The sequence below is a fragment of the Mus musculus genome, chromosome 17 (genome assembly GCF_000001635.26).
Source record: "Mus musculus strain C57BL/6J chromosome 17, GRCm38.p6 C57BL/6J".
NCBI lineage: Eukaryota > Metazoa > Chordata > Mammalia > Rodentia > Muridae > Mus > Mus musculus.
This window is the reverse complement of record NC_000083.6, coordinates 40901191-41045369: the sequence shown is the minus strand read 5'-3', so window position 1 is coordinate 41045369 and position 144179 is coordinate 40901191. Positions and strand designations below refer to the sequence as shown.

At 39.1% G+C, this 144179-nt stretch overlaps 3 protein-coding genes across 5 annotated transcripts; 2 read left to right on the top strand and 1 right to left on the bottom strand.

Moving 5' to 3' along the window:
• Positions 1 to 83379: 83379 nt before the first annotated feature.
• Positions 83380 to 110685, bottom strand: Mmut (methylmalonyl-Coenzyme A mutase). 2 transcript variants are annotated; one of them, NM_008650.3, is made up of 13 exons: positions 110591 to 110685; positions 107908 to 108326; positions 106488 to 106855; positions 103897 to 104054; positions 101392 to 101563; positions 98100 to 98348; positions 93504 to 93615; positions 92476 to 92591; positions 90153 to 90268; positions 89032 to 89163; positions 86893 to 87040; positions 86501 to 86668; positions 83381 to 84802 (listed from the first exon to the last, which is right to left on the bottom strand). In NM_008650.3, the coding sequence occupies exons 2-13, from the start codon at positions 108284 to 108286 to the stop codon at positions 84674 to 84676; spliced, it is 2247 nt and encodes a 748-aa protein (NP_032676.2). In that variant the 5' UTR covers positions 108287 to 108326; positions 110591 to 110685; the 3' UTR covers positions 83381 to 84673. The 2 variants fall into 2 exon arrangements, with proteins under 2 accessions (XP_017172780.1, NP_032676.2); XM_017317291.2 differs by lacking the exons at positions 106488 to 106855; positions 107908 to 108326; positions 110591 to 110685 and adding an exon at positions 105371 to 106356 and having other exon boundaries at positions 83380 to 84802.
• Positions 110686 to 110795: 110 nt separating this feature from the next.
• On the top strand, positions 110796 to 124561 carry Cenpq (centromere protein Q). The gene is made up of 9 exons (NM_031863.4): positions 110796 to 110987; positions 112155 to 112289; positions 112520 to 112574; positions 113594 to 113720; positions 115291 to 115356; positions 118102 to 118231; positions 120749 to 120868; positions 121004 to 121081; positions 121754 to 124561. The coding sequence occupies exons 2-9, from the start codon at positions 112191 to 112193 to the stop codon at positions 121880 to 121882; spliced, it is 804 nt and encodes a 267-aa protein (NP_114069.2). The 5' UTR covers positions 110796 to 110987; positions 112155 to 112190; the 3' UTR covers positions 121883 to 124561.
• Glyatl3 (glycine-N-acyltransferase-like 3) lies at positions 122322 to 140643 on the top strand. Of its 2 annotated transcripts, XM_006524587.3 has the most exons (6): positions 122322 to 126859; positions 130993 to 131097; positions 132600 to 132707; positions 134195 to 134321; positions 135209 to 135341; positions 140203 to 140643. In XM_006524587.3, exons 2-6 carry the CDS (start codon positions 131020 to 131022, stop codon positions 140627 to 140629), a joined length of 873 nt encoding a protein of 290 aa, XP_006524650.1. In that variant the 5' UTR covers positions 122322 to 126859; positions 130993 to 131019; the 3' UTR covers positions 140630 to 140643. The 2 variants fall into 2 exon arrangements, with proteins under 2 accessions (XP_006524650.1, NP_001138532.1); NM_001145060.1 differs by lacking the exon at positions 122322 to 126859 and having other exon boundaries at positions 131020 to 131097; positions 140203 to 140629.
• The last annotated feature ends 3536 nt before the right edge of the window (positions 140644 to 144179 follow it).

Genomic DNA, 144179 nt, shown 5'->3' with positions numbered 1-144179 from the left:
TACTTATACATAATAAAAGCAATATACAGCAAACCAGTAGCCAGCATCAAACTAAATGGAGAGAAACTTGAAGCAATCCCACTGAAATCAGGGACTAGACAAGGCTGCCCACTTTCTTCCTACCTATTCAATATACTACTTGAAGTCCTAGCCAGAGCAATTCGACAACAAAAGATTAAGGGGATACAAATAGGAAAGAAAGAAGTCAAAATATCACTATTTGCAGATGATATGATAGTACATATAAATGACCCTAAAAATTCCACCAGAGAATCCCTAAACCTGATAAACAGCTGCAGTGCAGTAGCTGGATATAAAATTAACTCAAACAAATCAATGGCCTTTCTCTACACAAAGGATAAAAAGACTGAGAAAAAAATTGTGACTATTGTCACCCTCACAATAGTCACTATATGTATATATATATATTACCTTGGCATGACTCTAACTAAGGAAGTGAAATATCTGTATGATAAGAACTTCAAGTCTCTGAAGGAAGAAATCAAAGATCTCAGAAAATGGAAAGATCACCCATGCTCATGGATTGGCAGGATTAATATAGTCAAATGGCTATCTTGCTGAAAGCAATCTACAAATTCAATGCAATCCCCATCAAAACTCCAACTCAATTCTTCACTGAGCTAGAAAGAGCAATTTGCAAATTCATCTGAAATAACAAAAAACCTAGAATACCCAAAACTATTCTCAACAATAAAAGAACCTCTGGTGGAATGGCCATGCCTGCCCTCAAACTGTACTACAGAGCAATTGTGATAAAAACTGCATGGTACTGGTACAATGACAGACAGGTAGATCAATGGAATAGAATTGAAGACCCAGAAATGAACCCACACACCTATGGTCACTTGATTTTTGACAAGGGATCTAAAACCACCCAGTGGAAAAAAAGACAGCATTTTCAACAAATGGTGCTGGCAAAAATGGTGGTTATCATGTAAAAGAATTCGAATTGATCCATTCCTATCTCCTTGTACTAAGGTCAAAGCTAAGTGGATCAAGGAACTACACATAAAACCAGAGACACTGAAACTTATAGAGGAGACAGTGGGGAAAAGCCTCAAAGATATGAGGACAGGGGAAAAATTCATGAACAGAACAGCGATGGCTTGTGCTGTAAGATAGAGAATGGACAAATGGGACCTCATGAAATTACAAAGCTTCTGTAAGGCAAAAGATACTGTCAATAAGACAAAAAGGCCACCAACAGATTAGGAAAGAATTTTTACAATCCTAAATCCAATAGGGGACTAATAACCAATATATACAAAGAACTCAAAAAGCTGGACTCCAGAAAATCAAATAACCCCATTAAAAAGGGGGTACAGAGTTAAAACAAAAAAATTCTCAACTGAGGAATACCAAATGACTGAAAAGCATCTAAAAAATGTTCAACATCCATAATCATCAGGGAAATGCAAATCAAAGAACCCTGAGATTATACCTCACACCAGTCAGAATGGCTAAGATCAAAAATTCAGGTGACAGCAGATGCTGGCAAGGATTTGGTGAAAGAAAAACTCTCCTCCATTGCTGGTGGTATTGTAAGCTTATACAACCACTCTGGACATCAGTCTGGTGGTTCCTCAGAAAATTGGACATAGAACTACCTGAAGATCCAGCAATACCTCTCTTTGACATATACCCAGAAGATGTTCCAACTTGTAAGAAGGGCACATGCTCCACTAAGTCCATAGCAGCCTTATTTATAATAGCCAGAAGCTGGAACGAACCCAGATGTCCCTCAACAGAGGAATGGATACAGAAAATGTGGTACATTTATACAATGAAGTACTACACAGGTATTAAAAACAATGAATTTAGGAAATTCTTAGACAAATGGATGCATCTGGAGGCTATCATCCTTAGTAGGTAACCCAATCACAAAAGAACACACATGATATGCACTCACTGATAAGTGGATATTAACCCAGAAAATTAGAAGACCTAAATACAATTTTCCAAACACATGAATCTCAAGAAGAAGGAAGACCAAAGTATGGATACTTCGTTGCTCCTTAGAATGTGGAACAAAATACTCATGGAAGGAGTTACAGAGACAAACTTTGGAGCTGAGACAGAAGGAAGGACCATCCAGAGACTGCCCCAGCCAGGGATCCATCTCACCCAAACCCAGACACTATGGCATATGCCCGATAGATTTTGCTGACAGGACTCTGATTGTCTCTTGTGAGGCTATGCCAGTGCCTGGCAAATACAGAAGTGGATGCTCACAGTCATCTATTAGATGGAACAGATGGCCTCCAGTGAAGGAGCTAGAGAAAGTATTCAAGGAGCTGAAGAGGTCTTCAACCCTATAGGTGGAACAACAATATAAACTAACCAGTGCCCCCAGAGTTAGTGTCTCTAACTGCATATGTAGCAGAAGAATGCCTAGTTGACCATCATTTGAAGGAGAGGCCCTTGGTCTTGCAAAGATTATATGCCCCTTATAGGGGAATGCCAGGGCCAGGAAGCAGGAGTGGGTGGGTTGGGGAGCAAGGCAAGGGGGGAGAGTATAGGGGACTTTTGGGATAGCATTTGAAATGTAAATGAAGAAAATATCTAATAAAAAAATGTTTTTGAACAAAAAAACACTTAACCTCAAATAACAAGTTTTAATTCACAAATTATTTTAATGGCCTTATCAAAACAACTAATAGACAATAAAGTAACTAAATAGCTGTTGGAGGGAGAAAAGTGGGTAATTTATTAAAACCCTAAGTTAATTCTAAGTTCCTTACAAGATATGACTGATTTATTCCATTAGAATAATCTAATTTAGAAATCTTCATTTTAAATTATTCCATACCCAATGTCAATCTCTTCCCTAAGATTAGTACATTGCCATGTAGTACCAAAAATGAGTATCAAAAACAGGAGATGAATTCAGATTTTCCATTAAGCACAAAGTTAAGCAAACTTTATTTCACATGCCTTTTTGCTTCTGCCTTCACTTCATGTTTTGAAATAATACTAATTTGCATTTCTATTACCACTTAATAACAGCAAAATGTCTAATACTTTGTCTTAAAATAAAACTTGAAGTAAAATGGAGCTAAAATGTTCACAAAACTACATAAATCTTTGCTGGCTCCTTGTTGACAGGTCCAGGTGAAAGGAAAGAGTTCCCAGTCCCAAAAGGGTCTCTCTGGGGCTGAGCAGGATGGCGAGAGTTGGCAGCCCAAAAGAAACACACCAAGCCAGGTGTCTTGTTGAATCAGGAACTCAACTTTATGGAATTAGCTTCTCTCTTATGTAAGTTCCGGAACATAGGGAGGGGTACTTTTGGTGGGGAAGGGTGACTGAGGGTTTGAAGTGACTGACAGGGCCAATGGCAAAGCTCTACCTCAGCAGTGGCAGGCAGAGACAAGGCCAAACAGGTCTTGCTGAATTACCCTGATACAGAAGTGACTGAGACAGGTCTCAAAACTCGAGCCAGGCGCAGATTTTTCCTCAAGCCCAAACCAGGGCCAAAAGGGGGCCCAACAAATCTTTACCTCTTAATAATAAATCAATGTTAACATTAGATCTTGCAATTGCAACATTTGGCTTCTCAATTTGTTCCTTTGTTAAATCAGAAATCAATAGCACTCATGTCTTTGAATTAAGGATGCCTGAGCTTCCATTTCATCTTCTGTGTCTGTGAAGTAAGAGTTAACAATGACACTACGTAAATATTGAACTTCACTCAAGTTTTCTCCTTCTTCAAGGACTCTTTTCAACTAAAATTTAGCAATCTGGGAAGATTATCCTATGCAGATTGCTTTGGTAAGAAAAACATGTCCCTCCGGGGAGCTGGGGGGCTGTAATCAGCCAAAAAAGTAAGTCATAAAACAGCAAGTAACTCTACTGCTAATAAAGCCAGAATTACCACTTTCATGATGTAAATTACTCTCATCAACCTAAGATATATAAGATAAAGAAAGCAGTATACCTTTCTACATTTTTAAAACTGGCCACATGGCAATCATATGTACAAAAATTGTAGTTTTCCTGGACTGAAGAATAACTTTATTTATAAGACATTGATCTGAAAGGTGAGTTTGCAAGATTATTCAGAAATCATACATATTGTATTTATTATTCTTGGTTCTCTGACTCGGCATTACTGTAAATCACAAGTTTGATAACACTTCACTGGAGGTGGCAATTCAAAAAATAGATAACCCAAGAATTAATTTTGCACACTGTAATTATACTTTGTATATAAAAATGTGCTTTAGAGAAACATAAAAATTATATTTTAATGTCCATTTGACAATGATATAAGTTCTCAAAAATCTCACAGTAATAATCATAGTTTGATTAAGAACAGCAAAATAGCAGTGGTTTTCTTTAAAATGGAGACCTATATCATTAGATTTACCGATGTCTGCTACTCATCCATCCCCTCCTTCATCTTTTTTCATTGTCTCTGTATATACTTTCAGGATGACATGAACAAAAGTAAAGTCAGGAGATGAGGAGATAATAACTTCATGGTCAAGAATACATATATCCAAAACTGAAGTCCAGTTCCCATCAACCATGTATGATGTCTCAGTTCTTCCTGCAGTTCCTCCTCCAGGGTATCCCACATCCTATTATGGAATTCATGGGCACCTGCTCATACAGGTGCACATTCCCACACAGAATCTACACGTGCATGTATTTAAGAACAAATAAATCTTTTTTTTTTAAATCAGCCTACCACACAACTGCAATAACAGTTACATGACATAGTTTAAGTCAATGAGACTTAAGCTTAAGAATACAGCTTATTCTCCTGAGGGGTAAAATTTTAAAATACTTAGTGTAATTAAGACTTCTCTACTATTTTTTGATTCTTCCTTCCTCTTTATGTCTCTTTTTGGACTATGGTTCAATGTTTTCTTTATATTTCATGTATTGCAAATCTATTTTTTTTTAAAGATTTATTTATTTATTATATGTAAGTACACTGTAGCTGTCTTCAGACACTCCAGAAGAGGGAGTCAGATCTTGTTACAGATGGTTGTGAGCCACCATGTGGTTGCTGGGATTTGAACTCCAGACCTTCGGAAGAGCAGTCGGGTGCTCTTACCCACTGAGCCATCTCACCAGCCCGCAAATCTATTTTAAATCATATATGACAACAATCCAGACCTCAGAAGCTCTGAAATATTCTTTCCTGATGTTAATGATCTAAATGCTTCCCAAGACATTCTGAGCACTTGGTTGTTTGGCAATAATAGTTAAAGGGCAAGTGGGTCAACTTTCCAAAGAGTTGGGTACATGCATTATCAGTCAGATGAAACAAATATATCTGATTACATTTTACATAATTTTATGTAACATTTCCAACATTTCCAATATTTGCCTATTCTGCTTATGTGTTTCCATGAAATCTCAATGTTAAAAGTCAATTTATAGGTAAGAATATCGTTTTTGAACTACTAGATCAATTATATTCAAGGTTGACTCTCTCAAGGTTGAGTCCCATATAACTATAATAAATCAAGTTATTAGATGCACTTATTTATTCACACTCTTCACCCTTATTTTTTATGTCTCACCTAGATATCTTTGCCATAGATATTGTAGACGCATTATTTGTATAGCAGTTCTGGTTTAGACATGAAGTACTCCACTAAGGCATGATTATTTGACACTTTGTTTCCAAGATAGGAATTCTCAGAGGTTAGCTATGTGGAAGTTATAGAATCATGAAGACTGACCCTTACACAAATGGTTAAATCCATTGAGAGATTCAGAATTTAATTTTAAGACCAGCAGAATATGGTAGAAACTAGAAAATGGGCCCTGATTGAAAGGATTAATTTTCTGGGAGTGTGTCTTTGATATGTGCATTGTTCCTCACTCTGTCCTCCATGGAGTGAGTATCTCTACTGTACTTACAATCAAGATGTGCTTTCAGCCTTATCACAGGCCTGTAGTAATAGGATCTAGTGGCTGTGAGCAAAATATCTGAAACTATTTGCCAAAGTAAATATTTTCCTATTTTCAGCTGTTCTCTCAGATATTTATAAGAGTAACTGAAATTCTAGCCTCCACAGTATGTTGGGAAATTTGCCCAACATTTTAGTTTCTGATCTAGAATAATGATGTATTTTTCTCTTTTCGTCTCTTTGCACTGCAAGTAAATTACCTAGGCAAAGCTCAAAGTATTAGCCATTTGTAGGATTTCTTTCACTATGAGACTTACTCTATTTACAGACTAAGCTACATGTTAAAACTGGTAATTATTTTTCCAGAGAGATGGTGGAGGGAGATACAACACAGGACTAGACTCTGAGTTTCTTGCTTTTTTTTTTTTTTTTTAACTACTTACTGGATCTTCTCATATCTAATCCCTCAACTGCCGTTCCCATTGGCTTGTTGCAGTATCAGTCTGCATGTTAAGCTGTATGGGTATACCAAGTAGTTAAGCACAGGGTCATCATGGACATAATCACTTTACTAGGAACAAGTCAAGAGCTGAGTGAAAATTATTTAGAAAGTATTTAGAAAGTAAAATTGGGTTTACTTTATCCTTCCAGGAGATTCTAGGAGCAATGGTTGTTGTCAAACAGCATGGTGGAGAAAAAGAAGACTTGGTCAAATAAAGCTTCAGCATAACAGATGTTTCTGGGGGCGGGGGGGGGGGGGCGTGGAATCTCTTCTTTGGAAAAGCTACACAGGAACCAGGCAGTGAAAGAAGGGCAACTGCACAGAGACGCAAAACATCACTGGTTGTCCACAGAACAAAACATGCAAGAAAGGGGAAAAAATTATAGCCTTTTGCTATCTAATAACATTTAATGGAAGGCATTTATTAAACATTGGGCACTGGCCTTATGCTAGATCACACCATATTCTATTCCATTTCAAAGCACAACAAACCAGTTTTAACTAGTTGTCAAATGATCACAAATATATGACAGGTGTATTTAAAATACTCACCTACTCTCTCTGAAGTCCACATGCTGCCCTAACAAATTGACTCTTTTATGTACTTGTGTCAACTCCAAGACTTTACTTGGGCCTGAGGTATATTTCAGTCATAAAATACATTCATATATGTTATAAGGGAAGCCTTACAAACTCCTAATTCTAAGAGAAAGCTACTAAGAGCTGACAATGAATTTTATCCCTCACCTCCTCAAGGTAAAAGAAAATTACAAGGTTCCTTGATGTGAAAAGTATTGGAACGCAAAAAGAGGGATTCATTGAAGTTAGCAGCCTTTCCACCTGTTTCTTACATTCATGACCTTTAAAACAGGTCAACATTTGTCAATGATGAAGTTCAAATTAGTCTGTAGAACACAGAGGGTAATTCTTCCAGGCTGTGAAATACTGTGTAATGAAAATATTTTCTTTTTGATTAATCCACAAAAGAAAAGCCTTTCAGGGATTGTATTTAATCAGTTCATAAGTTAAAATAATGCCATGTGAAACCTGTTAAATTATATTTCTGTTGAAAAAATAAATTATAATTATTTAATTACACTGTTTACTGAAAGAGTAATTCATTTACTTAGTTGATATAGTAGGTTTATGCATGCAAAGCACACAGTAAGTATTATTAAAGTACTTATTTTCATTATTGGGCATGAAATTTAATTAAAACATATTAAATCTTCAACATATGAGTTATTTTTCTTCTATTATATTGACCAACTAATGATGAATGGCTATGTTGGTTGGATTTATGTCAACTCGACATAAGCCAGAGTCTTTTGAAAGAAGGATTCTTAGTTTAAAAATGCCTCCAAAAGATTGCCTGTATGCAACTTAGTAATACATTTTTGATGACTGATGTGGGAGGGCCCAGCTCACTGGGGGAGGTACTTTGCCTGGGCTACTGTCATCAGTGCTATATGAAAACAGGCAGTGTAGGCCATAGGAGCAGTCCTCTGTGGCCTCTGATTCAGTTCCTTCCTCCAAGCTCCTGTCCTGCTTGAGTTCCTTCCCTGAGTTTCTTTGGAGATGGTCTGTTTCCTGGAAGTATAAGATGAAATTTTTACTCTTTTCTCTCTAACTTTCATTCATTCATTCATGGTATTTTTATCACAGCAATAGAAATCTTGAGACAGTACCTGAATATCAAGACCTGAAAATCTATAACAACATTTTAAACAATTAACAAGCAAAATCACACAACTAAGTCCTGACCAAGGAATTTTCATATCTGTGGCTTAAGAAATCTCTTCCAAAGGCAGGTTGGACTTGGACATATGTGTGCAAGCACACAAACACACATGCATGTGTGTGCACACACACACACACACTATTGACTGAACACTCTAATTATTTTCAGGACAAGGAAAAATGAAGCCATTTACATTAAGAAGCTCAACTAGCCCTTCCGGTCCGACCAGCACCGGGGTAGCTAGGGTGCAGAGTCGGCTGACACCCGCCAGCTACTCACAACACCAGCCACGGGATCTTAAGACTTCAGGTGATCCAGCCACCCTCCCGGCCAGAGGACAGGTCTCCGCCTGGCCCGGGAGCCCTTTGCCTCAGGATCAGCGGGAGCCATCTTGGTTCCAGGACTCCGCTGAACTTAGTCTGCACAGATGAGAGTGTGAACCACAGAAGCTGACAGCTTCTGGGATAGGCGGGAGCCACAGAGCCTCTGAGGCAGCACCCTTTTTGGGCTCCAGACATCCGGCCACCCTCCCTGCCAGAGGACAGGTGTCCGCCCGGCCCGGGAGCCCTTTGCCTCAGGAGCGGCAGAAGCCATCTTGGTTCCGGGACTCCGCAGAACTTAGGAACTTAGTCTGCACAGGTGAGAGTGTGCACCACAGAAGCTGACAGCTTCTGAGACAGGCGGGAGCCACAGAGCTACTGAGGCAGCACCTTTTTCAGGCCCCAGACATCCCACCACCTTCCTGGCCAGAGGACAGGTGTACACCCAGCCCGGGAGGCTTTTGCCTCTATATTGGCGGTAGCCATCTTGGTTCCAGGACTCCACCAAACATAGTCTCCACAGGTGAGAGTTTGCACCACACAAGCTGACAGCTTCTGTGACCCGCCAAAGCAACACAGCTTCTGGGAAAGGTCCTGTTTTGGGCCTTCATCTTCGGCCAGGAGGAGGTCCAAACACCAGATATTTGTGCACCTTACCTGTAAGAGGAGAGATTGCCTGCAGAAAGTGCTCTGACCACTGAAACTCAGAGGAGAGAGCCTGTCTCCCAGGTCTGCTGATAGAGGCTAACAGAATCACCAGAAGAACAATCTCTAAACAGAGACAACTATAACAACTAACTCCAGAGATTACAAGATGGTGAAAGGTAAACATAATAATCTTACTAACAGAAACCAAGACCACTCACCATCATCAGAACCCAGCACTCCCACTTCGCCCAGTCCAGGGCACCCCAACACACCGGAAAAGCTAGACCCGGATCTAAAAGCATATCTCATGATGATGGTAGAGGACATCAAGAAGGACTTTAATAACACACTTAAAGAAATACAGGAGAACACTGCTAAACAGGTTGAAGACATTAAATAGGAAGCACAAAAATCCCTTAAAGAATTGCAGGAGAACACTGCTAAATAGGTAGAAGACATTAAAGAGGAAGCACAAAAATCCCTTAAAGAATTGCAGGAAAACACAAACAAACAGGTGATGGAACTGAATAAAACCATCCAAGACCTAAAAAGGGAAGTAGACACAATAAAAAAAACCCAAAGTGAGGCAACACTGGAGATAGAAACCCTAGGAAAGAAATCTGGAACCATAGATGCGAGCATCAGCAGCAGAATACAAGAGATAGGAAGAGAGAATCTCAGGTGCAGAAGACTCCATAGAGAACATCGGCACAACAATCAAATAAAATACAAAATCCAAAAAGATCCTAATTCAAAACATCCAGGAAATCCAGGACACAATGAGGAGACCAAACCTACGGATAATAGAAGTAGACGAGAATGAAGATTTTCAACTCAATGGACCGGCAAATATCTTAAACAAAATTATAGAAGAAAACTTCCCAAACCTAAAGAAAGAGTTGCCCATGAACATACAAGAAGCCTACAGAACTCCAAATAGACTGGACCAGAAAAGAAATTCCTCCCAACACATAATAATCAGAACAACAAATGCACTAAATAAAGATAGAATACTAAAAGTAGTAAGGGAAAAAGGTCAAGTAACATATAAAGGCAAGCCTATCAGAATTACACCAGATTTTTCACCAGAGATTATGAAAGCCAGAAGAGTCTGGAAAAATGTTATACAGAAACTAAGAGAACACAAATTCCAGCCCAGGCTACTATACTCAGCCAAACTCTCAATTACCATAGATGGAGAAACCAAAGTATTCCACGACAAAACGAAATTCACATATTATCTTTCCACGAATCCAGCCCTTCAAAGGATAATAACGGAAAAAAAAAAAAACAAAAAACAAAAAAACAATACAAGGACAGAAACCACGCCCTAGGTAAAGCAAGAAGGTAATCCCTCAACAAACCTAAAAGAAGACAGCCACAAGAACAGAATGCCAACTCTAACAACAAAAATAAAAGGAAGCAACAATTACTTTTCCTTAATATCTCTTAATATCAATGGACTCAACTCCCCAATAAAAAGACATAGACTAACAGACTGGCTACACAAACAGGACCCAACATTTTGCTGCTTACAGGAAACTCATCTCAGAGAAAAAGATAGACACTACCTCAGAACAAAAGGCTGGAAAACAATTTTCCAAGCAAATGGTAGGAAGAAACAAGCTGGAGTAACCATTCTAATTTCTAATAAAATTGACTTCCAACCCAAAGTCATCAAAAAAGACAAGGAAGGGCACTTCATACTCGTCAAAGGTAAAATCCTCCAAGACAAGGGCAGCCACATTCAATAAAGATACTTTGTGAAGCTCAAAGCACACATTGCACCTCACACAATAATAGTGGGAGACTTCAACACACCACTTTCACCAATGGACAGATCATAGAAACAGAAACTAAACAGGGACACAGTGAAACTAACAGAGGTTATGAAATAAATGGATCTGACAGATATCTACAGAAATTTTATCCTAAAACAAAAGGATATACCTTCTTCTCAGCACCTCACGGTACCTTCTCCAAAATTGACCACATAATTGGTCACAAAACAAGCCTCAACATATACAAAATATTGAAATTGTCCCATGCATCCTATTAGATCACCATGGACTAAGGCTGATCTTCTATAACAAAATAAATAATAGGAAGCCAACACACACATGGAAACTAAACAACACTCTTCTCAATGATAACTTGGTAAAGGAAGGAATAAAGAAAGAAATTAAGGAAATTTTGGAGTTTAATGAAAATGAATCCACAACATACCCAAACTTATGGGACACAATGAAAGCATATCTAAGAGGAAAACTCATAGCTCTGACTGCCTCCAAAAAGAAACTAGAGAGAGCACACATTAGCAGCTTGACAACACACCTAAAAGCTCTAGAACAAAAGGAAGCAAATTCACCCAAGAGGAGTAGACAGCAGGAAATAACGAAACTCAGGGGTGAAATCAACCAAGTGGAAACAAGAAAAACTATTCAAAGAATCAACCAATCGAGGAGCTGTTTTTTTTTTGTTTGTTTTTTTTTTTTTTTTTTTTGAGAAAATCAACAAGATAGATAAACCCTTAGCCAGATTCACTAGAGGGCACGGGGAAAGTATTCTAATTAACAAAATCAGAAATGAAAAGGGAGACATAAAAACAGATCCTGATGAAATCCAAAACACCATCAGATCCTTCTACAAAAGGCTATACTCAACAAAACTGGAGAACCTGGATGAAATGGACAAGTTTCTAGACAGATACCAGGTACCAAAGTTAAATCAAGATCAGGTTAATGATCTAAACAGTCCCATATCCACTAAAGAAATAGAAGTAATCATTAATATCTCCCAACCAAAAAAAGCCCAGAACCAGATGGGTTTAGTGTAGAGTTCTATCAGACCTTCAAAGAAGATCTAATCCCAGTTCTTCACAAACTATTCCACAAAATAGAAGCAGAAGGTACTCTACCCAACTCATTCTATGAAGTCACAATTACTCTGATACATAAACCACAAAAAGACCCAACAAAGATAGAGAACTTCAGACCAATTTCCCTTATAAATATCAATGCAAAAATCCTCAATAAAGTTCTCGCTAACCGAATCCAAGAACACATCAAAACAATCATCCATCCTGACCAAGTAGGTTTCATCCCAGGGATGCAAGGATGGTTCAATATATGGAAATCCATCAACATAATCCAGTATATAAAAAAAACTCAAAGAAAAAAGTCACATGAACATCTTGTTAGATGCTGAGAAAGCATTTGACAAAATCAAACACCCATTCATGATAAAAGTCTTGGAAAGATCAGGAATTCAAGGCCCATACCTAAACATGATAAAAGCAATCTACAGCAAACCAATAGCCAACATCAAAGTAAATGGTGAGAAGCTGGAAGAAATCCCACTAAAATCAGGGACGAGACAAGGCTGATCACTCTCTCCCTACCTATTCAACATTGTACATGAAGTCCTAGCCAGAGCAATTAGACAACAAAAGGAGATCAAGGGGATACAAATTGGAAAGGAAGAAGTCAAAATATCACTCTTTGCAGATGATGTGATAGTATATATAAGTGACCCTAAAAATTCCGCCAGAAAACTCCTAAGCCTGATAAACAGCTTCAATCAAGTAGCTGGATATAAAATTAACTCAAGCAAGTCAATGGCCTTGCTGTACACAAAGGATAAACAGGCTGAGAAAAAATAATAGGAATGGGTGGGTAGGGAAGTGGGAGGGAGAGTATGGGGGACTTTTGGGATAGCATTGGAAATGTAATTGAGGAAAATATGTAATAAAAAATATTTAAAATAAATAAATAAGTAAATAAATTTCCAGTAAAAAAAAAGAAATTAGGGAAACAACACCCTTCTCAATAGTCACAAACAAGATAAAATACCTTGGCATGACTCTAAGGAAGTGAAAGATCTGTATGACAAGAACTTCAAGTCTCTGAAGAAAGAAATTAAAGAAGATCTCAGAAGACGGAAAGATCTCCCATGCTCATGGATTGGCAGGATCAACATTGTAAAAATGGCTATCTGACCAAAAGCAATCTACAGATTCAATGCAATCCCCATCAAAATTCCAACTCAATTCTTCAACGAATTAGAAAGGGCAATCTGCAAATTCATCTGGAACAACAAAAAACCTAGGATAGCAAAAACTCTTCTCAAGGATAAAAGAACCTCTGGTGGAATCACCATGCCAGACCTAAAGCTTTACTACAGAGCAATTGTGATAAAAAACTGCATGGTACTGGTATAGAGACAGACAAGTAGATCAATGGAATAGAATTGAAGACCCAGAAATGAACCCACACACCTATGGTCACTTGATCTTCGACAAGGGAGCTAAAACCATCCAGTGGAAGAAAGACAGCATTTTCAACAAATGGTGCTGGCACAACTGGTTGTTATCATGTAGAAGAATGTGAATCGATCCATTCTTATCTCCTTGTACTAAGGTCAAATCTAAGTGGATCAAGGCACTTCACATAAAACCAGAGACACTGAAACTTCTAGAGGAGAAAGTGGGGAAAAGCCTTAAAGATATGGGCACAGGGGAAAAATTCCTGAACAGAACAGCAATGTTCGAGAATTGACAAATGGGACCTAATGAAACTCCAAAGTTTCTGCAAGGCAAAAGACACCGGCAATAAGACAAAAAGACCACCAACAGATTGGGAAAGGATCTTTACCTATCCTAAATCAGATAGGGGACTAATATCCAACATATATAAAGAACTCAAGAAGGTGGACTTCAGAAAATCAAATAACCCCATTAAAAAATGAGGCTCAGAACTGAACAAAGAATTCTCACCTGAGGAATACCGAATGGCAGAGAAGCATCTGAAAAAATGTTCAACATCCTTAATCATCAGGGAAATGCAAATCAAAACAACCCTGAGATTCCACCTCACACCAGTCAGAATGGCTAAGATCAAAAATTCAGGTGACAGCAGATGCTGGCGTGGATGTGGAGAAAGAGGAACACTTCTCCATTGTTGGTGGGATTGCAGGCTTGTACAACCACTCTGGAAATCAGTCTGGCGGTTCCTCAGAAAATTGGACATAGTACTACCGGAGGATCCAGCAATACCTCTCCTGGGCATATATCCAGAAGATGCCCCAACTGGTAAGAAGGACACATGCTCCACTGTGTTCACAGATCACTGTGGTACATCTACACAATGGAGTACTACTCAGCTATTAAAAAGAATGAATTTATGAAATTCCTAGCCAAATGGATGGACCTGGAGGGCATCATCCTGAGTGAGGTAACACATTCACAAAGGAACTCACACAATATGTACTCACTGATAAGTGGATGTTAGCCCAAAACCTAGGATACCCAAGATATAAGATATAATTTCCTAAACACATGAAACTCAAGAAAAATGAAGACTGAAATGTGGACACTATGCCCCTCCTTAGAAGTGGGAACAAAACACCCATGGAAGGAGTTACAGAGACAAAGTTTGGAGCTGAGATGAAAGGATGGTCCATGTAGAGACTGCCATATCCTTGGATCCACTCCATTATCAGCATCCAAACGCTGACACCATTGCATACACTAGCAAGATTTTATCGAAAGGACCCAGATGTAGCTGTCTCTTGTGAGACTATGCTGGGGCCTAGCAAACACAGAAGTGGATGCTCACAGTCAGCTAATGGATGGATCACAGGGCTCCCAATGGAGGAGCTAGAGAAAGTAGCCAAGGAGCTAAAGGGATCTTCAACCCTATATGTGGAACAACATTATGAACTAACCAGTACCCCAGAGCTCTTGACTCTAGCTGCATATGTATCAAAAGATGGCCTAGTCGGCCATCACTGGAAAGAGAGGCCCATTGGACATGCAAACTTTATATGCCCCAGTACAGGGGAACGCCAGGGCCAAAAAGGGGGAGTGGGTGGTTAGGGGAGTGTGCGTGGGTGGGTATGGGGGACTTTTGGTATAGCATTGGAAATGTAAATGAGCTAAATACCTATTAAAAAATGGAAAAAAAACTGCATGGTACTGGTATAACGACAGACAAGTAGACCAATAGAATAGAATTGAAGACCCTGAGATGAACCCACACACCTATGGTCACTTGATCTTATATAAGGAAGCAAAAACCATCCAGTGGAAAAAAGACATCATTTTCAACAAATTGTTCTGACACAACTGGCCGTTATCATGTAGAAGAATGCAACTTGATCCATTCCTATCTCCTTGTACTAAGGTCAAATCTAAGTGGATTAAGGAACTCCACATAAAACCAGAGACACTGAAACTTATAGAGAAGAAAGTAGGGAAAAGCCTCCAAGATATGGGTACAGGGGAAAAATTCCTGAATAGAACAGCAATGGCTTGTGCTGTAAGATCGAGAATCGTTAAATGGGACCTCATAAAGTTGCAAAGCTTCTGCAAGGCAAAAGACACCATCAATAAGACAAAAAGACCACCAACAGTTTGGGAAAGGATCTTTACCTATCCTAAATTAGATAGGGGACTAATATCCAATATATGTAAAGAACTCAAGAAGATGGACCCCAGAAAATCAAATAACCCCATTAAAAAATGGGGCTCCAGAACTGAACAAAGAATTCTCACCCGAGGAATACTGAATGGCTGAGAAGCACCTGAAAAAATGTTCAACATCCTTAATCATCAGGGAAATGCAACTCAAAACAACCCTGAGATTCCTCCTCACACCAGTCAGAATGGCTAAGACCAAAAATTCAGGTGACAGGAGATGCTGGTGAGAATGTAGAGAAAGAGGAACACTCCTTCATTGTTGGTGGGATTGCAAGCTTGTACAACCAATCTGGAAATCAGTTTGGCGGTTCCTCAGAAAATTGGACATAATACTACCAGAGGATCCAGCAATATCTCTCCTGGGCATATATCCAGAAGATGTTCCAACCGATAAGAAGGACACATGCTCCACTATGTTCATAGCAGCCTTATTTATAATAGCCAGAAGCTGGAAAGAACCCACATACCCCTCAACAGAGGAATGGATACAGAAAATGTGGTACACTTACACAATGGAGTACTACTCAGCTATTAAAAGGAATGAATTTATGAAATTCTTAGGCAAATGGATGGACCTGGAGGGCATCATCCTGAGTGAGGTAACACAATCACAAAGGAACTCACACAATATGTACTCACTGATAAGTGGATATTAGCCCCAAAACTTAGGATACCCAAGATATAAGATACAATTTGTTAAACGCATGAAACTCAAGAAGAATGAAGACCAAAGTGTAGACTCTGTGCCCCTTCCTAGAATTGGTAACAAAACACCCATGGAAAGAGTTACAGAGATAAAGTTTGGAGCTGTGACGAAAGGATGGACCATCTAAAGACTGCCATATCCAGGGATCCATCCCATAATCAGCCTCCAAATGCTGACACCATTGCATACACTAGCAAGATTTTGCTGAAAGGACCCAGATATAGCTGTCTCTTGTGAGACAATGCCAGGGCCTAGCAAACACACAAGTAGATGCTCACAGTCAGCTATTGGATGGCGCACAGGGCCTCCAATGGAGGAGCTAGAGAAAGTACCCAAGGAGCTAAAGGGATCTGCAACCCTATATGTGGAACAACATTATGAACTAACCAGTACCCCAGAGCTCTTGACTCTAGCTGCATATGTATCAAAAGATGGCCTAGTCGGCCATCACTGGAAAGAGAGGCCCATTGGACTTGCAAACTTTATATCCCCCAGTACAGGGGAATGCCAGGGCCAAAAAGTGGGAGTGGGTGGGTAGGGGAGTGTGTGGAGGGGTAGTGTATTGGGGACTTTTTGGATAGCATTGGAAATGTAAATGAGGAAAATACCTAATAAAAAATATTAATTCTAAAAAAAAAAAGAAGCTCAACTAATTCACTCCAACCCAGACCTATTTTATATTTGTTTGCCATTTTGTTTGATTGATATTTGTGTGGCTTATCCTAAACAGACTGAGATTGTCATAAAACCTGACACTTCAGTATCAATAAATCAAATACCAATCAATGCTACCTTCCTCACTAAAAAAGAAAAATCAACTTTGTACAGATGATGCTTTGAATTTGAAAAACCTGCTAACAAAACTTTAGAGGTAATCATGTCTTCCTTGCATAAAGGGCAGACTCTTGGGAAGGAACGAAAAGCTCAGTGAAAGAGGTAGTCAGGCAAACAAGGAAAGCAGATAGGAAGATAAACTTGAGCAATGGACAAGGATACACAGTCATCATTCACTAGTTATATTTTTAAATTAACTTTAAAAAATAACCATATCTTCTTGTCAAATTTTCAAAAAATTATTTCCCTTAGGCATTTCAGCTAAGAGCAACGGAAAGGAATGGGATCTGTTTGTTATTATAATAAAATGTTTTATAATAGTTTTGAAGTAAAAAAAAATCATAATATAGCAAAAGTTTTTCTAAAGAAATTTTCTCATCGGTAGAAACATTTCATGTGTATGTATGTAAGAATATATTTGGCTACATTCTTGAGTTAATAAAATTTGGAATGCCATTTAAATGCACAGTGGTACTGACAACTTTGATTTGGTCATTGAGTGTATATGTCTAAGTGTGTAAGGTTTTTTGCAGCATACATATGAATTCACACACTATATTTGCTTACTTATCATGTAGATGAACATCATGCGTCCAGGAAACAGATAACTAAATAAACTAATAATAAAAGCTCTGAAACTATATTGTTATATTAAAATGATCTTCTATTCTGCGATGACTGTGTTTTAGTATGGAAACATTTTACCTTTAAAAATAAAGAATATACAAATGTTTGTATAAAAAATTGTAAAATTTTACTAATGATCAACTTGAAAGATAAAAGTGGTTTTGCTAATATTATTTGTTTTATTATTTATTTATTTGGTCTCTCTGAAACAAGCTACATTTGGCTGATCTTGAGCTTGCTATGTAGACCACACTGATCTAAAACTGGTAGTAATCTTTCTGTCTCTACCTCTCTTACGTTGGAATTGTAGATATGTGCCACCACACCCAGGCCCCACATTTTAATGTATAAAAATCTATACCCTTAAATGATTTATTGTTAGGATACTTTTATAGATAACTTTTCATAACAGTAAAATGTTGCCTGTGTGTGCATGTTCATGTGGGTGCATACACATATACAAGACAAGTATATATGTCTAAATATGCATGTGAAGGCCAGAAGTCAGCTTCGATGTCATTGCACAGGAACCACTCACATCTGTCTGTCTGTCCTTCTGTCACAGACTTTCTGTTTTTATGTCTTTAAGACAGGAATTCTGACGAACCTAGACCTCACCAAGCATGCTCTACTGGTGAGTCAGTAAGCTCCAGGGTCCTCCCTGAATTTACCTCCCCACCACTGAGATTACAAGTTTGCATCACTATGCCTGAACGTTTTTAGGTGAGGTCTGAGCCAAACTCAAGTCCTCATGTTTGTACAGCAAACAATTTACTAATACTGAAGCCTAAGTAAAGATAATTTGTGGAAGGGCAGAGAGTCCTCTGTTAAAGCAAAACACTTTGAAGGACTAGTGCTCCTCATTAATAATGGCTTTCCTAGCATGTTTTTCAAGCTATGTACTTTTGAGAATCTCTTAAAGGCACCACCCTAGAATTAATACCCAATGCTTGCTTCTCCCACCATGTATTATCTGTAAGAATTTCAGATTTGGTTCAAATATCTTTTTATAAAAGTTCCCCTGGGCAACACAGTTATTAACTCAGAGAAATAATGCTCTTACATAATACTTACTATAGTTTAAATTATATTTTTCTTGGAAAAATTATTCATTTCATAAATGGCTGTTTATTAGACTCTGAAGTAGAAAATAATTTCTGTTTCACTCAGTACTGTTTCATTAATAACAATAATGCTAGGTGCGTGAAAATCTCTCTAATATTTGTTGAGTGAATTTATTATTTGGCAAATTTTATATTTGGCACTTCTTATACTTAAGATTTGTATGTCTAACTTTTCTAAGTCACATAAATGAGTGACGGAGAAACTGGACAGTGAAATAAGAATAGAGAGGCATTCTAACACTTTGAACTACTTTATAATTTCAAAGCCATCACCAAAAACCAGTTATTTAGTATTACTTCTACACATAAAGACTAGGCAGTCACCCTTCTATTCATTCAATTTATTCATGAATAGTAAGTTCTTGAGCTTTCAGAATTTTCAGACTGAGAAATTTTGTCAAGCAATTGTAGAGTCGGTATGGTTTCTCCTCTTTGGTTAATGTTCAGTTACACAGTAGTTCTTAAAAGCTCTTTTATCTCCTTAGTTTTGAAAGCCATGAGTTCTTGTGCTTTTGAGCCTCAATCAAATTCTTGTCTCCCTGGGTTTTTCCACTAATATCCTCTCTCAGTCTAAGTTATGTTTTACTCAGCATATCCTTGACTTAATATTCCTCATTCTAACCTTCTTGTGACTGCTTATTTTCACAATTTTATTTATCTATTTTCAAATGGACTCTCTATTGCTGTTTTGCTGCCATTAGATCTCTATTTGATGTTTCAAAAAAGTGTTGTGTCATTGGGTAACAGTCAAATTCCTGCCAATTTTTCTACTGAATCTCACCAAATTCTGTGTTTTTTATGATAAGTACAATATCTTGTGCCACTCAGGGAAATATCTATGCTTAAATGTCAAATAAAAAGTACACTGATTCTTTTAAGACAGACCCCCCCCCATTTATTCATATACATTATCCATGAAAATCCAGCATGGTACCTGGGTTGTTATTTTTCTACTTACTAAAAAACATGGTACCCAGTGGTCTTATTTTCAGAAAATCAGTTTGTATCCAACGTTCTGGGTATGCTTTTTTAGTTTGTTAGTAACATATTAAGCCATCGTGTTCTGGTACAATGTAGATAAATTATTTAATAGCACTATTTATTTTTCCATTAGCAGTTACAGAACTGTTAATGATAGCATCTTAAATTTACCAAGCTCTTTTTGTTTTACTGAATATTGTTCATATGACTCATGTCACATTTTTTTTTCATATACAGTTGTTATTGGATAACTCAGTGACCAAAAGAGGAACTGATGTACTTACAAAATTAGCCATCTCTTCTGAGGCAAACTAATAAAATTGTGTCTTCATCTGACAAGTTTGAGATTAATGCATTGATAACAGGAAAAAAAATAATATCCTCTATCAAAGTAAAAGATATTATGACTGTGGAATAAAGGAACACTGTGGTGCTGGTAATATCAAAGTTGGTCAAGAAGAATGGATTTAGAGCTAGAAAGATGAATCAGCAGTTAGAATCATTAAATGACCCCATTTCAGTTGCCAACACCAACATGGCAGTTATTCATCATTTGCAACTCCAGGTCCCAAATATCTCTCACCATCCTCTGGCCTATGCAGACATCACTGACACATGGTGACTAGACAAGCACTCTGAATCACACAGATACACATTAAATAAAAACATCTTAAATACATCTTAAAGGTGGGATTATATTTGTCAAATAATTGAGAAAAGCTAGAGAAACGTTTCTGTAGTGATACCATCTTCTTGAGCTAGATTTGCAATTTCTATACTTAAGTTGGATCCAATATTCTACTTCCTCATGAACATAGCACTCTGGTATGAACTATGGTGCCAGTTTTGAAAATCTAAGTTTAATATCTCTGTCATAAATATGTCCTCTAGTTCTTTCTGAATGCTTAGCAATATGACACATATACAAGGCTGCTAGGATCCATCCTGCGTCCCCCAGAGAAGTTGTATTTAAATTTTTATGACATTGTAATATCTATTCCCCAAAAGAAGTAGTCACTATTTTTTTAAATTAAGTATTTTCTTCATTTACATTTCCAATGCTATCCCAAAAGCCCCGGATACTCTCCCTCCCCCACACCCCTACCCACCCACTCCCACTTCTTGGCCCTGGCATTTCCCTGTACAGAGGCATATAAAGTTTGCAAGACAGATGGGCCTCTCTTTCCAATGATGGCAGACTAGGCCATCTTCTGATACATATGCAGCTAGAAACACGAGATCTGGGAGTTACTGGTTTGTTCATATTGTTGTTCCACCTATAGGGTTGCAGACCCTTTTAGCTCCTTGGGTACTTGCTCTAGCTCCTCCATTGGGGGCCCTGTGATCCATCCAATAGCTAACTGTGAGCATCCACTTCTGTGTTTGCTAAGCCCCGACATAGCCTCACAAGAGACAGCTATATCTGTGTCCTTTCAGCAAAATCTGGCCAGTGTATGCAATGGTGTCAGCATTTGGAGGCTGATTATGAGATGGATCCACGGGTATGGCAGTCTCTAGATGGTGCATCCTTTCGTCTCAGCTCCAAACTTTATCTCTGTAACTCCTTCCATGGGTGTTTTGTTCAAGAAGGGGGAAAGTGTCCAAATTTTGGTCTTCGTACTTCTTGAGTTTCATGTGTTTTGCAGATTGTATCTTGTATCGTGGGTATTCTAAGTTTCTGGGCTAATAACGACTTATCAGTGAGTACATATCCTGTGAGTTCTTTTGTGACTGGGTTACCTCACTCAGGATGATGCCTTCCAGGTCCATTCATTTGCCTAAGAATTTCATAAATTCATTCTTTTTAATAACTGAGTAGTACTCCATTGTGTAAATGTACCACATTTTCTGTATCCATTCCTCTGTTAAGGGGCATCTGGGTTCTTTCCAGCTTCTGGCTATTATAAATAAGTCTGCTATAAACATAGTGGAGCATGTGTCCTTCTTACCGGTTGAAATATCATTTGGATATATGCCCAGGAGAGATATTGCTGGATCCTCTGATAGTATTATGTCCAATTTTCTGAGGAACCGCCAAACTGATTTCCAGAGTGGTTGTACAAGCTTGCAATCCCACCAACAATGGAGGACTGTTGCTCTTTCTTCACATCCTCGCCAGCATCTGCTGTCACCTGAATTTTTGATCTTAGTCATTCTGACTGGTGTGAGGTGGAATCTCAGAGTTTCTTTGATTTGCATTTCCCTGATGATTAAGGATGCTGAACATTTTTTCAGGTGCTTCTCAGCCATTCGGTATTCCTCAGGTGAAAATTCTTTGTTCAGCTCTGAGCCCCATTTTTTAATGGGGTTATTCAATTTTCTGGAGTCCACCTTCTTGAGTTCTTTATATATATTGGATATTAGTCCCCTATCTGATTTAGGATAGGTAAAGATCCTTGCCCAATCCGTTGGTGGTCTTTTTGTCTTATTGACGGTGTCTTTTGCTTTGCAGAAGATTTGCAATTTTATGAGGTCCCATTTATCTATTCTTGATCTTACAGCACAAGCCATTGCTGTTCTATTCAGGAATTTTTCCCCTGTACCCATATCTTCGAGGCTTTTCCCCAATTTCTCCTCTATAAGTTTCACTGTTTCTCGTTTTATGTGGAGTTCCTTGATCGACTTAGATTTGACCTTAATACAAGGAGTTAAGAATGTATCAATTCGAATGAAGACTGAAGTGTGGACACTATGCCCCTCCTTAGAATTGGGAACAAAACACCCATGGAAGGAGTTACAGAGACAAAGTTTGGAGCTGAGATGAAAGGATGGACCATGTAGAGACTACCATATCCAGGGATCCACCCCATAATCAGCATCCAAACGCTGACACCATTGCATACCCTAGCAAGATTTTATTGAAAGGACCCAGATGTAGCTATCTCTTGTGAGACTATGCCGGGGCCTAGCAAACACAGAAGTGGATGCTCACAGTCAGCTAATGGATGGATCACAGGGCTCCCAATGGAGGAGCTAGAGAAAGAACCCAAGGAGCTAAAGGGATCTTCAACCCTATAGGTGGAACAACATTATGAACTAACAAGTATCCCGGAGCTCTTGACTCTAGCTGCATATGTATCAAAAGATGGCCTAGTCGGCCATCACTGGAAAGAGAGGCCCATTGGACACGCAAACTTTATATGCCCCAGTACAGGGGAACGCCAGGGCCAAAAAGGGGGAGTGGGTGGGTAGGGGAGTGTGCGTGGGTGGGTATGGGGGACTTTTGGTATAGCATTGGAAATGTAAATGAGCTAAATACCTAATAAAAAATGGAAAAAAAAGAAAAGAAAATACTTAAAGAACTAAAAAAAAAAAAAAGAATGTATCAATTCACATTCTTCTACATGATAACCGCCAGTTGGGCCAACACCATTTGTTGAAAATGCTGTCTTTTTTCCACTGGATGGTTTTAGCTTCCTTGTCGAAGATCAAGTGACCATAGGTGCATGGATTCATTTCTGGGTCTTCAATTCTATTCCATTGGTCTACTTTTCTGTTGCTATACCAGTACCATGCAGTTTTTATCACAATTGCTCCTTAGAACAGGTTTAGGTCGGGCATGGTGATTTACCCAGAGGTTCTTTTATCATTGAGAAGAGTTTTGGCTATCCTAGGTATTTTTTTTTTTTTGTTATTCCGGATGGATTTGCAGATTGCCCTTTCTACTTCTTTGAAGAATTGAGTTGGAATTTTGATGGGGATTACATTGAATCTGTAGATTGCTTTCAGCAATATAGCCATTTTGACTATATTTATCCTGCGAATCTATGAGCATGGGAGATCTTTCCATCTTCTGAGATCTTTAATTTCTTTCTTCAGAGACTTTTAGTTTTTATCATACAGATTTTTCACTTCTTTGGTTAGAGTCATGCCAAGGTATTTTATATTATTGTGACTATTGTGAAGGGTGTTGTTTCCCTAATTTCTTTCTCAGCCTGTTTATTCTTTGTGTAGAGAAAGGCCATTGACTTGTTTAAGTTAATTTTATATCTAGCTACTTCACTGAAGCTCTTTATCAGGTTTAGGGGTTCTCTGGTGGAATTTTAGGGTCACTTATATATACTATCATATCATCTGCAAAAAGTGATATTTTGACTTTTTCCTTTCCAATTTGTATGCCCTTGATCTCTTTTTGTTGTCTACTTGCTCTGGCCAGGACTTCAAATACTATGTTGAATAGGTAGGGAGAAAGTGGGCAGCCTTGTCTAGTCCCTGATTTAAGTGTTATTACTTCCAGCTTCTCACCATTTACTTTGATGTTGGCTTCTGATATGCTGTAGATAGCTTTTATCATGTTTAAGTATGGGCCTTGAATTCCTGACCTTTCCAAGACTTTTATCATGAATGGGTGTTGGATTTTGTCAAATGATTTCTTCGCAGCTAACGAGATGATCATGTAGTTTTTGTCTTTGAGTTTGTTTATATAGTGGATTATGTTGATGGATTTCCATATATTAAACCATCCCTGCATCCCTGGAATGAAACCTACTTGGTCAGGATGGATGATTGTTTTGATGTGTTCTTGGATTCAATTAGTGAGAATTTTATTGAGTTTTTTGCATGGATATTCAAAAGGGAAATTGGTCTGAAGTTCTCTATCTTTGTTGGGTCTTTTTGTGGTTTAGGTACCACAGTACATGTGGCTTCATAGAATGAATTGGGTAGAGTACCTTCTGCTTCTATTTTGTGGAATAGTTTGTGCAGAACTGGAATTAGATCTTCATTGAAGGTCTGATAGAACTCTGCACTAAACCCATCTGGTCCTGGGCATTTTTTGGTTGGGAGACTATTAATGACTGCTTCTATTTCTTTAGGGGATGTAGGACTGTTTAGATCATTAACCTGATCCTGATTTAACTTTGTAAGCTGGTATCTCTCTAGAAATTTGTCCATTTCATCCAGGTTTTACAGTTTGTTGAGTATACCCTTTTGTAGAAGGATCTGGTGGTCTTTTGGATTTCTTCAGGATATGTTGTTATGTCTCCCTTTTCCTTTCTGATTTTGTTAATTAGGATGCTGTCCCTGTGCCTTCTAGTGAGTCTGGCTAAGGGTTTATCTATCTTATTGATTTTCTCAAAGAACCAACTCTTCGGTTGGTTGATTCATTGAATAGTTCTTCTTGTTTCTACTTGGTTGATTTCTCCCCTGAGATTGATTATTTCCTGCTGTGTACTCCTCTTGAGTGAATTTGCTTCCTTTTGTTCTAGAGCTTTTAGGTGTGTTGTCAAGCTGCTAGTTTGTGTTCTCTCTAGTTTCTTTTTCGAGGCACTCAGAGCTATGAGTTTTCCTTTTAGAAATGCTTTCATAAAACCCAGAAGCCTCTCAACAGAGTAATGGATACAGAAAATGTGGTACATTTACACAATGGAGTACTACTCAGCTATTAAAAACAATGAATTTATGAAATTCATAGGCAAATGGTTGGACCTGGAGGACATCATCCTGAGTGAGGTAACCCAATCACAAAAGAAGTCAAATGATATGTACTCACTGATAAGTGGATATTAGCCCAGAAACTTAGAATACCCAAGATGTAAGTTACAATTTGCTAAGCACATGGTACTCAAGAAGAACAAAGACCAAATTGTGGACACTTTTCCCCTTCTTGGAATTGGGAAAAAAACACCCAAGGAAGGAGTTACAGAGACAAGGTTTGGAGCTGAGACGAAAGGATGGACCGTCTAGAGACTAACATATCCAGGGATCCATCCCATAATCAGCCGCCAAACGCAGATGCCATTGAATAGAATACACTAGCAAGGCTTTGCTGAAACGACCCAGATATAGCTGTCTCTTATGAGACTATGCCACGGCCTAGCAAACACAGAAGTGGATGCTCACAGTCAGCTATTGATGGATCACAAGGCCCCCAATGGAGGAGCTAGAGAAAGTATCCAAGGAGCTAAAGGGATCTGCAACCCTATAGGTGGACCAACAATATTATCTAACCAGTAACCCCTGGAACTCCTGACTCAAGCTGCATATGTATCAGAAGATGGCCTAGCCAGCCATCAGTGGAAAGAGAGGCCCATTGGTCATGAAAACTTTATATGCCTCAGTACAGGGGAATGCCAGGGCCAAGAAGTGGGAGTCGGTGGGTAGGAAAGTAGAGAGGAGGGTATGAGGGACTTCTGGGATAGCATTGGAAATGTAAATGAGGAAAATACCCAATAAAAAATTAAAGAAAAAAAAAAGAAATGCTTTCATTGTGTCCCATAAGTTTGGGTATGTTGTGGCTTCATTTTCATTAAACTCTAAAAAGTCTTTAATTTCTTTCTTTATTCCTTCCTTGACCAAGGTATCATTGAGAAGAGTGTTGTTCAGTTTCCACATGAATGGTGGATTTCTATTATGTATGTTGTTATTGAAGATCAGCCTTAGTCCATGGTGATCTGATAGAATGCATGGGACAATTTCAATATTTTTGTATCTGTTGAGGCCTGTTTTGTGACCAATTATTTGGTCAATTTTGGAGAAGGTACCATGAGGTGCATAGAAGGTATATCCTTTTATTTTAGGATAAAATGTTCTGCAGATATCTGTTAAAAACATTTGTTTCATAACTTCTGTTAGTTTCACAGTGTCCCTGTTTAGTTTCTGTTTCCATGATCTGTCCATTGATGAAAATGTTGTGTTTCCCACTATTATTGTGTGAGGTGCAATGTGTGCTTTGAGCTTTACTAAAGTTTCTTTAATGAATGTGGCTGCCCTTGCATTTGGAGCATAGATATTCAGAATTGAGAGTTCCTCTTGGAGGATTTTACCTGTGATGAGTATGAAGTGTCCCTCCTGGTCTTTTTTGATAACTTTGGGTTGGAAGTCGATTTTATTCGATATTAGAATGGCTACTCCAGCTTGTTTCTTCATACCATTTGCTTGGAATATTGTTTTCCAGCCTTTCACTCTGTGATAGTACCTGTTTTTTTCCCTGAGATGGGTTACCTGTAAGCAGCAGAATGTTGGGTCCTGTTTGTGTAGCCAGTCTCTTAGTCTATGTCTTTTTATTGGAGAATTGAGTCCATTGATATTAAGAGATATTAAGGAATAGCAATTGTTGCTTCCTATTATTTTTGTTGTTAGAGTTGGCATTCTGTTCTTGTGGCTGTCTTCTTTTAGGTTTGTTGAAGGATTACTTTCTTGCTTTTTCTAGGGCATGGTTTCAGTCCTTGTATTGGTTTTTTTCTGCTATTATCCTTTGAAGGGCTGGATTCGTGGAGGGATAATGTGTGAATTTGGTTTTGTTGTGAAATATTTGTTTTCTCCATCTATGGTAAGTGAAAGTTTGGCTGGGTCTAGTAGCCTGGGCTGGCATTTGTGTTCTCTTAGCGTCTGTATAACATCTGTCCAGGCTCTTCTGGCTTTCATAGTCTCTGGTGAAAAGTCTGGTGTAATTCTGATAGGCTTGCCTTTATATGTTACTTGGCCCTTTTCCCTTACTGCTTTTAATATTCTATCTTTATTTAGTGCATTTGTTGTTTTGATTATTATGTGTCAGGAGGAATTTCTTTTCCGGTCCAGTGTATTTGGAGTTCTGTAGTCTTCGTGTATGTTCATGGGCATCTCTTTCTTTAGGTTTGGGAAGTTTTCTTCTATAATTTTGTTGAAGGTATTTGCTGGCCCTTTAAGGTGAAAATCTTCATTCTCATTTGCTCCTATTATCCGTAGGTTTGGTCTTCTCATTGTTTTGGGTTTCCTGGATGTTTTTAGTTAGGATCATTTTGCATTTTGCATTTTCTTTGATTGTTGTGCCCATGTTCTCTATGGAATCTTCAGCAGCTGAGATTCTTTCTTCCATATCTTGTATTCTGTTGCTGATGCTTGTATCTATGGTTCCAGATTTCTTTTCTAGGGTTTCTATCTCCATCGTTGACTCACTTTGGATTTTCTTTATTGTGTTTACTTCCCTTTTTAGGTCTAGTATTGTTTTGTTCATTTCTATCACCTGTTTGGATGTATTTTCCTCTTTTTCTTTAAGGACTTCTATCTGTTTGCTTGTGTTTTCCTGTTTTTCTTTTATGACTTGTAACTCTTTAGCAGTGCTCTCCTGTATTTCTTTAAGTGAGTTAGCAAAGTCTTTTTTGATGTACTCTACCATCATCATGAGATATGCTTTTAAATCTGGGTCTAGCTTTTTGGGTGTGTTGGGGTGCCCAGGACTGGGCAAGGTGGGAGTGCTGCATTCTGATGATGGTGAGTGGTCCTGGTTTCTGTTAGTAAGATTCTTACGTTTGCCTTTCACCCTCTGGTAATCTCTGGAGTTAGTTGTTATAGTTGTCTCTGCATAGAGCTTGTTCCTCTAGTGATTCTGTTAGCCCCTATCAGCAGACCTGGGAGACTAGCTCTATCCTCTGAGTTTCAGTGGTCAGAGCACTCTCTGATGGCAAGCTCTCTTCTTACAGGGAAGGTGCACAGATATCTGGCGTTCGGACCTGCCTCCTGGCAGAAGATGGAGGCCCTAAAGAGGATCTGTCCCAGAAGTTGTGTTGCTTCAGCCTGTCACATGAGCTGTTAGCTTCTGTAGTCCACACTCTCAAGTGCGCAGACTAGTCTCAAAGGGATCTGGAAACCAAGATGGCTCCCCCAGGTGCTCCAGCAAAGCCCTCCCGGGCAGGGCAGACACCTCTCCTCTTTCCCGGATGTCTGGAGCCCGAAACAGGGTCTGCCTCAGAAGCTGTCCTCTAGGTACCTTGTGGGTGTCCACCAACCCTGTGCCCAGGTGACCCTGTGCTGGCGCCGACCAGAAGGGGCTTGTGACCCTGGTCAGGCCAGGTTTCCTGCTTCCCTAATGCTGTCTCAGGTCCCACGCAATTGGATGGAACAGAAGTTTTGTTCCACTCACCAGAGGTCCTAGGATCCTGTGGAGAGTCTTCTAAGGACCTTGGGGGTGTCTGCTGAGTCAGCGCCCAAGGTGACCTGGTGCTGGCGCTGACCAGAGGGGATTTGGACCCTGGTCAGGCTGGGTTTTCTGCTTCCCTAGTGCTCTCTCAGGTCCCACCAATTGGGTTGGAACAGAAGTTGTGTTCCACTCACCAGTGGTCCTAAGATCGTGTGGAAAGTCCTCTAGGGGACCTTGGGGGTGTCCGCTGACTCCATGCCCAAGGTGACTCAGTGCTGGTGTGGACCAGAAGGGCATCATTAAATTTTTAATAACATTTTTTCTTGGCGTGAGGGAGGGGGGTGTGCATATGGAAATCAGAGGATAGTTTATGAGAATCACTTCTCTCTATTTACTATGTAGACTTCAGAACCTGAGATCAGGCCATCAGGGCATGGCAGCAGCAGATTTTACCCACTGAACCATCTACTGACACACAAAAGTAGTCTTATTACTTGTTGACACACAGATTGAGCCACTCCAGTGTGCCCTGCACTATGGTGTAAATCCAGGGTTACAGAATTTATACTTTTGTGGAGCTGGTAGTTGATAAAAGAAGTCTGAAGTACAGTTGTCTTAGTCAGGGTTTCTATTCCTGAACAAACATCATGACCAAGAAGCAAGTTGGGGAGGAAAGGGTTTATTCAGCTTACATTTCCACATTGATGTTCATCACTGAAAGAAGTCAGGACTGGAACTCAAGCAGGTCAGAGAGCAGGAGCTGATGCAGAGGCCATGGAGTGATATTCATTACTGGCTTGCTTCTCCTGGCTTGCTCAGCCTGCTCTCTTATAGAACACAAGACTACCAGCCCAGAGATGGTCCCCACAAAGGGCCTTTCCCCCTTGATCACTAATTGAGGAAATGCTTTACAGTTGGATCTCATGGAGGCATGTCCTCAACTGAAGCTCCTTTCTCTGTAATAACTCCAGCTGTGTCAAGTTGACACAAAACCAGCCAATACAACAGTTAATTAGAAATTATTTTTTGTAAGTTAAAATGTTGGATCTATTTTTCACTGGGACTGGAGAGATGTCTCAGAGGATAAGAGCTTTGGCTGTTCTTCCAGTGGGCCTGAGTTTAATACCCAGCAACTCTGTCCATCTATATAATGAGATTTGGTGCCCTCTTCTGGCCTTCAGGCATACATGCTGGCAGAAAAATGTATACATAACAAATCTTTAAAGTATTTTGGAATTTGCCAAATTACCTAATAGTCTTTAATACTTGAATAAAATCAAATATGACAACTTGCATTGTATATGGACAACAACATGTCAAGACATTGGATTATTTAGTTTGTTACACCTGCAGTGAGTGAAAAGGCCAGATAAAAACATTCTTACTTTGGTTATAAAACTAAATCTGCAATGAAAGTACAGGCAAAAATATCTCTGACAGAAACAACACAGACACAATTGCCAAATATTGTGAACACACTAAAAGTAAAATTAATCATCAGGCACAATGGCTCAGAAAATTATTTTCTTTTTATAAGTGAAAGTATAGTTACCTAAATTTGAAACTCCTTTGTAGCAATGTTTGCTTTTATTGAAATGGATAATTAAATTTTTAATATCTTTTTAAATTGGTTAGTAATGTGACAAATCTATACCGATTTTACTTTTTTCTTTTTGTTTTTTATTGTATATTTTCTTTATTTCCATTCAAGTGTGGAATGCAAACCCCTTCAGCTCCTTCAGTCCTTTTTCTAACACCGCCAGTGAAGAACACATGCTCAAGCAACCATCTCCGTATTTGTCAAGCTCTGGCAGAGCCTCTCAGAAGACATCTATATCAGCCTTCTGTCAGCAAGCACTTTTTGGCAACCACAATAGTGTCGGGGTTTGGTAACTGTATATGAGATGGATTCTCAGGTAGGGCAGTCTGTAGATGGTCTTTTCTTCAGTCTCTGCTCCACAGTTTTCCTCTGTATCTCTCCTGTGGTTATTTTGTTCCCCCTTCTAGGAAGGATGGAAGTATCGACACTGTGCTTTTCCTTTTTCCTGAGCTCTCTACCCCATTTTTTATTAGATATTTTCTTTATTTACATTTCAAATGTCATCCCCTTACCTGGTTTTCCCTCCAAAAAAGCACTATCCCCTTCCCTCTCCCCCTGCTCACCAACCCACCCATTCTCACTCTTAGGTCTCTGTTTTTATTTTCCTTTAAATGAGGAACATGATCTTGGAGTAGGAAGACACTGAGTATTTGAACATGAGTACAATCTTCACATATTAAAATACAGACAAACTGCATTGTGTGGAAGAGAATGAAGATACCACATAACATAGCAGATGTCTCTGTGATGGTTGTTAATCCCCAGTGTGGCTCTTAGTTTTATGGGGAAATCAAAGACAATTCAATGGTTTTCCTTGCTTCCTATTTTTGATCTTCAAAGGCCCTTTGAATTGTGTACTATGCAATTGATTATTCTCTTGGACATTTAAATCTTTGTTCTGTCAATTACTTTTTTCCATGAACATACAAACCCACCTTAGTGAAACACAGTCAATGAAATTATAATACGAAAAGAAAAACTGTAATGGAAATCAAAACATTTGATGGAAGCTGGCGTTTGAAGAAGCTCCTAAAACAAAGAAATACCTGGAAGGTTTGTTCAACAAGATAAAGAAAAGTTGAAATAAACCCCTAAAAGCTATGGGTTAAAAATAGAGATCTTTTATCTTCTAATGGAAGAGAAAAGGGCATGGACTGTGTTTGAATTTGATGGTAAAATTAGTGTTACATTTTTCTTAAGGAAGAAAAATTAAAGGTATAACGTGCCAGGCACTAAAATAAAATTTAGAAACTCTCCAAATTTAATATTTGAAGATATATCTTTGGTAATCAAAGTCTTATAGAAGTATCATATGCGCTCTGGTTACCCTGTATACTGTTCTTCAGTTCTGTGTGCTTATTTCTTAACCAGAACCATTTATGAAGAGAATGAAATGTTTTGGAAGCAAATGTTCTAGGCTGACTGCAAGAGAAAAGAACTTGGGCTTTACAGATCAATATCAAAGCTCAGATCTTGCCAGCTTGTTTCCTACCTTTCCATGTTTAAAAGAACTTGAAAGAAACTAAAAAGTAGAGCATTGTGCTCTGGGCTTACTGCTGCATTTTGCTTTGCTTTTCTGCAACCATCCATAAAATTCTTGTTGGAAGCAGCCAACTCTAAACCAGTGGCCTTTGTACAGAGCACCACGACACCTACATCCAGTCCACGCTGAACAAGATCAGAGGGATTTCCTGCAAGTAGACACATAAAAAAAGACCATCTGGGTTCTGAACCACCATTCTATTTCATGCTCAGTTATTTCTCTGGATGAGTTCTATCCAAAATGTACCCATGATGAACCCACGAAAAGAAATACACAGCATGAGATGGAAAAGTGATTTGATTTATTGAAAGTAAGACATGGAAGAGTTGCTGTGCTGGATCAATGCACTAGACAGTTTCACTGACGCAGGGAAACCTATCACTTTTAATTGGAAAAATTTAATAAGAGAACAATCATTATATCCAAGTTCATACAGTAGTTGGAGGAGAAAGTAGGAGGAACAAAAAATCCATTTCTATGATGCTTCAATGTTTAAAGATTGTTTCAACAACTCATCTGGGAAGGAATAGTGCACTCTTTATCCTTAAACTATGACACCATGACCAAAAGATTCAAAACTGCTTGCTCACAATACTTAAGTACTGAATATTTCTAAGATATTTTAAACTACATTAATAAATATTTCATCAAAAACAGGTCTTTAAAATAGAGCTATATAGCATCTGAAGAGCAAAAATACCCAAAATATGTGTCTAAAACATGTATATAAATAATATTTATACATAAATAATATGCTCCAAAGATATGAAATTTTTTCCAAGAATGTAAATCATTCTTTTCTAGGTATGTAGATGTCATTAATTTTCTGTGTAATTTTTTTTATTTTGTCGACTATGAAAAAAACCTGCACCCCTGTTCCTTTCCAACCTAGCATAGAATACACACCAATGGAATCATCTATGAGATTTTCTTTCAAGCTGAAGAATAAAAAGGTGATGTGTCCTTGACACCCTATCCTGGCTTGAGCACTGCAGGACTAGAAAATAAAATTAGAAGGCATTGAGAAAGGAAGTATGTCTCTGAACTATAGTTAAATTTTGGCTGGGCTATTCTAGTTTGGTAACATAGGACATATTGAAAGTAACAGTTCTGGAAATCAAACTCAGTTGTCCATTATTACCACAGTGAGTCACAGCCCAATTGTGGCACAAATTATCTCTAGGGAGAGAGAGAAAATAGAGTGTACAACCAGAATTCCCTTTGGGTTCCTTGAAAAAGAAACCAGGAACATTGATACAGAGGATAGTAATTTCCAAAATGCTACATTGGGGAATAGGAAAGGTGTTTAAAACTATTTCTGAGGAGAAAACTTCGGTCTATTGTTGAGGGGCAAAAAGCAAGGTCACAAAATAAAAGCTTTAACCTGGTCTTTATTAATATATAGAAAAATTAAATACAAAAAGACCTAAACCATGCTCACAATATAATGATTTCCTTTTAATTTTGTTAACCTTAAGTTTTCTGAAATTTGTGATAATGTACATATGGGTATAAGTTTTGAAACTGTTATGGTCATGGTTAGATAACTAATGATAGTTTGAGGGAGTATGGTAGTTTACACAGGGATTTGCTTTGGCAGAATACTAAATATGCTGTTCAGGATTTATTCTGTGCCTTCTTCAATGAACTCTGAGCTTATTGACAGCAGAGACCAGACCACATACATACAGCCATCATAGTAACTCTCTGTAATAATTTTCAACAACACACAAATGAAAAAATTAAACACACATATATTAAGATAATAGCATCATCACAGGTCACTGGGTAAAAGTGCTTGTCATGCAAACCTGACAGCCTGAGTTTGATTTCCAAAATCTACATAAAATTGTAAGGAAAGAACCAACTCCACAAAGCCATCCTCTGACCTCCACACACATACACACACGAGGCATGTACACACACAGTAATAATAACAAAATAAATACTCTTAAAAGATATTAAATAGCCTGGCTAATATTCTTCATTTAATATGTGATGAACCATATCTCTCTGACTTTAAATCGAAACTGGGGCCAAATGTTGATGTTAAAGAGAAAAAGGAGACAGGAAAAGCCGTGTATACAGAAAATGCTGTAATATAAATTTGAATCAAATAAGTGGAGTGTAAGCTAAAATATAAACAATCAATTATCTATAAAGTATGTATAGAACATACATCCATCTCGAGATGCATGACCTCACTACTTTATCTGCATGGCAGCTGAATTACTAGCAATTAAAAAAAAATGTAGAAAATGCTTTTAATCTAAAACCAGGCCATATCCAATTTGTGTTTCCTATAATATTTTATTAGACTTAATCCTCTGTCTTTTTTAATGAAATCCCCAGGTATTTTTTTTTTCAAGAGACAGTAACACAACTCTTCCTTTTGAAATGCTCTTTCATTTGGCAGCAGCATCCCAAGAGTACATGAATAAAATAACAATCAGAGGAGGCCTAGCAGCTGTGAAAGAATGGATAAATCGCGAGAGGCTCTTTGGAGCAATACATCAGCAAAAGTCATGAATGCAAGTGTGGTCTTATAAATTTAGTGCAGTGGTTTTTAGTAATTAAAAGTTATGCCATTAGTTATATCTCTAGAGCATAGTGCTGCTTGATTTTTTTGATACTTTTAATTAAAGAGTATATATACCCATAGGTAAATGGTAGGTGTGGTGGTATTCTCAGAAAGTAGGGCAAGCTCACATTAGCTAAGTGTAGACAGAGTCCTTGGTTTCTTCTCTTGGGCTAAAAAGGATTTATCAAGTCACTCGGAAATGTAGATCTGAATAAGAGCACTCCAACACATTACCATTGAAAGCCAACTCTTGTCTAAATGCACAGCTCTTATCTCACACATAAATGTATAAAGTTTAATAGGGAAATCAGGAATCTTACCCATTGAGTGTTTTTCTGCCACATGACTAAAGAAATGTGCTGCATTCTGTGAGCAGAACTGATATTCTGGAAATCATATTAGTAGTATAAGTAGACAGATAGTAATTCATGATTTTGTAATGACTGTTAGAAAGTTGTTGTTGTTGGTGGTGGTGGTGGTAATGGTGGTGGTGGTGGTGGTAGTGCTCAAATGCAGGGTCTTGTATACACTGCTATGTTTTCTTCTCTGAGGCATAACATCATCTTGTAATGTTATTAAGTAAAGATATTCCACTGTAAAACATATATCAGTGAGTCTAATAATATAAATTTGTATAAAATAGTATGAGTTTTACCCATTTCATATTTTAGTTTGTCTTTCAACCTTTATTTAGAACTTCAAGTTTATCTATTCCTTTATACAATACAAAACACATATGTCTGAGAGAATGTGACCATTACCAGATTCTAAAAGCTCTGGCAAAATGAGATGAACAAAGGTAATAGTCTCCTAAATCAATTTGGGAGATAGCAATTAGAGATAAACTGACATTCAATACACTCTCCTAACCTTAAAGTATACATAAAGATTCATGGAGAGCTCTTGATCACAAGAACTTCATTGTTCTAGGGAAACATGAGCCCATAAATATACATTATAATACTTTGAGGCAGGTACACTGAAGGGGACATGCACATGGTAAGACACTGGGGTGAGCCTGAAGTTATTCTTTTTTTTTTTTTTTTTTTTAAAGATTTATTTATTTTATGTAAGTACACTGTAGCTGTCTTCAGACACTCCAGAAGATCTTGTTACAGATGGTTGTGAGCCACCATGTGGTTGCTGGGATTTGAACTCCGAACCTTCAGAAGAGCAGTCAGGTGCTCTTACCCACTGAGCTATCTCACCAGCCCCTGAAGTTATTCTTGTATTGAGGTATGAAAAGCCTGAGAATATGGTGAAAGTAGAGTAATATATGGAAGATTTGCCAGGAAGAAGAGGCAATATGTACAAAACCAGTGGGCTAAGAATATGTGGTGAGAATTATGAAACGAATCTAAGTCATTAGGTTATAAATGATAAAGAGAAGAGTGAGGAGGTATAAGGCTACAAAGCTAGGCAGAGTGGCTCACAGGTAAGAGTTAACAATTAAGGTACAAATGGGCAAAGGGGGATAAAGTCACAGGAAGGGTTAAATGGGGTGAGGGATGGGAAGACTAGTTAAACGAGGGAGTATAAGGAGGAATACGTATACTAAAAATATTCAAAAAAAAGAAATATGGAAACCTACTGTTGTAGAAGCTGAGATGCCTAAAATATATACAAAAGTAAATTAAAAAGAAAAAGAAGAATTATTTGGGGGAAAGAATAGCAATTGGGTATAGAGGGAACAGGGGAAGACAATGGAGTCAAACATGAACACAGAATAATATATGAATGAAATGTCACAGTCAAATTCATTATTCAAATCAGTGACTCTATGGGGTCATTTTTATTCAAACCATCACTGTATATGGTAAGTTATGATGATATTGATGATGGTGATGATGATGAAGACAATGATGGTGATAACAAATGGAGAAAGAATCCACAAAGAAAACAGGACTAAGCAAAGAACCATCAAGAAAATCAGTAGACAATGATGTTATAATTTTGTTTCTTTTTTTTAAGTAGAAAAATATTTTTATTATTTTGTTTGAGAAGTCAAGAGGGGATCCATAGTAGAAAATGAAGTAGTGTCATCCAAGAAACCAATTATGGAAAGATGTTCAATTAGAACTCTAATTAAGAAATCAGTATATCCCTTAATAAAAGTGGTTTCATTTGAACAGTAAGTGAATGCTGTGAGTTGTGGAGTAAACAAAAGTTGAGAAGGACCCAGTGATGAGAAACTTTCAGAGACACTCGTGCCAGTGAAGAGAAGCTATTGGGTGTGCAGGATCGAGGCCAAGTGAAGTAATAAGGGAGAAAGGAAAAAAAAAAAAACTAAACCTAGGGGAAAGAGGAGAGATGTTTAAAGGTCAGTGTTCAAAGGAAGGTATAAGGCAAGAAAGCATCCAAAACAGAAGAGCTGAAGTGACAACCATACCTTCAAGCATGCTATTAAGGAGCCATAAGGCTATCTCAAGGTGGAAATTTTTGAAGTGAAGTAGACTGAGCCTTAGAGTCTTAATTTCTTAATGAAGAGATGCCAGAAGCAAAAACATTAAGCTGATGTTGTAAGATGATGTTGACTTGCCAGAGCTACATATTCTTTATAGAACATGGTAATAGGCAGGCATTATACATCTGGATTAAGAGTTACAAAAGAACAGCTGGAACTAACCTGTCTACTCACAAAGATCCACTTCATCCTTAAGGATGTGAAAATGAAGCTTCTCTTGCTTAGGAAAAGCATTAATCAAGCCATATGCAAGTGTTTGGCCTTCACAACTAATTCTTCCTAAAGACCTGGGTCACCTATGGTCACTGCCTGCATTAAACCTTGACACACTGTCAGTAAGTCTTATGCTATAGAATACCAGGTTTTCTGTCCTCAATGGTACTGTTAGGAAGAACATCCTATTCTTGTTTAATTAACATTGATTTTCTTCAAACTCGTTGTTACCCTTGGGTCTTAACTTTTTTGTAATTCCTTGAAATGAGGAAAGTATTTCATTTGGTAAATCTTCTAAAAGGAACATCCCGATGCCTTTGATTAATTAAAGACTGTGCTACTTGCTTATATTTAATACACTTTGTCATTACATCAGAGTAATTTTGTCTCAGTGTCTAAAAAAATTTTGATGAGTGGTATTCAACGCAGAATGAGCACAAGGATACAATATTATTTAAATCTGAGTATTTGCTAGCCAGTAGGTCCATGTGTTGAGCAATTATCCTGTTGCTCTTTACATTTAAAGAATGATTTCATTCCTAGGATAGCTCCAAGTAACTAGATACCTGTCCTTGCAGTCAGTGGATAATAGCCCCAAGCTCTTGCTGTGTCTCCATGTAATATAGGTGGATATCAACAACCACAGTTAAAATGACCCCTTAATGATCCAAATATTTCCTCCTGTATGCATCACACTCTTTATTTGTAGCTCAGTGCTTTAAATGCCAACTGCTTTGATCCAACTAAATTATACTTCATAATGATACTAGATTAGGCCTTGGGAGTGAAGGCAAACAATAGTCTGAAAATTGTTAGATATCTGAAAAATGTTTAGATATCTCACAGCTAAGCAACATTCACATATCACCTACCTACCCTCAAAGTACATTTGTTTTTTTGGGGGGGTTGTTTGTTTGTTTGTTTGTTTGTTTGTTTGTTTGTTTTTCAAGACAAGGTTTCTCTGTGTAGCCCTGGCTGTCCTGGAACTCACTCTGTAGAACCAAGCTGGCCTCGAACTCATAAATCTGCCTGCCTCTGCCTCCCAAGTGCTGAGATTAAAGGCGTGCACCACCACTGCCTGGCTCAAAGTACATTTGGAATAAGAAGTTGAATCATTTGAGATTCTGTCCCACATCACTACAGTCAACAAACATCAGTGAGAGTCAAACATAGAATGGTAGTGCTAACAGGCTACTCCACACTACTATAGCAGAGAAGAGCAGGGCATGGGGTAACCCAATTCTCTAACACAGTACAAATTTAAATTGCCAATGAACATGAGTGGCATTGGTGGATTTTGCCTCTGCAATGGTTACAACTTTGAGACAAAAATGTTGTGGGTTCTGACACAAACCAGATAATATGTCTGAAGGACTTGAAGAATTTTGTTCCAAAGCTATACAGTACCAAATTCTGTAACTGGCCAATCCTGTGCACACTCTGATGGCAAAAAAATATTATTTCCCCTTTTCATGGTTTCACATCTAAAGTACTTTGGATCACTTCCAGGATACACACATACAAGATGGGGACTCAGCTGAGCCACTGTGGCTTCAGCCTAGGGTTATACCTGTCCATGAGCACTACCTGCAAGTCTTCCCTATGTCATCAATATTTCAGTCTCTCTGTCCCAAATACTGACCTGTTATGCTATCCCAGATCAGTCACTCTTGCTTCTTAACCACCTACCACCTACCCTCCCCCAGGCCCTGGTTATCTCTATGGTCTTTAGCTGTTGATAAACCATCGTACCTCTCTTTTACTCACTCTATATTTCTCCCTCCAAGTCATGGACACTTTCAAAGATTCTATAGTAATTTAGCATTGGCTTGCCAGTTGTCTTCTCTCAAGAGTCAAAATGGGGGAGAATTTTTTTGCTCCATAAATCTTGGCATATGCCCTTTGTTGGAAGCCTTCTTCTACCTAAGACAAGGAGATCCAGTCTGCAAAGAAAATGAAAATGTCTCTGGGGGTTCCAAGTTGTTGTGGAAAATGGAAAGCACATGTCAAAATACAAATACTCTGAAGAAGCTCAGATAGGGAAAAGCAAAATTGGTAATCCTTGCCAACAACTTCCCAACTTGGAGAAAATCTGAAATAGAATTCTGTGCCTTGTTGGCCAAAACTTCTGTCCATCATTCCAATGGCAATACTGTAGAATTGGGCACAGCATGAGTAAATAGTACAGAGTATGCATCCTGGGTATCACTGACCAAGGTGATTCTGATGTTATTAGACATGCCAGGATAGACTGATAAAAATTATACCGGGAAAGATTTTATTTATTTTTACTTTTATTATTATTATTATTATTATTATTATTATTATTATTATTATTATTATAGAGCCAGAGCTCTTTAAAAAGAAAAATGAAGTCAGAGAGGTGATGCTCCAAATTCAGCTGCTGGTGGAATATTCATCATTGTCTCTCCAGTCTCCACAGAAACATGCTCTTGTCATACTTCCCTTCTATTTAGATAGATAGATAGATAGATAGATAGATAGATAGATAGATAGATAGATAGATAGATAAAACTTAAGCAAACAAAAAAAGTTGTCTTGTTTAAAAGCAAGACCTCTTCCTTCACAGGCTGATCCTTTTCCAGTAAAAGATGATCATGTACTCCCGATCATCCTGATTCTATCATTCAAGTGCTAAGATAACAACCCTGTGCTAACATACCAGGTAGCAGTATATGTGGTAATTGGGATGCTACCCAGAGCATGCTAAGCCAGTATTCCATCAACTGAGCTCCAGATCCTACCCTGGGATGTTTGCTAGTGTCTGATATATGTGACTTTAGGAATCAGCATTAACCAAGATTCAAAACATCTTTTCCAGACTCTTATATGGTTGGTCCAGGTATGATCCTCCCTACCGTTGACTGGCAATAGCCAGGTAGGTCTGACACACTACAAAAGGGGCTGCTTGGCCCCTCCTCCCTCTCTTGCCTCTTACTTCTCTTTTGCTCTCTTGTGCTTGTCCCTTCCTCACTCCCTTCCCTATTTCCTTCATCCTCTTTCCATGTGTTCATGGAAAGCCTCTACTTCTCTACTCTCCATCTTTCTCTGCCTTTCTCTACCTCTATTACCCTCTTAACTCCCCTCCCCATGCCCTGAATAAACTCTATTCTATACTATACCTTCGTGTGGCTGGTCCCTCATGGGGAAGGGGTGCCTTGGCATGGGTCCACTGAGGCACCTCCTCTCTCCCTTACCTCATCACAACCCCATAAAGCATATCTTATACCTCTCTATCTTTTATTAAACATATCAGTTATTTCCTGAAAACATACATACACCTTACATTATATGGACTCAACAGATTATATGTACAGATTATATATATATATATGTATATATATATATATATATATATATATATGAAAATACAAATAGGCATTCAATAAGAATTAGTGAAAAATGCAGTCGTCATTCTGTAAGAAAGGAGGGGTAGATGAGACGGTATGGATAAAGGAAAGGGAGAAGTGTAATCAAATTATAATCTCAAAAATAAAGTTCTGATGGAGCAGAAAAACCTTTAGGTATGAAATTTATTTTTCGTATAGCCATTTCAACACCCACATCTATGTGATTCAGTTACGTTGTTATATCCTGGTGACAACACTCTTCTAGGTAACTGTTAAGTGTTTAAATAAGTTTGCATCTATTGGTGAGGCAATATCTTATTTTATAATCTAAGCTGATTCTAGCCTTGCAATAAATGGGGTATAGAAATCTGTTTGCACTTGAGTTCTCTGACTGTCTGTGCTGTGAAAATCAAATTAGCACTACCAAAAAGACAGGGTAGTGTACCAAAGCATAAAGTAATGGCAATCATTCCTCCCACTCTTGCTCCTTGCACCATAAAACACTTCCTATCAGAGTAATTAGCCTAAATAAATTATAGTATTATTGTCCTCTGAACATTTTGTCAATTATCTCTCAAAATTTCTAGATTAAATTTAGGGGCTTCATCTTTGCATGGCATTTTTGCATTAACATATGAACACATTTGCACACTTTGCCTTGTTGATCAGTCATGTATAATCGCAAGCTTCTAGTAAAGGAGAGTGGGTATTAATAAGTAAGGATGCATCTATCTTTAAATTACCAACAGTCATCTCTATATACAGCCCATGGAAGTCTGACAGCAAGGACCATGAGTATATTTCTAATTTATCAAACTGTATATCACAAGTTCCTTCAGTTCACTCACAAAGCTTTCAGCCAATGCTGAAATACACACAAAGCAAATATTTCACAAACATTGTAAAAAAGAATGGGCATTCTCAGAACATTTGTTTGTATGTTACTCCCTAAGAATGGAAAATAGAAGAGATTTTTATCCCCTTTAGTTTATTTTACCCAAAAATGATGACAATTAAATGGATTCCTTGGAGGGCAGACAGATGGATTTAAACTTAATAGTTTAAAATGCTTGCTGCTCTTCCAGAGGTCTCAAGTTCCATTCCCCTAAAACACATCAGGTGGCTTATGCCTCCCTGTAACTCCAGCTCCAGGGGATCTGACACATAATTCTATAATCCACAGGCACCCTATAGTTCCTTCAAATGGGACTTAACAGCCTCATTGTCAACAATGATACATCATGCTGCTGGCAGACAACCTTGATTTGGCTTGATACAGTGATATGTCAATGGTGCTTCACCCTTGTACAGTTGTTCTCTATATCCATATTTCAAGTTATGAGTTATAAGGAAAAATCACAGGACATTCTGAAAAAGGCCTAAACAGTAGTCTTCAAAAGTGTTGAAGCTTATCAAAAACAATGAAATGAGAACATCTGAGTGGTTTCCAGCTTCTGGCTATTATAAATATGGTTGCTGTGAACATAGCAGAGCATGTATCCTTGTTATATGTTGGAGCATCTTCTGAGTATATGCCTAGGAATGGTATAGCTGGGTCCTATGTCCAATATTCTGAGGTACTGCCAGACTGATTTCCACAGTGGTTGTATCAGCTTGCAATCCCACCAACAATGGAGGAGTGTTCCTCTTTCTGCACAATCACGCAAGCATCTGACACCACCTGAGTTTTTTTATCTAGTCTTATTATAGCCTTTTTGTTGTATTTGGTTGTTGTCTCTTAGAGGTGTGCTCTTTTCTGAAAGGAAACAAGGGGGTATAGATCTTACAGAGACAGGAAGTGGGGACTGGGAGGCATGGAGGGAGGGGAAATATATGGCATGAAAAAAGAATCTATTTTCAATTTTTGAAAGAATGTGTTTTTTCTAAAATATATTTAAACAAACTACCTGAAAATTTTTATACAATATGAAACAACTTCTCTGGAGTCGACTTCATTCCCTACTTATATTTTTTTCCTCCAAATCCATCTGCTTTTATTATTGAGCTTTAGAAGACTAGAATTTAGCAATGAGATTTCAGAGATGCATGAATTAAAGAGTATGCTTAGCTCATTCATAAGAGAAGGCAATGTATCTATGGGGAAAGATCAAGTTTCTACAAAGCTACAAACAGAACCTTACTATGTGCTGTATACTACGAGTTTGACCTAAATTAACTTGCTAAATTTATAAACATATCAATAGCAGTCAAATGTATATGTGTGTTCGTGTGTGTGCAGATACATGTGTGTGCTCAGATACAAGTCTAATTGTGTAGGTACATGTTTGGTTCTTATAGGGCAGACAATCTTTGGCATCATTACTCAAAGGCCATCTACCTTGATTTTTGAGACAAGATCTCTCATGAGACCTTGAATTTTCCCATTTTACTAGACTAACTGGTCATGTAGCCCCAGAAATCTGCCTACTCCTGCCTCTAAGTCCAGTGGTGGGATTACAAGAGCATACCCTATAACCAACTCTTTAGATCTTTTTGTCCTGGGTTCTGGGAGCTCACATCCTCCTACTTGAGTATCAAGCATTTTATCTATTGTTATCTCCATTGCCTATTGATGGTACTCATCATTTTCCCATGAGTCTTAGCATATTATGATCCCAGTGTTAACAGGTGCTCCAGACAATTCCACATTTAAGATTTCACGTTCTTTCCCTCTGTTCAAACTGTCTCCCAGGAAAACAGTAGGACTATCATTTGCCTTCTGCAGGCTGCCACTTCCATTTCTGTCTATCTGTCTGATATGTGATGCTTATGAAACCTTCCCAGTGTTCATTCTATGGGTAAATGGAGGTAAAGGGCTATGAAGAAAGCACATTGCAAACTTGGGAGGAAGAACAACAATTAGTTAAATAGCTACTATATCCAAAAGCACTTAATAGACTTAACTTACCTTCATAATCTTCATTTTTAGTTGCATTGGAAGTGTCATTACCTCTGCTGTTATGTAGTTAAAGCTCTGATTTCTTATCACTTTTCACAGTATTCCATGGTATAATATGCTAGCTACATCCACTTTCTCTCTGTTTTGTACCCCTTGTGCTAGTATGCTTTCATCAACTACCTTCATACACACACAAACACACACACACACATATATATATATATGTGGACGTATGTATATAAAATCAAGGTGGATGGCATGTGAGTAATGATGCCAAGGATTGTCTGCCTTATAAGAACCAAACATGTACATATGTGTGTGTGTGTGTGTGTGTGTGTGTGTGTGTGTGTGTACTAACCTTTTATATTTTATCTAATTATAAACTTCATGAATAAAGAGATGCCACATATTTTGTTCTCCTGGGCCTGACCAATGTTCTGCTAAATAAATGCTTTAAGAAAATTTTACAAGTTAAAAGTAAGTGTCAAAATAATATATTTCATTTCTGAAGTCTGCCTATACTCTGCCAGTGAAACATCATTATGCTTCTTATGTGTAGCTGTGATTTTCAGTGAGTTTGTGTGTGTAGAGTATGCATGCATCCCTGTAGTAGTCTTCTCACATACCTGTGTACATGCGGAGGCCAGAAATCAATACTGGGTGTCTTCTACTATTCTTCACCTCAGTTTTGAAAACAAAGTCTCTCAGGGAATACGTCATTTCGGCTGGGCAGGTTAGACAGCAAGTCTGCCTCTGTCTTTCCAGTACTAAGGTTACACATGTTTCCTGTAGCACCCAGCCTTTATGTAGGTACTGGGGACCCAAACTCAAGTCTATACTTGAACAGTAATCACTTCATCCACTAAGCCATCTTCCCAAACTTAGAGTTAGCTTGTTGTTGTTCAACATTTTCTTAACTGCACTAAGCTTTATGGAAAAAATAGTTTTATAATATTTCACCCTATGTACCCTCTAGCTCTTACTCATACATCAATAGTATCCTATGTTACATATGTCAATAATGATGCCCTTGATAACAGAAAGGCATTTATAATCAAAGTATGAAACCTTGGCTATAGTTTTACATCTTCCCTTCCTGGGACTATTTTTACATCAAAGATACATTATTGGGTTTTTCAAACGTTTTTATTAATCATTCCATTCATTTACATCTCAAATGATATCCCCCTTCCTGGTTACCCCTCCACAACTCCCCAACCCATCTGTCCTCTCCTCCCTCCCTTTTGCCCCATAAGAATGCTCACCCACTCACTCTCACCCCACAGTTCCATTGTAACAGACGCACAGAATGGATATGCCAAGAAATTTAATGTACTACAAAATGAAAACCATAAATAACAATGCTGATCTCATATTTAATCAGATTGTAAATTGGTATTATGTTGTATTCTATTAGGTAGTTATGCAAAAGTAAGATGGGTATACTTGGACTGAAGATATGGCTTAGTGGTTAAGAGTTACAACTTAGCAGAAAATAGTGGTAAACAGAATGTTCTCAAACAATTAAATATTAATGACTAAAAAACACTTTTTGTTGTTGTTGTTTGTTTGTTTTGTTTTGTTTTTTGAGACAGAGTTTCTTTGTGTAGCTCTAGCTGTCCTTGGAACTCTCTACGTAGACCAGGCTGACCTTGAACTTAGAGTTCATTCTGACTCTCCCTCCTAAGTGCACTACTTTGACATGTTCTCTTGCCCAAATCAAATCAGAATAGTTAAGGAGAAGAAAGAAAGAGAGAAAGAAAGAAAGAAAGAAAGAAAGAAAGAAAGAAAGAAGGAAGGAAGGAAGGAAGGAAGGAAGGAAGGAAGGAAGGAAGGAAGGAAGGAAGGAAGGAAAGGAAGGAGGAAGGGGGAAGGAGGAAGGAATGAGAGAGAGAGAGGAAGGAAGGAAGGAAGGAAGGAAGGGAGAGAGAGAGAGAGAGAGAGAGAGAGAGAGAGAGAGAGAGAGAGAAAGAAGAGAGGGAGGGAGGGAGGGAGGGAGGATGAGGGGGAGAGATGCTGGCATGGATCAGGGAAAGGTAAACACTTCCTGTCTGTGGTAGAGCAAACTGATGCAGCCAGTGAGAAAGCCAATGTGGAGGCTTCTTTAAAAGCTAGCCATAGATCTGCAGTATGAACGATGTATTTCCAAGGGATTCTATATCTTACTCTAGAGATGCCTGCTCACTCATGTTCTTTGCTGCTCAAGTCACAATAGCCAGGAAATGGAAACATCTCAGATGTCCAACAACTAGATGGATAATGAAAACATGTTACATTTATCCAATGGAATCTTATTCAGCTGTTTGGAAAAATGAAGTCATGAAAATCTCAAGTAATTTGACAGAGGTGCATATGACCATTCTGAGAAAAGTAACTGAGACCCAGAAAGACAAGCATGACATGTTCTCAGCTCCTTGGGAAATTGTATGATGCATGATGCATATGAGATGTTTTCTTTCAGGTTTGTGTAGTCATAGGAGAGGGCTGCTTCTCCCTACTCTGTCCTTGTTCCAAGATAGGGAGCTTCCACTTCCCATGTCTGTTTCCTCAACCCTTCCTTAAGCTTAGTGAACTGGGCATTATCTTCTCAAAGAATTCCATTCATTCAGTTTTTGCTTTGTTTTGCTGTTTCTTTTGTAATCAAGAATTCTGACTTGTCCAGATTTTACTGCCCTGGTCCTCACTATTCTAAAGATTTTTTATTTCTGTTTTGCTAAGAAAGGAAAGACAATTATGAGTATGTCCATTTCCAGCAAGTTCTAAATACTTCTTGCTCTTGTATAGCTTACCTCTATTAAATAATGGCCTTATTGTTCAACAATAAATTTATAAGGTAGATATTGTCAATAATATCATAATGTGAGATACAAGGTTAAAAGGACACATGGTTGCTGAGGTGGTGGACTCCAGATAAAATTCAGAACCTGTGAGTGTCACTGTCAAACAACTTTTACTATTTTCAGCTTTTTTATTGATTTTCCTCCCTTCAGATCACAGGAAGAATATTGTCTTGCTCCTGTTTGAGGGAATAGCTTTTCATTGACGGCACTTTTCCACTTCCTTTGTTTCCTCTGTTTTCAGTTTTGACTTCTTTTATTCATAAATAACATTCAATATTGCATCTACCCTCACAGATGCAGAGAACATAGTAGTGGTTCTGGCTCCAAGGGAGGGTGGGTGGGAAAGGTGATGCCACTTCAAAATAACACTGTTGACATTAACATCACAATTCACCATAAATGAATCTTTATGCCAAGTGAAATCAGTAAAACACAAAACACAGAAACATAACAAAAAGTACACCAAGAAAATGGAATCTGATGTGGGTTTTTCAGTAACCCTTGGGTGGAAAGATTCTAAGACCCAGGAATGGTGGATGATCCCAAGAAAACTGCACCTTCAAGACATAACAGGACTGATGAAGATATGAGCTCAAAGATACTGTAGCAGCAGGCACAGGTCCTTCCCATGATACTAACATAGAGAAGGGGAGTGGCCACAAAATCCCACCCCTAACTAATATGTGCTTGGAGAGGAAATATTTTCTTTTTCTTTCTTCCTTTCTTTCCTTTTTTCTTTCTTCATTTTTTATTGATTGATTAAAATTCCATTGTAATTACATGTTCTATGTTCTCCATATTATCTACATATCTTGGTTACAGTGAGTAACTCTGCAAAGATTATGCAAGTGAGGCTATCTCTTAGAAGTTCTGATTTCAGTTTGGGATACATACAACAACTGGGGCAAGTGTTCAGTAAGAACATACACTCATCAGAGTTTCTGCAGTTTCATCAACCCTTCAGCCTCTACAAGGCTTCCAGTCTCTCCACAGTCCTGACAGTATTTTGGCTTTTTATAAAGACTCATTTTATTCTTTTTATTTATTTGTGTGTGTGTGTGTGTGTGTGTGTGTGTGTGTGTGTGTGTGTGTGTGAAGCTACAGTTACAGGTAGTTGTGAGGAGACTAACATAGATGCTGGAGACAGAATTTCCTGGAAAATCAGCAGGTACTCTTGACTTCTCCACCATATTTTCACTATTTTGCTTAATGATCTCCTACCAAGTATGAGTGATATGCCATTATAGGTTTTATTTTCATTCCCCTGATAATTAAAAAGCCATCCATTATTATACTAGCTACCTGTTTTATGTTTTCTTTGGGAAAAAGTCAGCTAAAATCCTCTAACCATCTTTTCAGATTAATTACAATTTTGGCACTAAAGTTTAAGATTTCTCTGTGTTTTGGAAATTAACCCTTTTCCTTCCAAAGTGCTTGAGGATACCACCAGCATCTTTCTCAAGTAGCCAAATTGCTACTTGAGAAATCACTGCAAATTGCTTCTTGAATGCTGACTCCTCTGGTATATCTAGTATTGCACTCTTAATATTGAGGAAGATGACAGCCTGTTCTTTTCATTGAAACAGATGAACTGAAGTGACCAGGAGTCACTGAGAGGCTAATACTGCTAGGACCCACTGCCAATAACACTAAGTCTCTCTTACATCTCTCTTGACATTATTCAAAATCAAGTCCACAATAGCTGGGTCTTTACAACAGCAGTCTCCTCACATAGGCCTAGGTAATGTAGATGAACATGTCTGATGTAGACACCTTTCAGCTAAGGGTGGTTTCTAGAATTGGATTCCTGACTTAAGTTTTTTCATTTCTAACTATGATCCCTAGTTTAACAGCCTTTCTAGATTCGTGTATTAATTCTGCCTAATTGAACAGTGTGCCTTACTTACAAATCTCTCAGTTGCTATAACAATTGAGTGTAATCTCAATATAAATCATGTGAACACATCTATGTCTAAAATTTCTTCTGTCACTTGGGATAATTCACAGTAAAGAATCCTATCCTAACATCTAATAGAAAACTCCAGAGGTTTCCAGTATAGTTTCAAATAGCCTTCATTTGGTCAATTTCTATTATCAATCATTACATTACTAAGTAATTTCATGGGTCATAAACCTTTTGAAGTCCAGTAGAGTCATTTATTTAATGCATTTGTCAGTCATTCAAGAAAGATTTGTATCTTTATGCTATGAGTTAATTGTCTAGGATAGAATTCGAAAGCAAATCTCTATGGCCAGGGGCATGGTTCATCAGGTACGAACACTTGTCTCCAAGTTTGATGGCCCAATTTGATCTCTGAAATGCATGTTAGAAGGAGAAAACCCTTTCCTCACATTGTCCTCTCACCTCTTTGTGTACTCTATAATACACACATACACACACACACACACACACACACACACACACACACACACACACACATACATACACACACACACAAAGTATATGATTAAACAGTTTTAGGTGAATTACCGTAGTGACATGACTTTCCAATAACTGTCTTAGAATTTTCATAAAGCAGTTCCTTCACAAATGATACATTTGATGTTTGAGGATTTCTGCAAATATTTTTGGACAGTCTTACTGAATCTAAGCTATACTTTAGGTTGTTAGTGATTTGAACTTGATGCAATGACATCAGAAATGGGAAAGAGGAGAAAAGAGTAGTAAAAGCAAAATTAAGCATCTGCCACAAATGGAGTAAGGGAGCAATTTATACAAAGAGCTAGAGTTTTCCATTACCAGTTTGGGACCATTGTTGGGAGAGCTGTCAATGATAGTATATCTGTGGAATCTCTTTATCTTGCCTATATTATGTCTTCTTTCAATGTAAGTCTTATTCACATAAGGCCTGGGGCCTGTTTTCTTTGGTTAATGATTCAGTTATATGAGCTGAACAATCTGTTCTGACTTCAGGGCCTTTTGTCATTTCCCTGCTTTTGCAACCACTCTAAAACCTTAGTTCCCACGTCCTAAATATCCCATAGAAGTGCACACGCTGGTAATCAAACAGGAAGGGAGTATTTAAGAACAAAAACTCAGCTTTGATATTGGAGGGGAAAATATAAATAGCTATTAGAATAATTTTGCCTACAAGGAAGAGAACATGAAGGTAAAAGTACCCTAATTTGTAAAAAGAAAAGTAATAGCTTTTTCTTATATAAAGTTCTGGAACCAGGGCTATTTCAGTGTCTGTATAAAAATTCAGCATTGAAACCAAGATGCGTCTTTGTGGCAGCTTTCACCTCAGTTACACTTAGATAGCTGGATTACTCTTAATTTTTTTCCTGGGTATTTCAAGAAAGTCATCACAGCCCCATCTCAGTAAAGCAAAGCAAGGTGAGGATTTTATTTTCATGAGTTTTTATATCAGGGAGTAAAGTATATTCCAGGAACTATAGAACTACTTACTACTTGGGACTCATATCCAGACCCTAAGCATTCGGGTAGTAAGGATGAGAGCTTAAGACACCTTCAGCCTCAACAAGTAGCCCACCATTCTGACAGGAAGACAGCATGGAGGAGCATGTAAGGTGTGTGTGTTGGGGGGGGGGGTGGACAATGAACATATTCTTTCACCCCACATAAGACATATTATATTTCCACGGGGCTTCCAGTTTAACACTAATGTCATCTAGTATGGTTTTTGATAGTTCCTAAAGCATTCTCAAATAAACTACCCCTTTCATTTTCATATTACTTTGAAATATAGATTCTTTGTTCCAATTTTTAACCAGAAAATATAACTTGAGTAATAAAATAATATAAGGCAAATTAAAATTTCTTCACTTTTGTAACTATGGTGAAACATAAGTTTGAAACTCATCAACATTGATTAGTACCAGGATGGAGATATATAGCCAGAGACTCAGTAAGGTGAATCAATTTCAGTATAGCATGATAGCAACCAAAACATCCTGAGTGATCTAGAGGAAGAGAGAGTGAGTAAACAAGAAACAATTAGTGCAGCAGAAATGGCCATTTCTCACATATGAGCTCACAGAGACTGAAGCAGCAAGCATAGGTCCTATAATTATATTCCAGGTCCTCTGAGATATACATGGGTTATTAGCTTAGCATTTTCATGGGACTCCTCACTGTGAGACAAGTGTTTCTCTGACCTTTGATGGCTCTTGGTCCTCTATTTCACCTGTTAATTTGCTATGTCTAACTTCAATGTGATAGTTTTTGCTTCATCTTATTGTGTTTTATTTTGTTTGCTGGGTTATTATCTCTTGGAGGCTTATTATTTTCTGATGAGAAACAGATTGGGGTTGATCCAGAGGGGAGAGGAGGTGGAAAAAAAACAGGAGGAATGGGAGGAGGGGAGACTATGTATTATATAAGAAGGAAATCTGCTTTCAATAAAAGAAAAAAAAATAGCCATTTCTAACAAGGAACCTGAAACCAAAAAAAAAAAAAAAAAAAAAAAAAAGCATAGCTGAGAAGCTTGATTTCACAGAACTAATTAGGCACCTAATGTATACAAAATAGCCTCTGGAGAAAACAAATGTGAATTGAACTCATTCTAATCTTCAGAAAGCAGAGTTAAACACTAATCACTAAAGCATTCTATCTGAAATTTGAATAGTACTCTGCTACGAGCTCATGAGGAAAGATGAAATAAGAATACCTTAGAGAATAGTCTGCATCACATTTAACTTTGATAAAAAGATTTCAATTAGTGAGTAAACCAGCGGTGGCCATAAACCTCTTGGCTGTGAGAGGCAGACTTGGGTGCAGAAGGATGGTGAAGGGAGCCTAGATTGGTAGTAAAAGTGATCATATGGATAGGAAATGGGTGACAGGATGTAGGTAGAGAACTACAGAAATGTGAGGAGAATGTCTGGATGTTCTAACTGAAATATTAGAAGACATTTTTATAATTCAAGAAATGAAGGTGATTAGACAATTGTTTTGGAAGGTTAAATGCTGTTTGAGGCTGAGATATACTAAATCTGTGAGGATGACAAAAGACAGGTAAGATGCATATTGAGGTGACAGTACTAAAGAAGTAAGAACGGAAACAAGAACAACTCCTGCATAGAGCAGATGGGGATGTTAGGACAGAGGTGAGAAGAATGCTTTAAAGACCTCCACACAGGAATCAACATGAACTTATCCATAGAGTTTAAAACTTCAGTTACCTAACAGAAAAATGTATTTTTAAAAGCATTAATATGAAGCTGAGAATGAAGCTCGGCTGACAGAGGACCTACCTGGAGACAATCTTAAGCATCACATAAAGCAAGCTGGTGGTCCATGACTATATCCCAAGCACTCTGGAGGCGGTGGTCAGCAGCATCTGGAGTTTGGGGCCACCCTGAGCAACGTTGTGTGTTAGAAGTCAACCTGTACTATTGGAGACAATGCATGAAAACAAACAAGCCACTACTTAGAGAGGAGATGGTTAAAAATGAGAAGGACAGAGGAGAAAGAAGGGTCAGAAGGAAGGAGGGAGAACATTGCAGAAAGAAAAGCAGAAAAGGAATAGGAAAGGCAGGAGAGAGAGAATGTCTTAGTACATTGGGAGGACAGCATAGGAAATTGCCACATTTTCTGAATGTTTGATTTAAAAAAATAAATGAGTGGGAAACTTTTTATATATTTTTATTTAAACTTTAATTACATCACTTTCCACCTTTCCTTTTCTCCCTCCAACCATTCCCATTCCTTCCTTCCAATCTTTCCCATGTCCTCCACCCGCAATCCCTCTGAAAATTGTGGCCTCTTTTTCTTTTTATCTCATCTTGCAATCGTTTTGATGCCTGTTTTTTTCCTCTGAGGATAATCACTGTGTTCTGCCCTCCTTCCAACCTTCAAGCTGCTGTGCTTTCAAGGTGCCTGAAAGAGAACATTTTCTAAAATACCTCCATATGGTTTTATCTTCTTGTCCGTGTGTGTCATCATAAAATTTTGATTGTAGCCCTCAAATTCAGTGGGCCAGACTCTGACTAAGTGTAGTGAAACTTCTATAAAATGACACACTCAGAGATGGAGCCAAACAGAAAATAAAAAGAGGAATATTTTCACCCTCAAGGCCTCGATGGGGGCTGCCTAGGGATATGAACACAGCCCCAAGTCTCTAACTATGCAAGTGGACAGAATCTGTGGGTGAGTATCCTGGGGTCTGCAGAAGTCCCCAGAAGTTACTTGTATTTTGTCCTATTTGGGATTACTGTTTAAGACTAGAGAGCACAATCATTGCCATACAACATCTTTGCTGTGAAGTTCTGGGGGAGTTACTTCACCTTCTCAGCATCCATTCATTTCCCCAGATGTTGGAAGATGGTTTAGATCATCAAAAGGAGAGGGACACACACCTTGGTGAACTGTGATTTATGGAGCCTGCTGGGCTGGCTCCAGTTGCACAGTTTTGACCTTTCAGAATCTGAACCACACTTCCTGAATAAACAGATAACTGATGTCCGCTAAGGATATTGAGAAGATCCGGGCTGTCACTGTGGACTTTAGCCAGCTCCTATCATTATCCGATCACCTCGTCTTCTCTGATAACCTAGTGCTCAGCTCCCAGTCCCCTCAAGCAGATGAATCTGGAAACAAATTTTGATTCTTTTGCTTCCTAGTGAAGATAAGGGGCATTTTTAGTCCATGGGTCATCTGGAGCAGCTGAGAGTAGGCAAAATGGAGGAAGCAGTCTTTATATACTGTAAGCATGCAAGGAGCAAACCTAAATTGAACAGTGACAGCACAAATGGCTGAGAGGCTCCTGCTATAACAGCCTGGCTCAAGCCCTTAGTAGCTCTTCAGAGAGAAGACAGGGGTAGCATAAAGAATGAAGCAGCCATCTGTGGAAAAGGAGCAAGCCCTGGCGATGCCCCTGGTTTCAATTCATGACTGCACAGCTTGACAGAAAAGCCATTTAAGCATGCTGAGCCTCGTTTCTCATTGTATGTGGGAATCATAACTCATTCTCCTTGGAATGACTGTGATGGTTAAAGGTTAAATGGCCAGTGCAATCCAGGCAAATGTCACGTGTCCTTCCTCTATTCCAGCTCTTCCTTTGCCTCCCTCTCCCTTTCATGTCAACTGAAAATATCACAACATTCTACCCCAGTATTTTATTCAGCTTCCCTCCCCCTTTTTTGAAGCAGTCCCTGATAATGGAAATTCCCTGATAACAGAATTCTTATGGAACTATACTGAGAGCCATAATATTGGACAAAATTAATGATTACTCAGGATGAATGGTGGCCAGTATACCACAGTCTACTCTCCAAGTTTTATCTTTAAGCGTCTGAGTTGGGGGAACTCTTTCCTGGCTTCATGGAGGACAGTGATTGGCAGATCACTGGAGTCTTTGAATCTCTCCAACTAGGCCTTTGGCCCTTGGTGATCCTGAGTTACTCCTATTTATATCAGGCTGTTATGTCCTGGCCATCACATTTTCAGTAACCATGTAAATCTGGGATCAAGGGCCTACCCAGAATTTAGCCAGAAATACATCTACTGAACACAGATCTGGTTCTTCTTCATCTTACTAAGTTTTCCTCCAGCGTAATCTCTACTTCTATGTGGATTTGCTTCTGGGATGTTGTTGTAAATGAGCTATAACCGGAACGAGCAGAGAGGATCTGGAAATGGACAAACGGAATCACGAAGAACGAACACGGATTTTTCTCTCTGGTAGTTGTCAACTGAAAGTAGGAGTTAATCCTATCTTCAGCAAATTTTGCTTTTATAAAATTGTGTTGCCGGGCGTGGTGGTGCACGCTTCTTTTTTTTTTTTTTTTCCATTTTTTATTAGGTATTTCGCTCATTTACATTTGCAATGCTATACCAAAAGTCCCCCATAGCCACCCACCCCCTCTCCCCTACCCACCCACTCCCCTTTTATGGCCCTGGCGTTCCCCTGTACTGGGGCATATAAAGTTTGCGTGTCCAATGGGCCTCTCTTTCCAGTGATGGCCGACTAGGCCATCTTTTGATGCATATGCAGCTAGAGTCAAGAGCTCCGGGGTACTGGTTAGTTCATAATGTTGTTCCACCTATAGGGTTGCAGATCCCTTTAGCTTCTTTGGTACTTTCTCTAGCTCCTTCATTGGGGGCCATGTGATCCATCCAATAGCCGACTGTGAGCATCCACTTCTATGTTTGCTAGGCCCAGGCATACTCTGACAAGAGATAGCTATATCAGGGTCCTTTCAGCATAATCTTGCTAGTGTATGCAATGGTGTCAGCATTTGGAAGCTGATTATGGGATGGATCCCCGGATATGCTAGTGTCTACATGGTCCATCCTTTTATCTCAGCTCCAAACTTTGTCTCTGTAACTCCTTCCAAGGGTGTTTTGTTCCCACTTCTAAGGAGGGGCATAGTGTTCACACTTCAGTCTTCATTTTTCTTGAGTTTCATGTGTTTAGGAAATTGTATCTTATATCTTGTGTATCTTAGGTTTTGTGGTGCACGCTTCTAATCCCAGCACTCAAAAGTCAGAGGCAAGCAGATTTCTTGTAGCCAGCCTGGTCTACAAAGTGAGTTCCAGGACAGCCAGGGCTATACAGAGGAACCCTGTCTCGGAAAAAAAAAAAGTTGTGTTGATTTGACTTTGCAACACAAATTCCTGTCTTGAACAATTTGGGGTGTGTGCAGCCAAATATACCCCAATACAATAACTTCACCTCATGCTATCAAAATTTCTCTGTTATTCTACACTCAGCAGAAATTTCATCAGAGAGGTCAAAGGCAGAAATACTTTTAAAAAAGGGAAGCTTTGGCATTGTCCGACCTTCTAGGAAATAGGGCAGATCTATGTTTGTGTTCACCTGAACAAATACTTCAAGGACCTGCCCTCTGGGTGTCTTTTAGCTGTCCATGCAGCTACAGGAGCCCAGTGCATAGGAATGTGGAAACCGTGGCTGTGAAGAGAGTGGCTGAAGGAATAGAAGCAGCCTTCTCCTCAGTAGCTAATAAAAGGTGGAAACACCTGTCAACTCGTGTATTAAATTTTATTTTTTAATGCACCAGGGGTTGCACAGAAAATTGGGTTTGGAGAAGCTAGCAAAGTGGCATATCCATCGCCTTTCCCGGAGAGTTTGACATTTATATTCATGACATTGTTTCAAAACTGACAAGGTGACTCAAATCAAATCCACTTATAGAACCTGGGACCTGCTGCTGTATATTTGGTGAATTACAAGTCCATACTTTAGAAAGCGACTATGTAAATATCGTGTCTCTGGTATCAGTGTCCTGTGAGCACTCTCAGAGTCAACACCAAGTAAAAATTCTCATTTTGTTTCACTTCCCACATTACATGAACGAAGAACATTGTCTACAGTACAGCTGCATAACTTTGTAGATATGGTTCTCTTACTAAGGGAAGCAAAGCTAATGTGTTCTTGTAGAGAGGATTTAAGGAAAATATCTAAATAAATAAATAGATAGATAAATAAAAAATAAAAATAAATAAATAAATAAATAAATAGAGGCTCAAAAGAATATGTAAGGTTTTTGACCAAAAAACAAATCATATTAAGTGGCTGTATGACCGCTCCCTTCTGTACCTGTCCAGTGACTGGGTCACAAGTTGATTTAGTTTGAAGAATTAATAGGAAGTGATGTCCCAGGTGCTTGTTACATGTATTTGCATTCTAATTTGAGGTCTTGAGAAGCTGAGGCATGATAATTACCAGATGAAAGTAAGTTTGGATAACATAGTACGATACTATCTCTTAAAGGGTCGCAATGAGAAAGCAAAACCCTGCTCAAAGGAACAGAGAGAAAGGGAAATTCATTTTCACTTTGGGATCAAAATCATATACGTGACAGACACTATACCTATACTAACCTAGAATTATACTTCTCCCTCAGCAACAAACACATGTTCATCAACACACACACACACAGAGTCACGTGCACACATACTCATCTGACATATGCCCACATGCACATGCACACATATGTGCAAACATGATTGTTAAATCTTTCACAGTATTTGAGAATAAAGAACTTGACAGAAGAAAAATATGATTATAAAGATGTGTATGAAGCATTTCTTAGAACTTTGCTTCTTTCCTACTGAGGTCTACATGGGGTACAGAAGTCCTATTCTCGATCTCTTCAGGAATTATCTTTCTTCATAATACTAGGAACTGTAGATACATGAAGCAAAATGCCCTCATTAAATCCATATTTTCCTTGATTTCATATATTAGGGTAAGAGAAAGAACAGGAGCTTGAGCTATGCATTGTGTGTCTGTGTGCGTGTGTGTGTGTGTGTGTGTGTGTGTGTGTGTGTGTGTATGTGTGTGTGTAATGCCAAATAACTGCAAGAACAAGTTCCATCCCCTTTTCTCTGCTCCTCTGTACATAAACTAAGGTTTCACTTCCCTGACACCTTTACAGCATCTCTGAAATCAAACTCCATGCTTGTAACATAATAAAGCACAGACTATACATACCTGTTAAGGAGACAGTGCGTGCTCGTTTTAAGGAGGATAAAGATGTGGTCTACCTAAGGTCAATTTCCAGTAGAACTTAGCATTCATGAAACTGTATTTTAAGCAGCAACTCTGACATCATTTTACTTTATATTTCCCCTCCACTGACGAGCCATGCTTAACAACTGATTAGACGAAAGGATGGACCATCCAGAGACTGCCCCACCCGAGGGTCCATCCCATAATCAGCCACCAAAGGCAGACACTATTACATACGCCAGCAAGATTTTGCTGAAAGGACCCTGATATAGCTGTCTCCTGTGAGGCTTTGCCAGTGCCTGGCAAATACAGAAGTGGATGCTCACAGTCAGTTATTGGATGGAACACAGGGCCCCCAATGGAGGAGCTAGAGAAAGTACCCAAGAGCTGAAGGGGTCTGCAACCCTATAGGTGGAACAGCAGTATGAACTAATCAGTACCCCCAGAACTCATGTCTCTACCTGCATATGTAGCAGAAGATGGCCTAGTTGGCCATCATTGGGAAGAGAGGCCCCTTGGTGTAGCAAACTTTTTATGCCCCAGTACAGGAGAACACGAGGGCCAAGAAGTAGGAGTGAGTGGGTAGGGGAGCAGGGCAGGAGGAAGATATAGGGGACTTTTGGGATAGGATTTGAAATGTAGAAAATATCTAATAGAAAAATGAGTACAAAAAAAAAAAGCCGTCTACCAGGACACTACTGTGTCATATTAGCATAGACTATGTAGAATTTGAAGATATATATTCTCAAAACATTTAAAAATTGTTATGTTAATTATTGATCTGCTTAGTAGTTTTACTACTTACTATCTTGATATCATGTATATTATGATCTCTCAAGCCACTCCAATATATCAGAATATCTCAATGAGCTTGCTTCTTTTTCTTATTATGTACATATGTATGTATATGCATGCTCATATGAACACACACATACATACATATCATCTGCTGAATTAATTTTTGTTGTGTGGTTTGAAACAGTGACCTCTTTCAGGGAATGATTCAGTTGGTCTAGCTAGGCTTCCTTGAGAGACATGTGTCAGAATACTAGGAAGTATGGTGTTAAACAGACTATTCTAGAAACAGTTGCATAACAGGGATGAAATAATTGTGATACCAATAGATATGAAAATGGAGAAGGGACAAAAATTCATTACTTCCACTTGTGAACAAGAACTACAGCCACCTTTTGTAATTTGTATGCCTTTTATTCTTTTCTGTTATTGACAACTTCCTAATAAAAGCTGCTCACAGGGTTAAAAGAATTTTTTTTGATGGTACCACCTCACAACAGTCAGAATGGCTAAGATCAAAAATTCAGGTGAGAGCAGATGCTGGCGAGGATGTGGAGAAAGAGGAACACTTCTCCATTGTTGGTGAGATTGCAAGCTTGTACAACCACTCTGAAAATCAGTCTGGCAGTTCCTCAGAAAATTGTACATAGTATTACCTAAAGATCCAGCAATACCTCTCCTGGGCATATACACAGATGTTCCAACTTGTAATAAGAACACATGCTCGACCATGTTCATAGCAGCCTTACTTATAATAGCCAGAAGCTGGAAATAACCCAGATGTCCCTCAACAGAGGAATGGATACAGAAAATGTGGTACATTCACACAATGGAGTACTACTCAGCTATTAAAAACAATGACTTCATGAAATTCTTAGGCAAATAGATGCATCTGGAGGATATCATCCTGAGTGAGGTAAAGCAATCACAAAAGAATACACATGATATGCACTCACTGATAAGTGGATAGTAGCCCAGAAGCTCAGAATACCCAAGATACAATTTGCAAAATACATAAAACTCAAGAAGAAGGAATAACAAAGTGTGGATACTTTGATCCTTCTTAGAAGGAACAAAATACCCATGGAAGGAATTACAGAGACAAAGTTCAGAGCAGAGACTGAAGAAATGACCATCCAGAGACTGCCCCACCTGGGGATCCATCCCATATACAATCACCAAACCCAGATACTATTGTGGATGCCAACAAGAGCTTGCTGACAGGAGCCTGATAAAGCTGTTTCCTGAGAGGCTCTGCCAGTGCCTGACAAATACAGAAGTGGATGCTCAAAGCCATCCATTGGACAGAGCACAGGGTCCCCAATGAAGGAGCTAGAGAACGTACCCAAGGAACTGAAGAGTTCTGCAGCCCCATAGGAGGAACAATATGAACCAGTACCCCAGAGCTCCCTGGAACTAAACCACCAATCAAAGAAAACACATGGTGGAACTCATGGCTCTAGCTGCATATGTAGCAGAGGACGACCTAGTTGGTCATCAATGGGAGGAGAAACCCTTGGTCCTGTGAAGGTTCTATGCCCCAGTATAGGGGAATGCCAGGGCCAGGAAGAAGAAGTGGGTGAGCTGAGGAGCAGGGGGAGGGGAGACAAGATAGGGGGTTTTCAGAGGGGAAACTAGGAAAGGGGATACCATTTGAAATGTAAATAAAGAAAATATCTAATAATTTTTAAAAAAACGGATTGAAGGTATGTGCTTGTTGGGAGCCGCGCCCACATTCGCCGTTACAAGATGGCGCTGACAGCTGTGTTCTAAGTGGTAAACAAATAATCTGCGCATGTGCCAAGGGTGGTTCTCCACTCCATGTGCTCTGCCTTCCCCGTGACGTCAACTCGGCCGATGGGCTGCAGCCAATCAGGGAGTGACACGTCCTAGGCGAAGGATAATTCTCCTTAATAGGGACGGGGTTTCGTTTTCTCGCTCTCTTGCTTCTTACACTCTTGCTCCTGAAGATGTAAGCAATAAAGTTTTGCCGCAGAAGATTCTGGTTTGCTGTGTTCTTCCTGGCCGGGCGTGAGAACGCGTTAATAACAATTGGTGCCGAAACCCGGGACGAGAAAAAACTCGGGACTGGCGCAAGGAAGATCCCTCATTCCAGAACCAGAACTGCGGGTCGCGGTAATAAAGGTTCCCGTAAAGCAGACTGTTAAGAAGGATTCAACTGTGTGAATTCAGAACTTTTCAGCTGGGGAACGAGAGTACCAGTGAGTACAGCTTTACGAGGTAAGTCTGGTCTTGAACTTTCTAAGGAAATTCAAGACAGTCTATCAGAAGTAAAGTGGAATATGTTTGGCCTTGAATTTTTTCTGGTGTTAGGAGCCCTTTTGTTCCTTTTCACATGTTATCAAGTGATTAAGATAGGGCTGAAAATTCTAGAGGAAATTCAGGACAAGCTATCAGAAGTAAAGTGGGGAGAGAGAGTAGGAACAAAGAGGAAATATGGTACACAAAATAAGTATACAGGCCTTTCCAAGGGTCTTGAACCCGAGGAAAAGTTAAGGTTAGGTAGGAATACCTGGAGAGAGATTAGAAGAAAAAGAGGAAAAAGGGAAAAGAAGAAAGATCAATTAGCGGAGGTCTCTAGGAAAAGGAGCCTGTGCTCATCGCTGGATGGGCTCGGGGAGCCAGCTCTTGGTAGCTCTGAATCAGATGATGAATTCTCCTCTGAAGAAACAGACTGGGAGGAAGAAGCAGCTCATTATGAGAAAAAAGGGTACCAGCCAGGTAAAGTGCTAGCTAATCAGTTAAGGAAGCCAAAAGCGGCTGGCGAAGGCCAGTTTGCTGATTGGCCTCAGGGCAGTCGGCTTCAAGGTCCGCCCTATGCGGAGTCCCCGCCCTGCGTAGTGCGTCAGCCCTGCGCAGAGAGACAATGCGCAGAGAGGCAGTGCGCAGACTCATTCATTCCCAGAGAGGAACAAAGGAAAATACAACAGGCATTTCCGGTCTTTGAAGGAGCCGAGGGTGGGCGTGTCCACGCTCCGGTAGAATACTTACAAATTAAAGAACTCGCCGAGTCGGTCCGTAAATACGGAACCAATGCTAATTTTACCTTGGTGCAGTTAGACAGGCTTGCCGGCATGGCACTAACTCCTGCCGACTGGCAAACGGTTGTAAAAGCCGCTCTCCCTAGTATGGGCAAATATATGGAATGGAGAGCTCTTTGGCATGAAACTGCACAAGCGCAGGCCCGAGCAAACGCAGCTGCTTTGACTCCAGAGCAGAGAGATTGGACTTTTGACTTGTTAACGGGTCAGGGAGCTTATTCTGCTGATCAAACAAACTACCATTGGGGAGCTTATGCCCAAGTTTCCTCCACGGCTATTAGGGCCTGGAAGGCGCTCTCCCGAGCAGGTGAAACCACTGGTCAATTAACAAAAGTTGTCCAGGGACCTCAGGAGTCCTTCTCAGATTTTGTGGCCAGAATGACAGAGGCAGCAGAGCGTATTTTTGGAGATTCAGAGCAAGCCGCGCCTCTGGTAGAACAGCTAATCTATGAGCAAGCCACAAAGGAGTGCCGAGCGGCCATAGCCCCAAGAAAGAACAAAGGCTTACAAGACTGGCTCAGGGTCTGTCGAGAGCTTGGGGGACCTCTCACCAATGCAGGCTTAGCGGCCGCCATCCTCCAATCTCAGAACCGCTCCATGAGCAGAAATGATCAGAGGACATGTTTTAATTGCGGAAAGCCTGGGCATTTTAAGAAAGATTGCAGAGCTCCAGATAAACAGGGGGGGACTCTCACTCTTTGCTCTAAGTGTGGCAAGGGTTATCATAGAGCTGACCAGTGTCGCTCTGTGAGGGATATAAAGGGCAGAATCCTTCCCCCACCTGATAGTCAATCAACTGATGTGCCAAAAAACGGGTCATCGGGCCCTCGGTCCCAGGGCCCTCAAAGATATGGGAACCGGTTTGTCAGGACCCAGGAAGCAGTCAGAGAGGCGACCCAGGAAGACCCACAAGGGTGGACCTGCGTGCCGCCTCCGACTTCCTATTAATGCCTCAAATGAGTATTCAGCCGGTGCCAGTGGAGCCTATACCATCCTTGCCCCCGGGAACCATGGGCCTTATTCTCGGCCGGGGTTCACTCACCTTGCAGGGCTTAGTAGTCCACCCTGGAGTTATGGATTGTCAACATTCCCCTGAAATACAGGTCCTGTGCTCAAGCCCTAAGGGCGTTTTTTCTATTAGTAAAGGAGATAGGATAGCTCAGCTGCTGCTCCTCCCTGATAATACCAGGGAGAAATCTGCAGGACCTGAGATAAAGAAAATGGGCTCCTCAGGAAATGATTCTGCCTATTTGGTTGTATCTTTAAATGATAGACCTAAGCTCCGCCTTAAGATTAATGGAAAAGAGTTTGAAGGCATCCTTGATACCGGAGCAGATAAAAGTATAATCTCTACACATTGGTGGCCCAAAGCGTGGCCCACCACAGAGTCATCTCATTCATTACAGGGCCTAGGATATCAATCATGTCCCACTATAAGCTCCGTTGCCTTGACGTGGGAATCCTCTAAAGGGCAGCAAGGGAAATTCATACCTTATGTGCTCCCACTCCCGGTTAACCTCTGGGGAAGGGATATTATGCAGCATTTGGGCCTTATTTTGTCCAATGAAAACGCCCCATCGGGAGGGTATTCAGCTAAAGCAAAAAATATCATGGCAAAGATGGGTTATAAAGAAGGAAAAGGGTTAGGACATCAAGAACAGGGAAGGATAGAGCCCATCTCACCTAATGGAAACCAAGACAGACAGGGTCTGGGTTTTCCATAGCGGCCATTGGGGCAGCACGGCCCATACCATGGAAAACGGGGAATCCAGTGTGGGTTCCTCAATGGCCCCTATCCTCTGAAAAACTGGAAGCTGTGATTCAACTGGTAGAGGAACAATTAAAACTAGGCCATATTGAGCCATCTACCTCACCTTGGAATACTCCAATTTTTGTAATTAAGAAAAAGTCAGGAAAGTGGAGACTGCTCCATGACCTCAGAGCCATTAATGAGCAAATGAACTTATTTGGCCCAGTACAGAGGGGTCTCCCTGTACTTTCCGCCTTACCACGTGGCTGGAATTTAATTATTATATATATTAAAGATTGTTTCTTTTCTATACCTTTGTGTCCAAGGGATAGGCCCAGATTTGCCTTTACCATCCCCTCTATTAATCACATGGAACCTGATAAGAGGTATCAATGGAAGGTCTTACCACAGGGAATGTCCAATAGTCCTACAATGTGCCAACTTTATGTACAAGAAGCTCTTTTGCCAGTGAGGGAACAATTCCCCTCTTTAATTTTGCTCCTTTACATGGATGACATCCTCCTGTGCCATAAAGACCTTACCATGCTACAAAAGGCATATCCTTTTCTACTTAAAACTTTAAGTCAGTGGGGTTTACAGATAGCCACAGAAAAGGTCCAAATTTCTGATACAGGACAATTCTTGGGCTCTTTGGTGTCCCCAGATAAGATTGTGCCCCAAAAGGTAGAGATAAGAAGAGATCACCTCCATACCTTAAATGATTTTCAAAAGCTGTTGGGAGATATTAATTGGCTCAGACCTTTTTTAAAGATTCCTTCCGCTGAGTTAAGGCCTTTGTTTGGTATTTTAGAAGGAGATCCTCATATCTCCTCCCCTAGGACTCTTACTCTAGCTGCTAACCAGGCCTTACAAAAAGTGGAAAAAGCCTTACAGAATGCACAATTACAACGTATTGAGGATTCGCAGCCTTTCAGTTTGTGTGTCTTTAAGACAGCACAATTGCCAACTGCAGTTTTGTGGCAGAATGGGCCATTGTTGTGGATCCATCCAAACGTATCCCCAGCTAAAATAATAGATTGGTATCCTGATGCAATTGCACAGCTTGCCCTTAAAGGTCTAAAAGCAGCAATCACCCACTTTGGGCGAAGTCCATATCTTTTAATTGTACCTTATACCGCTGCACAGGTTCAAACCTTGGCAGCCACATCTAATGATTGGGCAGTTTTAGTTACCTCCTTTTCAGGAAAAATAGATAACCATTATCCAAAACATCCAATCTTACAGTTTGCCCAAAATCAATCTGTTGTGTTTCCACAAATAACAGTAAGAAACCCACTTAAAAATGGGATTGTGGTATATACTGATGGATCAAAAACTGGCATAGGTGCCTATGTGGCTAATGGTAAAGTGGTATCCAAACAATATAATGAAAATTCACCTCAAGTGGTAGAATGTTTAGTGGTCTTAGAAGTTTTAAAAACCTTTTTAGAACCCCTTAATATTGTGTCAGATTCCTGTTATGTGGTTAATGCAGTAAATCTTTTAGAAGTGGCTGGAGTGATTAAGCCTTCCAGTAGAGTTGCCAATATTTTTCAGCAAATACAATTAGTTTTGTTATCTAGAAGATTTCCTGTTTATATTACTCATGTTAGAGCCCATTCAGGCCTACCTGGCCCCATGGCTCTGGGAAATGATTTGGCAGATAAGGCCACTAAAGTGGTGGCTGCTGCCCTATCATCCCCGGTAGAGGCTGCAAGAAATTTTCATAACAATTTTCATGTGACGGCTGAAACATTACGCAGTCGTTTCTCCCTGACAAGAAAAGAAGCCCGTGACATTGTTACTCAATGTCAAAGCTGCTGTGAGTTCTTGCCAGTTCCTCATGTGGGAATTAACCCACGCGGTATTCGACCTCTACAGGTCTGGCAAATGGATGTTACACATGTTTCTTCCTTTGGAAAACTTCAATATCTCCATGTGTCCATTGACACATGTTCTGGCATCATGTTTGCCTCTCCGTTAACCGGAGAAAAAGCCTCACATGTGATTCAACATTGTCTTGAGGCATGGAGTGCTTGGGGGAAACCCAGACTCCTTAAGACTGATAATGGACCAGCTTATACGTCTCAAAAATTCCAGCAGTTCTGCCGTCAGATAGATGTTACCCACCTGACTGGACTTCCATACAACCCTCAAGGACAGGGTATTGTTGAGCGTGCGCATCGCACCCTCAAAACCTATCTTATAAAACAGAAGAGGGGAATTGAAGAGATTTTACCCCGAGCACCAAGAGTGTCTGTGTCTTTGGCACTCTTTACACTCAATTTTTTAAATATTGATGCTCATGGCCATACTGCGGCTGAACGTCATTGTTCAGAGCCAGATAGGCCCAATGAGATGGTTAAATGGAAAAATGTCCTTGATAATAAATGGTATGGCCCGGATCCTATTTTGATAAGATCCAGGGGAGCTATCTGTGTTTTCCCACAGAATGAAGACAACCCATTTTGGATACCAGAAAGACTCACCCGAAAAATCCAGACTGACCAAGGGAATACTGATGTCCCTCGTCTTGGTGATGTCCAGGGCGTCAATAACAAAGAGAGAGCAGCGTTGGGGGAGAATGTCGACATTTCCACTCCTAATGACGGTGATGTATAATGCTCAAGTATTCCCTTGCTTTTTTACCACTAACTAGGAACTGGGTTTAGCCTTAATTCAGACAGCCTTGGCTCTGTCTGGACAGGTCCAGACGACTGACACCATTAACACTTTGTCAGCCTCAGTGACTACAGTCATAGATAAACAGGCCTCAGCTAATGTCAAGATACAGAGAGGTCTCATGCTGGTTAATCAACTCATAGATCTTGTCCAGATACAACTAGATGTATTATGACAAATAACTCAGCTGGGATGTGAACAAAAGTTTCCGGGATTGTGTGTTATTTCCATTCAGTATGTTAAATTTACTAGGGCAGCTAATTTGTCAAAAAGTCTTTTTCAGTATATGTTACAGAATTGGATGGCTGAATTTGAACAGATCCCTTCGGGAATTGAGACTTCAGGTCAACTCCACGCGCTTGGACCTGTCGCTGACCAAAGGATTACCCAATTGGATCTCCTCAGCATTTTCCTTCTTTAAAAAATGGGTGGGATTAATATTATTTGGAGATACACTTTGCTGTGGATTAGTGTTGCTTCTTTGATTGGTCTGTAAGCTTAAGGCCCAAACTAGGAGAGACAAGGTGGTTATTGCCCAGGCGCTTGCAGGACTAGAACATGGAGCTTCCCCTGATATATCTATGCTTAGGCAATAGGTCGCTGGCCACTCAGCTCTTATATCCCATGAGGCTAGTCTCATTGCACGGGATAGAGTGAGTGTGCTTCAGCAGCCCGAGAGAGTTGCACGGCTAAGCACTGCAGTAGAAAGGCTCTGCGGCATATATGAGCCTATTCTAGGGAGACATGTCATCTTTCAAGAAGGTTGAGTGTCCAAGTGTCCTTCTCTCCAGGCAAAACGACACGGGAGCAGGTCAGGGTTGCTCTGGGTAAAAGCCTGTGAGCCTAAGAGCTAATCCTGTACATGGCTCCTTTACCTACACACTGGGGATTTGACCTCTATCTCCACTCTCATTAATATGGGTGGCCTATTTGCTCTTATTAAAAGGAAAGGGGGATGTGCTAATGGTATGTCTCTATTTAACCCATATCATACTGTAATCCAGGGTGTGTCATTTTGGCCAGATCATATCTTTGGGTATAATCACTTGCCAGAGCAGTCATGTTGCTAGACTACAATTCCTCTAAAAAGACTGCATATGCATCATTTCAGTCTTTCTACTAAACAGATTCGTGGGTCTCTATCATCTTTTCATTAAATAGAAAACACCACTCAGATCTTACAGTGCATGGTGACAATGTAAATACCACCCTGGAGTTGATCTCAAAATTAGTAATGACTCTCTTAGTGGCTATAAATATATATTAAGACAAACACCTTCATACTCAGCTTTTTCCAGGTATATTTATAATCATGGGGAGTATTTTTAAATGCATAATTGCCTTAAATCAAAAGGAGCTTGTCAGAGAGCAGCTGCTTTGTGTTCTTCAATACTTAATGTCTGGATAATGATTTATTCTCTCTGGCAGAAAATTGTCACTAATATTGCTCTGACGACCATATGGTCTGACAAGACTGACATCATTTGAGGGACAGGAAGAAAGAAATGCATGAAGTCAAAGAACGATGGCTCATGGAATCTAAGGATAACACTGTATTGCTCTGGTCTTGTACCCCTCTAAGCAACTGTGGATGAAGCTTAACATCACAGGAACACTGAACAGAAAAGCTGTCTTCACGGACATATGAGGTTATGAATTTTGCTTTGTGCCAAATTTAAGAGAGGGAAGAAGTCATGTCTAGGGTTCCAGCCTATGATTCCCCACTTAACAGGGTGAGGATCAAGAGAGCAATGAGACCATGTCTCAAAACACCAAAAGTCACAACAGCAAAATAGAAGACAATCCTATTTTTTTAAGTTGTAATATTAGAATTTAACAATTAGAAAATATAATTACAAATTACTAGTCAAAGAAAAACACATTACAATGAAAAAAGTTTACCTCTGTTTTAATAATTAAGAATTATCACTAAACAAATTATTGATTTCTGCAGTTCCCTTTTTAAGTATTTAAATCCAAATAATTATTAATGTGTTAAACAGACTCTATTTCATAGCTTGGTCTCATTGTAAATAGTAAGAGCTCAACACAATACAAAATTTGAAATGAGATGGCACAGGCCAAGAAAAAATAAAAAGTTAAAATGAGTCAATGTAAATCAAGGATGGGTCTATACAACAGAATTCAACATTAATCCTATCTTAATTGCGGTGCTAATAAACGGACCACCTTAGCAACCATGTACAGAACAGTTCGTATGCAATTACCAAGACAACATGCTCCAAACGATGGCATTAGGAATGCCTACATGGATTATCAAACACGATTTTTCTAACAGTGCTTATGGGCAGAGGATTTCAAAAATAAGTTATCATGGCTAAGAGGAAAAGAGTATTCCTGGGCTTAAAGCGCCACCTAAAGGTAGGAAAAAATAAAGAGGAAAATTTTGAAAGTCAAAAAAACGTGCGCGCGCGTGTGTGTGTGTGTGTGTGTGTGTGTGTGTGTGTGTGTGTGTGTGTGTGTGTGTGTCTGGTGGGGTGTCTTTTTTATTAGATATTTTCTTAATTTACATTTCAAATGATATCCCAAAAGTCCCCTATACTCTACCCCTGCCCTGCTCCCCAACCCACCCACTCCTGCTTCCTGGCCCTGGCATTCCCCTGTACTGGGGCATATAATCTTCACAAGACCAAGGGCTTCTCCTCCCATTGGTGGCATACTAGGCCATCCTCTGCTACATATGCAACTAGAGATACAAGCTCTGGGGGTGGGGGTGGTAGTAGCTGGTTAATTCACACTGTTGTTCCTCCTATAGGGCTACAGACCCCTTTAGCTCCTTGGTACTTTCTCTAGCTCCTTCACTGGGGGCCCTGTGTTCCATCCAATAGATGACTGTGAGCATCTGTACTGGCTAGTTTTGTGTCAACTTGACACAGCTGGAGTTATCACAGAGAAAGGAGCTTCAGTTGGGGAAATGCTTCCATGAGATACATAAGGCATTTTCTCATTAGTGATCAAGGGGGGAGGTCACCTTGTGGGTGGTGCTATCTCTGAGCTGTTAGTCTTGGTTCTATAAGAGAGCAGGCTGAGCAAGCCAGGGGAAGCAAGCCAGTAACATCCCTCCATGGCCTCTGCATCAGCTCCTGCTTCCTGACCTGCTTGAGTTCCAGTCCTGACTTCCTTGGTGATGAACAGCAATATGGAAGTGTAAGCCAAATAAACCCTTTCCTCCCCAACTTGCTTCTTGGTCATGATGTTTGTGCAGGAATAGAAACCCTGATTAAGATAAATTGGTACCAGCATAGTGGAGTATTCCTGTGACAACCTGACCATGTTTTGGGGAGGACTGTGGAAGGACTTTGGAACTTTGGGCTTGAAGATCCATTCATTGTTAAGAGCTCTGTCGAATGTTGTGTAGGAGCTTGGAAGATAATGTTGAGAACAGTGCAGAAGATGGAGGCCTGGCTTGTGAAATTTCAGAGGGAAGATTAAAGACTTTTTTCAGGGCCACTGCTATTTTGATTGTGAAGATTCTGTGGTTCTGGTTAGCTGGGGCTAAAGAATCAGCTGTGATTAACAAGATACCATAACTACTAAAGCAAAAACTTTGCATTACTGGGACTATTGATGCTGGTTAGCTGGAGCTAAGAAATTAGCGGTGATTAAGAAGAGACCAGCATAGCATCATTGAGGTGACATCTTCTGGGATGTGTTTTCTGAAAGCACAGAGGTTGTGTTCCAGAGATAGCCAAGGTTGTACCTTGTGCTGTGGCTGGACTTGGTAATGTGTAAGAGTCACTCAGGTGGTACTGGTTTGAAGGCATGAAGGGGTCATGTAGAGCAGCTTGAGGCTCAGCACTGTGAGAGGCCATGGAAGGCCATTGGTGATGGTGCAGCCTCAATAGCAATTGATGGCCCAGGACTGAAGGGGTCATGCATGTGTTTTGGAGATTCCAGGACCATGAATGGCCACCAAGAACAACAGCAGCAGTGGAGCACAGGCATATGGAGCCTAGAGGAAAAGCTGTGTGCTACAAAGGACAGGGCTGGAGAAGTGACCCAAGCCCTTGGAGGAGCCCAGAAGATTGAGTTGGATCCCAGACATTAGACAGTTGGAGTTTAATTTTTGCTTTTGATTGTGACTGTGCCCTGATATTTTTCCCTCTTGAAGGAAGTATTTTAGTGGAGGCCACAGTTAAGAGACTTTGAATTTTAAAAGATATTGGATATTTTAAAGTGATTTAACTTTTAATATGTAAAGACTGTGGGACTTTTAAAGTTATTTAGATCTTGAGGATGAATAAGAACTAAAGGTTGAGGCTTACTAGTGATGTGTTTGTGTGTCAAGTTGACAAGGGGTCAATTGTACTGGGTAGTTTTTGTCAACTTGACACAGCTGGACTTAACACAGAGAAAGGAGCTTCAGTTGGGAAAATACCTCCATGAGATCCTAAGGCATTTTCTCATTTGATAAAGGGGGAAGGTCCCCTTGTGAGTGGTGCTATCTCTGGGCTGGTAGTCTTGGTTTTATAAGAGAGCAGGCTGAGCAAGCCAGGAGAAGCAAGCCAGTAAGTAACATCCCTCCGTTGCCTCTTTATCAGCTCCTGCTTTCTGACCTGCTTGAGTTCCAGTCCTGACTTACTTTGGTGATGAATAGCAGTGTGGAAATGTAAGCCAAATAAACCCTTTCCTCCCCAACTTTCTTCTTGGTCATGTTTGTGCAGGAATAGAATCCCTGACGAAGAGAGCATCCACTTCTGTATTTGCCAAGCACTGGCATAGCTTCACAAGAGACAGCTATATCAGAGTCCTGTCAGCAAAATCTTGCTGGCATATGCAATAGTGTCTGGGTTTGGTGGTTGTATATGGAATGGATCCCCGGGTAAGGCAGTCTCTGGGTGGTCTTTCCTTCCATCTCAGCTCCAAATTTTGTCTCTATAATTCCTCCCCATTCTAAGAAGGAACAAAGTATCCACACTTTGGTCCTGCTTCTTCTTGAGTTTCATGTGTTTTGCAAATTGTATCTTGGGTATTCTAAGGTTCTGGGCTAATATCCACTAATCAGTGCATATCATGTATGTTCTTTTGTGATTGGGTTACCTCACTCAAATGATATCCTCCAGATCCATCCATTTGTGTAAGAATTTCATAAATTCATTGTTTTAATAGCTGTGTAGTACTCTGTTGTGTAAATGTACCACATTTTCTGTATCCATTCCTCTGTTGAGGAACATCTGGGTTCTTTCCAGCTTCTGGCTATTATAAATAAGGCTACTATGAACATAGTGAAGCATGTGTCCTTATTTCAAGTTTGAACATCTTGAAAGCCAGGAGATATTGGCTTATAAAGTTAATAAATGAATTCAATAAAAATAAAAAATATCTGTTTCGATCATAAAATCACAGAGGATTAAAAGAGAAAGAAGGGAAAGTATTTATTAGGATGCCTGAGAGTTGAGAGGAAAAATTGGGAATGATATATATGTATGAAATTGCCAAAGAAAAATAAAATATTTTCAATTTTTAAAAAAATCTTGAGCACAACAAATTCCATTGTGGGAGAGAGCAGATTTCACATATCAAATACAATATATGGGCAGATATCTTTCTGAAGATAAAATTCCCTTTCTACAAGTCATTCTTTCAAAATATGATCACATCCTCTCCATCACTGCCATCTCCATGCTGTACCTAAGCCGATAAGCTTACAGGCTTAGAATTTCTAACATCCCTATAATAACCTCCAAACTCTTATCTCCACTCTTGTGTCCATAAAAAGCAGCGTATACACTGCTGCTACGCTATGCAGCATGAGTCTTGCTGAAAGGACCCTGATATAGGTGTCTCTTGTGAGGCTATGCCGGGTCCTAGCAAACACAGAAGTGGAGGTTCACAGTCAGCTATTGGATAGAACACAAGGCCCCCAATGGAGGAGCTAGAGAAAGTACCCAAGGAGCTAAAGGGATCTGCAACCCTATAGGTGGAACAACAATATGGACTAACCAGTACCCCCAGAGCTCATGTCTCTAGCTGCATATGTAGCAGAAGATGGCCTAGTCGGCCATCATTGGGAAGAGAAGCCCCTTGGTCTTGCAAACTTTATATGCCTCAGTACAGGGGAACGCCAGGACCAAGAACTGGGAGTGGGTGGGTAGGGGAGTGGTGGGGGGGGAGGTTATGGGGGACTTGTGGGATAGCATTGGAAATGTAAATGAAGAAAATACCTAATTAAAAAAATTCCTATGCAGTTCTTTGTAGGCTTTAGAATAAAAATTCAGATCCCATAACTGTATATACCCTTCTAAATGATCTAGCCCTGCCTTTCTTCTATGATCCACACCTTTCCATTTATTTATTCCAAATATAGCAATGGGAGATATAATAAGATCAACATAATAGAGGCTGGATTGATGGCTCTACAGTTAAGAACACCAGCTGCTCTTCCAGAGAACCTGGGATTGGTTCCTAGCACCTACATGGCAGCATATAATCATTTGTAACCCCATTACCAGAGGATCTGAGAGCCTCTTCTGATCTCTGCAGGCACCAGGCACACAAAGTGGTGTGCCAACATAAATGCAATCAAAATTCCCATACACATAAAGTTTAAAAGAGTAATAAAAATAAGCTGGGTGGTGGTGGTGCACGCCTTTAATCCCAGCACTTGGGAGGCAAAGGCAGGTGGATTTCTGAGTTTGAGGCCAGCCTGGTCTACAAAGTGAGTCCAGGACAGCAAGGGCTACACAGAGAAACCCTGTCTCGGGGAAAAAAAAAAAGAGTAATAAAAATATTAGCAATTACCTACACTTAGACTATAGATGGTATCATATGCCAAGTATTGTCCTTAATTTATAACTATAGTAAAAGGTGAAAAGCACTACATGGATTGTATCAATTATGTTTAGATATACAGTTATGTGGCCTTTTATGTGTTCATTCTGTTGTGCAATCAACATCACCATACACCTCCAGGGATGTTTGCATTCTCTTTGGTTGAAACTCTGTATACAGGACAGTCTTATTCCCTGCTCCACTCTGCCCAGCCTCTGCTAACCACTATCTCCACAACAATCTCCATCTCTGTGCATGCAAGTCCTCTAAGAATTTCATGCAGGTAGAAGTGTACAGTATTTGTTCTTTGTTACTTGCTTATTTCCCTCTGCACAATGCCTTCTAGTCTCATTCTGTAGCCTGCACTAATATTACTTTCCTTTTTTAGGTAAAATATTTCTATATATTTCTATATATATGTGTGTGTGTAATATATATATATTATATATGTATTATATATATTACATATATATATATATATTTGCCACATTTTTTCAGTAGGTAAAAACTTGGATTGTTTCTGCCTTTTGACTCTAATATATAATGCCACCATGAAGACCAGTGTCAATATGTCGGATTGCTAAAAGAAAATAATGTCCTATAGGCCAAATAGAAAATTTCAGTTTTAGAAGTAGTGAAGTCAAAGATTAACATGTGAGCCTTCATTGAGGGGTCTGTTGAAGATAGTGCCTGCCTTCTAATATAACAGTGGGGACAGGGACCAGGATCTATGGTCTCTTCTTATCAAGACATACATTACAGCATGAAGACCGGGCAGTGATTCCCTTGTTTAATTTCTAAATACTGTCACAATGTCAGTATTCAAAATATAGGTTGAGAAGCCACATGAAAATGACAATTGTTTAAAAAAATGACAATTGTTATATGTTTGAACACTTGCATTCACCTTTTGTAATATAAAAAAAAACTATACAACTAGAATTGAAACTGCTAGATAATGTGGTAATTATGTTAAGTTTTGTGCAGGACCTAGATTGCTCTCCACAACAAATGAACCCAAGTTCCTACAGGAAATGCACAAGGTGCCAAACTTCCCATATCCTAACCATTTGTTCATTTCCTTTCTTTTAAACTATGTAAGGGACATTCTAATAGGTGTGAAAGTAAATACTGCTTGGTATCTGTTTGCATTTTCTTAATAACTGGGGAGTGTTGATGGTGATTATCTTCATGAGTGCTTTTGGATACCTACAGAATTTCTATGGAGAAATCTATTTAAGTCCTTAGCAAACTCTAAAAAGTAATCTTGACTAATTCCTTTCGAATTTCATACATGTATGCATACAGTGTATTTTGATGATACCCCTATTGGAATCCCTCCCAGATTCACGTTCTCTCTGATTTTGTCCACTTCTTATTTTTACTGATTTAGATTTATTTTTAATCTACGTATGTATATGTACCATTTGTGTGCTTGGTGCCTGCAGAAGCCAGAAGAGACCATCCAATCCACTGGAACTGCAGTTACCATTGTGAGCTACTACGTGGGTGCTGGGAACAGAACCCAGCTGCAAGAACAGCAACTTTAACCTCTGGGTCATCTACACATCCCATTCCCCTGCTTTTTTTTTTTTTTTTTTTTTTTTTTACTTTTGTATTTTATTTATTTTTTTATTTATTTTTTTATTTTTTTTTTCCATTTTTTATTAGGTATTTAGCTCATTTACATTTCCAATGCTATACCAAAAGTCCCCCTTACCCACCCACCCCCACTCCCCTACCCACCCACTCCCCCCCTTTGGCCCTGGCGTTCCCCTGTACCGGGGCACACAAAGTCTGCGTGTCCAATGGGCCTCTCTTTCCAGTGATGGCCGACTAGGCCATCTTTTGATACATATGCAGCTAGAGTCAAGAGCTCAGGGGTACTGGTTAGTTCATAATGTTGTTCCACCTATAGGGTTGAAGATCCCTTTAGCTCCTTGGATACTTTCTCTAGCTCCTCCATTGGGAGCCCTGTGATCCATCCATTAGCTGACTGTGAGCATCCACTTCTGTGTTTGCTAGGCCCCGGCATAGTCTCACAAGAGACAGCTACATCTGGGTCCTTTCGATAAAATCTTGCTAGTATATGCAATGGTGTCAGCGTTTGGATGCTGATTATGGGGTGGATCCCTGGATATGGCAGTCTCTACATGGTCCATCCTTTCATCTCAGCTCCAAACTTTGTTTCTGTAACTCCTTCCATGGGTGTTTTGTTCCCACTTCTAAGGAGGGGCATAGTGTCCACACTTCAGTCTTCATTTTTCTTGAGTTTCATGTGTTTAGGAAATTGTATCTTATATCGTGGGTATCCTAGGTTTTGGGCTAGTATCCACTTATCAGTGAGTACATATTGTGTGAGTTCCTTTGTGATTGTGTTACCTCACTCAGGATGATGCTCTCCAGGTCCATCCATTTGGCTAGGAATTTCATAAATTCATTCTTTTTAATAGCTGAGTAGTACTCCATTGTGTAGATGTACCACATTTTCTGTATCCATTCCTCTGTTGAGGGGCATCTGGGTTCTTTCCAGTTTCTGGCTATTATAAATAAGGCTGCTATGAACATAGTGGAGCATGTGTCCTTCTTACCAGTTGGGGCTTCTTCTGGATATATGCCCAGGAGAGGTATTGCTGGATCCTCCGGTAGTACTATGTCCAATTTTCTGAGGAACCGCCAGACTGATTTCCAGAGTGGTTGTACAAGCCTGCAATCCCACCAACAATGGAGGAGTGTTCCTCTTTCTCCACATCCTCGCCAGCATCTGCTGTCACCTGAATTTTTGATCTTAGCCATTCTGACTGGTGTGAGGTGGAATCTCAGGGTTGTTTTGATTTGCATTTCCCTGATGATTAAGGATGTTGAACATTTTTTCAGGTGCTTCTCTGCCATTCGGTATTCCTCAGGTGAGAATTCTTTGTTCAGTTCTGAGCCCCATTTTTTAAGGGGGTTATTTGATTTTCTGAGGTCCACCTTCTTGAGTTCTTTATATATGTTGGATATTAGTCCCCTATCTGATTTAGGATAGGTAAAGATCCTTTCCCAGTCTGTTGGTGGTCTTTTTGTCTTATAGACAGTGTCTTTTGCCTTGCAGAAACTTTGGAGTTTCATTAGGTCCCATTTGTCAATTCTCGATCTTACAGCACAAGCCATTGCTGTTCTGTTCAGGAATTTTTCCCCTGTGCCCATATCTTCAAGGCTTTTCCCCACTTTCTCCTCTATAAGTTTCAGTGTCTCTGGTTTTATGTGAAGTTCCTTGATCCACTTAGATTTGACCTTAGTACAAGGAGATAAGTATGGATCGATTCGCATTCTTCTACATGATAACAACCAGTTGTGCCAGCACCAATTGTTGAAAATGCTGTCTTTCTTCCACTGGATGGTTTTGGCTCCCTTGTCGAAGATCAAGTGACCATAGGTGTGTGGGTTCATTTCTGGGTCTTCAATTCTATTCCATTGGTCCACTTGTCTGTCTCTATACCAGTACCATGCAGTTTTTATCACAATTGCTCTGTAGTAAAGCTTTAGGTCAGGCATGGTGATTCCACCAGAGGTTCTTTTATCCTTGAGAAGAGTTTTTGCTATCCTCGGTTTTTTGTTATTCCAGATGAATTTGCAAATTGCTCCTTCTAGTTCGTTGAAGAATTGAGTTGGAATTTTAATGGGGATTGCATTGAATCTGTAGATTGCTTTTGGCAAGATAGCCATTTTTACAATGTTGGTCCTGCCAATCCATGAGCATGGGAGATCTTTCCATCTTCTGAGATCTTCTTTAATTTCTTTCTTCAGGGACTTGAAGTTTTTATCATACAGATCTTTCACTTCCTTCGTTAGAGTCACGCCGAGATATTTTATATTATTTGTGGCTATTGAGAAGGGTGTTGTTTCCCTAATTTCTTTCTCAGCCTGTTTATTCTTTGTGTAGAGAAAGGCCATTGACTTGTTTGAGTTAATTTTATATCCAGCTACTTCACCGAAGCTGTTTATCAGGTTTAGGAGTTCTCTGTTGGAATTTTTAGGGTCACTTATATATACTATCATATCATCTGCAAAAAGTGATATTTTGACTTCCTCTTTTCCAATTTGTATCCCCTTGATCTCCTTTTGTTGTCGAATTGCTCTGGCTAATACTTCAAGTACTATGTTGAAAAGGTAGGGAGAAAGTGGGCAGCCTTGTCTAGTCCCTGATTTTAGTGGGATTGCTTCCAGCTTCTCTCCATTTACTTTGATGTTGGCTACTGGTTTGCTGTAGATTGCTTTTATCATGTTTAGGTATTGGCCTTGAATTCCTGATCTTTCCAGAACTTTTATCATGAATGGGTGTTGGATCTTGTCAAATGCTTTTTCTGCATCTAACGAGATGATCATGTGGTTTTTGTCTTTGAGTTTGTTTATATAATGGATTACATTGATGGATTTTCGTATATTAAACCATCCCTGCATCCCTGGAATAAAACCTACTTGGTCAGGATGGATGATTGCTTTAATATGTTCTTGGATTCGGTTAGCAAGAATTTTATTGAGGATTTTTGCATCGATGTTCATAAGAGAAATTGGTCTGAAGTTCTCTATCTTTGTTGGATCTTTCTGTGGTTTAGGTATCAGAGTAATAGTGGCTTCATAAAATGAGTTGGGTAGAATACCTTCTACTTCTATCTTGTGAAAAAGTTTGTGCAGAACTGGAGTTAGATCTTCTTTGAAGGTCTGATAGAACTCTGCACTAAACCCGTCTGGTCCTGGGCTTTTTTTGGCTGGGAGACTATTAATAACTGCTTCTATTTCTTTAGGGGATATGGGACTGTTTAGAAGGTCAACTTGATCCTGATTCAACTTTGGTACCTGGTATCTGTCCAGAAATTTGTCCATTTCGTCCAGGTTTTCCAGTTTTGTTGAGTATAGCCTTTTGTAGAAGGATCTGATGGTGTTTTGGATTTCTTCAGGATCTGTTGTTATGTCTCCCTTTTCATTTCTGATTTTGTTAATTAGGATTTTGTCCCTGTGCCCTTTAGTGAGTCTAGCTAAGGGTTTATCTATCTTGTTGATTTTCTCAAAGAACCAACTCCTCGTTTGGTTAATTCTTTGAATAGTTCTTCTTGTTTCCACTTGGTTGATTTCACCCCTGAGTTTGATTATTTCCTGCCTTCTACTCCTCTTGGGTGAATTTGCTTCCTTTTTTTCTAGAGCTTTTAGATGTGTTGTCAAGCTGCTAGTATGTGCTCTCTCCCGTTTTTTCTTGAAGGCACTCATAGCTATGAGTTTCCCTCTTAGAAATGCTTTCATTGTGTCCCAAAGGTTTGGGTACGTTGTGGCTTCATTTTCATTAAACTCTAAAAAGTCTTTAATTTCTTTCTTTATTCCTTCCTTGACCAAGGTATCATTGAGAAGAGTGTTGTTCAGTTTCCATGTGAATGTTGGCTTTCTGTTATTTATTTTGTTATTGAAGATCAGCCTTAGTGCATGGTGATCTGATAGGATACATGGGACAATTTCAATATTTTTGAATCTGTTGAGGCCTGATTTGTGACCTATTATGTGGTCAATTTTGGAGAAGGTACCATGAGGTGCTGAGAAGAAGGTATATCCTTTTGTTTTAGGGTAAAATGTTCTGTAGATATCTGTCAGATCCATTTGTTTCATCACTTCTGTTAGTTTCAGTGTGTCCCTGTTTAGTTTCTGTTTCCATGATCTGTCCATTGGTGAAAGTGGTGTGTTGAAGTCTCCCACTATTATTGTGTGAGGCGCAATGTGTGCTTTGAGCTTTACTAAAGTTTCTTTAGTGAATGTGGCTGCTCTTGTATTTGGAGCATAGATATTCAGAATTGAGAGTTCCTCTTGGAGGATTTTACCTTTGATGAGAATGAAGTGTCCCTCCTTGTCTTTTTTGATGACTTTGGGTTGGAAGTCAACCTTATCAGATATTAGGATGGCTACTCCTGCTTGTTTCTTCATACCATTTGCTTGGAAAATTGTTTTCCAGCCTTTCATTCTGAGGTAGTGTCTATCTTTTTCTCTGAGATGAGTTTCCTGTAAGCAGCAAAATGTTGGGTCTTGTTTGTGTAGCCAGTTTGTTAGTCTATGTCTTTTTATTGGCGAGTTGAGACCATTGATGTTAAGAGATATTAAGGAAAAGTAATTGTTGCTTCCTGTTATTTTAGTTGTTAAAGGTGGCATTCTGTTCTTGTGGCTGTCTTCTTTTAGGTTTGTTGAGGGATTACCTTCTTGTTTTTTCTAGGGCGTTGTTCCCGTTCTTGTATTGGTTTTTTTCTGTTATTATCCTTTGAAGGGCTGGATTCGTGGAGAGATAATGCGTGAATTTGGTTTTGTCGTGGAATACTTTGGTTTCTCCCTCTATGATAATTGAGAGTTTGGCTGGGTATAGTAGCCTGGGCTGCAGTTTGTGTTCTCTTAGTGTCTGTATAACATCTGTCCAGGCTCTTCTGGCTTTCATAGTCTCTGGTGAAAAATCTGGTGTAATTCTGATAGGCTTGCCTTTATATGTTACTTGACCTTTTTCCCTTACTGCTTTTAGTATTCTATCTTTATTTAGTGCATTTGATGTTCTGATTATTATGTGTCGGGAGGAATTTCTTTTCTGGTCCAGTCTATTTGGAGTTCTGTAGGCTTCTTGTATGTTCATATGCATCTCATTCTTTAGATTTGGGAAGTTTTCTTCAATAATTTTGTTGAAGATGTTTGCTGGACCTTTGAGTTGAAAATCTTCATTCTCATCCACTCCTATTATCCGTACGTTTGGTCTTCTTATTGTGTCCTGGATTTCCTGGATATTTTGAGTTAGGATCTTTTTGCATTTTCCATTTTCTTTGATTGTTGTGCCGATGTTCTCTATGGAATCTTCTGCACCTGAGATTCTCTCTTCCATCTCTTGTATTCTGTTGCTGATGCTCAAATCTATGGTTCCAGATTTCTTTCCTAGGGTTTCTATCTCTAGTGTTGCCTCGCTTTGAGTTTTCTTTATTGTGTCTACTTCCCTTTTTAGGTCTAGTATGGTTTTGTTCATTTCCATCACCTGTTTGTATGTTTTTTCCTCTTTTTCTGTAAGGACTTCTACCTGTTTGATTGTGTTTTCCTGTTTTTCTTTAAGGACTTGTAACTCTTTAGCAGTGTTCTCCTGTATTTCTTTAAGTGATTTATTAAAGTCCTTCTTGATGTCCTCTACCATCATCATGAGATATGCTTTTAAATCTAGGTCTAGGTTCTCAGGTGTGTTGGGGTTCCCTGGACTGGGCGAAGTGGGTGTGCTGGGTTCTGGTGATGGTGAGTGGTCTTGGTTCCTGTTAGTAAGATTCCTCCGTTTACCTTTCGCCATCTGGTAATCTCTGGAGTTAGTAGTTATAGTTGACTCTGTTTAGAGATTGTTCTTCTGGTGATTCTGTTACCGTCTATCAGCAGACCTGGGAGACAGATTCTCTCCTCTGAGTTTCAGTGCTCAGAGCACTCTCTGCTGGCAAGCTCTCTTACAGGGAAGGTGCGCAGATATCTTGTATTTGGACCTCCTCCTGGCCGAAGAAGAAGGCCCAAAACAGGACCTTTCTCAGACACTGTGTTGCTTTGGCAGTTCCCAGGTGGTACAGACTCTCACCTAAGCAGACTAAATTCCTAAGTTCCTTGGAGTCCCGGGACCAAGATGGCGACCGCTGCTGCTGTGGCTTAGGCCGCCTCCCCTGCCGGGTGGGCACCTGTTCTCCGGTCCGGAAGGTGGCCGGCTGTCCCCGGCCCACACAGGGTGCTGCCTCAGCCCCTCTGTGCTTCCGCCTGTTCCAGAAGCTGTCAGGTTCTCTGGCGCACCCTCTCACCTGTTCAGACTAATTCCCTAAGTTCGGCGGGTCCCGGACCAAGATGGCGACCGCTGCTGCTGTGGCTTAGGTCGCCTCCCCAGCCGGGCGGGCACCTGTCCTCCGGTCCGGAAGGTGGCCGGCTGTCCCAGGCCCACACAGGGTGCTGCCTCAGCGCCTCTGTGCTTCTGCCTGTTCCAGAAGCTGTCAGGTTCTCTGGCGCACCCTCTCACCTGTTCAGACTAATTTCCTAAGTTCGGCGGGTCCCGGACCAAGATGGCGACCGCTGCTGCTGTGGCTTAGGCCGCCTCCCCAGCCTGGTGGGCACCTGTCCTCTGGTCCGGAAGGTGGCCGGCTGTCCCCGGCCCACACAGGGTGCTGCCTCAGCGCCTCTGTGCTTCTGCCTGTTCCAGAAGCTGTCAGGTTCTCTGGCGCACCCTCTCACCTGTTCAGACTAATTTCCTAAGTTCGGCGGGTCCCGGACCAAGATCTCCCCTGCTTTTTAAAAGGGCCAGTCATTCTTCTGCTTTGTTATTGAGCTGGAGATCTACATATATTCTCAAGATTTATAAAATCACACTACAGTAAATATTCTTCCTTTATGCAACTACTCATTTTTTGTGTAGTGTACTTTAAGGAACAAATTTTTAATTTTTATGTCAAATTTTCCAATTTTTTTTTTGTTGTCTGTGCTTTTGACATCACATCCAAGATTACAGCCAAGTTCAGTCATCCCCTGTTAGCTCTTATTTTCACATTTGAGTTAAGTTTTGTAAATGTTACCAGGTGAGCATCCCACTTCACGTTTGTGTAGTGCTTACTTTTGCCATAGCCGTTATAGCCGTTACTGCTTTGTTTGGGCTACTCTACTGCATGGAAGGCATCTTCTATTCATGCTGTATAGGAAATTAAACATAAGCAGAGTGGGTTGGTCTTATTGAGCCAAAGAGCAGAGGTCAGAGTTCAGATGGTAAAAGTGACTAGGACATACAGGGGAGAGTATCAGAAAAAGCGTCACTTCTCAGAGAAAAATGCCAAGGAAGACTTCTCTGCTCATGGAGGTTATGACATTCATGTCAAGGAAAAACTAGCAAAGAGAATATTTGCACAGGACAAGGAATAGCTTGATCTCCCCACAGCCTGCATTAGTAGATCCTTTATAGTCAAATCCTCAGAACTCACTCAAAAATTAAGCTATAAAACCCTACAACTTATTGGTTAGTGCTCTGTTGTTTAAACAGCTTCCTGTTCTTTTTTTTTTAAAAGATTTTATTTATTTATTTTATATATAACAAGACACATCAGAAGAGGACATCAGATCCCATTACAGATGTTTGTGAGCCACCATGTGGTTGCTGGGAATTGAACTCAGGACACCTGGAAGAGCAGTCAGTGCACTTAACTGCTGAGCCACCTCTCCAGCTCTGGCTTCCTGTTCTTAACCTCAACTCTCTGTAACCTCGACACAGCTGCTCTTCTCTAAATTTCTATGAAATTAACCTTTTAAAACTACCTTTTAAAGTGAATTTTTATGTCTTTGTCATAAAGAAATGATGGACTTTAAGGTAATGAATATAATAATTACATTGTTAGAATCATGAAACAATTATACGTTTAACAAAACATCATACTATAGTCCCATTAATATGTAAAAAGCTATTCTTACCTCTTCCTAACAAAATTTAAAAATAAAAATAAATAAATTGAATCTAGTAACTTATACGTTCTTTATCTCTGTCTTGAGGAGGAAAGGCAAAACTGTGCATATTCTATCTCATGAAGGATGTTATCACTATCCAAACTTATTAGGTTTTAGATGGGGCAGAGTTCTCTCCATTAAGTATCTAGAAGGGTCTTGAGGAATCAAGAGTTTATTAGAAAAACTATTAATGCTACAGACAGAAGTCAGAGGTAAGACCATGGAGAGGGCTTTGAGGAAGCTCAGGACCCGTCACCAGAGACAGACACTATGGTGGGTAGATGCGGAGGCTGTTCTTCCAGCTCTCTGTTGATAGGAGATTTCACAAAGAGATTGCAGCTCTCTGGTTCCTGGGCTGAAAGGTGATAGGGAGCAAGAGATGTAAACTAACTTCCCTCGTGAGAAATCCAGGCATGATTGCCGGTAATGTCAAAATAGGGGACCTTGATATATAGAGTATCTGTGGAAGGGGGGCTGGGGCACAGCTGGATTCTAACATCACATTCTTACAAACACGAGTCATGGGAGGTTCATTAAAAGACTCCTGGAAATAAAAGCATTTTTTAATGACTTGTTTTAAAAAAAGAACATTTCCAAATACCTTGGAGGTAAGCAGTTTCCATCAGTGTCAATGTCATTCTTCCTCAATTTTTCTACCACCAAATACGAGTATCTATTGTTTCTACATGTGGGGCTGCCATGTTGGATAGAAAACATGGACAGGAGTAAGTCTCTGGTTCCTGTGCCTTTCTCCATACATGAATAGAAAACATCCTCTAACTGCTAATACTGTGTATGTCCAGTTAAGTGGCCTACAGGGTTAGTCACTTGAGATTACAGTAGAAAGATAAAAAACTGTCAGTTCGGTGACATGCATACACACACACACACACACACACACACACACACACACACAGACATACACACAGAGAAATACACACAGGTGCACAAGCATGCATGCACAAACACAAAGTCAATCATTTCTGAATCTTTATATGCCGAGAAGGATTTTATGTTATAACTAAAGTTCTTATTCAGTTGGCTTTAATCAAATGAGAGATTATCCAGAATGAGCCATTTGACCCCCTGAGAGGGGCCAAAAACCTTTTCTGTATAGACACCATAGTGTGGCTATACCTGCAATTGTTCTCTGTAAACCCTGCTCTCTCCCTTCCTGACTGCCTACACTTACAGAGAGCATGTCTCAGCTTGTGGCTGAGAGCAGCTGCCTCCTTGTGGTCTTTTGTAGGTTTCTGTTCAGTTGTATTAATAAGCCAGTTCCTCGTATGAAATCATAAGGCACACATCACTATCCCTAGTGATTCTTCTTTTTAAACCCTTACTGACACAGGCTATTTTCTCTCTGCAATTCCACTGTGTGTGCAAGGGTCTACCGCTTACCCTTCGTCTGTAAATACTCAAAGACTCATGTTCAATGCCACATGGCATATGTCCTCATTACCTTTGCCTATACCACTATGATCACAAACCAACCAATGATCAAAGAGGAATGCTGGTGCTGAGGTGTGGCTTTGAACATTTAGCAGCTGGAGAAAGCACCTGAGTCAGGTTTCTACATAAGGTAAATCCTCTTGGAGTTGTATTCTGAATGTGCTTAGAATCTTCGATTTTGATCCCAGTTCCTGTCAGAAAGGTGTAAGGATAGCAAATGCCTTCCTAATAATTTCAACTTTGTAATCTGTGGCGACTGAGGAACACTCACTTGTTTCTCATACTTGGTCATCACTGTCTAATTCCAAACATGCTTATTAGATAACATAGAGGTTTTCATCTAAAAAGGAGAAAAAGTAGACAGAATGGTATTTCCTTTGGAATTTTTTGAAACAGTTAAATGTCTAAATGTTGACATCTCCTACATATAGTGATAAACACTTAATCTACAGTAAGACCAAATTTATCACCTATGCATCATGTTTCTTGGGACTTTTGGAAATACATTTCCAAATGGTAAGGTTATTGAATATTACTATGAGGTTCAGGTAAAAAATACTTGACAAACATAAAATCTAGGAGCTTTTGATGACATTCTTTTCTAAGTGCTTTTCAAAGAAAAATGTCAGAAATTGTAAATATATAAAACACAGTACATGACATGTTACTAGCACATAATGGAACACACAACAGGAACATCGTATTTATCAAATATATATTTCTTTATAAGTAGTACATAAGATAACACAATAAATATATTGTTGTCCTTGACGTCAAACTGCTCATCTTTAAAATAGAAAACAATAATCATGATGCCCTCCTAAGAGTCATGGTCTAAAAATTAAACTATAGTATAGTTTATTAATTTTACAGCATTATATGATTTTCCCTCCCCAATATTATTTGATCTATAATGTAGAAAGTTACAAAAGAATCCTTGTTGCTCACCTCACCTTCGCTGAATACATTAGGTTAACACAGAGTGAGTCTCTTCCTTCAATGAGTGAAGTAACATCACACTACAAGAGTTCTTCAGACTATTTTTTTATTTTTATAACTTATATTAATAAGAAAGTGTATACAGATCAGCGTGTTTCTAGATCTGAAAATTCATTTACTTTATGTAATAGATTTAGACTGTCATTATAGCAAATGCATCTGTCCATCAACATTCATTTAAGAGAGCGTCACACACATCTTTTCCAGAGTTTTGAACCTGACATTAACAATATCATTCCCATGTGAGGAGCTGACACAATCCTGGAAGGCCTATCTACCATGTCCCCTATTCCATTGTACAGGGGGTGATAAACACTACTTTTATTGAAGCAATAGTAGGTCTGGCTGAGGATCCATCCATAAATACCCTCCACTATTTCTTGTAAGATAAATGTCATTATTTTATTAAATTAACACAGGAACTTGAGTTTCTAGTACACAAATCAACACTAAATTGAAGGAAGAATCGGTTAAATTTTAAAATTTTATTTAATTTTTAAGTTTAATAATTTGCAGGACATGGAGGCACATACCTTTAATCCCTGTACTAGGAAGGCAGAGGCAGGTGGATCTCTGTGAGTTTGAGGCCAGACTGTTCTACAGAGTTAGTTGCAAGACAACCAGTGCTACATAGTAAGACCCCATGTCAAAGGATAAAACAAAACAAAAGTTCAATTATTTATAAGAATTGTAAGCTATTTCTAAATAGTATACCATTTTAATTTTCTAGAATAATATACTTAAAACATATTTGGTATAAATGATTTTCAGAGGTTTTTTTTTTTTTTTTGAACTCAGATTCTTTAAATATGTGTATTGGCATGACTGCACATTTATAGTTAGAATCTTTTAATGTGAGGTTTCCAAAGCAAGCATTCTAAGAGCTGCTGGGATTACCTGACGAAACGGATTTACCACTACCTTCTTCGGTCATAACTAAAGATCCAGATGTTACACAGACTGCTGCTTCAGTCATAACTAAAGATCCAGATGTTACACAGACTGCTGCTTCTCTGCCAAACACTTCTCAATATCATCAAGCACTTGGACAGCAGCTCTTGGAATCCGGGTTCCAGGACCAAAGACGTTGGAAACACCAACTTCATACAGAAATTCATAATCCTGTTAAACAAATTTGCTTAACTCAAATAAACATTATTTCAGCTTCGAAGAAATATTTTATACATAGGTGCATGCATGTGTGACAGTGTATATGTGTGTGTTGTCTCTGTGTGTGTGTATACATGTATGTGTGTGTGTTCATGCATACACCTTTTCCTTTCTTCACCAACGCCAAAAGCTTTCTTAGCTGGAACACTGTATGTGGAGCTGAAACAAACATCTTCCTTGACTGAAGCAGCTAAACACCAGCAGCACTGTGCTCAGACTGTAAAAGGAATTATATATTCTAGCTAGTGCATAAAAAAGATATACAGGCCTGGTATTTTACTTACTTTTCTTACAAGCTGTAAGCCTGGATCAGGCAGGTTTGGGAGCTATTCCAAACTTACATCTCAGCCATAGGTCCCTTGTTACTTGATGTTTCTTCTGGTTGTGTGCTCATGGTCCATCTCTTCTCATGGCAGCCTTCTCCTCCCTTTGTGTCCTCTTTCCTTCTCTGTAGTCTCTCCTGAGATCCCTCACTCAATCCTCAAGTCCTACCTTTCTCTTTTCCCAGTTTTCAAATGATCAAAATTAGACAATAAATTACCAATGACATGAATTGTCCACCAAGTACCCCTTCCTACCTTTGTAATAGTCTTATAATGCTAAGAATTTTGCAATAGCATTTAACATAAACTCCTGAACCTATGTCCTTCTTCTCTGAATTTCTAAGAATAGAGATAATGTCCAAACATCTTTGTATCCCCAGCACTGAACCTATAAGCACTGAAAACACATCACTGACTGAGACAGCAAGTTCTATATGTTTTAAGAGCTTATAAGAATGACTGAAGCATTCAGTAACAATCATCTCCAAGTTGAGAACAGGTTGACAGGCTATCTTCTTTTCTTTTCTTAATAATGTGGTGTTCCATGGCATTATCCTTACATCTGAGTTATGAACTTGGAATTGTGGTACTCAGCTGGCAGGGTTGTGGAGTACTCTGAAATTCTGATACCCAAAACATCCTCAGAAACATGTTTATGTTATCTGCCTGTTTGCCTGCCTACTGCCCCCTTTCTGCCTCTCTCTCTCTCTCTCTCTCTCTCTCTCTCTCTCTCTGTCTCTCTCTCTGTTTCTCTCTCTGTCTCTCTCTGTCTCTCTGTCTCTCTCTCTCTCTCTGTCTCTCTCACTGTGTGTGTGTGTGTGTGTGTGTGTGTGTGTGTGTGTGTGTGTGTCTGTGTTAGCTCCATGTTATCTATAATCTCATAGTCTAATACATATGTATCATGGTGGGTGGGGTATGTGTATTGTTTTACATAGCAATTTCCTCTGAATTACTGAAAACTTCCTTAAAGGAAGAGGCTGAAGGGTTCCTGAGACTCAGAAAAAAAAACAAAATCCGTATGACTGGGATGCCTGAAATTTGCCAGATTCCCAAGGACCGCACTCCAAGGCTACAGAAGCGGTGAGCAACTGCTGGAGGATGCTGACTGACAGAGCTCTGAAGCGGGCAATGTTCTGACCTACTGAGCCGCCTAAGAACTCCAGTCTTAACCAGTGTGGACTGTGCTTTTTGATGGTGTGCTTTTGAGTCATCCTTGAGCCTGTAAGTAACCCTTCACTTGAACTCCTGTTAATCAAAACTCGTGTGTGAGTATGTACGTGCGTGTACATGTATGCATGTGCAGGAGAGTACAGAGAAGGAAAAATACCTGTGGTGGAATCACGCCCCCACACATGACAAGGATATCTGGCCGCCCCAGGGCGGTGAGTTCTTTGATAAGCTCAGGAACGAGGGTTTTATGACCAGCAGCAAGTGTGCTGACACCCACAGCATGGACATCTGCATCCACAGCTTGCTGCGCCACTTCACGGGGAGTCTGAGCACACAGAAAGCAGAGAGAGATCTGGTTATTACAAGGTAAGGGTGAAGCAAGTCCTATTGCAAAGCACTATGCTACTTCTGCTGACATCCCAGGATTCTTACTGACTGTCTCTTATTTTGTCATCTTAAGATTTTGAGTAGTATTGAAGCTACTGACACAATGAACATCAATCCTGCACATCACCTTGGCTATTATTTACTTTTCTAAATATGACATACCTGAAAAAGAGGGCCTATGTCCACATCAAAACCAAGATCAGCAAATCCTGTAGCAATGACCTTGGCTCCCCTGTCATGGCCATCTTGTCCCATTTTTGCCACAAGAAGACGAGGTCTGCGACCTTCACGTTCCATGAATTTATTAACTCTGGGAACATTTTAAAAGGCAATAATAACAGTTAAATTATTAACTATCCAAATATAAGATGTAAAAACTGCAAATTATGCACATAAATCTTTCAAGAAGACCCACTTATGTGCATCTCACTAGTGACTTTACTTCATAGGAAAAATGTCATTCAAGCCTTGAGTATGGATGGCTTCTGTTTAGAGCCACATTTCAAAGATGGCACAGACTGTGAGCCCATAGCCTCAAGAACAGATAAATCCCCAAACCCATATGGCCTACCAAAAGGGCAAACACCTGACTGATATACAGCAGGCAATGGAATCAAGGCAAAAATAGTCTTTCTTCCAAAAAGAAAAGGTTTGGACTGGAGAGTCCACTGCCAAGTTCTACAACCATCAAAGGCCAACACCAATGGTTGTCAAAGTGTTCTATAAAATGTAAAGGGAAAGAAATACTACCACACTCATTCTGTGAAGCCAGTACTAGCATCTAATATGGCCCATCGTGATGACACATACTCAGAATGTGTGTCTGTATAAAATGACAAATTATATCAACCACAACAAAACAGTACATCAATTTTTGTTTCTTAAAAAAGTTTCTTTTGATGGCTTTTATCTTGGCTAGCTAACATTTACATAGTGTATAAATGTTAATGCAGTTTTTAGAAGACCTCATGTTACACAAGATGAAAACACCAATCACTCAGAAGCCACTTTTACACTCAAGAAACAAATCAGACTGCAGCTTCACATCGAGCAATAGTCCTCTCTATCAACCAGTGAAAATGGACTTGACTCTTTGCACAGGTAGCAGACGGGTGTTTGTAGGGGTTTACTTTTCAAATGGGAAAAATAAGTTTTAGCTATTCAAACAAGTGAACCATGTGAAGACAGTTATGAAAACATGAAAGTCTATAGCCTTTATTATAGTCTATAAACACGGTTGCAAGTTCTCCACTTGGAGGATCTGAAGCACTATTAGGATTAGTTATACAAACAAGTGTTTGGAATGAAACCGCCAAATGATGACTATGTTGCAAGGTAGAAATTATATTCATTTTACCAAATAAATACTAGGTTTAATATTTAATTTAATTCTAATTGGCCCATATTTACTATATTTCATAATTATATGTAACCCATCATAGTCATAAATTATTAAGTGACCAAGACGTCTTCAGAGAAACACATCATGAGGTGGTTTTGTCAATGTCTAAACATTATACAATATACACAAGCTTAGCGGCAAAGCCTATTACAAATCTAGGCTCTGTGATGTGTATGTGTGTGTGTGTGTGTGTGTGTGTGTGTGTGTAGGCTATAGCTTTTTATTCCTACAAGTGTTGAAAATTAAATAAAATTCAAGAAAAAATGGTGCAATTGAGATACAGTATGCAGAAAGCATGTGGGCTGTTTACTGACTGCATACTATTTTGTTGTACACAGTTTTAACCATTAGAGAGAATACATTTTAAAATAAAAATTAAAAGTACAGCAAATGCATTGTTTGTTATCACTCATTACTATGTAGTGTACATGCTGGTAAGTGTATAACTGTGTAAGTATATAACTGGCAAAGCACAGGTGTACAGCAGCATCACCATAAACACATGACTGTGACCATGGCTCCAGCATCACTAGGTGCAATACCAGCGGGAGGCAGGAATAAACACCATTATAATCCTGTGAGATTTTCACTGTGTATCCAATCTATAGTTTGTCAAAATATCAAAGTTTCACATACTGGCACAGGATTGTATATTTACATTAGTTATGAATAAGTTATATAACAGATTTTACAAATAGATTAATCATCTATTATATATCAGCTATATAATATACATATTTAATTTAATAATTATTAGTTTTATAAGAATAACAGATTAGTAAAAAAAAAGTCAGCTAGTGTATTTCACAAGTAACAGGAACACTGAGCCATCAGCAGGCCCAAGGGAACTGTATTAAAATGAAGATGAGACCCCAAGCTCACTAACGCTCACACAGTACCTCTTGATGGCAGATGTGATCTCTTTACTTTCTCCAAACTCCTGCCGATATGCTCCACTCACCATACGATCATTAGCTTTATGCTCACCAAATACTTTTTTCAAGGCATCCGTGATTTCTCCAACTGTACATCTACAATATTAAAAAGAGGTGCTAATAAGAGCACTAATTTATAATAAATAGCTACATGTTTAGCTACTTGTGTTACAATATATTTACAATAAATAGCTACATCTTTAGCTCAATACTCAACACAAGTAGAGTATTTTGTGAATAAATCAAAATAGGCTGTATAAACCTCAAGAATGTTTATGAGATACTATGAAATCATCTTTCCTGAGAATACGTATATGAAAGTGGTTCTTGGTGCAATTCTGCATTGTAATCCCTTTATAAAATCTGTCAACCAACATAAAGACTAAATGACCCAAAAGTTACCAGTACATAAGTATCTGAAGTCAGCTCAACAATAGCCCATTTATCAATACAACCCGGCAGAGCAGAACGACCACTGACAGTTTCTGATGAGCAATAAACCTTTCAGTGTGCTTCACCCAGGGATGGGGTGGACTCAAGACTGTGTAGATTGCAGAAGAAAGCAACATGAAATAGGCTCAGACACCAAGAGAAAGTAAGCAACTAAACACCACTTTTATAGGCACTCTCTGGCCATCCCTTCTCCGTTACCCTTCTCTCCTTTTTCCTCTTACAACTTCAGACTTATTTAGCAACACCAGAGAAAGGATTAGGACAGGGGTTGTTTATATTCTTCTGGATGCTTCATGATTAGTGCCTCAAAAGCAAGCACATGTCAATAACTCTTCCTCCTCTCCTTCAGAGACTATGGCAAGGTTGTACACACAACCTTTATGATATAATTGAGAATATGTCAGATCTCAGCCTAAAAGATCTGAGCTGCAGTCAAATTACACAACTACCAATCTCTGTCAGAGTGAACACATTGCAAGTTGACAAAAACTAGTAACAAGTTTCTAGTGTTTCCATTACTTTCTTTTGGACTCAAGAGTATGCAGAAGCAATGGTTTCCTTCAGTACACTGTGAAAAATTAAATGGATCAAACTTTCATTTTCTAGAAACCTCCCAGCTCCCACATGCTTACCTTGCACGAGCTGCATCCACTGCCAGAGCCAGAATATTGCCATCTCCACTGGCAGCACACTGGGTAAGTGCACTGAGACACTGCTCAGCCAAAGCTTGATCCCTGCTGGATTTAATCTTAGAAAGAAAAGAAGAACAGCAACAGTTTTATCCAAAAGGACATAAGTGGGTACCAAAAGATTAAACTCTGACACATATTTTATTGACCATCATGTTCTGTGATCCTGAACTCAAAAGGGGAAATAAATGAAATATGATAATATTCAACTGAAGAAGTATATTCATTTATCTAACACATTTACTCAGGAGTCTGTAAAATAATTCTGATTTAGCACAAAGTCAATAAATCCGAAGCAAGCATAGCAATAACTTTCCTACCTGTTACTCAAGCTTTTCTGAAGCAAAAACCCAATGAAACCAGGTGGTGCTTTGGGGTACAATGCCAAGGAACCTCACAAATAACAGTGGAAGGCCAGACCATAGCTTACAGATTTTAACTATACCAAAAGTGTCCTTTAGATAACTGACAATATTCTGGGTATCATACATATTGCTTTTTTTTTTAATTTAAATAAAAGTCCAAGAGACTGAGTCACAGACAGAAAGACGGAGAAAGAAAAAGATAATAGAAAGTGTTAGCCTTTTTTCTAGGCTCCACCCAACAGTTAGGCCCAGCTTACTATAAAAGGGGCTGTTTGGCTCCTCCTCACTCTCTTATTCTCTCTGTATATTTCTCTCTTTTTTCCCCTTTCTCTCTCTCTCTCTGCCTCTCTCTCTGTCTCTCTCTCTTTCCCTCTCTCCCTCTCTTCCCTTTCCCCCTCTCTCTCCACATGTTCCTGGCCAGCCTCTTCTCTTTCTCCCTCTCCCTTACCTACTCCCTCTCTCTGTCTCTACTCAACAACCCTTCCATGTCCATAAATAAACTCTATTCTATACCATACAGTCCTATGACTGGTACCTCAGGAGGAAGAAATATGTCAACACGGGCCCACCAAGGTACCCCTCCTACCTTCACCATACTTGTCTCTATCAAACATATCCTGGCTCTGCTTTCATATAATTATGTCTTATAATTTCAGAATGAAATTAATATAAAACAGAAGCATGGTGCCCACCAAGATGAACATAAAGCGCACACTCCATCAAATGCAGACAGCTCCCTAGACACTGTAGCTTACAAAGGTGATAGCAAACAGATAATTTGAAAACTCCAGAAGAAAATGAATCTTGGTATAGTGGAACAGGACAATGAGAGCCCAACTCAAACACTGACCCTAAGCCACACTGTGTTCTTATGTTGTGACTTCAGCACTAGTCTTAAAGAGACCTAAGTGAGTCATGACTGACCAATTATTTACTTCAAACAAGTTTCCCAATTCTTACCTTAAAAAATAAAAGAGAGTGAGAACTCAGCTATTAAAAAGAATGAATTTATGAAATTCCTAGCCAAATGGATGGACCTGGAGGGCATCATCCTGAGTGAGGTAACACATTCACAAAGGAACTCACACAATATGTACTCACTGATAAGTGGATATTAGCCCAAAACCTAAGATACCCAAGATATAAGATACAATTTCCTAAACACATGAAACTCAAGAAAAATGAAGACTGAAGTGTGAACACTATGCCCCTCCTTAGAAGTGGGAACAAAACACCCTTGGAAGGAGTTACAGAGACAAAGTTTGGAGCTGAGATAAAAGGATGGACCATGTAGACACTAGCATATCCGGGGATCCATCCCATAATCAGCTTCCAAATGCTGACACCATTGCATACACTAGCAAGATTATGCTGAAAGGACCCTGATATAGCTGTCTCTTGTCAGAGTATGCCTGGGCCTAGCAAACATAGAAGTGGATGCTCACAGTCGGCTATTGGATGGATCACATGGCCCCCAATGAAGGAGCTAGAGAAAGTACCAAAGAAGCTAAAGGGATCTGCAACTCTATAGGTGGAACAACATTATGAACTAACCAGTACCCCGGAGCTCTTGACTCTAGCTGCATATGCATCAAAAGATGGCCTAGTCGGCCATCACTGGAAAGAGAGGCCCATTGGACACGCAAACTTTATATGCCCCAGTACAGGGGAACGCCAGGGCCATAAAAGGGGAGTGGGTGGGTAGGGGAGAGGGGGTGGGTGGCTATGGGGGACTTTTGGTATAGCATTGCAAATGTAAATGAGCGAAATACCTAATAAAAAATGGAAAAAAAAAAAGAGTGAGAAATAACATTGATCTCATGTGGATGTTATTGACATTATGCAGAACAATGTAAGAACTCAAACCCACGGCATACTTAGGAAACAATCGCCATCAATACCTTCTTGAGTTTTTCAATCTGCTTCTTACGCACTGAAGTGTTGTCAATGGCCAGGACCTCCACAGAGTCTTCTTTTTCCAACTGATACTTATTTACTCCAACAATTACCTCAGAACCTGTTGATTTCCCAAAGGAAAATAACAAGTACATTTGCTCATAAATGATCCCCGATTGAGAATGCTCTTCTTATCACATATTTTTAAAGAGTTATCTTAACTCATAATGAATTTCAACATAATTCGGAAACTGCATCCTGTGATACAGAGAACAGTTACACTGTTCTGTGAAGGATGCTCTACAAGGAAGGTCTTTGCTTCTCTCCTGGCTACATACTATCTCAGTTCCTCACACAAGAAACCAAGTCACTTTCCAGCACAGATTTAGAAAGCAAAGTAAATAGCAATAGCCAATAGCTTTCCAGAATTTTTAAGTTTTTCTTACGGACAGTTGTTAAACCCTATCCATAATAAATCAGTAGTATTATGAACATACTTTCTCTCCTTAAAAAGAAACTCCCTGCCTACATCCTCACTCCCTCCCCAGCCTTAGCATCGTCAGTAATGACTGTCTGTTTACTTGTACATTTCTTCTTTGATTCCAAAGAAATCTCTCTACCCCCAAGAGTTCATGTCTATCCTAGTCACAGTTGTATGCCCAGCCACAGAGGACGCCTCAAACAGAGCATACCAAAAAGTACCCCTCGAGTCAGTGAGTGAAGTCCCCCATGGAGAGCACAATGACTGTCAAGCACACCATCCTTAATACTGCCATTGGCAATATCCACTCATATATTCATGTCTGTATTATAAGTACATATATGCTTACATGGGTGCTTGCAAGAATGCAAAGACATAAAATATAGACATATGGATATAGTCAGATATGCAGATATAAGGAATATTTTACTGAAGGTATAGTTTTCCATTGTTTCACATAAAAATGTATTTGTACCAATTGTACACAGTAACCATAGACAAAAGCCCTCCTGAATTATTGAATTTCATATATGTTTTTCTATTCTCTCTTACCAGAATCTATTCTAGCTTGTCTTCGGGCAGCACATTCTTCAATGCGAAGTTTAGGGATTCCTTCAGCTACAGCTTTGGCCATTCCACCCATTTCTTCAACTTCATATATCAACTGAGGAAAAAAAAAAACTGTACTGGCTGCTTTTGTGCATCACCTTGATACAAGCTGAAGTTATCACAGAGAAAGGAAAAGCCTCCATGAGATCCAGCTGTAAGGCATTTTCTCAATTAGTGATCAAGGGAGGAAGGCCCATTGTGGGTGATGTCATCCCTGGGATGGTAGTCTTGGGTTCTATAAGAAAGCAAGCTGAGCAAGGCAGAGGAAACAAACCAGTAAGCACCACCCCTCCATGACCTCTGTATCAGCTCCTGCTCTCTACTCTGCATGAGTTCTAGTCCTGACTTCCTTTGGTGATGAACAGCAGTGTGGAAGTGTAAGCTGAATAAACCCTTTCCTCCCCAACTTGCTTCTTGATCATGATGTTTGTGCAGGAACAGAAACCCTAAGACAAATTGGTACCAGAAGTGGGGTATTCCTGTGAAAACCTGACCATGTTTTAGGAAGGATTGTGGAAGGACTTTGAAACTTTGAGCTAAAAGAGCCATTAGGATATTAAGAGCTCTATGGGATGTTCTGTAAGAGCTTAGAAGATAATGTTGAGAACAGTGCAGAAGATGAAGGCCTGGCTTGTGAAATTTGAGAGGGAAGATTAAAGACTCTTATCAGGGCTGTTGCTATTTTGTTTGTGAAAATTCTGTGATTTTGGTTAGCTACGGCTGAAGAATCAGCTGTGATGAACAAGAAGCCAGAACTACTAAATCAAAACCTTTGCATTACTGGGACTATTGATGCTGGTTAGCTGGAGCTAAGAAATTAGTGGCGATTAAGAGACCAGCATCATTGAAGTGAAATCTTCTGGGAAGTGTTTTCTGAGAGCACAAAGAGGCTCTGTTCCAGAGGTAGCCAAGGTTGTACCTTGTGCTGTGGCTGAACTTTGTAATGTGTAAGAGTCACACAGTGGTACTGGTTTTGAAAGCATGAAGGGGTCATGAAGAGCAGCTGAGGCTTGGCACTGTGAAAGGCCATGGGGCCATTGGTGAAGGTGCAGCCTCAGTTGCAATTTATGGCCAAGGACTGAAGGGGTCATGCAAAGAAGTTAAGGCTTGGCACCATGAAGAGAGTCTATGAGAGGCTGTTGGTGATGCCTAGTTGCAGTGTTTTCGAGATGCCAGTACCATGAGATGACCCCCCTAGAACAGCAGCAGCAATGGAGAACAGGCAGCTGGAGCCTAGAAGACAAGGTGTGTGCTACAAAAGGCAGGGCTGGAGAAATGACCCAAGCCCGTAGAGGAGCCCAGAAGATCGTGAGTGGATCTCAGACATTGGACGGTTGGAGCTTGATTTTGCTTTTGATTGTGACTGTGCCCGGATATTTTTCCCTCTTAAAGGAAGAAAGTATTTTAGTGGAGTTCACAGCTAAGAGACTTTGAAATGCAAAAAGACTTTGGATTTTAAAAGAGATTAGGTATTTTAAAGGGATTGAAATTTTAATATGTAAGAATTTGCAAAGACTGTGGTACTTTTAAAGCTATTGAGATGTTGGGTATGAATCAGAAAGTAAGGATTGAGGCTTAATAGTGATGTGTTTGTGTGGCAAGTTGACAAGGAGTCAATTGTACTGGCTGGTTTTGTGTGTCAACTTAACACAAGCTGGAGTTATCACATAGAAAGGAGCTTCAGTTGAGGAAATGCCTCCATGAGATCCAACTGTAAGGCATTTTCTCAATTAGTGATCAAGGTGGGAGGGCCTAACCCATTGTGGGTGGTACCATCTCTGGGCTGGTAGTCTTGGATTTTGTAAGAAAGCAGGCTGAACAAGCCAGGGGAAGCAAGCCAGTAAGCAACACCCCTCCATGGCATCTGTATCAGCTCCTGCTCTCTACCCTGTCTGAGTTCCAGTCCTGACTTCCTTTGGTGATGAACAGCAATGTGAATGTGTAAGCTGAATAAGCCCTTTCCTCTCTAAACTTGCATTTTGGTCATGAAGTTTGTGCAGGAATGGAAACCCTGACTAAGACAGAAACCAAAAGAGGAAAAAGGACAAAAAGAAAACTAAGAGGTAAAAGCATTCAATTTAGCCCTGGATGTAATATATCCCCTAACATTCAAATTACTAGCTAAATGCTAATACTTTATAAGACAATAAGACAAAAGAAATATGTACAATTTATCTAATTAAAGCTATCTAAAAAAGACAAAAAAAAAAAACCCTCTAAAATATATTGTGGAAAACCTGAAACTTCTCAGTCACGCCTTGTAGGAAAGGCTAATAATAGCTCCAATTCTCTAGCCTTTACTTTTGGTTACACGAATAAGAAGTAATATTACATATGGTTATATATGAGATGGAAGAGAATCATCAAAACCCCAGTACAATATAGTAAAAATGTGCATACAAGATGTGTGTCAAGACACAAGTCAGCCGGGCAGTGGTGGCTTACACCTTTAATCCCAGCACTTGGGAGGCAGAGGCAGGCGGATTTCTGAGTTCAAGGTCAAACTGGTCTACAGAGTGAGTTCCAGGACAGCCAGGGCTACACAGAGAAACCCTGTCTCAATTAAAAAAAAAAAAAGAAGAAGAAGACACAAGTCAGTAGAGAGCCTGATGCTTTCAAAAAGGTCTGGACTAAAACAGCTTCAAATTTCTGATCACAAATATTAGAAGCAAGAATAAGAACTTAGAATGAAAAGCACACTAATATTAATAAATTTGCTCATAATAGAAATAATTCCAAACTAAGTCTGCTGCAGTTTATCAAGTGCATGGGTTTATAAAGTTGACTGGAGTTCTGGAGGGGGAATGACAGAAGATTAAGGAAGACAGACATGTACAGGCATAAGCAAAGCTGGGACTGGGTGGACCCTAAGCTTCCTGATGCAGAGCGATGTGGCAGCTATGAGCAATGGCCATGCAGCTCAGTGCTTTCATTATTTTTAGCACAGGAGGAGGGATTAGCTAGTCTGCACACTAGGTCTACATAAGGCAGCAGCCTCAGGCTGCAGACATCCCAGGAAAAGGAAGCTGCTGTTGCTGTCCTTGCACACACTGTGTATATTTCCTGTGGACTAAAGGAACACTGTGTCAATTCCCTGCTCTGAGTCACTGACGTCCTTGACATGGCTGAGCTCAGGATTTTATCGATGCTAATCAAGGATAAGAACAGAATGGAGAAACTGGCAAACATGTAAAGCTACAAATGACTCATCTCCTAGTAAGCTTCTTCAAGAAGTGCTTTGCGACTAACATAGAGATATACAACTGGTCAGTGCTTACAGACTAAGAGACTGGAGCACTCACTCCACACAAAACAGGACATTCATATCACATCCCTTCCCCCAAGGCTCAAGTGAACATTGCGGAAGGGGGGAGGTGGAAAGACTCTAAGAGTCAGAGAAGGTAGGTGTCTGAGAAAAAACAGTTGAGCAGTCAAGATCTCATTTTAGAGAGGGAAACAGGTTGTAGAGTTCCATCTCTATCTTAGGAGCTCTTGGCAGTTGGTGTCTACTACGAGTGGGGGAGACCATTTTCTCTAGGGAAGACAGTTCTGACAGTAGATGATCTCACATTCATACAGAGAGGCAGCACAAAATGAACTGGGTTTTTTGGGGGGTTGTTTGTTTGTTTGTTTGTTTTTTAAGATAAAGCACATAAAGTTAGGAGGAAAAGTGAATGCAGGAGGAATTAGCAGAAAAAATAGGGGGTGGGTATGACCCAAATACATTACAGGCATATATGAATATTAAATAATTTTTACAAAAGAAGTGCTTGGAAAAACAGGTATGACATTCATACTTTATATTCCACAAATCTCAGCAGACCTAGAGAGAAGTTCAAATCACACAAGAACATGAGAATAGTAAAGGAGGGAAGAAGCTGATGTAATTAAATTGGTAAGAAGGAGAAAGACAAGGTATTAATTGGCTGAAATACCAAATATTATTTAACCAGGAAAGCAACAGTGTCTAAAGTTTGTGTCTAATGCATAAAGCCAACAGAATTACAAGAGATACTATATGTGTCACTTAAAATACACAGATGATTAAAAAAAAACTGTGTCATGTAGTCCAACAAACAGAAAAATAAGAAATGGAAGTCAACAGAGCGCTACCTCTGTGTGTGTATGTCTGTGTGTGTGTCCATGTGTGTGTCTCTGCCTGTGTGCCTGTGTTTGTGTATGTATGTGTCAGTGTGCATCTGTGTCTGCACCTGTTCATCTATCTCTGTGTGTGTCTGTGTCTATGTACGTGGACATGCGTCTGTTTGTGTATGTGTGCTGCCTATATGTGTCTGTCTGTCTGTGTCTGTGCATCTATTTAAGCATATGCACTTTATAGTCGCTATCTTTTAATCCTGCAGAAAATACAATCATAGAAACAGAAATATATTTTTAAATTGTTTCAGTAATGAAAACTATAAAGTCAAACATAAATTTCCCTATTCTCATATACATTTTATAAGTTTATATAAATCTAAAAATGGCTGTTTGTAGATTAAAAGATTATAAAAAGCAAAGTTATAAGGAGGAGAATCTGACCTTCAGAGCAGCCTCATAAACGTCATTTGTGAGCGACTCCATCATGTACGACCCTCCCCAAGGATCCGCCACTTTGGGGATCCCAGATTCTTCCTGAATGATGATCTGTGTGTTCCGAGCAATCCGGGCACTTTTCACAGTGGGCAAACCCAGCGCTTCATCAAAAGAGTTCGTATGCAAAGACTGGGTTCCTCCAAACACAGCTGCCATGGCTTCGATTGCAGTGCGGACAATGTTATTGTAAGGATCCTAAAACATTTGACCAAAAATCCAAAGCAAAGTAAGAAAAACGTTCACAGGCAACAGAGTAATAAGACACACTATAATTAAGCAACAACTATATAACCTACACCAATTTCGAAAGCACTTTGGGGGTGGATTGAACATCAGACATCAGAGTAGCAAATAAACTCTGCCAAATTAGTCAGCAAGCTATAAAAGAATTAAGAGCCAAAAAGTCTACTCCAGGTTTGGGCATAAAAACATTATCTCAAATAGTCCAAAATATCAAACACATTTACACTATTTAAATACTGTTCATAATCGTATAAGGAAGTATAGGTTTTCTTATATTACCAGAACATTTTTTCCTAATTTACTATCTCCTAATTATTTTATATACTTCAGAGTATGTCCTTAATGGATGTGTACAAAGTAAGCACTTAATAAGTGACCAATTAAACTGCTTAAGTGTAAACCCTTAAGTAGGAAATTGGGTTCAACTTCATTATTATATTCCTCTGATGTCAGCCAGTTACTCAATTTCTATAGACTTCAGCTTTAACTGTAAAGATCAACACATTAAGATATAAGTACAGACATTCCTTCCAACCTTAGAATCTCTATTTCTCTAATCATAAAGAACATGTTCATTGTTATTCAATGTTAAAAGTTGAAAAGACATGTAACTTAAAAATCAAAGTGAACATATAAAATAAGTTGATATAGAAGCAAAGCTATCACTACACAATTTTAATGGAATCAAATTACACTATCCAAATGATAATAGCCTTTGAATACCTGTTTTTATTCTTGCTTGAAACAAAACTGTTTGTGTATTTGTGTGTGTGTGTGTGTGTGTGTGTGTATATATATATATTTAGATAAAATGAAAATTTAAATATGTAGTTTATACAAAAATATATGTCTTAAAATTATTTAAAAGTATTAATTTAATCTTGCTTTTATTTCTTCTTCAACAGCAAATAATTTCCTACTATATTAGCAGAGCACATAATCTCAAGAACTGAAAACTGAGATTTCATGTAATTAAAAACCTTCTGTCTAACAAAGCAAAAAAAATCGCTAAAAAGACTTGCTTCAGAATGCATAAATTAAAAAACAAAAATCTATCAATGGGAAATTAATACCTAAGATACAAAAAGAACTGAGAAAATTAGTCCCCTTAGTCAAAAACCATTGAATCAACAAATGGGCTAATGAACTGGACAGCTCTCAAAATAAGAACTACAAATAGCAGATGAACATGAAGTGTTCCCAGCTTTAGCTATCTGGAAAGTGCATATTAAAACTGCTTTAAGATTATATTTCATAAGAAACCCAAACCAGCCTCCCCCCTCCCCCCCCCAAAAAAAAAACAACATTAGGCAGAGCTGGAAAATCCTGAGGATGAGGGGAGAAAGGATTGTAGAAGCCAGGGGGTCAGAGACACCACAAGAACACAGACCACAAAATCAACTAGCCAGGGCTCATAGGGACTCGGAGACTGAACTGACAATCAAGGAGTCTGACCTAGGTCCTCTTCATATATATTATGGTGTGTAGCTCGGTATTCTTGTGGAACTCCTAACAGTGGGCACAGGGACTATCTCTGACTCTTTTGCTTGTTTTAGAGGCCCTTATACTACTCCTACTGGATTGCATTACCCAGCCTTAATATGAGAGGAGGTGCCTAGTCTCACTGAAGTATGTTACCCCATGTTTGGTTGATGTCCCTGGGAGGCCTGCCCTTTTCTGAAGAGGTGTGGATCTGGGGAAAAAGGGAGGTGAGAGGGAGAGACTGGAAGGAGAGGAGGGAGGGGAAACTGCAGTCAGGATGTAATACATAAGAGAAGATTAAATTTTTAAAAAGGTCCCATTGCATCCTAGTCAGAATGGCTATCATCATGAACACAAATGATACAAGGTATGGAAGTACATGTCTGTAATCCCAGTATTCAGGAGGCAGAGTGAGGCAGGCAGAGCCAATCTAGTCTACATAATGAATTTCAGACCAACCAGAGCTATACAGTAAGACCTTGGATCAGAAGGGGGAAAAATTAAAAGATGAAAATAAAAAAGAAAGGCAAAATGTCAAAAAAAGAAAACAAATTATCACAAATGCTGGCAAAGATGTGAAGAGGAGCCACAGTCACTGCTGGTGGAAGTGCAAACTGTTGGAAATCAGTCACACATTCCCAAGAGTCCTTCAAGTAGACTACCATATGTTCCAGCTATAGTGCTCTGAGTATACACCCAAGGATTCCAAACCAACACAGCACAGGGACACACCCGTGCACCCAAATTTACTGATTCTCTAGTCACGATAGTTAGAAAATAAAATGGCCCTGGATCTCTATCAAAAGATGAAAACCGAATGCGGTACATGAATAAAACAGGCTCTTATGCAGCTATAAAGAAAGCGAAATCATGACAGGCAGGGAAATGCGTGTAACTGGAAATCATGTTCAGCAAAATAACCCAGAGTCAGGATAAATACCTATGTTTTCCTCCAATGCACAGACCCTAGATTTAAAACTAAATGTGTGTGTGTGTGTGTCTGTGTGTGTGTGTGTGTTTACAAGTGTGCTTGTATGTCACAAAACTAAAAGAGGGCCATGCATAAAAGCAAAGGAAGGTACTTTATAGTTCTTAAGTAACAGAGAGGATACATATGATAAAAATAAGAGTTGAACACGGACTATCTAGAAAAAGAAACCAGTGGGAAAAAGGAGTGGTGAAGTGGAGTGGACAGAAGAAAACAAAGTAGAATGCCAAACGTGTCTGAAGAGGACTTGAAACAGACCCATTACTTTGTATGCTAACCTAAAATAGTAGGAAAATAAGTCCTGATTTTGCCAGGCCTAAGCCAAGATAAGAAAGATTTTAGTGTTAACTACTAGAGGGAGCTAATTCTATTCAGTATGTGTGAACTCAGACTATTATGCTCCAAGATATTTATAACTCTCAGATATACACAAACAGGCTGTTGAAAACATTTCCTTGCAGTGCCTGTTGCCTAGAAGAAAATGTTCATTTCCATTATTCAAGTTCTCTATTTTTCCATCCATACCTGCTCAGTAAGTGACCACCCCGATGTCTGGCAGTGTGCTCTTAGAAGAAGAGATTTAGAGTTTTTAGGCTGGAACATTTTTTCTATTAAGTGAGCCCACAGTCTTCTCCCAGCTCGCATCTTGGCTATTTCCATGTAGAAGTTCATTCCAATTCCCCAGAAGAAAGACAACCTAAAAGGACAAAGTCCAGAACCTGCTGAAACTTAAAAACCAAGAAAAGAAACTAATTGTATCATGCACTAGAAAAACTACGTCCGGATTTCCATATCAAGCAACGTAATTTGAACTAAAAGCAATGCATATCTATATAAGTAACCGTAGGCTAACATAGGGATGGGTGTGAATGTTTGTTTCTGTTCAGAATTATTCACTTCACCAGTGATTTTCTTTAGGAAGGAATTTTCTCTTGGTGCTGAGTTAAAGACAGGTTCTTGGGCTGGGGATGTGGCGTTGGGGTTCTTACCCAATATGTCCCAGACACCAAACTCTACCCCTAGTAGCACTGAAATAAGCTCTTTTATTTTCCTGGTGCTAAGACTGAACCTGTGGCCTCACACTTGCTTAGACATAGGCTCCCACCACTCAGCTACATGTCCGGTTCAAGATCCATTTCTTTAAAAAACTAAAGTTGGGGTTGGAGAAATGGCTCAGCAGTTAAGAATACTGACTGTTCTCCCAGAGATCCTGAGTTCAATTCCCAGCAACCACATGGTGGCTCATAACCATCTGACACCCTTTTCCAGTGTGTCTAAAGAAAGCAAAGGTGTACTCATATGCATAAAATAAATAAAATTTTTTTAAAAAAAGTTGCAACACCAACTTTGCAACAAGGGGGTGGTGACAGAAAGAACACAATCACATGCCTGCTCTGTTTGTGTAGCACAGGGTTGCCTTTGTGTGTGTGTTTTGAGAACAGGGCTGAGCACTGAGTTTAGTCATTTTCTTCTCTAATTTGTCCTTAACCTCTCTATTATCTTTTATTTAACATTCTGTTGTAGATTAAACTGACTTACGTATTTAGAGTACTGGTTTGCCTTTAATGGCCAGAGGTTGTAAAATTTCAAATAAAACAAGTGAGCTTTAAGCCACGGAAGTTTAATGAAGCTCAGTGTGCTCCATAAGCTCTAAGGTCTTAGATCTGTGCTCATTGTCAACATCGGTGAAGACTGAAGAATTTTTCTGTATTTCAATAGATGTATCTAAGTTTTATCATGAGTTTGTATGAAAAATGAACAGTATCTTATAAAGAATAATATTTATCATAAAAACTTATAATAAAAGAAATATTTTACTTTCTACTTTAAAATGTTTTCACTAGAAAAAATGTAACATGTTTTTACATTTTGTGTGTGCGGGTATGTATGTAGAGGACAAAGGACAATGTAAGGTGTGCTTCTTGGATGTCATCAACCTTTATTTGCTTGTTTAATTTTGAGACTGATCTGTCCCTGATCCAGAACTCATATAGGAGCTGGGACAGCTGGGCAGTGAGCCTCAGGAACCTACCTCGGCTTCCTGAGCACTGGGGCTACAAGAACACCTCTAGCTTTGGAACTCGAGCTGTAGTGACCGAACTCAGAATCTCTGCAAGTAATTACCAACTGGGATATTTTCCCAGTCCTGTTTCACAATTTTTGAAGTCTCTTACTGTATAGCTTAAAAGAGGACAGGTAAGACCTTATATACCTTCAATCTATTTCAATACAACATGCCATGTAGCTTTAGTGAAACACTTATATAAATTCTGGAAGAAATAGACATTTAAAAGGAAAGCAAACTTTTAAAACATTCAGGAACAGTGTAGACCTTGAAGATCTACGTAATGTCCAGGAGTCACTGGGGCACATTTTGGAAGCCACTGTGACAAGATACAACGTCTTAGAATAAAGGAACCATCACTAGCGTTTTCTACATTTGAGTTGCCAACATGTAGGTGAGACTACCTTCAGGGACAAGCTCACCAAGGGACTGCTGATTGGAATGAAACCTAGACTGGTTTATGACCAATTTAAGTATTCCATAAACATCAATGGCATGTTTCTACATTTTCCATACAACTTTACTAACAATTCATTTTGAGACAAATAGTATTGTACATCCAAAAATATGTAGGTAAATATTATTTAAAAAATGGAATAGGTAATTTCCATATTTTCAAATGGAAATAATTAAAGTGACTTTATTTTATGTTTATATTTTAATATATCTTCTACGTATGCATAGTTGTACTCCATTAATCACTAGAAAGATGGCATTACTCCAATTAACAAAAAAGTACAGACAAATTAAATTCTGAATTTTGTGTGTGTGTGTGTGTGTGTGTGTGTGCTATAGATAAAACTGGCTTATTTTCTCTTTCTCACTTGGAAAAATATAACACACTCTAAATCTATCATGGTATTTATGTCAACAAATTTATTTTATCTGTATTTTACTCTACAGGCAGAAAGTGGTCCTATGCATGCTTTTAATGGAGAAAAGACAAATAAGTTTAATCTACTGACCTTGGTGCAAATTCATCAATTGTGAGTCCAGCCTGGAGTCCAGTTCTGCAGTACTCCAACCCATCTGCGATGGTATAGGCCAGTTCTAAAATGGCATCAGCTCCTGCTTCCTGCATATGGTACCCGCTAATCGAAATGGAATTAAATTTTGGCATGTGCTATTTAAAATAATAAAAACAACAAAGAATAAGATATGAAAAGGTTCTGTTAGACTCATTTTAAATGACGTTCAATTTCAGATATACTTGGTAGTTTATAATCTTAGCTGGAAAAAAAACTAGCGTTTGTTACATTGGATTCCCTCTCAAATTTCAATGATTGATCTATGAAGTATTTTCAAGATATTATGCTTGTTTTTCTCCAAACAACTACACCAGTTATCCCTTCACAAAGACCTTATAATTTTGCCTGATATGTTGAAGACACACAAATTTCATATTACTTAGAATATTTTCTTATTTGAATGAAGGTATCAAATCTGAACAAGTACACAGTGAACAAAATTGATTTGATATTAGTGTTATATTTTGAAGTAAAATAGGCCAAAATGCAAGCTTAAAAAATATCAAAGATTACCCAGCAGAGACTAATCACTCAAAAAAATTAGTTGCCATTGTTTATATATGGTATAACATAAATATACCACATTTATATGTACCTTGCATATATGCAAATATACATTCATATAATATATATAGTTCTGAATTTTATATTCTCTAGTATTCTACTTATAACCCAAATCTCTTTGAAAATGAGCTATAGCAAAATCAGAAGGGAGATAGATAGAATCATGTGGAATTGAAAAAAAAAAAAATGACTGTATATTTGGAGTTAACACACAAAATCCAGGACACTGGTGCTTTGCTGTGAAGAGGAATGTACTGATAGTCTTTTAAAATAATAGAAATACTAGCATAATATAATACTATTCAAACTTTAAAAGGAAGGAAATTCTAGTATGATATAAAGTGAACAAACACTGGGGATGTTGTATCAAATGTTATGGGCCTGCCCAAAAATGAAATACTGAATGATCCTACTCATATTAGCAATATGCAGTATTCAAATTTGCTAATGTTTATAGCAATACAATGATGGAATACAAGAGCAGGAAAGTGGAGCAGGATGGTGTTTTCTGTTGAATAGTTTTAGTTCTGCAAAATTAAGAGTAAAGGTAAATGATGGTAATGGTTGCATAGAAATGGAAATATGCCTCATGCCACTGAACACTTGTGGGTGGTTAACACAGAAATATCATGATATGTATATTTTTCCATAAAATATAAAGTTATCAGTATATAAGTGCTTAAAAAAGCATCATTTGATCAGAATCTGAAATTGGGATGTCGTCACTTACAGGAAAAAAACTATGTTAAAGCATTTCTGAACATTAGGATGTTTTACATGGTAAAAATCCATGAGGATAGAGAAGCATAGGGTGATGATAGTCTCCAGCCCAGTAACCAGTCTTCACCTTCCTCCTCTCAGAGCAAGTCCTAAGGTCAGAGGTCCATGGCACAAGTCCTACACTCCAGTCTGTTCTTACTACTGCGTCCACAGAGATAGGAGGACTTGGCTACGCTCCTCTGTAAGATCACTCTGACTCTCCCACATCTGGCCAGCCTTCCCTTCTTCCTTCCTTAACCATAAATGATACACCTAACAACAAAAGAGAAACAAGATAAAAGGAACCCGGAGTTCCGGAACCCGGAACTATGGAGCTCCACAGACACAAACCCCTTACAGCTGCCTTCTAACTTCACTTAAAACAAACAGAAGTGACTCCTACTTAGCTTAAGCTCCTGCTATTTATGTGCTTCTTCCATATCACCACGTGGAATCTTTACATATATCTTACAAACTCAAAATGTGATATAAATTCAGAGTTATATATAACACAAGTATACATATACAAGTCTATCTAGTACAATTCAACAGGGCAGATGTAAAACATGAATATACTGAGCAATGTACAAAAGCTCTGCACCAAATGAGGCGTGCAGAGAATGCGTGCAGGATTTCTGATCTAACTACATACAGAGGGTGAATAGGTTCAAGAAAAGCTTTGTTCAGAAGAGACTGTGTCTTTAGCATTAAGCAGTTTTAAGGGAGTAAAATGAGGAATAAAACATCCCCTAGCAAGGAGCAAAGTGTGAGCAGAGCAGAAACCATGCTCTGCTTGAAGGCAAATGTAAAGGGGATGCTGCTTCTGCGGCAGCCCAGGGAGCCTTCGTCTCCTGCTAATCTGTGCCTAATTGGGTGAAGGAGGTGGCAAACACATAAGCGGTCTGTTTCAATCCAGTTTGTAAAAGAAATGAACCTGACATTCTGATGCCCATTTGTCTTGATCCCAGTGTGTATCTTCACTCCATCTGAACTCTGAAGGGAACTAAGGGAGTTAGAATTCCCTGACTCTAATAATTATCAGACAACTAAATACCAACGAATAAAACAATAAGTCGAATATAGCCAACATGATAACAAGACACCTTGGTAATACAACTTATTCAGTTATGAAATTCAAGGTAACTTGTAGAACTGTGAAAATCCCTACAAATGACTACAGCAAGATCTGCAGAAAGCAAGCATACCTGTGCTGTGTATTGGAAAATGTCAGCAATAATTTTCATCGATGGCTCTGGGGGAAAAATATAAGTATTTCTGACCATAAACTCCTTTAGGATGTCATTCTGAATTGTGCCAGTGAGCTTCTCCTTCGGCACACCTTGCTCTTCCCCAGTTACTATAAATGTTGCCAGGACTGGGATGACAGCTCCGTTCATAGTCATGGAAACGGACATTTTTTCTAAAGGAATGCCATCAAATAGGATTTTGGTGTCTTCTACAGTGTCAATAGCAACTCCAGCCATTCCAACATCTCCACGAACTCTGGGGTTGTCTGAATCATAACCACGATGTGTTGCCAAGTCAAAGGCAACAGACAACCCCTGCTGACCAGCTACAGGATATAAAGAAAACCATGGGTTTGTTAGAGTCCCAGATAGCAGATGTATACTGTTATTACATGTCGTGCTCATGTGAAACTAATTTGAAAAATATTTGACTTTCTAGGAATCTGCACTTTGTAGGAGGCTAAGACACACAAACTGAGCTACTAAGTCTATGAACAATAATAAAAGCAACAGAATAGCACTTAGCTCAGACCTACACAAGGAGTTGTGGCTTGACCTCATGCATCAGATACTTTTTGGGGTTGCTTTTACTAAGTTTTTGTTGAGATATTTTCAAAATGCATAAAAACATCTAGCTAACCATATATACTTAATAAAACTTGGCATGTATATATGCTTTTGTTACTTTATATTTATTCTTTACTGTGGTCATAACATAATGCCAAGCCACTCAAATATTATTGAAATAGAATTTTAGAATGATGAGATTATTCTCATCACCCTAAAAAGGTTTTAATGGAAAAAGGAATGAAACCCCAGGCCTTCTGCACTCTAGGCAAGTGCACTACCACTCAGCTAAATATGCAGTCCTTGTGCAGTGTTCAAATAACTACAATGGTCTACATTAAACGTAAACTCAATCTCTCTGTAAGCAACATAAACTTAGAAATTCTAAAGTTTAGCATTCAGACAGTACTATTTCACCATACATTAGAAAGGAAATCATAGCTATAACTTTCTAATGAAGGACAGATTTCACTGTGTATATATATGTATATATCCTAGGACTGTGCTTGGCATGATTTAAGCTCTCCTCCCAATTTTTATGACACAAAAACGAATTAAACATTTCCTAAAGACAGACTGCTTCTATCTTTTCTTCATGCATCTTCATCTCGTTTCTTTTCTACAATGTATGTAGAAGTGTGACTTCTCTCTATTTTGCACGTTTTACTTTGGACTCATCTTTTTGACCACAGAGTTGAAAAGCATCCACTTGTTTCACAGCAAATTCAAGCACAAGATGAATGCCATATTTACAGAAATGAGTTTGTATCTCATGTCATCATAAGCATCATGTCTCCTATGAAAATCTTACCCTTAATATTGTCCTTATAGAATTTATTGCTTTCTTCCACAGTACTAAAGCCTGCATACTGACGGATGGTCCAGGGCCTATAGGTATACATGGTAGGATATGGTCCCCGTGTGAATGGCTTCACTCCTGGAAGTTCTTCGGGTAAGTCCAGAGTATCTGCCCTGGAATATAAGGGCTTTATAGAGATCCCTTCTGGGGTGTGCCATATAAGGTCCTCTGGGTTTTTGCCTTTCAGCTGCTTTTTGGCCAGTACAGCCCATTCTGGGTGAAGGGGTTGCTGCTGGTGTAGAAGGCGTTTCCATCTGGAAGCTGATGGAATGTTTAGCTGCTTCAGGTAATGGGGCGATAGCAAAAAAAGTTGATTCTTAGCTCTCAACATGGTGAAGCATGAATACTCCCAAAAGGAAATGAGAACGGTCCTAGAAAAATAAAGAGAACAATACACAAACATTTAAAAGTGTGAAGAAAAGTGAGAGCTTTCAATAAGTAGGGAACAAAAAGAAGGAATATTGTCCTGTTTCATTTTTCTTCCCTTTTCTGGTCGTGTGCCGGATATAACACTTACTCTTGTTCTTCTACCTACAGTCTCCTTACTTCATGGCCTCTTGGCTGGTCTTACTGACCAGTGTTAGCCCCCTGAAACCCATTCTATACTCATAAAATGCAAATCTGACTATACCATACTCTCTGCAAAATTTCTGCCAGGTTACATTTTTTTTTTGTTGTTTTTTGTTGGTTTTTTGTTTGTTTGTTTTGTTTTTCGAGACAGGGTTTCTCTGTGTAGCCCTGGCTGTCCTAGAACTCACTCTGTAGACCAGGCTGGCCTCGAACTCAGAAATTTGCCTGCCTCTGCCTCCCAAGTACTGGGATTAAAGGTGTGCGCCACCATGCCTGACTTTTTTTTTTTTTTACATTTTTTTTGAGGGGCTGGGTTACATTATGTGGTAGATTGGAACTTAATATTTCAATTAATTTGCATTCAAAACCCATTTATAGATTATCTAGCTTATAGTAGACTTTATATTGGTGTATGGAGAAAATACAGTATAAGACAAGCAGGCAACCAAAGTATCTATGATCTGGTCTCTGTAGCTGTCAAACTTATTTCTGTCTTGGCCAATTTTACATTTTCATGTACTAGAAATCCTAGAAAATCATAGTTCACTGCACTTGCCATTTACCCACACAGAAAGCAGCAAACTGCCTCAATTACTTGATACTTAAGTATCACACAACCTCAACATGTAGAGCCTTAAGATTTTGTAAAAAAGAAAAAAAGAAAATCAGATACAGATTTCTTTAATACAGCTGCCTAGCCAGGTGCTTTACACAGCATTGGACAGTGGGAGTTTAAAACTCTATTTTTCATATAATTTCTGACCTATCAACTTAGTGAAGCCTTGATGACTATTGAATACTTATTATGGATCACCAAACAAGCCGCATAAGCCACTCATCGCAATACTGTTCTAATTACTTTACAATGTAAACTTTCAAAACAGGAAACGTCTCAGATATGCTAGCCCCTTAAACTGGGTAACATCCATTCTGGGAAGGCTTCTATTGTGAGAGATAGAATAGGAATTCTCTGCTGTTTATTTGCATTAGAGAATCTGAAACATAAACATCCACAGTTAGAATACGTGTGTTACAATATAAACAAACGAATGAATTGAATGGAACTACTATATTCCATATTGAAACTTACTGGAGTATTCATTTATGACAGCACAGAAAAGAAAAAGGAAGCCTTTATTGGACATAAATTACATGATGTATTATGTCTGTGGAAACTAGCACTCTGTGCAATTACTGTTGTTGTGAGCTTTCTCTAAATATTTTGTAATTAATTTGAAAGTTATAGTAACACCTCAGAAGAGCTAGCCCCTCACACTGTTCAATATACATAGGTGGTGACTATACAAGGCAAGAAAATTAACAGCATAAAGGAACTGTTAGCCCAAAGCAACTGTTCTCAACCTGTGGGTCATAACTCCTTGGCAAACCTCCATCTTCAAAAATATTCAATTTACGATTCATAAAAGTGTCAAAATTACAGTTACAATGTAGCAACAAAAATAATTTTATGGTTGGGGGTCACCACTGTACTGAAGGGTCTTGGCATTAAGAGGGTTGAGAACGACTGGCCTAAAAAATAACTAAGCACAAAACTATGTTGGAAGAAAATCAGCAGGCGGTTGAAAATTACACGCATGTGTCACGCTCTCAATGGCAAAACGGAGAAGTTAGGCTATGTGTTTTGTTTTGTTTTTTAAATCAGGTTAGACGCGCCTTTCCTTTTCATCTTTTCCTTCTGTCACCTAACTTTCTGTCTTACTACCTCTAGCAAAAACACCCTAGAAACCACATGAGCTTGTGAACCTCTAACAAGTAACCTCTGCTCTGCGCGTGCGTGGGAAACCAGGGACGCACAGCGACAAGACTAGCACGCTGTTGAAAGGCATTTTGCAGCGGTGACCTCCGAATTCCACCAGCCTGGCGGGAAATGAGAACCCAGTCAGTCACCATCTATATTTCAGGAGCAAGCAGGGGCGGCTTCCTATCACAGAAAATCCGTGAAGAAGAAGGAAAGGACAGCAAGATAGATAGGTGGAGCAGATGAAGCCAATAAGAGAAGAATCCTGCAAGCCTGACGTGCTCCACAGCGCACGGGCTTACTCACAGTGTTTGGGGATCACCCGGACCAAGCCCGGACTTCAGAACCGAACCCAGACGCCGGGGTCACACCCGCTCGCCGCAGGAGCTCGGCAGCCAATCAAATCAGGGGGCGTAGCCAACACCGCCCTCGGATTAGCCAATCCAATCCGGACATTGCGGGCGCGCGTCTGATGACGTAAAGACATACGCTCCGCAGGCCGGCCTTCTCTACACAAGTGTGTTTGCGTTCCTCACTGACGCTTCCGGTTCCCAGATCCTGGAAGTTCTCCGTCTTTTCCGGTTGTTTGGGCGGATTAAGTCAGAAGCGCGCCTTTTGAATCCGTGAAGCAACTGTGAAGAGTCGAGGAAGCGATAAAGCGGCTGACAGATCCAGGGGATAATTTGAGCCTCACGCGTTTGTGGTAAAACTCCGTTTTGTTTTGTTTTGTTTTGTTTTTAAGGGGCAATGTCTAATGTCTGAATAGGTCTCTGCCATTTAGGGCAACTGTTTGAGATAACCCCAGAGTGGAGTGAAAATATTGATCTTCCCTCTCTAGTCCCCCTGACCCTCCCGGTCTTGGTTCCTGAATCTCTGTACCTCGTCCTGGAGCGACGGACAGAGTAGCCCAAGTTCACTCTCGTTAGTGGTTCGCAGATGAACAGCTTAAGTTGAGATAAGTCGGTTTAAACTAGTTTCAGTAAACCGGCCAAGAAAACAACAAGCAAACCGAAGCGGAGCGCCTTTTTCCACTCCTCCCATAAGGATTCGATCTAGTCTGAACGGGCTGATTCATAAAGAAAAAAAAAAAAATGTTCTTTGAGCTGTCACGCCGTCCGACTTTACGCTGGTTTCATTTAAGCACTTTATTTCTCTTCGTCTTGGCTAATTAATCCAAAGATATCCCCACAGCTGCCCACAAGTCATTTGATTGCATTTAGTATATCTCATACATAATAATTGTAGTCATAGCGGTGTCTACCAACCCACTGTTAAGCTATGATTTCCTGTGGATCTGGGAACAGTAAGGAATTTTTATCTTCTATCTTAATTTTTCTTTTCTTTTCTTTCTTTCTTTCTTTCTTTTTTTTTTTTTAAATTAACACAAGTTGAGTGGTCCCAACAGGTAGAAATCATGACCCTGGTTTCGATACTTACAATGTCTGTCTCATGATTCAATGTAGGCGTTTTCTGTATTACATCCTGCCATATATGTTGTTTAGCTTGGTGTTTTGGGGGGATTCCTAAAGGTTGGAGTAGGAGAATCTCCTGCTCTTTTGCCATCTCTTGGAAGACCCTTTTCCTCATTTCTGGGTTGCATTATCCAGCCTTGATATGATGGTTTGTGCCTAGTCTGATTACATCTTATTACCTCATGTTTGGTTGATGTCGCTGGGAGCCCTGTTGTTTTATGAAAGGAAACGCAGAAGCAGTGGTTTGGGGAAAGAAAAGGGACCCATGACTTGAGGAGTGGGAGAGGAAACTATGGTCAGATGTATTGCATGAGAGAAGAATAAATTTTTTAAAAATTTATGTACTCTTTTCAACAAAAATTATATTTATATTATAATTATATTTTTCACCTTTGCAGACTATGTATCGTTGTGATTATACTGTTTAGATGAAAATGTCTGGTAAAGCACGTGCTTCTAGGAAAAAACCTCAACAGGTGAAAAGAAGTTTGAAACAAAGAGCCAATAAGGAAGCGGATTTGCCAGAGAATGAGGTAAGATCTCTTTCTTTCAGATCTCTTTAATTAGAAATATCTATTTCCCTTCAAAGGGCTAAAAGTCAGTTTTACTACACATTGTAATTCATATCACAAACTTTAGTGCATTCTTTGTTTATCATATCTACAATACTTTTTTCTACCTCCTGGAAGGTATAGTATTTGTATACATGGAGTATGTGTTGCAAAACCATCTTTTTATCTGTTGTTTGTTTGTATGACTCTAGGTTGGAAACACAGCAAAAAGAAACAGAAGTCATGCAAAGCATCTGTCCTCTAAAGGTATTGTTCTGTATTAAAGTGTCTTCTACTGCTTTTCATGAAAAATGTTTCAGTATCTTGGTTTTGAGTTCAGAAATGGTAAAAGGTGAGCATAAACAGTCACATCCTCAATATTAATTCTAACAGCAAATATATAGAGGTTTGCCTGTCACATCGAAAGGAACTAGGAGACAAATTATTATCCCTCATTCTGAACTACTCATCTTTGATATAAAGACAAACCTACTTCTTCCTCTCTAAGACACCACGGATTTTGGTTCTGCCACTACTGTACAGATAGTTTGTAATCACTGTAATCACTAGCTTAAGCATTTCAAAGGTAATTAGTTGGAAATACCATTTCCTTAAACATCTCTTCTTTGTAAGATGATTCCTTACACATTGGTGCAAATACTGTTCTGATTTTCTATTTCCTAGGGTGCCATACGTTTACTTCGTAATTTCTGCACTCCTATAATTTGCATAGCATTCCCTTTTTCTTTACCTAATCTTTGTGAAGCCAATACTGTATATTATTGCTTATCCCTTGTACGTGGAATAGTTCATTGTCTAGTTCTTCCAGAAAACACTGTTGAGGGTTACCTGCTATATTGATAAGTAGAAAAGGAATCTCTGTTCCTCTCTATGAGCTACTCATCTCTGATCTAAAGATATACCTGTCAGTGTTTATTTCTTGCTTGTTCTTTCATTTCCAATGTTTGGTAGAAGTAGTTTTCCAGTATTTTTGTTGAAAGTCTTTAAGAAATAAAGTCACTTTTCAGAAGCAAGTTTTAATAATAATAATAAGTTGATTCTCTATTGAAAAGTATTTGTGTTGCAGTATCAGTTGATAGTATGTCAGGTATTGCCAAATAGAGCAGATGCATCTTCAGTAACTGACATGTTATAGCTGCAGTAAGATATGAGCTAAAGAGTAGAATGCCTTAGCTTCATAATGCCACTACTGTTCTTTATGTTAAAGTTATTTTTAAGTGAAACTGCAAAACTTCTAGATTGATTAGACTCTCTTGTATTACCAGTAACAGGACAAGCAACGTATGTTCATCTAAAACGGGTAAAAATATCATCCAGCAAGAGAACAACCTGGCAACCTCTTCCAAAGGATACTGAAGAGTATTTGCAAAGTATGATGGAGTCAGTCATTCTGTGAGTTTAGAAAGTTTTTCTTTGTGTTTTTCAGCTCTTGACTCAGGTATTTACTATATACAGCTGTCTCAATATTACTTCCTATCTGAGTTACTTTCTTCAGGAAGTGGCAGCATGCCTAACATAACAGAGAGATTGTTAGTCTTACAGGCTCAGCAGCTTTGAACCAAGTCCAGTGACTCTGAGCCCTTGGGAGGCAGAACATCATGGCAGTGGGAGCAATGCTTTTCAGGAAGCAAAACACAAGACTGGCACCAGGGACCAGGTGTCACTTAAAAGCATACCCTAGTCCCCTGTGTATCACCCAGCCAGTTACTAACTCCTAGAATTTCCAAAGTGAAGACCGTACATTCCACACATATGCCAAGGGCAGACATACCAAATTTATACCATGACTATTTTAAGGAAGTATTCTTCCATTTCAGAAAAGATATTCATTCATGATTGGCATACCATGACAGTATTTTAAGGCAATAGAGTGTTCTTCAACTTCAGAAAAGATATTCATTGATTCATGATCACCATTACACACACACACACACACACACACACACACACACACACACACACACAAAGATTTTCTACATTGTAGAAACTTGGGATTCTATCAGTGAAGTAGTAAAAATCAAGTCTGTGTGGGTTGTAGTCTAAAACTTTTAAATTGTTCCGTTAATATTGATTCTTCCCAAGGTATGTTCATGATTTACACTTTCTGTGAAAACTACCATGTTATATAAAACACAAACAGAGAACTCCACCATGAGAGAATTCAACTGCACCAGAGATGTTGGGTATATGAATTCTTATGATGCAATATGATTCAAAGAAATTTCCATTGTTCTGTTTAAAGTGTTTTGTAGATAATAGAATAAAAATGTGATGAGATTACCATGTTGTATGTGTGAGTGTGTGGGGGTCAATGAAACCCACTATTTTGTTTTAATATATACCAGGAGCAATAAAAACATAGATATATAATACTAAATACAATACTAAAAATTTTAATATCATGAATTTCAATTAAAGGTAAGTTATGTTGTTCAATAATGTATCTAGTAAACCCACAGAATCAATTAAGCTGGGCTCATAGGGGCTCACAGACACTGAACTGCCAACCAGGGAGCCTGAATGGGATGGACGTAGGCCCTCTGCACATATGTTGCAGTTGTGTAGTTTGGTCCTGTGTGACTCCTAACAGTGGGAACAGGGGTATCTCTGACTGTTGCCTGCCTTGGGGACCTTTTCCTCCTATTGGGTGGCCTTGTCCACCTTTACTGGGTAAAGAGGTGTCTAGTGTTACTGCAACTTGATATGCCATGGCTGGTTAATATCTGTGGTAGGGCTGCCCTTTTCTGAAGAGAAACAGAGGAGTGGATAGGGATGTGCAGGTGGGGAGAAGAGTCTGGGAAGAGAGGATGGATGTAAAAATTAATAATAATAATAGTAATAATAAATCTAGTATAAAGGAATAGGTGAATGATTCTGCTGAGTATGAACACTTGAAAAATTTTTGAAATACAGATTGTGTTATGCTTCAAAGTAATATTTCCTCAATCTTTTTGTTCCCCAGTGGAATTTTATTCAACATAAAAAGAAAAGAAGAAATTCAGTGTCATCTCAACCAGTTGAAGAAAAGGTAACCCATAATTGGAAATGATTAGATTTTAATTATTTTAAAAGTGACTTCCACCTGTGTTCTAAAATAGATTTCTATAGAATATGCCTTTCATTACTTTCTAAAGGAAATGATATTTGGAATTACATATTTATTAAGTTTTAGAGAATGTATACAAAAGAATATGTTCCTCATATAACTTTTATTTTCGTACTTTAGCGGTCTGTGTTTTGTGTCAGTATTTAAAAATACTTGATGATATGCCCCAATACAGGGGAAAGCCAGGGCCAAAAAGGGGGAGTGGGTGAGTAGGGGAGTGGGGGGTGGGTATGGGGGACTTTTGGGATAGCATTGGAAATATAAATGAGGAAAATACCTAATTTAAAAAAATACTTGATGACATCAACTCCTTTACATTTTAACAACTTAAAGGAAGCATTCACAGCTCTCACTTTGTCTTGTTGTCCACTGCTGTTGTTAACCCTACTGTTTTCCTTCGCCTCTGTCTCAATTAAATTTTCCTATGCTTTGGTAAAACATAGGCGACTTGGAAAGGACATGGTTTATTTCATCTTACAGCCTATAGTTGATCAGTGAGGGAAGCCAGAGCAGAAACGTAGAGGCTGAAACGAGAGTAGAAGCCATGGAGGAACACTGCTTATTCATTTCCTCCTTGTGCCATGTTCAGTCTACTTTCTTACAGCACCCAAGACCACCATCCCAGCCGTGGTACTACCCACAATGACCTGGGCCCTCCTACATCAATCGTCAGTCAAGAAAGCACATCACAGGCCAATCTGGTGCGGGGTGTTGTCTCAGTTGAGGTTCTGTCTTGTCCATACAAGTCCGTATTTTATTGCTCAGTTATTTACACAAGCAACAAGTTTGATCTATCTTGTTGATTTTCTCAGAGAACCAGCTCTTAGTTTAGTTTATTCTTTGTATTGTTCTCTTTGTTTCTAATTTATTGATTTCAGCCCTGAGTTTGATTTCCTCCCATCTGCTTCTCTTGGGTGTGCTTGGTTTGGTTTTGTTTTGTTGGAGTTCTGTTCAGTTGCTAGTATGAGAACTCTCCAATTTCTTTGTGAAAGTTCTTAGTGCTGTTAACTTTTCTCTTAGCACTTCTTTCATTGTGTCCCATAAGTTTGTGTATGTTGTGCCTTCATTCTCATTAAATTCTAGAAAGTTTTTAATTTCTTTATTTCTTCCCTGACATGGTGATCATTGAGTAGAGAGTTGTTCTGGCTCCATGAGTTTGTAGACTTTCTGCTGTTTGTATTATTGCTGAAGTCTAGCTTTAATCCATGGTCTCTGACTGGGGCCTGAATGAGAAAATGTTCCTGTGCTTGGGCTGATTTACTGCATTATTGATAGGAACTAAGTCATGTTCCTATCCCCATGAACAGACAAAAGGTGCCTGCCCGGCAGACCAATCTTTTAGCTCAATTCTGAACACAAAATTCATTTATTTATCTTGTTACTTGTCTCAAATTAATGTCATGCAATATTTCTTTAAAACTTCATATTTATTTGTATATGTGTGTGTACACTCACACATAAGCTATGGCATGCATTGAAAGTAAATTACACTGTAGAAGAATTATTCTCTTCTACCTTGTGTTCAGGGATTGAACACAGGTCATCAGGTCTGCATGCTGAGGATCTAGAGTCTTTACCCACTGAGCCATCTTACCAGCCCTATAATTCAGTGTCTTTGATAGTGAATTTTCCACTAGTTTGAAATTCCACTAGCTAGGGAAGATTCCATGAGTTTGGCATCAATAAAGGGTTAAAATTTTGGAACATTTTATGTGTTAGGCTTGGGAGGATGTTCACCTTACAATAGAATTTTTAGACAAACTACAGTTATTGTGGCAGAATCTCTACAGTGATTTTATTCTTCATTTCTCATAAATTTGAAGACTCAAGTTTGAGAACATTATTTTGCTGTCTGCTGGAGATAGGGACTCGCACAGAGAAGACTTCATTTGGGATATAGAATAAAATCCATGTCATACTACTCTGCAGCAAAGCCTGTAGACCTCTTCTTATCTGCCCTAGCTTTAAAACTAAGTGATCTTCGAAACCTTTAGATTAACCTTTATTGGCTGCGTCCTTTAGAGTGAAAGGTGGGGTGTAGGGTCAGACTCAAAATTTCTAGAGTACTTTCTTTTATCCAACATTCCATATTAAACTGTCAGACTCACATTCTATAGTATAGAAAATGCATTTAAACAATATTAGGAAATTCTGATATTATAAAATGTGTAAACTAAAAAGTGTTCTAGTAAAGTAGCCTTAGCATTCCATGATTTGAGATAATTGTTAATGTATTTTTTTAAATTTTTTATTGGATATTTTCTTTATTTAGATTTCAAATGTTATCCCCTTTTCCGGTTCCCCCCACCCCTGTTCTATGAGGGTGTTCTCCCACCCACCCACTCCTCCCTGCCCTCTAACCAGGCCCTCCAGAGCTCCCAGGGACTAAACCACCAACCAAGGAGTACACATAGAGAGACTCATGGCTTCAGCTGCATATGTAGCAGAGGATGGCCTTGTTGGACATCAATGGGAGAAGAGGCCCTTGGTCCTGTTAATGTATTAAAAAGTTAGGTGATGTTTTATCAGAAATGTTTTGGAAAGGAATGCCATTAGCTGCTGTGAGGAAAAAAAATAAAAGAATGTTGTAGCCCTTAAGTGTGAAAAAAATGAAACTTTTAAAGAAAATGGTATTCTTCATGAAAATAAACATGTTATATTTTTAAGACTACTACAACAATGTGCAACACTGAAAGTCCCTCCAAGAAAGTTGAACTATTTAAAGGATGTGTCAAAAATGCTGAAAATGGAAAAGGCACAGGAAAGAGCAAATGAAGAGAGCCTGGCTTCACTGCAGGTATGCCATTCAAAAGGGCCTCTGTAATTAGAGACCCAGGGAGAGGGAACAAGGAGAAAAGCATCATAGCATTAGTGGTCTAGCATTAAACTCAAATTTTGGATTAGAGTTTTTGTTGATTTTTGTATCTTTTGTAAGAAAAGCAAAGCTGTCACTTGAACGTTAAGCCTCTCAATTTGAAGTGTTAATGACTTATCCCTGGTCAAGTAACAGTGCCGTTTTGGTTTGGTTTGGTTTGGTTTGGTTTGGTTTGGTTTGGTTTGGTTTGGTTTGGTTTGGTTTGGTTTTTCGAGACAGGGTTTCTCTGTATAGCCCTGGCTGTCCTGGAACTCACTTTGTAGACCAGGCTGGCCTCGAACTCAGAAATCTGCCTGCCTCTGCCTCCCGAGTGCTGGCTGGGATTAAAGGCGTGCGCCACCACGCCCGGCCCTAACAGTGCCATTTTTATAAAAGAAATTTTAAAACATTTTTTCATATGTTCTGATCATGTCGTTCACCCCACAGTTTCTCCCAGATCCTTTCTTACTCCCACCCAACTTTATATTCTCTCAGTGTCTCTCTCTTTAAAAAGCAAGAAAACAACAACTGCTTTTCCCCTGCCTCTGCCTAGTTACACAGAGGCAGAGGCTCGGGTGCATGCAACATTCGCCTTCACTCATATTCCACAGCCATGGCCAAGGAAGGCATACATGCTAAAGGTTTAATGGACATCAACACTGTTCTACAAGAGCTGCTGAGGACTGCCCACACCCGTGATGGCCAAGCACGTGGTATATGTGAAGCTGCCAAAGCACAAAAATCAGTCTCTCTGCTTGCATCCAGCTGTAGTGAGCCCATGTATGTCAAGCTGGTGGAGGCACTTTCTGCTGAGAACCAAATCAACCGGGTTAAGGTTGATGACAAGAAACTAGGGGAATGGGGTAGGCCTCTGTCAAATTGATTGAGATCAGAAGCCACAGGAACTGGTTGTTTGCAGTTGTGTAGTGGTTAAGGGCTATGGCAAAGAATCCTAAGCCAAGGATGTCATCGAGGAATACTTATAGTTTAGAGGGATCATAGCCAAGCCTTCATTTTGTGCTTTTGCCCTTCAGGATAAATTATTGCATGTCATTTTCTTTTAATCTGTTAGGCTACCAATAATAAACTGGTATGCATGGTTGTGGAGAGCAGTGCCGCTAGCAATCGCCATTATAAGATGGCGCTGGCCTCCGCTGTGCCTAACTAGTAAACAAGCCTTGTACGCAGGTACGAGAGTGAACTCACACCTAGGCACTGCCCATCTCGGGGTGTAGTAATGGGGTGATGGGCGAGCAACGAATCAGGAGCTGACACGCCACATCAGGTGCTGAAACACCATGGCTGAGGGCTATATAAGCAACGCCATTTTCCGGGGTCGGGGTCTTCCCTCCTGAAGAAGCAATAAAGCTTTTTGCTGCAGAAGAACCGGTGGTTGAGTCTTTCTTGCCGGTCGAGTGGGACGCAACACATGGTTTACTTTATAATTGTCTTAATCTGTACTTTGTAAATCCAACAGCCAGTTCATAGCAGTGTGGTGCTAAGAAACATGTTAACTTCACCATAGAATGTAGTTTACAGAATTCAAGCTCTGGGACGTTCATGAAAAACAGCCTACTTCCTTCTACCTAGCAATTTCAGTGACATAAAGAATTGAACCAAAAGTATTTAAAGGAAAAATAAATCAGTCATAACCAACATGGAGTCTGACTCAAAGAATAAAGTGGTTCCTGTGTACAAGGAAGTCAAACAGTGGAAATGGTCAATATTACAGACTTTACTAAGACTTTAACTAATGTGTTATACTGATCTTACATATTTGTTAGGTCCTTTAGAGTTGTACATTGAAATATTTACAAGTGCAATGTTATGATGTCTAGGATATACTTTAAAATAGTGCATCTTTAATGACCCAGAAGCTGATTTATACTGTACTTGGCCTGCAATCAGCATATTCCTGTTACTGTGATATTTGACTCATTAATTTTCCGTATTGTCTTTTTTATAAATTAATATATTTCTTTAAATTAGAAAAATAGTTTACAGTGTTTTAATAATTAATTTTAATAATATTAATTCCAGTGCCTAGCATTCCATTCTTTTGGCATATTAAAAGAGCAGGCATTCAAATGTTCCTAACTAAAATTAAAAATATTTTCATTTGTTTCTTGCACTTGAAAGCACCTGTTACTTAACAGATGCTGTTGCCTGGAGTCCTTGGGCTGTGCAGCTCATACAAAGGGTTCTGCAGAGCCTCCATTGCTTGTTAGCTTCTGTGTTAGGGTTTTGATGGGCAGAGTTAGCTCCTTAATCCTTCCTAATAACTCAGGGTTATATTGGCCAAGCAGCTTTCTTGAGGGTCTCTTTTTGAAAGATGAGCAAAAATAAAGTTAACAATTTCTTGCAGAGTGTTTTAAAATAAGAAGTATCATATGTATAATCTCCTAGGGTTTCATTTATCATACATTTACTTTAAAATATTAACTTTTCTTTTTGCTTTAGGAAGAAATAGACAAAATAGTAGAGACCACAGAGTCAATGACTGAGAGTATTCAAAGCCTAAAGAATAAAATTCAAATTTTGACAAGTGAAGTAGAAGAAGAGGAACAGGAGGTGAAACAGGTAATGGTTGAAAAGCATATTGCTACTATTTAAATATAATTTTTAATGCTAAAATGTTACTAAGATAACTTGAGTTTTGCAAGGTGAACAAAACCAGCCTTTTGAAATAATCCCTAGCTTTCTGTTTCTGTTTAGGTATTTCACATAGATAGCAATAAAGTACTTGCTCTTCCAGAACTTTCTCAGAAAAGTCTTAAAGCACCCATACTTCAAGTAAGTACCATAGTTAATTGACCATACTGACTATTGCCAGGCTATATTATACACACACACACACAAATACAGAGAGAGAGAGAGAGAGAGACAGAGAGAGAGAGATAAAACCATATCCCGTTTCATTAAACAAACTAATCCTGTTATAAAACTTTTGATAAATTACTTGTCTTTACTGGGCATATAATTTGAACATCTTTTCTGTCCATTCATGTACACTCATTCTTATCAGTATTTACATAACATTCCATTACACAGATACACCATTGTTGTAAAGAACTGATAGAAATAAGAAATTTTGTATTATACTCCTTTATATACTTTTATATATTTGCATAGTCATAACTATAGGCATATCCTTCTTGTTTGACTTTTAACAAAGTTATACAGCTCTTTATAGACTAGCATTGTGGTATGTTATTAATCAGTACTCTTGTAATTTGTCTTTCTCCCAAAGAGCTCATTGATATTGTCATGTAAATGCTCTTTTCATTATCTGGAATATGCCAGCAGAGCAAGAAAGGGGACAAGGAAAGACTTATTTGTAAATGAACGCCCACTGGTTGATGACTAGTGATCTTGGGTGGTAGTTACTTAAGATTGCAAATAACAGATGTTTGACATTTTTCATCATAAAATGCTAAAAATATAATTGTACTGCCTTACCCACAGGAAGAAATTTTGGCACTAATTCCAAACCAGAATGCTCTTCTGAAGGACTTGGATGTTCTTCATGATTCAGCCCCAGTGAAGAATGTGTCAGCATTCATTGAAGAAGCCTATAAGAAACTTGACTCCTAAAGAGTTGGATTTTGTTTTGGTGTTTAAGCCGTGTTCCATATTAACTTATTGTTGATAAATTGTAAAACTCTTTTTTCTTTTAGTAATAGTCTCTCACTCTGTTTGTAGCCTAGGCTGGCTCAGCACTTATTCTTTCTCCCATTTGGCCTTGAACTCCCAGCAATCCTGCCTCAGCATCCTGAGTGCTGGGATTACCGGGGCGAGCTTCACATCTGGCCCAAAGGTGTGCAACTTAACTGGAGATCTTTCTTCAAAACAATTAACCTTTGTTATCTACCTTAAAACTAGCCTGTGTGGGCTTATCATTAATATCTAATGTCCTATAAACATTGCAGTTGCTAAATCTAGGAAATTTATATATATGTAGATATTTGCTAAAACTGTTTACTGAGAATTATTTTTAAAAATAAAAAAAAAAATGCCATGATGTAATAGTTTCTGATGTGTGAGTAGAACTTTTTATTGGAAGTCATTTTGTGGCTATGAAGAGTGGGTGTACAGCACCTACTTGATAGAAACATTAGTATCTCTCTCTTTACTTTGACTGGTAGCCTTCATTTTCTGTCCAATCATGTGGAATTTGAAAAATCTCAAATGCCTTCTTAAATCTCTCATCTCTATGCAATTCTTGCTATTTTTTTCAGGTGTTTTTGCACTAACGATAATAACATGCTGGTTCTTTGGCTAGAGAATTGTTAGGTGCTGGATACTTTCTGCTCCACCAAAGCATACTCTTTGTATGTTTAAAGATTGTTTAAAGGGAACCTGAGTACATATATCCTATCAGATAAAAGCAAAACAAACAACAGAAAACTTTTTTGGAAAAGCCCAGTATTGGACAAGTGACCACCGCCAAAGGTAGAAAGAACTGGGGAAGGGCTGCAGAGTAGGGTTAAAAATGAAAATATGTGAGACTTGCAGGCAAGAGCATGGTTGTTCGCTTAACAGGAGGATCCTAACACTGTGCAGTGCAAAGAAAGGCTGCTATCCTAAGCTCCACAAATGTGAACCACAGCTAACCAAAATGTTCTTGCGCTTTGTGAGAAACTGTTAGGAGTTTCTCATGCCGTGTCAATTATGAGACAGCCTGGTGTCTCATAACTCAAGCTGCATTCCTGCTAAGCATCTTCTCATAAACCTTGTGAAGTTTATATATGTGAAGAAATATTTCCATAAGCAGGTCTGAAATCATCTCTAACCAACAGTAGTACATTGATTTGGAGTGGGTAGTACATTAGCTTGGATTTTGTTATCTACTTATAATTGCAGTTGAATTTTTTTAAGATTTATTTATTTTATGTATGAGTACACTGTTGCTGTCTTCAGACACACCAGAAGAGGGCATCAGATCCCATTACAAATGGTTGTGAATCACCATGTAGTTGCTGGGAATTGAACTCACGACTTGTGGAAGAGCATCCAATGCTCTTAACAGCAGAGCCATCTCTCCAGCCCTAAATTTTCTATCGTACTAAAGAATTTTTGTTAGCTTATTTAGGAAATTCCATAATGCTGCTAATATCTCCCAAACAGAACTTCCTGTTTACCTATGGTTAACTATCTTGGGATTGATATCTGCTGTAGAGGGAGGTCATGGCTTTGGAATCCTGGAGCTGCTTGAGCCCAAAGAATCAGAAGCAGGGTCATCTTAGGAAGGTTAGGAAGACTTTAGAAAAGTAATAGATTTCCACAGGTTGCCTTAAAACCCTGCGCTCAGCAACTGAAAACTTGGTTCTTTTAGACTAATAGAATGCTAAGTCATTGGTTTTTATCATTAGCTAGAACATTTACACTAGCATACTGTTTTCCTCAGGATATCTACTTGATAGTTAATATCAAGTCAACTAGAATATCAGTTTATCATTACAACTGAATGATAGTCACCTCATTTCCACGGCAGAACTGCTACCTCCTAGCTTTGGAAGTATAGCCTTTAACTTAGAGCTATGCTACACTCCAGGACTTAACAGGTAATCAAAAACAGCTTTTCTTTAAATGCTTTATTTTTGGCATCCTTTTTGTGAATGATTTGAGGTAAATCTACAGCTAATATCCTTTGTCCCCAAGTAGATGCTAAGTAGATAAGGTGTGAGTGAACAGCAGGTGTCAGTGTAGAAATTGCCTGGTCTTAGCAAACAAAGACAATGCTGTAATGAAAGCAGGTAATTATATGGAGCTCTGATGGATTTGTAAAAGAGCCAAGCCAAATACTGAGCCACAACAGAGTGGAAAACGGAGCAGTCATTAAACAAAGCCCTAATATATAATGAACTGCAAAAGAGGTGTACATTAAATACCAAGAGAAAATGGGTTAATTCTTGAAAGGAAAGGTTTAAAAGCTATGAAATGCTTGCATAATATTCAATCTTATAATGATCACTTAGACATAGAAACTAAGTGCTTTCACCAGTTAGGTTTGTGAATATTTAAAAGTGAAACGTGTTGAATTAACTCCTAGGGAAATAAATGTTAAGTAAACTGCCAAAGGACAGTAATTTGGTATAACCATTTTGGGGAACATGCTACACAAGTAAGTTGTAGCCTCCATGTCGGCCATTTACATTCTTTATATAAGCTTCTCTATTACCTGCCAACTCTGTTTGCATATCTTCAATAATTAGGCTCTGTTATGTGAAACACCTGCAGTAGAACCTACGATTAAAGGATTTATTTTACTTGGTTGGATATCATTTCTTTGCATTCTCTGTTTACCAAAAGTATGCAGCTTACACCTGTCAAAATTAGTGTGTGGATTATTCACACTGGCTGCTTTTCTAAACATGTCTAAATTCTCTCATGTTTCGTTCACTACCAAGAAATATTATATTAGGCTTTGGGTAAAAGAGAAATTCAAATTTCCCAGTTGAGTCATAGTGGGGCTACAGGGTGAGCCCTGTTTACGTTCAAAGGAGCTTTTCTTACAAAGCTGCCTTCTTACCTACATTTCATTATTACTAAATCACTACACAGCCATTTCTTGGCTTAGGTGTTTTTCCTTGTTCCTCCCTTTGTAGTCCAGGCTGACCTGGAACTTTTGTCAGTTTTACTGGCTCTGATTAGAAAATGCTGGGATTCCGGGCATGCACCACCATGCCCAGTTTGCTTCCCTCTGAAATAGCCTCTGTTACAGGACTGTAAATTACTATAGCAATAGTACAAAGATAGTAATGATTCAGTTCAAATTGAAATAAAAAGATGAAAAATTTCTTCCAAATTCAATGATACTTTTTTAGAATTTTTTAAATGAAATTGTTAAATTATGGACCAATAGGGAAAAAATATGTCTTAGCCAATTTTAACAATTTTCATTCCTAAGGAAGTTCTTAAAATTATTGCAAGTTTTCGAATGAGATAAATATGACAAATGGGTCTTTGGGACATTAACAATGTTAGGGAGCTCTGTGTGTGTGTGTGTGTGTAACTGCATACTAACTCATTCCTCCCCTATAACAATATTTAATGTCATAACAAACCAGTGGCGATTAAACCTTATGATACAATTCATCCATTTAGCAGATAACTGAAGAAACAGAAAGTGTCTAAAGATCACAAATAGTCCATGATAGAATTTGAACATATACAACAGAGTTGAAACCTTAAATTCTTTGAAACTTCCTGAACTACAGTTGTAAGGAACTATTAAATATCAGTGGGTCCCCTTACAGCATCATGCATCTGTGTTTTTCTCTGGAAACAAGTAAAGTACAGAATTATCCCATGTGTTTACTGAGGAAAACCACTTTACATTTATTTTACATTCACTCCCACAACACACACACTCCAAGTTTGGAGTTGAGGGCTTGCCTTACTCCAAGATGCATACGACAGAACAATCATCTTCAACCAATTCAGTTTTTCTGGGAAGTGCACTTGGCCTGGGTTATTTTCCCTCAGGCCAGAAGCAACCATTCTGAGTAGTTCTAATGTTACTCAAAACAGAACCTTGTAAGGAGTAGAAGCTTGTTTTGAATGCACTTGTACAGAATACGGTCCACATTGAGGGAGACACTCCTATCTCAAAGGCACGAAATAACCTGACCTCTAACTTTAATTTTTCAAGATGCTCTACAGACATTTTTAGTTCCACAATAATAGTGTTAGTTTATTTTTTAGGTCTATGTTTCTTAGTATTTACTGAAAAACTACTTATAAACTCATAGGACCACAAAAAAAAAGCTATACATTGCTCTCACATGTCTTAAGTTTGTGTATCAACATACCAATATACAACACTCTTCATTTTAGCACAATGTAATTTACATAACAATTTCTCAAATCAATGTTTTTCAATTGCTGGTTACTCCATTATTCCTGGGGCCAGTGAGAATGTCCTTCCTAACTTACCTACGTTTAGCAGCTAAGACAGTAAACAGCATCCTCCCCTGTGACTACTTCGAGCAAGCACTCTCCCTATGCTGCGGACACATTTCTGCAGCTTAGTTTCCTAAGGCGTGTGCAACATGTTATATGCTGAGATGCTCTGAACGACTCTCAGTTTCACAAATGTCCTTTTCTTAGACTTTCATAGCCTTGGAAATTTAGGGCAACAAAATTATTTTCTTGAAACTAATTTAACAATACTTGAGAAGTCAGTTCAACTATCACTTTCCTATTGTACTTCCTTTGCCTGAAATCAGTTGTAATTTCCATCCATTAAGAGTCTGTTAAATAGATAGCCATATGTCCAAAATGTAGAGAGCTATCTACTCAAGATTCATATTTGTTGGATTTCACACTATAAAACTAGATGAGGTAGAAAAGAAAGGGATTGCAAATAGTGCTACATTTGAGATGATTTTTTAGCAGGCCCTACACAAATCCCTCCCCTTCTCTAGGTGTGGCCACTCTCCCTCCCCTTTCCACTAAGGCTTAATTAGAAAAGTAGCCCTGACGTATAAGTTTACCATTTACACAGAAGGAGCTCTGCATGGATACGCAGCTATAATACCTGTTTCTGACTGATCTCTCAACAGCAAGGTATGTTATGAAAATAGGATCCCCCCAAAAAATTAAGTCTACCATTAGGTAAAAATGAAAGATGCAGAAAAGATAAAAATTCACTTTTTATAGACAGAATAAATTATTAGGTTTAGAGGAAAGAACACTTCTGTGTGGTTTCATTTTGCTTTTTAAATTTTTGACAGGAAAATAAACATTATGAAGTTTCAAACTCTGTATTGTGGTATGATTTTAACTTGAGTAACAAAAGATATGTCATTTGTACTAGAAGTCCTTTAATATGTGACCATTTCAAGCAATGGGTTGCAGGGGCTCAAAAGAAACTTGCCTTGTTTATAAAGGAAAGAAAAACAGTCATGTTTTAAACCTTAATCTTGATTCATTTCCCCCAAATCTAAAGTGCCACATAGAGAGAAAACACAAGAATTGTGGATCTCATTGATAGTTTGTTGTTGTTGTTATTTTGTTTTTGTCTTTTTCCTGTTACATGATATTTATATCAGAATCAGAAATCAGAGCTGAATCCAACCCTTCACAGCTGAAGGAAAATGGTTTTGTTCCATGGGAGGCTTAGTGTTCATTATGATTCACTTCAGCAAGGAGCCTCCCTGAACACAGTTCTGAAAACTGGAATAGACTTTCAGCAACTTCCAGAGGCTAGAACAGCAGAGGACCCTTCCCAGAGCACTAGTATACCTACCTAAAGCCCTTCCCCAGTATCTACCCTCCAGAGCTGTTGTATAATAAACTTCTGTTCTGTTATATGGCTCAGATTGTGGGAACTTGTTAGAGTAGTCCTCGAAAAAAAATTTTAAACATTTAAATTAATAATTGAAACTTAAGATTTACCAGCAGCTGAGATAACATTGTAAAGAAGGTAGTTTTCCCAGAGCAAGCTTCATCGATCACACTGCTGTAATTTCTGCAAATTTTGAAAACTGGATTGCATGATTTATGGTAGTAGGTGATTATGTTCATATGAACTCTCCATGAAAATTATAGCGAAGAAAACAAAATGCCGGTCATTGTGTTGCAAATGGTGTGCCAGCAAGAAAACAAATCCTGTTTTACTTTTTTTATTAAAAAAAAAAAAAAAGGAATCATTTTTCAAAAGAAAGTAATGCTTTGTCTGTACAATTAATCAGGAAAAATTTCCAAGTCTTTCTCTGTGTTGCCAGATGCTTAATGTCCATGAAGAAACTTGAGTTTTTACAACTTGAAAAACTTATTTTTCTTTCTCTGTGTGCCTATTGATAGAAGTTACTACCATGATTTATGGTAGTAGGTGATTATGTTCATATGAACTTTCCATGAAAATTATAATGAAGAAAACAAAATGCCAGCCATTGTGTTGCAAATGGTGTGCCAGCAAGAAAACAAATTTTGTTTTACTTTTTTTTATTAAAAAAATCATTTTCCAAAAGAAAGTAATGTTTTGCCTGTACAATTAATCAGGAAAAACTTCCAAGTCCTTCTCTGTGTTGACAAATGCTTAATGTCCATGAAGAAACTCGAGTTTTTAAAACTTGAAAAACTTATTTTTCTTTCTCTGTGTGCCTATTGATAGACGTTTAAAAATGGGTTTTAACCTCTAGAACATATATTGAGTTTTAGAGACATGTAGTAGACTAGGAAAACTATAACATTCCTTTTACATAACTTGAACGCTTAGTAGTTGTCATTATGTATATTATGATGTAACAATATATATTTATGTATATATGTGTACATACATAAAAATTAAAATGTGTAAAAATGTTTTCTTCATCTATGGGAGTTTCCATATTGTTTTGTGGCATTAACCAAAGCTTCACATTTAATTTCATAGGTCGTCACCTATGAAAATAATCACTGTTTACTGATCAGGCATTTTCACATCTTGTGTGTTAAAATTAGTATTATGTGTTTAAGACCCTGGGAAGTATCTGCTTTTAATTGGTTTCCCTGACTGACTTGTCAGTTCCAAGAGCTTAGCCTAGAAGGTAGACTGATACTTGATGGAGGGAAGCTTTGATGATAGAGCACTAGACTGTAGTGTAGAGATGGCAGACATGCAAAAGCAAGCAACCGACAGAAAAAGTGCATGGGGTGATTTTATAGACAACTGAAGCAGTACCTAGTCAGGTAAAGTTTAGTGTCAAATGTGAACTCTCAGCTTCTCATTTCTCATGAGGAGTCTCAATCTGTAAAGTCATATGGAACATGGATTTAGTTGGTAGTGAGTTAGGTTCCTAGGAGACTTGTTTTCATTCACAAGTACTACATAATGTCACTTGGTGTGTTCTTGTTTATTCAGTATTAGTCATTGGCTCTCATGAACTGATCAACAACACTGAAACACATGCATGAACGATGCTTACGGAATGTTTTTCCTCCAAGAGATCACAGCGTTTTTACACCTAGGGAATATGAAAGCAATGCTTGTGCATTATGCCTATGAACCTTTTTAATTTTTTTAGTTGCTAGACAGTTTCATTTATTTTGTCGTGAACCATATTTCTTTTGTCTGCTGGGTCTGCCATTCCTCTCTGTCATCCCCCTTTGAATAGAAATTGCTCTAATCGGGCTGGCGAGATGGCTTAGTGGTTAAGAGCACCCGACTGCTCTTCTGAAGGTCCAGAGTTCAAATCCCAGCAACCACATGGTGGCTCACAACCATCCGTAATGAGATCTGACTCCCTCTTCTGGAGTGTCTGAAGATAGCTACAGTGTACTTACATATAATAAATAAAAAAAAAAAAAAAAAAAAAAAGATGTGAAATAGAACAATAATGTTCTCTTGAATATTAACTGGAAATATGTGTCAGGAGATAGGTTTTTATTGCTTTTTGCACATCCACAGATAACTGCCACCACATTGCCAGTGTTGATTTGTGGGTTACAAATGAATCGTAATTAGAAGGCAGGTGGTCATAACATTCTGAATCTAGGAATAAAACATTATCTCTGTAAGACCATATTTTATGTTTGTAAACCAACCTTTATCTTAGCTCTATTTATTTTTATTTTTATCTTACTTCACATTTGTCTGAACTTTAATTTCAACTTAATTATTCTACATATATATAGTAAAAAATATTAAAAATTTCAGTGCTCGGTTTCTTCCTGGCCTACTTTAGAATCTACTTTCTATAACCCCAAGTTATTACCTACTATTTACTATGTTCCATCTGGGCTGCTCTCAACCCAGTTTGGCAGCCCTCTGGGCCATGTTCTCTTGGCCATTAGCATATGGCTACTCTCCTCCCTCCTGTATGTTCTATTTCCATGATTGCTTTTTACTCTTTCTTTGTGGTGTTCTTTCTCACAAGCCCAGGAAACCTCAACCCCCATCTAAGTCTCTCTGCCAAGCTATTGGCTGTCAGCATCTTTATTCACCAACCAGAATTAACTTGGGGGCAAGATCTCAAGGGCTACGTGCAGGCTTCAGGTCTTGTGGGCCATGCTTAGCATGACAATAGACAGTAAAAGATAAAACCTCAGCACATATATTTTGCCTGTTTTTAGGGAATGGTATAGGTAGCAGGTGGTTTCATTCTATCCTTCAATTATGGGACAGGGAAGAGTGCAGAACAAACCAAAGATAAAGTCCATTGCCAAGCATGACAATTCCTCCAGTAGAGGAGGGGCCTCGCAGAGCTAGAGAGACCACTGTCTCTGGCGAAGTTTGGGTTTTTATTTGAGCTTAGAGTGTCCAACCCAGTTATTTCTCTATTCTCGTTCTTCATTGGTCCATAGATGTCTACAGTTCTCTTCTATAACATGGAACTTACATGGCAGGCGACCTAAAGGAAAACAATAAACCAGTCAGACCCTTCCATCTTGCTACCAACAAGCTATTTGAGGGAAACTAACTGAAAGAGAACATACATAAATGTGATATCCCAACTCTTGCAAGTTCCCTGCTGGAAATGATAAGAATGCGGTGGATCTGTAGCCCACTCTAAAGAGTTGTCTAGTGATCCCCATGTCCATATAGTTGCAGGTTTACTTATCCTGCAGCCTCCCATCTTCTGCTTTTATTCCTCTTCAAAGGAGGCATCAGCGTTATACCCAAAGAAAACATCACCACAGGCATATTCCCAGTAGATATCTTAATAGGCAGTGTTAATTAGCAAAAGTTAAATGTCTATCTTCAATTTCCTCATTAGGTGCAGAGGTATATAACTGTGGAGACAATGTTGGTGCTAAAGTGCTCCACCAAATTATTCATACTGGAGAACATGTTGAAGAGTCACTTTCCTGAATCACTCAAGGTAGTATAAGCCTGATAATTCTACTAAGTTTTTCTGTTGGGTTAATCTATGGATAATGTCAGACTTGTGGTTGTTCCTGCTCTTCTTTGATGAAAACATGTTGGTTTCCCAGTCTGCTCCCATCATCCTTCTGTTTCTCTAGAGGGCTCTTTAGGGAAGTTGTAGATTATGTTATTTCCGAAGCAAAGTGTTTTAAATGGTAGAAGACTGTGAATGTAGTGGCCTTGATGGAGAATAGGCTTGAAGACTGAAGTGTAGATGTACGTTTGTTACCTCTTCACCACTCAAGCCATCAATCAAAAACCCAAGGGTACCTTCTGATTACTCCATGCCAGTGTGAACGATGTCATAAATCAAAGATTGTAAGAAATGTAAAAATGGGGCTGCTGTGAGCAGTGAAGTTGCCTTTGAGTTGACAGAAAGGTTGTTTTCTGTTTGGTGATGATGAAGGAGAGGAAGAAGAAGAAAGAGGAGGATGAGGAGGAGAGGAAGAAGATCAACAAGAACAAAAAAGAACAAGAACAAGAAGAAGCAGCTATGAACATTAGCTCAAGAATCCTGTTACAACCTTGACCAGTTCTGTGTGTGCATGGTTTTAAGACAGACATTTTTCTTTTTTTTTTTTCCATTTTTTATTAGGTATTTAGCTCATTTACATTTCCAATGCTATACCAAAAGTCCCCCATACCCACCCACCCCCCACTCCCCTACCCACCCACTCCCCCTTTTTGGCCCTGGCGTTCCCCTGTACTGGGGCATATAAAGTTTGCGTGTCCAATGGGCCTCTCTTTCCAGTGATGGCCGACTAGGCCATCTTTTGATACATATGCAGCTAGAGTCAAGAGCTCCGGGGTACTGGTTAGTTCATAATGTTGTTCCACCTATAGGGTTGCAGATCCCTTTAGCTCCTTGGGTACTTTCTCTAGCTCCTCCATTGGGAGCCCTGTGATCCATCCATTAGCTGACTGTGAGCATCCACTTCTGTGTTTGCTAGGCCCCGGCATAGTCTCACAAGAGACAGCTACATCTGGGTCCTTTCGATAAAATCTTGCTAGTATATGCAATGGTGTCAGCGTTTGGATGCTGATTATGGGGTGGATCCCTGGATATGGCAGTCTCTACATGGTCCATCCTTTCATCTCAGCTCCAAACTTTGTCTTTGTAACTCCTTCCATGGGTGTTTTGTTCAGACATTTTTCTTAATGAAGGGAAAAGATGAGAAAGCTACAGAACAGCTTCCCATATTACCCTCATATTAATTGGTCCTTACCACATATTCTCTCAGCTTCTTTAGGTTTATTGGATATCAGCACGTTAGTGACAACCAGTTCAATGAGCATCTTTAAAATGGCAATGCTAAAGAAATCCATACTGTCTACGTGTCTGAAAGACTATATCTATACTTCCTCTCTCAGGACAGTGATTTTGAGTCGAGCTGGAAGATGGCATGCATCTGGAATGGCTAGTGGTATAACTGTCTGCTCTCTGGTTCTCCGGCTCAGGTTTATGGAGCAGTGATGAACATAAATCGTGGAAATCCCTTTCAAAAGGAAGTGGTATTGGATTCATGGCCAAACTTCAAAGTTATCATCACCCGGCGAGAGAGAGAGGTACAGTGCTGAAAGGCAAATAAGAAAAGTGAAAAGTAGGGCTAGAAAGATAGCTCAATGCTAAAGAGCACTGCCTGCTCTTCCAGAGTACCCGGGTTCAACCCCCAACACCCACATGGCAGTTCACAACTGTCTGTAATTCCTGTTCCAGGAGATCTGACCCCCTCACACAGACCTCCATGGAGGAAGAACACCAATGTTCATAAAATACATTGTTTTATAAAAATTTAAAAGCTAAAAGTAAATTTAGCACCACCTGGAAAGACAAAGGGAATAGTATGTCCATTATAATAACAAATATGTATTTCATCACTAGATTGTAATTGATTGCTTTGTAGACTCAAACATGGAAGACTGCTAGCCTGCAAGTGTGCCTTACTTCCTTATAGTCTCTAGAAGATGAAGCATGCAATATGCATATACTAGCTCCTTCACTGAATTAGGATTTCTTATGACTGATGAATTTGGGTATTTGAAAAACTATTGAGACAATGTAAAGAAGTCAGTAGAATGAGGCATGATGAGAATCATGCCTGTGAAGCCAAAGTGAACCTCAAGTGATCAAAGATGAGCCACCCTCCATATTAGGAAGACTGAGAGCCGTCATTCTTTTATTGTTCTCACTGAATTTTACCTTTTCTGTTTGTATTTGTGTGTGTGTGTGTGTGTGTGTGTGTGTGTGTGTGTGTGTGTGTGTGTCACTAGGGGTTATAGCAATGTTTCCTAATTAGCTTTAGCTGTTAACGTGATGTGTTCTAGAATCACCTGAGGTAGTATTAATTGAGGCCCTGCTCAGTCCCTATTAGTCCATTACCATGTCTGTGATGATGGAATACTCTGCCTATCGACTACAACCAGCTGAACTAGAGCCAGGCAAACACATTCCTTCATATCTTCTTCAGGTGCTGCCTGACTTCCCTCATTAATGGATTGTGACTGGGAAGTAGAGGCCAAACACCCCACCCCAAGTCACTTTTTGGTCAGAATGTTTTATTACAGAAACAATAAGCAAACTACAAGAACCAGAGTCTGGCCTATGCTAGGTACCTGCTTTGCTTCTGAGCTCCATTTCCAGCAAACAACCTATTCTTCTTTTGTTATTGTTGCTTTGCTTTGAAATGGAGTCTTACTATTCCCCACCTGGCCTCTTATAATCAAGCAATTCTCCTGCCTCAGACTCTCAACAACCTTTCAGCTCAGACTGAACTTGCAGGCCACTACAATTTTTATTTATATAAATTAAATCCTCGAAACTTGAAATAACTTTCTTAGTTTTAGAAGAAAAAAAAATCAAGGAAAAATAATCACAACCTTTTTATTTTTCTCAGGGTAGTTTATTAGTCTTATTCTTTGTTTTCTGTTTCCAGGTAGCTAATTTGGGAAATAGAAAATTAGCTAGACAGTAATGATAACTAATCATTCTAAGACATGGATTAACCAGAAGATATGCTTCGGTGTTGTATTCATGACTATGTCTTCTGCCCTAGGCTGAGACAGATAACCTTGACCATTACACTAATGCATATGCTGTATTCTACAAAGATATCAGAGCTTACCAACAGCTATTGGAAGAACATGATGTTATTAATTGGGACCAAGTTTTTCAAATACAAGGTAAGATCAAGTTCAAGGCATACATTATATACTCATAATGGATTCCTTTTTTATCCTGTATACTGGGAGAGGTATAGAAAAGACATTTCATGGACTTCATAGGGGGGAGTAATTCCTAGAACACCATTGAGTAAATATGAAGTGAAGGTGTGTAAATAATGTCATATAGCTGTGAGAAATGAGTGGGGTTGAGATCTCTTTAGCAACAAGCTACACCTAGGATACCATAATGGCTATTGTGGAAATGGAAGAAAAACTGGAGCCTTGTGCCCTAATCTCATTTCCTTGGGTGATAAAATACCATGACAAAAAGCAATTTATGGAAGAAAGGAGTTTATTTCTGCTAATAACTCCAAGTCATCATCCATCATTGGGGCAAAGTCAAGGCAAGAACTCCCAACATCAGAGCCATAGTTGAGAGCAGAGAAACGAGTGTATGTACACACATACACACGTGCTCATTGCTTAGTCGCTTTTATAATCAGGTTGATTTCTCCACTCGTAAACAGTTCAGGCCCCATGCCTATTGCATGGTGCCACCCACTGTGGCCTGGTTCTCCCCACATCCATTAATGTAAGACAATACCACAAGGACTTGAACACAGGCCAAAACTCACATAGGCAATCCTTACTGAGACTCTCTTCCCAACTGATGGTAGGTTGTCAAGTTGAATCTAAACATCACACCTTACCATATTATATTATATATTTATATGTGTAGGTGAGGTAGGCAACACCTAAAGTAATACATACATAGTTAACTATATTCTGGTTAAGACATGACAGAGTAGTAAACTGGTGAAATTGATATTTGGCATATAAATGCTAAAATAAATATATTTTCATCGAATATCATGATTGTGGTTTTTGTGTCTATTGCTATCCAGGGTTGCAAAGTGAATTATATGCTGCTTCCAAAGCCGTTGCCAAAGCAAGGCTGTTAGATTTGGATATAAATTTGGCTTCCTTCAAGGCTGTCCATTTTTCTCCTGTTTCATCTGTGCCAGACCACAGTTTCCTGTATGTAAGCCAAGTTTTACTTTTGGGGCTGGGTTTATTGTTACAAGTCCAGACAACAATACTAATGTACCTGTTATTGTTAAAGACTAGTTAAGCTTTTTGGATTGAGCCACTGAACTGAGGATGTGTGTGTGTGTGTGTGTGTGTGTGTGTGTATGTATGTTTTCTTTGTGTTTATGTATTCTTCCTCTTTCCTGTGCTTCATGATTTGTAATTTCTCTGAAAATCAAATCAGTGTCTTTGTCTATAGTGACTGAGATCATGAAAACTTCACTTTGTAATAAACAGAGTATACATACAAAAATCATTTCTTGATTTACTCCTTCATAAATGAATTCTAAATAATCTCTGTGGACTGAAGTCCAAAGTTCTTGAGTCTCTGTTGTTAAAGCTAGAGGTATATTCCAGATTTATGTTGCACTTTCAAGTACAAGGGACTAAATGTCTGAAATATATCCCTCTCCCTTTCCTTCCATGGGCTTCTAAAGTAGAACGATCATTTTTGTATTGTATTGTATTGTATTGTATTGTATTGTATTGTATTGTATTGTATTGAATTCTATTCTATTCTATTCTATTCTATTTACTTTGGTTTTTCAAGACAGATTATATTTGTGCAGCCATGGCTATCCTGGAACTTGCTCTGTAGACGAGGCTGGACTTGAACTCACAGATTCACCTGCTTCTGCCTCATGAGTGCTTAGATTAAAGGCGTGTGCCACAACCACCCAGCTATTATTCTATTTTTATCAGAGTTGAAATAAAACACAAGTGAGTTCTGAGGCCAGTAACTGATCACAGAGAGTACAGCATGAGAAGGCAGTCCTTGAAAACACATGACAGTGTGTGTCTCCATTGCTCCTTCTCTCTTATTTGAGGCCTTCCTCTGTCATTACTTTCTTCCCTTCAGTTTCTCCTTCCTGGACCTCATTTCTGCTCAAACATTAGGATCTAGGAGCTAGAGAGACAGGTCATTCAGATAAAGTGCCTTTGATGCTAGCACAAATCCTTAAGTTTGAGCCTAGCTGTGGTGATGCGTACCTTAAATCCCACTCAGGAGGCAGAGTCAGGCAGATCTCTCTGAGTTGGAGGATAATTTGGTCTACAGTGGAATTCTAGGACAGCCAGAGCTATACAGAGAAATCCTGTCTTAAAAAAAAACTATATATATATGTTTATATGTATATATATGTATATATATACATATGTATACATATGTATATATATACATATATATATATACACACACACACACATATATATAGGGTGTGTGTGTATATACCTATAGACCTATATATAAACCTATATATATATATATATATATATATATACACACCAATTTAATACATGTGTATGCATACACATGTATACATATATGCATATGCATGTAAACATATGCATATATATATATGTGTATATATATATATATATATATATATATATATATATATATAGTCTTAGTATAAAGGACAACATTTAACTGAGGCTGACTTACAGGTTCAGAGGTTCAGCCCATTATCATCAAGGTAGGAGCATGGCAGTGTTCAGGCAGACATGGGGATATAGGAGCTAAGAGCTCCACCTGTTGATCCAAAGGCAGCTAGCTAGGAGACTAGCTTCCGGGCAGCTAGGGCAAGGGTCTTAAGGCCCATACCACAGTGACACACCTATTCCAACAAGACTATACCTCCTAATAGTGCCACTCCCTGGGCCAAGCATATATAAACCATAGCAAACATACACGTACATATATACATATATATGCATATGTGTGAATATGTACACACATATACACACACAAACACACAGTTTTGTAAAATATTAATTAATTAAAGAATTTGGGTGTAGTATGTTTGTCTTTCTTTCTTTCTTTCTTTCTTTCTTTCTTTCTTTCTTTCTTTCTTTCTTTCCTTTGTAAAAGAATGGAACAAGATCAGTTACAAACTGCCCGCCTCTGTGCATATTAGTTTCTCTGCTCCCTAAGGTAGATGTTGAAGGAACTGGTTAGCATAGACTAGCTTTAAAGTCACAGGAAGTCAGAGGAAATTACTAGGAGTTTGTTTTATGTTTTCATGATATGGAAACCTTGAGTGCACACAGACATTGAAAGGAAAAACTCTCCCGCAGCCCAGTGGTACTCTTTCACATACACCCAGAAAACTACCCTAGGAACGCTGCACACCGTTCAGTTAACGGAAACAGAACACCACACAGGTCGTTCATAATCCTAGCTTTAAGACACATGTCACAGGGGCAGAGAGGTCTTGTTGGCTTGGACACTACACAGGTCGTTCATAATCCTAGCTTAAAGACACATGTCACAGGGGCAGAGAGGTCTTGTTGGCTTGGTTCTGGATTTGGGGTCTTTGCTTTTTTTGTTGTTTGTTTGTATGTTGGTTTGTTTCCAGTGATGGTAGTTGCACACAGCGTTTCGGTGTGCAGCCCTGGCTGACTTGAAACTCACTCTGTAGATCATACTGACCTCAAAGGCAGAGATACACCTGCCTCTGCTTCCAAACTTCTGAGACTAAAGGCGTGTGCCTCCATGCCTAGGCTAAGACAATGATTCTTAAAAGAAAAATCCACCTCCCTCTAGCTTCTCTAACCTCCGCTAGTCACTGTTCCAATCTCTGCTTTCTAGAGATTATGATTTTAGATTTTCATGTGAGTGAGATTGTGTGGGGTACTTCCTGTACTTACCTTATTTTGATTAATATAGTAACACTCCCATCCATATTTTACAGATGATAAGATTCAATCTTCTTTTTAAAGATAAACACTATTTTGTTGTGTATATGTCGCATTGTTCATAAACACTTAACATGAATCTGTGTCTTGCTTATTGTGAAGCATGCTGTGGTCAACAGAGACTTCAGACGCTTCTACTGCACACTGGTTTTATTATTTTAGGTATACCCTTAGTAATAGGATTGCTTGATCATATTATAGATGTCGTTTTTGGAAGACTCTCCCTCCTGTTTTCCCCGGAAGCCACACTAATTTACCTTGCTCATAGTGCTGAATAAAGGTTTCCTTTTCCCATCAGCATGACTCCTTTTCCCATTTTGACTTTTGGATAAGAATCATTCTGACTGGGCGTGGTGGCGCATACCTTTAATCCCAGCACTCTGGAGGCAGAGGCAGGAGAATTTCTGAGTTTGAGGCCAGCCTGGTCTACAGAGTGAGTTCCAGGACAGCCAGGGCTATAGAGAAACCCTGTCTCGAAAAACAAAAAACAAGCAAACAAACAAACAAACAAAAAGAATCATTCTGACTCCTGTGAGGTGATGTCTCATTGTGTGTTTGATTCACAGTTTTCTTTTACATCTATCTCTTGGCCGTGTATACCTTATTTTGAAAATGGTCTCTGTAGGCCTATTATTCATTTCTAAGTTGGATTATTTAGTTTTATCCCCATTGGGTTTCTTTCATTCCTTCTAGCCTGGATATTAGACACCAGGGTAGATTATAGACAAGTATAACTTGCAAGTGCTTTTACCCATTCAGCAGGGTTTTCCTTTATGATTATTTTTTCTGTACATAGCTTTTGCCACCCTGTATTCGTGGTGCAATACCTAGAATAGCTGCCTCTTCTGGAAGCTTTTATTTCGATGCAATCCTATTTTTACATTTTTCTCTCATATTTCTGTATCTTATTTAAAATATCTCTGTGCATGAGAAGGTCATAGGGCTTATTCTAGTTTATTCTCATAGACTTTTCTTTTTCTTTAACCCCAAAGCCATACTCAAGTTGTAAACTCTATTCATACTCGGTCCTTCTGGTACAAATGTGCAGCACACTGAAATGCATACCTCAGCTATGTTTCTGTTTATAGTAATATTTGTGTTCCATGTCCTCTGCCCTTTCCTTGAAGTATACTTTCAAAGTTGAATTGAAAAACCCTAAAGCAGTTTCCCCCTTCCCGCCTGGATAAAAGACTGGCCATTGCAAAAAGTAGCTAAGGGGAAAGTCTGGCAAAGTCAATTCTTCCAGAAAATGTTCATATGCATATTGACTTGTATTCATTTGTTAGCCTTGGCTATGCAAGGGAAGAAGGATCCTGAATGCTAGAATATCATTTAATAGCAAAATATTAGAGCTCAAAGGTTTCCAGTGCCTAAGACTTCACGAAGGTCTTTTAAGGACAACTCTAACTAATATAATAATAATAATAATAATAATAATAATAATAATAATAATAATGACAACTCTAGCTAATATAATAATAATAACATAAGCATGTATGTGTATGTTAACTGTATCTTAGCTTATTTGTGCAAGGCATGATTCAAGAATCTGACAGCACTCAAAAATCAAAGGACTCCAACACTCCACCATTCAGGTGATAGCAAGTGGGGCACTTGATTGGCAACAGCTAGCTATCTGCCTCCTTTGGGAGGAATTCAGGTCAGCTGCCTTCTTATAACTGGCTGAACCCTAAGTGTCTGCTATCCTTCTGTGTCAGTAGGTAAAAATCCAAACCTAAACTAACTTGTACTTCCTCTCCTAGAGAATGAAGATGTAGAAGCAGCCTTGGCCACACCTCAGTTCACAGAGTTGACTGACGAAAACAAGCAGACATAAAACTAAATTTGACAAGAGTGATTTATCTTTTAACTGGGAAGTGCTTAGGTTCTAAATTCTTGAAAATGCCAGACATAGTCTTGGATTTTTAATTTTAAATCATTAGAAAATGAGTACTTACTGGTAATCATGTAACTCTGATGGGTCCTCCTCCCCCCTCCTCCCCCCTCCTCCCCCCTCCTCCCCCCTCCTCCCCCCTCCTCCCCCTCCTCCCTCCTCCTCCCCCCCTCCCCCTCCTCCTCCTCCTCCTCCTCCTTTCCTGCCATTTTCTTGTAGAACCGGGCCAACCCCGAGACTGACCTACCTGAGTGTCTCAGATGCAGATCTTCTCAACCGGACTTGGTCACGAGGTGGCAACCAGCAGTGCCTGCGGTACTTGGCCAATCTCATCGCCTGCTTTCCCAGCGTGTGTGTGCGTGATGAGAAGGGAAACCCAGTATCCTGGGGTATCACAGATCAGTTTGCCACTATGTGTCACGGCTACACCCTGCCTGACCATCGCAGGAAAGGTTACAGCCGACTGGTGGCCCTCACGCTGGCCAGGAAGTTGCAAAGCCGGGGATTCCCTTCCCAGGGAAATGTCCTGGATGACAACCTGGCTTCCATAAACCTGCTGAAGAGTGTCCAAGCTGAGTTCTTGCCTTGTCGTTTCCACAGGCTTATTCTGACCCCTGCAGCTTTCTCAAGACAAGCTCACCTTTAGCTCGAAGAGATTCCAAGAATGATCTTACTTTCCCTTAATAGAAATCCCTTTTAGCTACCAGTGAGGTGGGAATTAAACCAAGAGAAGCCTGTGGGATTGAAAAGGGCCTGGAAAAGACATGCAAGATAACCACCCCCTCCACGCCCCCCCCCCGCCCCCGCCAACTGTTTGCATATCAGATTTCCATCACCAAGAACTTCAGGGGCTGGGATTGGGGGCTATGTAGCTTTGTCTCAGAATAGAGGGTGTAGATTCTGCTAGGAGTCACTGCAGGGAAGTATTCTTTAAACCCAGCCCTTGTTGCCCTAGTGTTCAAAGACCGCATGAAAATGAGTATTTTAATTTGGGGCCTTTGACCTCCTTCTCCATCCTCTCCAACTATCCATGCACCCCGGCCAGCTTCCCGCTGGAGGTTTTGTCACTTAACCTCTCAGCCATTTCCCCTTCAATGACTAGGTGTTGATGCAGACTGTGACTTTAAACTACAGTTCTTCCCGGGGAGCGTTCATTTGTTCCCACAGGTTCCTGTTTATCCGAGAGGAAAGGTTTCCGGCACAGATGTTCCAGCACAGACTCATCCCTCACAGCCCCCCCCCCCCCCCACTCCACCGCCCCATCCCCCACCCCGGATGGAATGAGCACCTGGTGGGAACTGAGAATTTGCATTTCCCAATTTTTCCTTCTCATTTGCCTTGGCTTCATGAACAACTGCCATCAGAAGGCCAGACCTGACCCAGTTCGCTGTTCCAGCCACCTGGATTACAATCTGCTTTTTCATAAACATCTGAAATTCACACAGGCGTGTGAACAAGGTTATAAAAAATATCATATAAAATATATGACATATATTTTCTATAGGCATATGTTTATGATCCTAGAAAATCTATTACATTCAATTTTAATCTTATTACATTGAAGAAATCTGAGATCTAGAGACAATAAAGACTTCAAGATTACATTCAATATGATCAGTACTGGAAAGCCAGAACTTTTGATTTTAGTTCTTAAATAATTAAATTAATGCTTTATTTCATTTTATTGTTGTGTTTCTTCTTTTTGAGGTTATTGGTGTCTGTGTGTAAGTCAGAAGATAACGTGTAGCTGGGCAGTGGTGGCGCAGGCCTTTAATCCCAGGACTTGGCAGGCAAAAAAAAAAAAAAAAGGAAGAAGATAATGTGTACGGTTGGTTTTCTGTTTCCACTGTGTGGATCTCAGAGATCAAACTGCAGCTGTCAGACTCAGTGGCCAGCACCCTTTACCTGATAAGTCATCTCACTGTTATCATTGCTTTCCGTTTACTTTCCATTGGTCTGGGTATATGTGTTTTTCAATATCCATAAAGAAAAAGGAAAACAGTATGATAAGAGCAGACAAAAATGCAATGCTGAATTTATGTAGACTCACTAAAGTGAACTTTGTTGTATACAAATTTCTGCTTCCCTATCCCATGGAACTTACAAAATCGTAACAAAAAAATAAGTCAAAATCCATTGGGGGGGGGGGCTTTTTTTGGTGTTTACTCTGAGAAAGGAGACAAAGTGGTTGATGTGTGGCAAAATTGAATAACAAGTAAGACTTCTTGAGGGTGGATTTATTCTTAGGTCATCCTTAGCTATTGGTTACCTAGAAACTCATCCTTGGTACCAGAGGGAAGTAAGAGGAGCCCATAAGTCTCTTGGGAGAACATGGTCTAATATCTGCCCTTGAGATGCTCATTATCTTTAGCCCTGACTCAACATGAGAAGTACCTGCCTCATTCTTGGTGGTAAAATTATTGCTTTGTTTCTTCTAATAATAATTGACCTACCACTTATTTTTTTTAATTGGGTATTTATTTCATTTACATTTCCAATGCTATCCCAAAAGTGACCTACCATTTATTAAGCATTTAACTATATACTGATAAGTACACCAATGTGTGTATATAATGTAATCTTTGGAACAGATAAACTCTTCTCTTATAAAAGTTCTCAGTGATGTATTCACTCTCAAAAAATTATTCATGGTGTAAATGGCAAAGTTATGACCATAGCCTAAATCTGTTCATTTCAAATTGTACATTTACCCAGTTATTAATTGTTATATTTTTAAATTAAAATATAATCATATCATTTCCCCCTTTCCCTTTATTTCCCCTAACCCTTCCAGTGTAGCCTGAACTCTCAAATCCATGGTCTCTTTTGCTTAAATTTTATTCACTCACAGACACACACATACATTTCTAAATATATAAATACAACCTGTTCAGTTCCTATAATGCTACCAATATGTATATGATTTTAAGGCTGGTAGTTTAGTATTGGATAACCAATTGGGGGCGCTCTTCCCTGAAGACTATTTCCCCCACTCTCAGCATTTCTTGTTTTCCTACAGTTGTTTGTCTAAGCGTGGGGACCCATGAGATCCCCTTCCCCCCAAGCTAGCATGTCTGCTGATGCTGTCCTTGTTCAGATCTTTTTGTAGGCATCCATGTTGGTGAGACTTCATGGGTGTAGCTTCTCTGCACTAGTCATTCTATCTTAGATGGAACCCAGATGAATACAGTTGTTCAACTTTCAACCCTGTTTCAATCATATTTAAGGAATGTGTGAATGTATGGAGAATTACCTGGAGGAAGGACAGGGTGGGGCAGGACTGGTAGCTTATAGGCCTTTATTTTCTCACTTAAAGAATTTCTTGAGCACTGATTCATGTGGGCCCATTGGAAACTAAAGCAGGGTGAAAGCAGGCGTCTCTGCTTTCCTTTGTAGGTCTCCTTGACTTTGAGTCAGCGAGCAGCTGAACTCTGCATAGTCATGTTAACCACTCAAGGACAGTCAGCGAAAACACCTGTGAATACTCAATCTAGCTCTTCACTCAAGAAGGCTAAAGGCATAATGATAGGCGTTTTATTCTCAAAAAAAAAAAAAAAAAAAAAAAAGAATTTCTTCTAGGAGCTGGAGAGAAATAGCTCAGCAGTTAAGAGCACCACTTCTGCCAGAGGTCCTGAGTTCGATTCCTAGAAACAATGTGATGGCTTACAACCATCTATAAGGAGTTCTAATGCCCTCCTCTGGCATGTAGGCATACATGGGGCTACAGCACTCATATACATAAAATAAATTAAAAAGAATTCTTCTGTGTAATATAAACTAGAGCAGGGTTTTAAAATGGAGTGCTGTAGGGGGAATAGCGCGGCACGTGGCAGCCTCTGAATAAACTAGCCTTTAAATAAATTAGGTCCTCTGTAGAAGGACCTACCTGTTAACGCAGACAATGCAGGCCAATCTGGAACTGCAGTTTAGAAGAGATGCTTTCTTGGGACCAATGGGACGTGATGGAGGGTATTAAAGGAGTTTGCAACAGCACCAGATGAGCTTGCTGTGGTTTTTCTTACCTGCTCCCAGAGTCTATGCCATTGATTCCTTGCCACCTCATCCCCAAACCCAAAGAGCAAGTAGGGACCGGTAGTGGGCAGTCCAGGGCACAGGCAGCAGAGTGTCGATCTGTTTAGTTGTTACGTGGAAGGCTATACAATAAACAAGGGACAATAGTGACTTGGAGTTGGATG

Bases quoted from the DNA above. Each gene is read 5' to 3' on its own strand.
- Mmut (NM_008650.3), bottom strand. From the start codon at position 108,286: ATGTTGAGAGCTAAGAATCAACTTTTTTTGCTATCGCCCCATTACCTG. The intron at 93,616-98,099 runs GTCAGATTCTCC...TTTTTTCCTCAG, and splicing joins TTTATGAGGCTGCTCTGAAG to TTGATATATGAAGTTGAAGA. The intron at 92,592-93,503 runs GTAAGAGAGAAT...GGAAATCAACAG, and splicing joins ACAAGCTAGAATAGATTCTG to GTTCTGAGGTAATTGTTGGA.
- Cenpq (NM_031863.4), top strand. From the start codon at position 112,191: ATGTCTGGTAAAGCACGTGCTTCTAGGAAAAAACCTCAACAGGTGAAA. The intron at 115,357-118,101 runs GTAACCCATAAT...TATATTTTTAAG, and splicing joins CTCAACCAGTTGAAGAAAAG to ACTACTACAACAATGTGCAA. The intron at 120,869-121,003 runs GTAATGGTTGAA...GTTTCTGTTTAG, and splicing joins AGGAACAGGAGGTGAAACAG to GTATTTCACATAGATAGCAA.
- Glyatl3 (XM_006524587.3), top strand. From the start codon at position 131,020: ATGTTGGTGCTAAAGTGCTCCACCAAATTATTCATACTGGAGAACATG. The intron at 131,098-132,599 runs GTAGTATAAGCC...TCTCCGGCTCAG, and splicing joins ACTTTCCTGAATCACTCAAG to GTTTATGGAGCAGTGATGAA. The intron at 134,322-135,208 runs GTAAGATCAAGT...ATTGCTATCCAG, and splicing joins CCAAGTTTTTCAAATACAAG to GGTTGCAAAGTGAATTATAT.